Source organism: Oryzias latipes, chromosome 13 (genome assembly GCF_002234675.1).
Source record: "Oryzias latipes chromosome 13, ASM223467v1".
Lineage (NCBI taxonomy): Eukaryota > Metazoa > Chordata > Actinopteri > Beloniformes > Adrianichthyidae > Oryzias > Oryzias latipes.
Genome location: NC_019871.2, coordinates 31,263,798 through 31,378,468, shown reverse-complemented (window position 1 = coordinate 31,378,468; position 114,671 = coordinate 31,263,798). Strand labels below are relative to the sequence as shown.

The 114,671-nt window shown below is 46.8% G+C and overlaps 1 protein-coding gene across 8 annotated transcripts; it reads left to right on the top strand.

Annotated features, from left to right (window-relative positions):
* Positions 1–3,067: 3,067 nt before the first annotated feature.
* On the top strand, positions 3,068–91,523 carry phldb1 (pleckstrin homology like domain family B member 1). 8 transcript variants are annotated; one of them, XM_023961249.1, is made up of 24 exons: positions 17,231–17,458; positions 18,823–18,927; positions 21,078–21,201; positions 27,757–27,927; positions 44,266–44,391; positions 52,650–52,820; positions 52,989–54,106; positions 66,200–66,487; positions 66,816–66,962; positions 69,376–69,513; positions 70,610–70,738; positions 71,666–71,821; positions 73,803–73,913; positions 73,978–74,070; positions 77,165–77,323; positions 77,496–77,621; positions 77,778–77,888; positions 77,967–78,069; positions 78,867–79,164; positions 79,893–79,983; positions 81,724–81,870; positions 84,023–84,242; positions 86,556–86,641; positions 90,357–91,523. In XM_023961249.1, the coding sequence occupies exons 1-24, from the start codon at positions 17,423–17,425 to the stop codon at positions 90,495–90,497; spliced, it is 4,395 nt and encodes a 1,464-aa protein (XP_023817017.1). In that variant the 5' UTR covers positions 17,231–17,422; the 3' UTR covers positions 90,498–91,523. The 8 variants fall into 8 exon arrangements, with proteins under 8 accessions (XP_023817015.1, XP_023817017.1, XP_023817013.1 ...); XM_023961247.1 differs by lacking the exon at positions 17,231–17,458 and adding an exon at positions 3,068–3,147 and having other exon boundaries at positions 52,650–54,106; XM_023961245.1 differs by having other exon boundaries at positions 52,650–54,106.
* The last annotated feature ends 23,148 nt before the right edge of the window (positions 91,524–114,671 follow it).

Below are 114,671 nucleotides of genomic sequence, written 5' to 3'. Positions count from 1 at the left end.
TATGCATCTGAATGCAGAGAGCTCTGAAGTTTGTATGCAGCAGTCCAGCTGTGTGATTCAGGCTGATAGATGTGTGGACTTTACACATACTATGATAAATCCTCTCCAGCCCTGCAGGAATGTCAGGCATCCAAAGTCTTCCCACGTCAGGACCTGCGGTGAGGGAAAGAGCTCAGACCTGCATCCAGACAGGAAGCCTTCAGATTTGGGGACACAGTCAGCTTCCTAAAATATTTTTAAAAAGACAAACACACCCTTCATTTTTTAAGGAAATGCCCCTTTCATGCCTCTGCGACCACATTCACTTTGGGACCCTAGCTGTGTTTGTGAGAGTGTTTGGGCTCATTTATGTTCTTTAAATCCAGAAATAAAACACAGTCTGGAGAGGCAGGCTGATAGTCCAGTATTTTCCCATTCAAAGCACAAAATCCTCATAAAGACCCATTGAGATGAAAATGGTGTTTTGGGTGTCTTAAATGTGCTCTTGTGGCATTTTTCTGATGATGGAGGACATATTTAAAGAACACTAAGCGTAAAATGACATTTCTGAGTATCTCATTAAATGGTAAATGACATATCCTCTTTCAGCATTTTTCTAGCTTATTTCATTATCACAGCTCTTCACAGTCACCTCCATCCATTCACACATATGTTCACACTGACGCCAGCCTGTGACCATCAGGAGCAATGTGGGGTTCAGGGTCTTTCCCAAGGACACTTTTACACGTGGGCGGGCAGGAACTGCACCTGGGATCTTCAGACCAGGGGTTGACCGCTCTACCACTTCACCACGACTACCCTGGCCCAGAAATGGCTCAAATCGTTGTGAATCAGGAACAGACGAAAAAGTGACGTTTGAAAAAGGTTGTAAATGTGACAAAGAAAATCCAGTGGGCGGAGCCACAGGCTCCCTTCTCTGCTCCATTCTGATCATCTGTCAGACCAACAGATCCATGAACGTCTCTGTTTTCCTGGTCTGAGCTGGAATCTGGATCAGAACTGGACAGATGGACAGATCTGGTATTGATCACTGTTTTTGTTGCACCGGTAAAGTTAGGTCCAGGATTTGAAGGGCTGTTACCATGTGGGAAGCACATAAACAGAGAGCTCTCAGCAACGGGGGGAGGGGCTTGCTCCACGCCAATATTCCCCTTCACAACTCAGTTAAACTGCTGCTGCTCTGCAGAGACTACGTCATACAGAACGACACAGGTTTTGCATTAAATCTTATAAATGACAATTGTGGGTTTGCATTTAGTTGACATCACATGGTTTCACTGAACAGATCTCAGAATCACAGATAACACATTTAGGCTGTGTTGCATCACAAAACCCCCAGCAGCCACTCTCCTCACCCACAGGGTGTGACAGTAACAAGCCGGTTTTAGGGTGTCCTGGAAACCATCAGATGATGGCGGCTCAACGGTCCAACACTGGAGCAAACCTATAACCACCAGGAGCACTGCGGGTTCAGCGCCTTGCCCAAGGACACTTTGACACATGGGGAGAACCAAACCTGCAATAGTACAATCAGAGGTGGACCGCTCTACTTCTGCACATTGGCTCCCCACTCTGTCAGTTTTCCTTAGCAACCAGTTTCTCATGTGTCTCCTCCCACTCCTACCGGGGATGATCTGCACAACTGCCATTCATCAGCAAATCAGCCTGCAGCCTTTGTCTAGGACTCCTCCCCCTTCAGCCGACGTCAGTCCGTCTGCTTCCTGTGGTAGAGTACTGACTCATGCCAAGCTCTAAGCCAAGAGCCACATTCTACCTCCACACTTGTCCACTCTATGTTTTGCCCCTTCAGGGACTGCTACCAGCTTCACCTCCACCATTGGTCACAGATTGCCATCTATCTGGACACCAAGCAAGGCTCCACTTTTCAATTCAATTCACTTTGATTGCTATGGCCCAAAATAACAACATTCATGCCGGTAACTGTGTAATAAACATGAATCATAAAGAACATGAAGTCATAGAATTCAATAGCTGATTTAAACTAAACTAAACTGGACATCCCTGCCCCTAGACCCTCCTTCTCTGTAAGGACAAACTCCTAAAAAAAAAAGAAGAAACCTCAGAGGTGTCCACATGAATTCGTCACTACCTCCACCAGACCTGCAGCCCGTCCATTCCGCCATCCATCCAAGCCACGCATCTTCCAAACCGGAACCCTCCACCACTCCTGGGACTCAATAAAGACTATCATTTCATCCACCTTCTGTTTCTGTTCTGCTTCTGGGTCCGGCCTCATTCAACGTAACAGAAACAACAACAAACACCACGAGAAACCTCTCTTTTCCAAATGCATGACCACCATCTTGGTGAAAGTCATGGAGAGAGACCGTGGAGGTTTTGGTGTCTCCAGGGTGCAGGTGGTCTCCAGGTTAGGGGGCTCAGTATGAATGGAATATTTGCCTTATTGCACTATTCTTTCCTGTTTTATGCTGTGAGGATACCTGGAAACCATATAGACACAGCCGCCCTCGAGGCCTGGAATTGCCCACCCCTGTTCTGCCCCCTCCCCGGTTGGTCAGGATTCCCGCTGCTCCGTTTGTTCAGGTGAACTCTTCTCTGTGGTTCACAGAAACAGCAGGACTGCATCACTGGGAGGACATGAACTGTCTTTGATTCTGAAAAAAAGATACGTGGGTTCAAAGCTTGGAGGAGCTTCAGGAGGTTCTTGGAGTGTCGGTGAGGAGCTGACCCTCTGGAGCTGTGTGCCCAGCTTCACAGTCTCTCACAGTCAAAGCCCTCTTTCTACTCTGCTCTGGGGGAAACCTGAGACAGAAGTTCCTCTGTGACAGCAGAAAACACTTTTCTCCAGGAAAAGGTCCGGTGCGACTCCAGCTGTGGCTCAGCGCCTTGTTGACCCGAAGCCCGCTCTCAGGTGGACCTCTCTGAACAAGTCTGCATTTCTCCAGCAGAAGAATGAGAGCCTTGTGTCTCCACCGTGAAGCTGAGTGGATGGGAGTGTTGTTGGGGAGGGACAGAGCATGTGATTCTGAGGGTGGGTGGAGGCTGCAGCTCCACCGATGTGCTGCGGCTGTCAGGATCCAGAACAATCAGAAGGAAAGCAGCCTCCTCTGGATGTGGAGTTACTGACGTCCTCACCACACACCTCCACTGCTCAGACACAGACAGGTACGGCCTGGGGGGGGGCACCGGAATCCTCTGTGGTCCTGATCTCTGTCTTTCAGGGGCCGTTTTTATGCAGGAATGTTGTCACCACTCTGGAGAATCTGCATGTTCCTGAGTGTCAGAGAGAGGTTTGACGTATTTCTGAGCCAGGATGTGCTTGCAGCATTGACCAACCCTTCAACGGGAATCCTTTGCACAATCAGTTCTCCTGGAAGAGTCACGCTGGCTTCCACTTCTCCTTCATCTGACGGACTTTCTCCAACCAAAACAAACCGCCGCTCATGACGAGCTTCCTGTCTGCTTCTGCTGAGTCAGCTTGAACTGGAGGGATCCAGAGCTCGTCCGTCTGTGTCTGCTGGTGCCTGTCAGAGTCTGTCTCTGCGTTATGAGCAGAGGAAGGTCCACTCAGAGAAGGGTGCATGTGGGAGGATGCAAGGAGGAGCGTGCACATGGAAGAGCGTGCACGGAGGCAGCTTTATTTGAAGTTAGTGTTTCTTGAGGTGTCTTTATCTTCCAGGAACCCTCTGTAGACCCTCATCAAATCATCAGCATTCCCAGGGATCTGTTAATGATCATGATGTGGTTTTCTAGGACACAGTTTCAGCAGAGCAGCAGGAGTTCAGTAGACATTCACCTCTGAGTTGTGGGCGGGACTGCAGAGTAAGCCTGCCCCCACTTTCCATCACCCATCTGTTTACACTCTCTCCTGCTAGCTTACAGCCCTAACAACCCTAACCTCACATTAGCGGTGCAACAGAAATGGCAGCAACATCAGGTCTATCCATCCGTCCGGTTCTGATCCAGATTCCACTCAGACCAGGAAACAAAGACGGTAATGGATCCATTGGTCTGACAGTGGATGATCGGAATGGAGCAGAGCGGGGAGACTGTGGCCCCGCCCATTGTAGTTTATACGTCACAAATACAATCTCCTTTATCTTGTCTGCTCCTCACAACAATTTGAACCAAGAAATACCCAGAACTACTGCAGGTTTCTGGAGAAGTTTCTGGAAATGTTTCTGGTGAGCAGATAGAAGGGGAATCAGCTGTTCAGGTTCTCTGGTGTCAACTGGTGAAAATGTGTGGTTTGTTAGCATCATTCAAGTTCCTCCAGCTGTTTTTAGTGTCAGGTTTGCAGTTTCACCGCATGAGGAATTCAGAAGCGTTTAAACATGAAGGATTTGACATGAATAAGCCGTGAGACGTTGATCTTTACCGTGACGGTCAGGCGTAAGGACCAGGATGTCGGGAAGAGCAGCAGTGGTCCCATAGAACCAGACGTGGAGGTTTAGCTAAGCCTCTGCAGCTCATGTTGCTGTTTGTGTTCACATCCATGATCTGTCTTTATTTAGGGCGGAGTGTGATGACCACATCTGAGCTGGTGGGGTTCATGTCTTGTTAAGTCCAAATTCATCCCTTTTTCCTGCAGCATTTTCTCTCATAAACCTCCTAACTTTAACCCTAAAGATGTTGCCAGCAACAACTAAATGACACACGCTCTTTCACCTTCCATAACTCTGCAACCATTTAGGTGATCAGCGTGAATAAATGGTAAATAATGGTAAATAAGCTGATTCTGACAGAGATAAGCAGCTTTGATTTCCCTCCCTTTCATGCAAAGTGTTGCACATCGGTGCAAGGCTGCATTTCTCTGTGTCTGCATCCATGGAATTACATTTATGGCGTAAACGGTTGAAAAGTTGTGGTTGTTGAGACGATACAAACATTGGAGCTAAAGCTCTGGTGTTGAAAGGTTAAGCAGGTTTGACAGTTTTAACCCTTTGCATCTACTGTAACTCCATTTTGTCCATGGCTTTTGGCATGACCTTGATAAATGTTCAATCCTTCAATCTCGTAATATCCTCAGATGTTACTGACACATTTACCCTTGGGGTCAATCTGACCCCAGGGATATTTGCCTACAGAAAATGACTTGCATAAATATACATAAAATTGTTAACCATGAAATGTTTTTTGTTTATTTGTTGAATACATCAATAACCCCTTGATAATAGAACCTATCAGTGAGTTGACCTGTTCTCTAGCGCCACCATCAGGCCAAACCTTTAAATTAGAATTAATGTATCTAGAAAAGTTTTCATACAAATCTCCTAAAATTTACTGAAAACATTAAAGACCACAAGAGTATGAACCCTTTTGGTGATGAGATGACCTTTGCTGTAGCGCCACCACCAGATTAAACTTTTAGAGTTAGTGGATCTTGAAAATGTTTCATCCAAATCTTTTCTAATTTAGGTGCACAGTCATGACTCTTACATAATGAAGCATATAGACTGGTGTTGGTGACCCCCCCCCTTTCCTCCTATAAACATGTTTATTTACTTATTTTTATCCCTTTTTTGTAACATATCTGCGGTTGGTCACTGTAAAGTCTCACTCACTGCTCCTCTTTTGTTATCCAGGCTTTGGACCTGCAGGTGTGAGTACAGCACGTCACACAGACACACAGCTTCATCCCCATGGTGTTGGAAGGTTCTCCCCCTCCCCCATGTCACCTTAGCACCAAATAGTCAACTGTTATTTTAGTTGACATATTGAATGGGGTCAAATTGACCCCAAGGGTTATAGGAGGGTCAAAGCTCGGCTTCTGCTGGGCAGGATCAGAACCAGTGAGAAGTGGACCAGAGGCACCTCTTCAGATCTGTCTTGACCCTCTTGTTTGGGTCAGACCAGATATTTGCACGAGTGCATTCACACCTGGACTGTTGTTCTGACCTAATGTAGGAAAGGAAGTCTGCTCTGTTTAGACTGAATTGAGTAACCCTTGTGCTATCCTAGGCACTTTAACATTGGGAGTTGGGTCATCTAGACCCACTAGACAGAGCTCTGAACCTTTTTTCTTCAATGATTTGTGATCTTCACTGGTGTCCATGGATTACATGAAATCTTTCCACCTTTATCCACCTTTGTCATGGTGGGGAGAACACGTCAATGGAAGGGGGGGGGGGTCATCTGGACCCCATAGGATAGCACAAGGGATAAGGAGCCACTAAAGGATGTAATGGGTTAGATTGCAAAACTGCACAAAACCTTCATGAAGGGAAAACCCAGACTTTGTGAGAAAGCTGCTGTGTCAGCACTATTGAGAAGTCTTTCGCTGTGGGACATAACTGCTCAGATTCCACCGTTCGTGGGGTCCAGATGACCCGATCCTTGCTACTTGTTGTTCGCAGTGACGGCTGCAGGCTGAAGCTCATGAAGGAGCTAAAGTCACTGTGGACGCTCCTGCTCTCACCTGCACAGATGTGGTACAGTTCCTCAGAACGTCTGTAGCTTCCTGTTCCAGTTTGCTCCCAGAAAGCCTCGCCGCTGGTCTGTGAATGTGGAGGTCAGTCCTGCAGAGGAAACATGAACACAGGCTGCATTCAGAGAGGGCTGCTCTCATAAGAGTTTCCATAGACGTCCTCACAGAGGAACAGGAGGCCTCACGGTTTCCATGATCCACCCTCACATTGGTTGGGGGGTGGAGGGGGGCACAGCAGCAGAGCTCACTGTGGATGCTTTTCTTCTTCTGCAGCCTTTCATCCATCCCTGCTCAAAGTGTTGGGCTTCGTCTTGGATTTCAGCAGCTTCTTGACTCGGTTGTCGTGTTTTCAGAGAAATGTCTGTTCCTGTCACAGCAGCAGATTATCATCCTTGACAGAACTCTGTTATTCCCGTCTCATATAAACACCATCACTCTGATTTACGACCACTTTTGTCCCGTTCCCGCTCCCCCAATGTTGCTTCTGAACGTGCCACTTTCTGCATTTGGAACTTTAACCTCCTGTGTACCAGAGAAAATACATTTTGTCAAGTTTAAAGCTTTTTAAATCTACCAGTTTTTGACATGTGAAGCCTTTTGTGAATAATCCTGAAGATACTTGGGAAAAGCTTCTTTAGAAAGTGATTCCTCAGTGAGAACCTTTCAAAGATCAGTCTGACTTTGACCCATTCAATAAACACTACAACTCATTTCTCTTTATTCTTTGACTTCAACTATGCTTCTTGGAATATCTGACAATCTAGCTTAGGGACTAGAATCCTGAAAAGCGGATTCATTATTTTATCCTTCCACATTTCCTTTGGTGCTCAACCACCTTCACTCAGGTTAGAGAGGAATCTAAGGTACAGTCCAGAGCAACAGACAATGTAGAAAAGAGCTGAAGACTTGTGTGTGGAGGAAGGTTTCAGGTGTGATGTGTGACTAAAGAGTGACATATAAAAATCTGTGGTGAGAGCGGCCATGTTGTTGGTTTACAGACAGGAGGCAGCAGAGATGAAGATGCTGAGGCTCTCTTTGGGAGTGATGAGGATGGATCAGGAAGGAATCCATCATGTTCAATGTTTTGGAGATGAATGCAGACTGAGATGGTTTGAGGCGTTGAGAGGAAAGGCAGTGATCCTGTGGGTAAACAGAGGTTGAGGTTGGGGCTTCCAGGACAGAGACTTCATGGATGCAGAGGTGCCTCATGTGAGTGATGAAGATGACGAAGATAGGGTTGGATGGAGGTGGAGGATTCACTGTGACAGAGCAGCCATAAGACACAAGCAACGGTGCAAGAATGAAAGGATGGAGTCAAGTTTGGTTCCCATCATCCTCAGGAACGTTCGCCAGCGCTCCAGCTCAGACTCCTCCTCCTCTGCACTCTTTGATGGGGTTGGCTGGTGGTTCAATGGAGAAGCTGGTTTTTACAGGAGCAGACATTACTGGAACCACAGCTATGCTGCCTAGTAAAGGCTGAGCTGCGTTTTTAAAGGAAGGAACGGTTTGTGAAGGAAACACTGAAATAAACAGACAACAGCAGAGTTCACATGGCCAAGCAGAGGTTCTGGACAGGAAGGTCTCATGTGAGGACTCAGTCTTCCTCTGACAGTTTCCTTTCAGGACTGAAGTCTACGATGTCACTTTGGTCTTTTAGATGAAGCTGTCATGTACTGAACCTCCAGGTTCTGGTCAGGACTGACTGTGGAGCTGCAGCCTGAGAAGAGAACTACATCAGAGTAAACGCCCCATCACAAGACTGACGTGTCTGTAAAAGCCTTTTCCATATGTTGGTGTGAAAAGGACCCTAAGCTTCAACCCCACTTTTGTCTTTCATATCGAGCAGAAGCATGAACTCAAAGCTGAAGACATGAAGGCTGCATCTGAGATCTCTTCAAATCTAAAGAGCTTCAGAGTCAAAGATGTGAAGCAGAGAAAAGTCAGGACTGAGGCTTTGTAACTCAAAAACAGCAGCATGGGGGCTTTTGGGGGCTTTTCCAATCTTACACCATTTGTTTCAGTTCCTCAACTTCTCTGCTAAAAGATGGATTTCAACCAAAACGAATCTAACTTTTGACGTTCATAGTTGTGATTTTTGGAAACTCAGACTTCCACATTAATAGGGGCATGTTTTTTGATTGGCAGGTGGGTCGACTCGACAACTTTTTCTCTTTGAGTTCTGTCATTTTTGAGTCACTTTTGTCTATTGTTGAGGTGGACGAAGCAAACTCTGGAAAGCATGGCCGACCCTCTGCATTCTTCCCAATCCTCTGCTTGACGACACAAATGATCATGTCGTGTGGCTTCACAGCTCAGGAGCGCCCCTGGAGGCCTAAAGTCACCCTTTGCTTGTCATCACTTCAATGTGTTCTGAAAGACAAGACGGCTGTTGGGACAAGAACCAACAGGGAGACAGACCCGGTCTTTGGTGGTGTGTATTTTCTGTAAAAGTTCCTCAGTTGCTTATGCTACGGTCACAAGTACAGCTGCCACCCCGCGATGGGGAGGCATCAGCAAAATCTTCAAGATTAGCGGCCGTCAGCTGATGTTTTGAAAATCGTTGGCACCGTTATAAATATAGACGGTGGTAGTCTGGCTGCTGTCAGTCAGGCAGGGATGACGCCATCACAAAACCAGGCAACAGCTGGGTGGAGGCAGCTGGACCGCCTGCCGGCAGCAGCTCTGGTGGGACGGTGTAGAAATGTCTCTGGACGGCAACCGTTCACATCAATTGCCACCAGCGGCCTTTCTGCACTATCGGTCATTTGCAACTCAGAGTTTGAGCACACACAATAATCTTGTCAATTCACACATTTTCAGACAACAAACCTCCCAAAAACCCAGCAAGGGCCAAACCCCGGCGCCCAAGAAAACAAAGATCCAAGCAGTCCAACCACAGCGGGAGTCTTCATCGGATGAAGAGCATCAATGTACCATCAGTGCCGTCTCCCCATTTATGTAAGGACCCACAGTGACGGGACGGGAATCAGATCAACGTCGGATCATCGCCGGGCCCCCGGCCCATGTCAACAAACTTCATCGAGGAATTTCTAACAATTGGACGGAGGCAGGGGGGTGGCTGGAGGGTGGCAGTCTGAAAGCGGCCGATCATCAGATTTGGGGGACCCTCCCATCTGTCAACTATTGTGCTGCTGCCTTCCTGCCCCCTGCCTATCACTGGACTGCCACCTCCAAATGTGCCCGGGGGGCCACTTGTCGTCCAGTTGGTGTAAAATTTTAACTTTTCTTAAAACCTCCACATGACGTGTAAAAATGCCACTGCCACCTCCTGATTACAAATGTTGCCACCTGCCGATTTAGCTGAAAAACGTGCATTTAGGTCTCTGTCCCGTGGAATTCTGGGAAATGTGACCGCAGTCTTAAGAAGAAAGTTCTCTTGGTTCTGTCTTTAAATCCTGTCAAAATAAGATTAGCTAACCTAAGCTAGACTTTGTGCCATTGAGCAACAAGCACCTGTCGGCTCACTAGCGCCCTCCAGAGGGGAAGCAAAGTACCGTCTGCCTCTACTTTCTAGGGAGTTTTTTTGTCTTTTTGCTAATCAATAAAGGTACTGATGAGGTAAATAACATTGAATTAAAATAACGAAGATGCAATAAACTGATTGATGGGGATGCAGTAATCAGAATGAGCGCCATCACCTGCAACGTAACGATAATTGTTAGGAAAAATGCAAAAGCAACTTCATCTTCCTCCTCAGTCAGGGCTCCAGGTAAAAGCTGCTCTCAGTCTTTTACTGACTAAAGAGACTTCTTATGTTTCGTCCAGCTCCTCCCAAAGCTTTTCTGATGTGTGTCAATTTACCTGCAGGAACCGCTTTCATACCAAATGTACCAACAGTTGAAGCTTCTGCATTAACTTCAGTTGACGTGCAGCAAATCCACGTCTGAGGCCTTCAGGAGGAACACACAACTCGTTCCTGTTCCAATCTCTTCCCTACTCTTTGCCTTTCATGGACAACAGCTCACAGTTTAGCTTTTTTCTGCCTACTTTTCGGTTCACAACCTCCAGCTGACTAATGCCGTTGACAGCCAAAGCTTTGGGCAGCACAAGGATAAGCAGACAGGTGTGTTTGGTTTCCATGGCACTGTAAAGCGTTGGCTGTGAGCTGGGAGGAGTCAGCTGAATGGTTCCATCCCGCTGCATGTGTAGCTCTGGCTTTTGTGTCGTGTTTGAGTGTGACGTTAGCCTAAAACCTGCTGGTGTTCTTCGACAGACAGGCGTTTGTTTGCATCCGTCTGTTCTTCTCAGCCCATCCAGGTGTGCTTGCAGGGAAGTCAGCAGCACTCCTTCTCCATTCATTGAAGTTGTGGTTTCCAGCATTCCAGCAGTTTTCCAAGGAATTGCCTCATCTGCGTCTTACCTGCAGCAACAGACTGCGTCTCTGCTCACGCCATGACGCATGATGGAACCTGCCTGCTCCTCCAGAACATGCCCTGAAAGGTAGAGGTCATCGCTGAAGCTTTTGATGCTTCATAGATGGATTCATGATGTGGAAGATAGGATTTGTTAGTGGGTAACCTGCCACTAATGTTGTGTGGGTCAGCGGCGTCCTGAACCAGCTGGACACTCCAAAGGTGCAACTCTGAGATGAACCAGCAAAACAAAAAAAGTCAATCTGTTTACCTACAACAAGGATGCCTTTTATGGATCGCTGAGTGACATCCCACCGTCCACTGCAGTGACTGTATGAGGGAACTGGACTGAGTGACCCCTCCCCCCTGGCGTTCCAAACAGGAAGTGGCTCCAAGAAGCCAAAGTCCCACGGACGTCTATAGAGAAACAAACAGCTGTTACATTCTGTTGGTCAGGAGAACCGTTCTGGATCTGATACTTTTCTAACATGTTCTTGATGATCCTTCATTTTATTTTTATTTTGTTGTAAGTTGATCAAGTTATAAACCGGCCAATCAGATGCCTCAATAAATGTATATGTTCTCATTTCAAACATTCAAAATGTTTGATTGACATTTCATGTAGCCACCTTAAGGTGGTAGCGGTTTGGACTTCCAACAAGCTCACTCCTGGTTGGTGAGAGTGGTTGCCATAGAAACGATGACTCCCATCAACTCAGACCAATTTTTTCTAACTATCAATAATTACTGACATTTTCTGGCTCCAGCATGAAAAAATGGCGACCAAATTGACTGGACTTGGTTGGAGCCGACAGTAAACCAACAGTCAACACTCACTCAGTCCAGGTCTCTGATACAGTCAATGGTTCACTGTACCCTTACACTTTGCACAACAAAACAGAAGAATGCGGTGTGGGTGCTGCTTGAACATGGAGTTGAGTTTGTTATCCTGAAAGTCTCTGATTCTGTCAGACTTGGGGGTTTAATGGGAGCAGCGATACAGGGAGCAGCCTCCCCCGTGTCAGGCCTGCTCTGCAGGAACAATGCCAGCCTGTCTGTGCTGGCATGGCGAAGAGCGCCAGAGTGAGAGGCCAGCACACAGATGGAAAGTGGCTTCATGGGAAGAATGGCTGCTGTTGTCCTGGTCAGTCTCTCCGAAGCGACGTAGTCAGAACAAAGACAGAAGGAATCTGCAGAAAAGCTGGAAGTCCCAGCATCACGCCGCGCCCATTCAGACATTTGCTGAAGCTGCTGTCCTCCAGAGGAGAGAGGATTCCTTCAAATGAGTCACTTTCTTCTCTCAGTGAGATCTTCACGATCCTGTGTGTGTTCTTTTCACTGCATACCAACACAGTCCTGTGACCGTTTTTAATTAGTTCCAACTATGAAAAGCCTCGATTCCACCGTCACTGCAAAGGTCAACAGGGTCCTGATCTCAGTCCAGCAGTCCAGAGGCTTCCTTGAGCCGCCGAGGACGGCGCCGTTGGTTGTTTTCACTTCTGTTTTCTTGGTTCTTGTTTTGTTGTGTCACAGTCACACAAGGGTTTGCTTTTTATTCATCCATAGCTGTTCAGATTTCATTTAATGATCCTCAGTGTAGCTGATTTTTGGGTCATCTGCTTTTGTTTTTCCCTTTATTTCATAGTTTTGTCAAGCTTCAAAAACCATCTCTGTGTTGTGTCCCACTTGTGTTCTTGTAACACAGAAGACATGCATTAAGAAAATTAAGCTCAAAATTGCATTTCAGAGTATTTTAAAATTCAAACTGTTGGAAATCAGAAGCAGACGAGAAAATCAGTTTGGAGAAAAGCTTATTTGTGACGTAGAAATTGCACTGGGCGGGGCCACCAGCTCCCTGCTCCGCCCCATTCTGAAGCGTCCACTTGTAGACGGCTAGATCCATGAACGTCTTTGTTTTCCTCGTTCGAGCTGGCATCAGTAATGTTGGGGGGTGAGGGGCTGTAAGCTAGCAGGAGAGTGTGCAAACAGAGAGCTCTCAGCAACAGAGAGGGGGCATTGGGGATAAATATGTGTTTTTTTTTCATCAACATCAAATAGTCTGTGTCGTTTTCCAGGACATAGTTTCTGCAGAGCAGCAGGAGTTCATTAGAAATTCACCTCTGAGTTGTGGGCGGGACTGTTGGTGCAGAGAAAGCCTTCCCATGATCCCTGTTTTATCCTGCTAGCTTACACCCCCCCACACCCCCACCCTAACATTAGCGGTGCAACAAAAACAGCAGCAGTATCAGGTCTATCCATCCGTCCAGTTCTGATCCAGATTCCAGCTCAGACCAAGGGGGTTTTCCAAAAGGCACGTTTAATTTAGGAGCAATGCTGACGTTTTTTACCTGAGAGCCTCAACAGAAAATGTTGCCGTTCTCAGCTGTTGCTTTGGGGTAAAGCCCGCCTCTCTTTTTATTTGGTTTGGGTATCTAGTCCACGTAATTGCTTTTTTATTGAAGCAAGTCTTCCTAGAGCTGGTAGAATGCAGCAACTCATTATGAATGGCCAGTTTCTTAAAAATAATTTTCTCTATGTTATTGTGGCCCTTCAGCAAAACAGGCACCAGTTGAGCAAGTTCTCCCATTTAAAAAAGATGATAGAGGCCTTTAACTTCCATCATAGAAATTAATTGAATGAAATAGTTTACACTAGTTGGTTTAAAAGCATGAGTATGCGTGTGTGAACACTATCTGTTTTGTGTACATGTTGACATGTGGACATTTTTGCAGCTAACAGGTGTGTTGATAACATTTGAATGTGTGTGGACAGGCCCCGCCCTTTGAGATTTGTATTACAGCTGAACCTCACTGTAATGATAAACATTCAGCTAGTTGTTGCTTTATGATGGTTCATGGTTTTACCCCCCTCCCCCCTCCTATGATCACCCTCCTATCCCCCCCCCCCCCCCCCCCAACATCCCTCTCTCTTCTACTTTTCTTTCCTTTACCGTCCGGTCCAACACAAAAGATTTTCAAAAACAATAATAATGAATAAAGTTTGACCTCGATTACAAAAGGGGTTTATTCAGACATACCTTTGGTTTGTCTGAAGATTAATAACCCCTCTTGTTAAAGTAAAATATGTCCAACACAAGAGGCCTTCAGCTCTCAGCTGTCTGTTGGACAGGACAAGTTAAAACGAAAACAAAAACAAAAAAAACAACAAAAGTTCAACTCAATACTTTGTTATTTACTGTTTTTCTGTAAATCTTGTAAGTGTAACAAACTGTTGCTGGTATTTTGGTCCATTCCTCCATACAGATCTCCTCTAGAAAAGGGATGTTTTAGCCCATTCCTCCATACAGATCTCCTCTAGAGCAGTGATGTTTTGGCCGCTCAGTTCTAACAAAAATACAAGCTAAAGCTCTTCTTTAGCGGTGTAGCTTTCCACAGAGTCCGGTGTCAGACCGTGAAACAAGTGGACAATACAATGAAGCTCAGAGACGCGAGTCTTTCTGCAAGTTTTCGGCAGTTTTCACACTACATCTCCCATGATGCATTGGCTTAAAGAGCCAGTGTCCCAGCGCACAATGAGTTGTCCTTGCGAAACGCCTTGAAACCACAACAAACAAACAGTTTCTAAATTTTCTAATTTAACTTTCATTTCATCTCTTAGAAAAAACAGCCGCAACTTCCTGCTTTTCCGGCCACAATTATCACAAAAATGCACGTGAGATTGCGGGCGGGGGGGGGGGGGGGGCTGTCGATCAATACAGACCATGAATTTCTGTTTTTTTTTTTTTTTTTGGATGCTGGTGTGCCGCGGGATTTTTGTCAAGGTTAAAGTGTGCCGTGGCTCAAAAAAGGTTGAAAAACACTGCTCTAGAGCAGTGATGTTTTGGCCCATTCCTCCATCCAGATCTCCTCTAGAGCAGTGATGTTTTGGTCCATTCCTCCATCCAGATCTCCTCTACGGCAGTGATGTTTTGGTCCATTCCTCCATGCAGATCTCCTCTAGAGCAGTGATATTTTGGCCCATTCCTCCATGCAGATCTCCTCTAGAAAAGGGATGTTTTAGCCCATTCCTCCATCCAGATCTCCTCTAGAGCAAAGATGTTTTGGTCCATTCCTCCATCCAGATCTCCTCTACGGCAGTGATGTTTTGGTCCATTCCTCCAGGCAGATCTCCTCTAGAGCAGTGATATTTTGGCCCATTCCTCCATACAGATCTCCTCTAGAAAAGGGATGTTTTAGCCCATTCCTCCATGCAGATCTCCTCTAGAGCAGTGATGTTTTGGTCCATTCCTCCATCCAGATATCCTGTACAGCAGTGATGTTTTGGCCCATTCCTCCATCCAGATCTCCTCTACGGCAGTGATGTTTTGGTCCATTCCTCCATGCAGATCTCCTCTAGAGCAGTGATATTTTGGCCCATTCCTCCATACAGATCTCCTCTAGAAAAGGGATGTTTTAGCCCATTCCTCCATGCAGATCTCCTCTAGAGCAGTGATATTTTGGCCCATTCCTCCATACAGATCTCCTCTAGAAAAGGGATGTTTTAGCCCATTCCTCCATACAGATCTCCTCTAGAAAAGGGATGTTTTAGCCCATTCCTCCATCCAGATCTCCTCTAGAGCAGTGATGTTTTGGTCCATTCCTCCATGCAGATCTCCTCTAGAAAAGGGATGTTTTAGCCCATTCCTCCATCCAGATCTCCTCTAGAGCAGTGATGTTTTGGTCCATTCCTCCATCCAGATCTCCTCTACGGCAGTGATGTTTTGGTCCATTCCTCCATGCAGATCTCCTCTAGAGCAGTGATATTTTGGCCCATTCCTCCATACAGATCTCCTCTAGAAAAGGGATGTTTTAGCCCATTCCTCCATGCAGATCTCCTCTAGAGCAGTGATGTTTTGGTCCATTCCTCCATGCAGATCTCCTCTAGAAAAGGGATGTTTTAGCCCATTCCTCCATCCAGATCTCCTCTAGAGCAAAGATGTTTTGGTCCATTCCTCCATCCAGATCTCCTCTACGGCAGTGATGTTTTGGTCCATTCCTCCAGGCAGATCTCCTCTAGAGCAGTGATATTTTGGCCCATTCCTCCATACAGATCTCCTCTAGAAAAGGGATGTTTTAGCCCATTCCTCCATGCAGATCTCCTCTAGAGCAGTGATGTTTTGGTCCATTCCTCCATCCAGATATCCTGTACAGCAGTGATGTTTTGGCCCATTCCTCCATCCAGATCTCCTCTACGGCAGTGATGTTTTGGTCCATTCTTCCATGCAGATCTCCTCTAGAGCAGTGATATTTTGGCCCATTCCTCCATACAGATCTCCTCTAGAAAAGGGATGTTTTAGCCCATTCCTCCATGCAGATCTCCTCTAGAGCAGTGATGTTTTGGTCCATTCCTCCATGCAGATCTCCTCTAGAAAAGGGATGTTTTAGCCCATTCCTCCATCCAGATCTCCTCTAGAGCAGTGATGTTTTGGTCCATTCCTCCATCCAGATCTCCTCTACGGCAGTGATGTTTTGGTCCATTCCTCCATGCAGATCTCCTCTAGAGCAGTGATATTTTGGCCCATTCCTCCATCCAGATCTCCTCTAGAGCAGTGATGTTTTGGTCCATTCCTCCATCCAGATATCCTGTACAGCAGTGATGTTTTGGCCCATTCCTCCATACAGATATCCTCTAGAAAAGGGATGTTTTAAACCATTCCTCCATACAGATATCCTCTAGAGCAGTGATGTTTTGGTCCATTCCTCCATCCAGATCTCCTCTACAGCAGTATTGTTTTGGTCCATTCCTCCATGCAGATCTCCTCTAGAGCAGTGATATTTTGGGGCTGTCGCTGGGCAACACAGACTTTCAACTCCATCCAGAGTTTTTCTATGTGGTTGATATCTGCAGACTGGCTGGGCCACTCCAGGACCTTGACATGCCACAGGAACTTTTGTTACAATAATTACTCCTTGTGGTGTGCAAACTTGTCACAGTTTGTTTTCTCTGTCTGGACTGTGAAGTTATCGCAAAGTCTTCTCAAGGTTGTATTCGCAAACTTCGAGTTTTTTTTCAGCTGATGAGATTTTTCCTACAAACACTGTACAGTTTGTAAAAATTGGTTTTCAAAAAAAACAAGAGATTGGATGAGACTTGTTCAGCACCGGGGATGTGCTTTAAAAACACAAATCTGGATGGACAAATTCAAAACTATTTTGTCGCCCAGATGTAATCCCTCGTTTATTACTTATTCTCCTTTTTGATCACAGAAAACTCTTCATTTGCCGTTCCTGTCTGCCTTTGTCCCTGAAGCAGCCTTTCACCTCAGAAGGTTCGCTGTCTGCTCACGTCAGTTCAGCGGCTTGTCGAGTCAGAAACGCTGCATGTTTTCTCTGTGCATAATTACAGAGCTGCATCTGTCCTGATTCAACACGTTCCCCTCTTCCGTCTGTTTCTGAGCTCCGTCCTTCTTCCTGTCTCTTGATGGCTCTCTCTGAATGCCTCTGTGAGTCTGGGGCTGCCAGTGAAGAATGCAGCTCTCAGCCTAGAGGACATGCAGGGACAGGTTAGCGAGCGGCTTTCTGTAGCCTGCAGACGGGAACTGGACAAAGGCTCAGGTGGGAGGATGAGACGGCTCTCAGCTTCAGAGGTGTCGCGCTCAATCAGGCTCATGTGGAGTGGATTTACTCCTTGACTCTTTGACATGGAAGCCGTGCACTGTCTGGACAACAGGAGAAAGGTAACGATGCTTTAGTAGAAAAGCTCTAGATTCGGTTCATCTGGACTTTAAACGTTTATCTAGAAAATGGTTCTGGGGCCGCGGAGACGTCGCTTTTATCCCTCCATAGTGGCTCTTTGGCTTTGAAGACAGAAATAATGGGTTTGTAACTTTAATTACTTTTGTTTTAGTCAAGTTTTGTTGTCAATCTTTGATAAGTAGGCAAAATGATGATAAAAGACTGAATCTGCTGTCAGAGAAAAAGATGAAAACACGAGTTCTCCTTTCTACAGCGTCTAGATGATGTTCAGAGGCCAAGATCTTATATTACGAAATTACATGACTAGATTTTTAAAAATAGGTTCTACAGGAAAAAGAGAAAAAGGAGGAAATTGACAGAAACAGAAGAACAGATTCTTGTTATAAAAATATATCCATTTACATGTTTGAATGTTAGATATTTTTTAATCGTATTGTCTGGAGAAAAGGTTCTTGTCTTAAGGTAAAGTTTAAACTTGGAACTTCTAAAACCTGTATTTAAAAAAAAGCATTTAAGCTGAGCTGTATTGAGCACTGGACATGACACTGAAAAATAAATAACTAGATTGTTCTCTCATCATTTTGAGCACACAAAATGCTAATTTGTGCACAAATAAGTGATTGAAGGGAACAATGTCAGTGACTAAAGCATCTGCAGCTCAAGAGAGCAGACGGGGATTTACAGCAAAGTGTAAGCCCTGAACAACGTAAACATGTGTGTCTGTGAGTGTGTGTGTCTGTCAGTGTGTGTGTCCGTCAGTGTGTGTGTCTGTCAGTGTGTGTGTCTGTCAGTGTGTGTGTCTGTCAGTGTGTGTGTCTGTGAGTGTCTACGTGTGTGTGTGTGTCTGTGAGTGTTTACACATGTGAGTGTGTGTGTGTGTGTACATGTGTGCGTTTTTGAGTCTGTGAGTGTGTGCGTGGTTGAGTGTGTGTTTGTGCCTTTATGTGATCAAATGCAGTGCTTTTAACCTCACAAACTGTGAGTTGACTGAAACTGTATATTTAACACAGATCAGTAGAAAATAATATTTACTTAATTTACCTTTTTCGAGTTTATCACGATTATGACAGGTGAGACTGAACCTTGCCACTTGCCTCACCTGACCGCACGTCAGGTGCATGTGTGCGTGCTTCATGTGTGTGTGTCTGTGTGTGTGTGCGTTCCCCCCCCTATCTGCTTCCTGTCCGTCAGCATGAATCACAGAGATGCTCATGGTAGTTTGGAGGGGAATCCCAGCAACCTCTGTCCTCGTAGGAGTTTGATCGTCACTGCTGCTAATGTAACCCCCCCACACACACACACACACACACAGTGCGTTCGTCACTCACCATGCCCCCCCCTGCAGGATCTGCATGTGTCGCCAGGAGCCTCAGACAGCTCAGTGGACATGGACCGCTTGAACAGGAACGAGGCTGCTGTGGGCGGACGGCAGACTCACCAGATGCTGCAGGTAAGTCTGACTGGGGAGGGGGGGGGGGGGGGGGGGTTGAGAACACGTGACTCACCTGGAGGACCTCCAGCCTCTCTGACTGCTAGAAACGATCCGTTTTGAGAGATGCAGGTTGAGAGATGCAGGTTGATCTGTGACACCTCCACGACTATTCTGCTCTACTTTGTGCTCTTCTCTGTTCGGACCCCCCCCCCCCCCCCCCCCCCACCTGCATATTTTCCTGGACCTGCGTTCAGGTGGTCAGCTGATCCCTCACAAACTTGGACTACTTTGTGGCGGGATTTCTTCGTACCTACATTCCTGTATTTGTGGCGAGGCAGCATTTCTGGACAGTTGATGGGCCCCCTGATGGGCCCTCTGATGGCCCCCTGGTGGACCTTGCTTATGGGCCCTCCGATGGGCCCCGCTGGAGCCCTGCCTGGATCTGCTTCAGGTTTCAATTTCGGTTTTTGAAAAGCAGATTTTCATCTGAGGCAGACATGGTTTAAGCTGCCCCCCCCCCCCCCCTCTCGATGTCTGCCTTCAGTAACATCAGATGTTTGGATCCTCAAAGCTCTCCACACTTCATAATGACAGACCTCTGAGGCAGCACCGCTGGGGGGCCACATGCCGGTAGGTTACGTAGCATCTGAAGCAGTGATTACAGAGAGACTGGCCGTCTGCTCCCCACCTGCTGCCTCGGACGGTCCCGTCGGACGTCCCGGGGAGGGGCCGGTCTCTGAGCTTTCCAACAGTCAGCTGGAACCAGGAAAGGAGGTCGTGACCCCAAATCCTGACGCGTTGCAGTGTCGCAGGCAGGCGTGCACGTGAGAGAGGGCTTCAGGCGGGAAAGCAGGAGCGGCACACGAACCCGCAGCACTGCTCCCTAAGGGCCCCCCAGCCTCAATCCTCTTAGGCTGGGCCCACTCCACCTGTCGACCCCCACAGTCAGATAATCCTATTAGGGCCAATGACGGGAGGACGAACGCCGCGCTGTTGAGGCCACGCTCATCAGAGGACATTGATCTGTCTCCACCCACGGCACAGCAACCCCAACCAAAAACACACAACAGGCTTTGTCTGAAACCCACACAGTTATTATGAATATACAACTAAAAAACAACACAAAACACACACAAAAATCTGAAACAGTCACCTGGTGGTCTTGTAATGGTGAGTCTGTCGTTTTTAGGACACTGTTTCTGCAGAGCAGAATTACAAATTCACCTCTGAGTTGAGGCGGGACCGAGCAGAAGGATGGCCCAGTTGGCTGTGTGCAGGACTGCTGTGATTCCCAGGGGGTGCAGTGAGCCCAAGTCTGGCCCCCCCCCCCGTGCCCACTAAAATACAGGATTGGGTCAGGAAGGGCAGCAGGCGCAAAAGCCAAAGCCGAGAAGAACGACAAAGTTGTAGCATGGACCATTGGTGCAGAGCAACCCCACCCTTCCTGGGCCCAAAAGATATTTTCTACGTCACCAATATGCTGTTTTCCTAACGCCGTGTTTTCATCTGCTCCTGATTCACAACAATTTAGAGAAATGTGATTTTAAGCTTTATTTTCCTTATTAATGTCCTCCACCGTGAGAAAAAGACCACGGAAAAGATGGTAGAAACACAATTTTCATGGGTCTTTATCCACGTTAGTCCTACACCTGCTAATGGGCAATACAGCGAAGTGAACCTCAAACCTGCAGCAGGGGCTGCTGGGATGCCATCCTCCTCTGTTTGGGAGAACATGAGGCAACATCTGCAGAAGCCGTGACTCCTGTTAGCAGAAGCAGCAAGCCCTGCCAGCCCCTCTAGTTCACAGCCCCCTTCCCTCTTCAGAGCGGGAAGTCGTTGCCATGGTAACCCCCTCCCTCCCCCCTGCATACGAACTGGGGGGCTTTAGGAAGGCTCTGGACGGGGAACATACACAAAACGTGGAGATGAGCTTCCCACAATGCCCCCCACCCCCCCACCCCCACCCCCACCCACACACACACCCCAGTGGGAAGTTTGCGCAGAAAAACTCACCTCTGTTTTTGTCATGCTCTGACAATCTGAAACTATTCAGTCACTGATAACTGTTTCCCTATTGGGGGGGGGGGGGGGGGGGGCTCTAACATTGTAACCAGTGCAGAATGAAAGCTGATCCAACACAGAGGCTCTTCACTGCTGTCTTCCTACAGAGCACCCCCTTGGACCTCTTTGAGACGGGAAAGGGGCTAAAGTTCCAAGCAGAGCGCCCCCACCTGGTCAGCCTGGGAAGCGGGCGACTGAGCACAGCCATCACCCTACTGCCCCTGCCTGAGGGTGAGTCCACAGACACACCAGGGTGCACCGTGTCCGGCATCTTCACTTCCGACAGGACACGCCTCACATGCATGCTGGTGAGCACACGTGCACGGTGAGGACACGTGCACATGTGGTTACACGTGCACGATGAGGACACGTGCACATGTGAGGACACGTGCACATGTGAGGACACGTGCACATGTGAGCATACGTGCACAATGAGCACACGTGCATGGTGAGCACACATGCACATGTGAGCATACGTGCACGGTGAGCACACATGCACATAGGGAAAGGCAGGCCAGCAGCAAGGCATGCTAGACCCCCACTGTCCCGCTGAAAGCAAATGTTCCTCTCAGTACAGAAGGATAGAAGTCTCATGAAGACAAAAATATTTTCTACTTTGCACTACGACACAGTAGTTCTACTACACAACACAACAGTTTGGATACGCTGCAGCTTCATGCTGAGAGCTCTTAGTGATTGACATGGGCTGTTACATCACAGGAGATCCACATTAGGGTTGTGCCCATGGACGATACCATCGTCCATCGTGATGGTGTCTCCCGATGGAGAGACACCGTTATGCCACGCCCCCGCCACGCTGCGAGTCGACACCAAAAGCCGCGGTTACATGTGCAAAATATCTTGATGGGATCAATGGTCGGATTAGAATCCAACCGTGTACATGGTTCCAGAAAAATGTTTTCAGAATATAACAAACGTTCACATGGGTCACACTTTCGGTCAGACTAAATCATTCGCAGATGCGCAGTAGGGTTTGAAAAACCGGAAGAGGAAATGAGTTCCGCCGAGCGGCTATATACATTGACATGTCAGCTCGGTAATATACGAGACGATCATCTAAACGTACTTTTATTAATGTTACGGTTATTATGAAGCGCCTGTTCGCTCAGCATTTTAATTTTAATCCGTGTGGTCAGTGCTTTTTCTGTTGAAGAACGGAGCTGGAAAGAAGCCAGGATTAGCAGTATGCTAACACGGAATAACAACATTAGCTTTGGGTGGACATAAAATCCATCTGGAAATTCTGCAATCTGCATCCTGGCTGCACGTAAACATGTGGGAATAACATCAGGCTTTATTTTGTCGGGACGCGACTCGAAACACAAATCCACGTGATTGTTTGAACGTTTTCTAAGGACTGAGCGACATTTCTGCTTTGAAGCTCACACCGCCGCTGTGTGTGTGCTCACGCTCTTCTGCTCAGACACACACTTTTAGACCTGGTTCTGAGTTCGGTAGCTCGTTCCCCTAGAGCTGCGGGACGGATCAAGGTCCTAAATCTCCCACACATACCACTCATGTCACAAAGCACCCCCCCCCCCCAAACACAGAGCTGTAAGTCCGCGCTCCACCGGTCCACTTGACTAGTTAAGTGTGGGAGCGAACTACTTTTCTATTTTGTTTGTTACTTTTTTTGTTAAAGTTTCTTCCCTCAGTTTATACTGGATCATCGCGGATGAGTCATTAGTTGGGAAATAAAATAAATAAAGTAAAATAACGAATGGCAATTATATAAGTCCGAAAAATTCAAAATAGCCCCCCGCCTCGACGATATCATCGTCCATCCCGATGGTTGACGGCAAACATCGTCAACGGCCAATTTAGGGGACATCGCCCAACCCTAATCCACATGGCCAACAGAACCGAGCTCTGCACCAGCTCTGTAAGCCGACTGCAGCACGTATTCACGTTCAAGCATGAAGGATCTGTGTTCATACCGGAGCACAAGGTCTGAAAGTTTCCTGACCGAAGACAGACAAACGATGGACGTATGATCGGTGACACGCCCCCTACAGTGCGTCAAGACTGTTGACTGGAGTTCACTCCACTCAGCTCCACTGTGTTCCTAAAACCACTATTGCATAGAACTGCATAACATTTGGAGCTCCGCGCACCGGCTGACCATCTGAACCGCCAATCAATAGACGTGTGCAAATTTAAGCCAGAAAGATGAAAACAGCTGAAATCCTCTTCACATCCTACAGTCCTACTGGATTATAAAGAAATGACTGAACAAAAATGAGCTTAAGAAAGCAAAGTGTGCCTAATGCTTCAAGCATTAAGCTGGACTTTAACATGAAACCTGACTCTGGGGGTTTTCTGAGGAGTTGGAACTTTTGGCACTTCCTGGTTTGTGTCACATCATTGAAGGTCCTGACTCTCAACATTTGAGCCAGTTTAGAATTTCCTTCAGGATCACATCGCTGTTTATCTATCTATCCATCAAGTGACGGTAAACACAGCTCAGCTGGGACTGTCCATCTGTGGATTCATGCTGCACCAGTACCCAGATAAGACCCAGCGACTGACCTCTGGGTCACGGTCAGCTCCTGTAAAGGGTCTAGCATTAGTTCCAAACACAATCTAGTGTGGGGTCATCTGAGGCCCCCACCTACGGCTCCTCCAGCTTGAGCCATCCCAGAATCAGTTTCAAGTTTTTCAAGATTTTTGTGATGCTAAATGACATAAAGTCAGGTGTGACTTCATACTAAGTGGGCTCGTTAAAACAGGCTGACTCCAGTTCCATAGGGGATTTGTGGGAGGGGTTTGATCTCCTTGGCCGTATTTCATCGTGGGTCCAATGTGGTTCCGGCTGTTTGTGGATCCAGAGTCAGTGTGGAGGTCATGATTGTGTCTTCAGTGCTCTTTGCTGTCACAGCTGGCTCTGTTTTTGTGCTAAACTCTGTTTGAGTGAGGAGCCACTGAATGAAAAGCTTCAGTCACTTTATGAACACATTGTAGACGTGGAGCTTTTGGACCAAACCAGATCAATCTGTTCCTCTGGGAAGCAGGATGTCATGATCTGTCAGGTTTTCCTGCTACTTTTTTATTTTATCTTTATACAAATAACTGTTCCTTCAATGGATTTTGCATCAGCTTGATTAAGGATCAAAATTTAAAGTAAGAAGAATCATTTATTGTGTAGGTTAGCGCTTTTCTTGTGAGATCTCATGGCTAAAACTAGGGGTATGAATTGGCAAGAGTCTGGTGAAACGATACGTATCCTGATATTGTACCAGAGCACTCTACCTGAACATTAATGTGTTAATAAGTAATTCTGTTTATTCAATGATCACAGTGTTAAGCACTGCAACTGTAACTCGTATAGAAGTTGGTTTTACCCAGGCAAACTCACAGGGCTTTTATTTTGGTAACTTTAAATATAGTAAGGGAACAGTCAGCGTTGTCTGATTTCCACAACCAAAATTCTTCTTCTTCTTCTCAGAATAAGAAAGAAAAAATAGAATGACTGTTTCTTAACCAATAAGGTTGTAAAAGTATGATTGAGTAAATAAAGTGCTGTTTATTTTAGTATTGATTAATGTAGCTTCTCCAATATTTTTAAACAGTTCAGGAGTCTGAATGGTACTTCAAAAATAAAGGGGGGAAAAACACAAATTCTTTCCACATTCAATAAAGTGATGATGAGGCAGCATGATATGGAAGCAATTCTGTAGTCTTATTAAAAATGAAAGTCAAAACCAGAAATGCTTTTTCATTTTCATGTGTCATGCTGCCAACAGACAGACATGCTAGGAGCAGTGTAGCTTTGTGTTAGCGGCAGAGGAGAGGCCTTTGTGATGGTTGTGCAGTCCTAATGATTGTACACAGCCTCTCAGGACAACGTAGCAGCATTTCCACCTCCTGCGGTTCCTCCTTCGGATGCACCACGGTTTCGTCGAACCCCCCCGGACTAGCGTTGTCTTTGGACCGGCAGCCGCCTTTGCATAGCGGAGCGCGAAGCCCCGCGACCCGAAGCTCCAGATCGCTGAAGGGGGAAGTGCTGCTACGATCTGAGAAACTAAACCATCATATGAATTTGTGTTTCCAGTGGTGTCCAGAACAGAATAAAGGATGATGTAATTCCCACATATTTACATCCAAGATGCTCATTGCCTGCAAGGAGTTTTAAGTACCTCCACGGCTAATGTTTTTAGCACATATTAGCCTAATGCTAACCCGTCTTTAGGGTCCTTGAAGAAAAAAGCACTGACCGCACGGATTAATAAAATATATGAGCGAGCTGGCCCTAAATAACAATCACAACTGTAATAAAGCACATTTAGAAGATAGTCTCCTGCAGCTTCACGCTGAGTGTGTGTTCGTCCAACAAGCAAACGTTTAGCATGAAATCTGCTGGAGCTGTTGATGGATCCAGCTGTCATCGAACAGCAAAATCAGCGCAAAGCTTTATTACTTTGAATTGAATTATGCGACAACGTTGGCAGGGTGGATGTTAAAATGAAAATTCAATCCCCTCTTTGCATTTTCGTTTCGCATTTTTCAATTTATTTTTAGTCATTTGCAGTTACATTGTGAAAATGAAAAAGCATTTCTGTTGATCCATTTCAATTGTCAAATTAGATATTTCTAAATGAATTTTGCTACACATTTACCAGAGAACTTTTTGAAAATGAAGTGTCAAATACCATTTTCTTTATCATTTTAATTAAGTGACAGAATAAGCAGTGTTGAAGAAGAAAATGAAAAAGCATTTTGGTGGATTGCTTTTTCATTTTAATTTTGAGTCAAAAAATGCAGCTTCGTGTTGAAAATGAAAAAGTATTCCTGGTTTTGACTTTTATTTTTAATTATGCTACAGAAACGCTTACATAGCACGACAGGATGAAGAGCTTTAATGTGGCTAAGATGCTTTATTTCCATGACAGTCTGCTCTGCAGCTGCACTTTCTCACACGTGGAAGTAAACACGGACTTTAACGCTCATCTCCACCACAGTGGCCTTTTTCCAGAGCGTTGGACACATCACTCTGATCCATCAGAACTAGATTCTATTGCTGGGAGGTTCTGCAGAACTTTGGCCCGCTTTGCAGACAGCATTTTGTCTCCGTGCATCAGCCGCTGTGCAGCTGCAGAGCTTCACTGGTTCTGATCTGAGCTACAAAGAACCACAATCCGTGTTTTCATACGATACTGACAGCAACATGGAACAGAGTTTGGGTTCTGTATCCATTCTAAGTAAAAACAAAGTCGTTCATGTCTGATAGCAACAGAACCAGCTGCTTCTCTGAGGTCTTGTAGTTTTGTGGTGTAGAGCTGCTCAAAGAGGCTCCATGTTCTCTGCTGCCAACTAGTGGTTGGAGGTTGAAGTGAAGACAAGAGTCAGACGCTGAAGGACGCTCAGAAATAATTAAATAAATATACTCCTGACATGGAAAATGGACTATCACAATATATCGCCAAAGCGATTTTTTCCTACACCCCTTGCTAAAACCCTTTGGACGTCAGTTTTTTAAAACTAATTACCTCTAATTTCATTGCCCTTTATCAATTACTCACTGCAACTAGAAGCCAACTGGCAGAGTTAAATACACAGTAGCATTTTCTGCACAGTGGTGTAGTGGTTAGCTCAAATCCCGGCGGGGTCATTTCTGTGTGGAGTTTGTTCTCCTCATGCATGTGTGGGTTTTCACAGATCACTCCAGCTTCCTCCCACAGTCCAAAATCCCACTTCAGAGCCTAACTGGTGTCTCTAAATCACCCCTTGGTGTGCATTTGGTCTCTGCATCAGACTGGTGAGCTGTTCAGGGTGCACCCTGCCTTCACCCAGCAGTCACGGAGTTGGCTTCAACAATCCAGTGACCCTGAAGTGATTCTGAAGATGGATGGGTGGATTTCTGCAGAAATGAGAAGGGACCTCAGAAATGCACACTGCTCAGGAATGTAGCAGTGAGGGTCCTCAGGAAGAACAACATCGGCACCAACCTGCTGCTGACCTTCTACCAGTTATTGATCCAGAACCTGCTTACTTACTGCAGGACAGTTTGGTTCGGCAGCTGCAGAGAGTCGCAGAGACGGCTCAAAATATCATTGGGTGCCCTCTCCCCACCCTGACAGACATCTACCCCGCCACTGTCTCAATAGGGCTCATAACATCATCAAGGACAGTTCACACCCTGGCTGAGACCTGTTCAACCTGATGCCCTCTGGGAGGCGCTACAGAGGCATCAGAAGCAAAACCAACAGACTCAAAAACAGCTTCTTTCCAAAAGCAATGACCATCCTCAATTCCCAAATGCACAGATAAAATCCACATTCCTGTTTACTTACTCTGTCCACAGTGTCAACACTCTAACTCATTACCACCTCTTGCACTTCTGACATGTTTACACTCAGTTTTCGTATGCACTTTTGCACAATAATTTCGGCACTCTTCATTATAGTTTATATTTGCACACTTGTACATACTGTTTGTTTGTTTGATTTTATTGTATTACGATGTTTTTTTTTAATTTTCCCTTTCTTGCTGTTTTTGCTCTGATGGCGATGCTTCAATCTCATTGTACTATGCACAATGACAATAAAGAAAATCTAAATCTAAATCTAAATCTAGCAACAGAAATGAATTAAAGCTACTGGAAGCACACACAAAACGGGGACATCAAAGCCCAGAGCGAGGGAAAATGATCTCTGGCAGAAAACCTGCAGAAACAGACAGAAACGCCGTTAGGAAACGTGACGCTGATCACCTGGAGTGATGGACGACCATGACAGTGGGTGCTCAGAAAATGTGCTTCTTCCTCAGGGTGCACCACGCTGGGTCACGGTCCCGTGGACATCAACATCCAGGGCCCTGGGGTCGCCCCCCAGCACTGCTTCATAGAGAACAGGGGTGGGGTGATCACACTCCACCCGTGTGGAAACCTGTGCTCCATCGATGGACTCCAGATCAGGCAGCCCTCTCGCCTGACACAAGGTAGGAACCAGTTCACGGTTTCCGTTTCCACTCCAGGGCTGTCAGCGTCTTCATCAGGGCCTCGTAAAAGACAACGTTTGCTGATCCTCCGTTGGGCATGTGCCCCTCCCAAAGGCCAGGGAAGAAAAGAATAAAAACTGAAACAAGCAAATGTTGTTTGTTCCTTCGTAGTGCTGTGTGGACATGAGAGGAGCTCCGGGGGAGCAGAGAGGTTACAGAGGAAAGGGGGAGAGGGGGAGGACTGAAAGTACGAAGGGTCAACAGTCCAAGTTTAGGAAAGAGGTGAAGAGGCGTCTGCAAGCAGGCTGGAGCGGCTGGAGGAAGGTTTCAGGTGTGATGTCTGACAGATGTCCTCAAGAATGAAGCGAGAGGCGTGGAAGACTGTGGTGAAGGTTCATGTTCATGTTAGATGGATGAGACACATTGAGAAAAGGAGCAGGGATGTAGGAAGAAGGCTGCTGAGATTATAATTAGCAGCAAAGATGTCTTCAAGAAGACCAAAGAGAAGGTCCATGGGTAGTGACAGAGAACGTGAGGGCAGTTGGTGTTTTGGAGGATTAGATGGAAGCAGATGATTTGTTGTTGCGGCCCCCAAAAGAGAAGGAAGAAGTCACTTAGCTCCTGTGCTGCATTCTTTTTTTCTATTTGAAAGTCAACATGGGGCTGTATGATTTCTGTGTGGAGTTAGCATGTTCTGCCGTGCACGCGTGGGTTTTCTCCGGACTCTCCAGCTTCCTCCCACCGTCCAAAAAATGCTTCTGAGGTTAACTGGTGTCCCTGGAAATGTGAGCGTGTGTCCCAGCAGCAGACTGACCTGCTCGGGGTCCACCGCCGTCACCCAATAGCTGGGTAGGCTCCAGCAACCCCATAAACTTAAACTGTATTTATTGGTTTAGCGCCTTTCATATTGAAAACACAAAGCGCTTAACCCCAAGAGGAACAGTGATGGTGCTCCTGATGTGACCACGAACGTTTAAGAACTATTCTGTGTCTGTGTACACAAGGAGGACCCCCCCCCCCCCACGCCTCTGCACAGTGATGAAGAACCCTAACACTTTCCTGTCCCCCTCCTGTACACGGGCTTGTGTGCAGCGTTCTGCCGCTTGCTTGAACTTGCATGCCGTCCGTCTGGGTTTGGGTATTTCCACCTGGACCGTCACAGAGAAACCTGAGCGGCAGTATTTATAGCCGCTCAGGGTCTCTGGTGGGGTGTGGGGGGGGGGGGGTGAACTGCTGGAACTACAGCAAACTTTCTCTGAGCCCCCCCTCCCCAGGCTGGAGATCCCATCTGGACCTCTGCAGGAACCAAACCACGCAGACCTCTGGGCTCGTTTATGGAGCAGCCGGTAGATACTTAGACTGGAGAAGTTTGGTTTCCACACGGGGTGGGGAGGGTGCACTAGACCCCCCCCCCTCCCTTCACTGGGGGATGAGACCGTCCCCTCCCTCTGCACGCCACGCCCCCCGTCGGGGACGCAGTCAGCTGTTGGGCTCAGGCTCCTCAGTGCGCGTCATGCGCGGGCTCGGCAGACAATGGAGCAGCGCTACAAAGACAGCCGCGGTCCCCGCCGCGCCGCGTGAGCGCGCTTCGCCGCAGCGCAGAGAGAGCACGAGGTTCTGATCCGCTGCAGTTCGGTCATCCGGAACCAGCGCCGCAGGTTGGTTCCGAGAAAGTGCGGCACGTGGCTTCACTCTGGGAGGGGGCCCATGGAGTGCGCGTCCACGCTTCACTTCTGACGTAAGTGTGCCGTTACTGCAAGTTTTGTTTCCCATGCTGAGATCGGACCCCGCGCACGTGCAGCTCTGCGCTGTGATTGCGCGCCGCACCAGGAGGTGGCCGCGCACGCGCACGTTCGGCTCAGTTCGTCGAAAGTTCCCCCGCGGAATCACGTTCACAGAACCTCTCCAGCTGATCGCTGCAGCCTCTGCGCATGCGCATCTGTCTTAACTCCTGGTGTGTCTCGGCCCAGTTCGGACAGGCTTGGTTTCACAGACACCTGAGCACCTGCTGTGGGGCTGTTTCCCCTCGCGCGTGCATGTGCGTGGTATTAATAGATGGAAAACGGATCAGCCAGGATCCTGTCTGTCTCAGAACATAGCAGGACCTGGAGGTCCCGGCTCAATGTTCTGTTCTGACCTGGTTCTGATCCAGGGACCTGCTCCTTCATGATCATGTCGAGACCCTGAAGTCCTCTCCCACCTCCATTAAGGTTCTGGTCCGTAGAAGGTGGTGTGTGAAAGCGGGATGAGGAAGCTGCTGCTCACAGTTTGTCTATTGATCGCCATCTGTCTCCTTGGGGAGGGGGGTGGGTGGGGGGCGTTGGTGGATCTGAAAGTTTGGAAAACAAAGACGCTAAAGTTTTACGACCAATGCTCCAATCTGATGGGGGGAGGGGGGGCACAGAGGAGCCCAGATGTTTTATGGAGAGAGGAAGATAGTAAATGTTTGCACATCGTAAACCCTGGAACGGTCTGGATTCCTGACCCACACAGGTCCCCAAGTGTGTGGATCTCCTCTGGGGGGGGTGGGGGTCCTTCTTCTCCTCTTCCTTTCCTTCTGAACGCTAACCACCCCTGACGGGACGCCAGCGCACAGCTCCTGCTGCAGTCCTGAGGTCCCCGTTCGACCAAAGGCTGGTCATTCATCTACTGCTGCTGTGATGGTCTGGCCTGTTGTCAGCTGTAACCCATCAGGTTGCCGTAGCAACTGTCCGCCGCCTTTTGCTTCTGGGTCTTCACTGACGTCCACTCTAGAGGCTCCAAAGAGAACAGCCGTAAAATCCCAAAGGTCTGCACTTAACTGAGTAAAAGTGAGGCGTAGGCATCTTTCGGGTCACTTTGACCCCCTGAAGAGCATGAGGTCAGTTCAGGTCACCACGGCCTGACAGTGTTCTGAGCGACTATCAGCATAAATGCAGCCTGACCTGTGGACTTGATTCTCCTGAACACGTGTGAAGCTCTCTGCAGCTCTGCTGTCTGTTCTGATGAAAGAGCCTTTTAACTCATTCTTGGAGGATTTTTCAAAGAACATTTAGATTCAAAGTGGATTAGTTGTGAATCAGAAGCAGATGAAAAGATGCTGTTTGAAATAGAGCTCCGTCCTGATGCATTGCCTCACAAACAGATCTGGAGTCTGGATCTAAACGGTTTATGGGGTCTGAGGGGCTGCAAGCTAACGGGAGAGTGTGTAAACAGAGAGCTCTCAGCAACAGGGAGGGGAAGTGGGGGTTGGCATTCAGTCCCGCCCACAGTCCTGCCCAAAACGACTGCAGCTCTGCAGAAACTTTGTCCTAAAACGACACAGGGTTTTTAATTTTGACTAAAAACAGCAAAGTCAGGATTGAGAAACGATGGGAACACTTTAACAGCAGAGGACTGGAGTGGGACTTTGAGGACCTGGAGCAGGTCAGTCGCAGCAGGTCCGGTCTGGATGACTTCCCTCTGGTGGACTGTGAGGCATTCGTGTTCAACCATCTCTGTGTGTCTCTGGAAGGTGCATGTCAAACAGTCTTTGTTGTGAAGACCTAGACTTTAAAGTCTCACTCCCATCATCTTTGATCTGTTGTAAAGCATTCCCAGTGGTTCTTAATTATAATGATGCTGTTTTTAGCCAAAATCAATTAAAAACTATCACTTTCTAGGACATAGTTTCTACAGAGCAGAAGAAATTCGCCTCTGAGTTGTGGGCAGGACCGTTGGTGCGGAGCAACCCCGGACCCTCTTCCCATCATCCATAACAGAGCTATCTGTTTAACAGCCCCTCACACCCCCAACTAACATCAGCGGTGCAACAAAAACAGAAGCAATACCAGCTTCATCCAGCTGTCCAGTTCTGATCCAGATTCCAGCTCAGACCAGCAAAACAAAGACCTTCATGGATCCATTGGTCTGCAGGTGGATGATCAGAAAGGGGCGGAGCATGGAGACTGTGGCCCCGCCCAGCGTAGTTTCTATGTATTAAATACGAACCTTTTCAAACAACATCTGTTTCGTCTGCTTCTGATTAACAAGGATTTGATAGTATCCTTGATAAATATAGTTTTGAGCCTAACTTCTACGTCCTCCAGCAGAAGACATGACATGTTCAAACCTGTGTTTCCTTCAGTGTGGGTCTCTGAGTGGAGAAAATGGTTCAGTCCTGGTCATGGCGTTCGGCTTCTTTGAATAAGCTGTGAAGGTGAAGCCGTTTCTCCCACTGCGACTCTCTGAGACGCTCATCCTGGCCCGCGTCACATCTGGCCTGGCTCACTGTGACTGGGTTTCGGCGTCAGACAGGCGTCCCTCCGGCGTCCCTCCGGCGTCTCCAGCTGGCCCAGAACCGCTCGTGTGCTGGTTGGATCATCTAAGGAACCACATCACTGCAGTCCTCCCCCCACGCCTGTCTGCGCTTGTCAGAGGCTCATGAAAGCCGTCTCTGTTTGAAAACAGTGGAGTTTAGAGCTTTATAGGCAGACTTGGACAAAAATGAAAAAGGATGGAAGTCTACAGTTTTTTAATTGACAGAGTTAAATGGGGGGGGGGGGGGGTGATGTGACCTTTTGATGTGCTTCCTCTGAGTCTGGGTGCTCTTGCAGGAATGTTACTGTGATGATGCCAGGAAGGGGTCAGCTTGCCCTTCAGGAGTCTCTCTATTAGATTAACCCCCCCCCCATCCGTACGGGAATCAATCAGGTTGATTACCTGGCAGGTTTCCCTGCTCTTGCCCCTCCTCCTCAGATGGAAGTTTGTGTCTGAGGTTCTGCCTGGGGGGGGTTTAACCCGCTGTACCGTGCCCCAGGTCATTTTCGTCTGTTTTCATTTTCCACGTCACAAATGAAGCTCCGCCCTCACAGCTACACCTGTTGCAGTAAAAGGCTGAGGACTGATGGATCCCTGATGGGACAGAGTCTGTTTCTCAAAGCTCCGCCCCTCACGGCAGACGAGGGCGTCTGGGCCCCTCGGCTCCACGAGGCAGATTTAGTATCCTGCTGTCTGTTCATGAGCACATCCCATCCAGTTTCACATTGAGCAACATACTGAGAAGACGGAAAACAGACTCTGGAAGCTCCCCCAGTCTAAATTAAGGACTTAGTGGTTTGAGGAGTGGTTGGTTTCTCAGCATGTTCCTGCTTTGCCTTTTTTTTCTTTTGGTGTGAGAGCCGCCCCATCCAGAGACAGGCAGGGCTGCTCAGTGTCACAGATAAAGCAGAAATCCCCCCCGAGAGCTCAGAGAGGTCCTTCATCATCTGGGGGGTGGTGCCCAGAGGACTCCTGGGTAAGTTTCTGTCTGCTTCAGCTCTTCCGTCACATTTAACCAGCTTATCTGATAGATTGTTGGGCCCAGAAGGTCCCAGCAGAGCATCTGTCATCCCTCACTTTACTTCAAACCAACTCTCACTTCTTAAGTATGCAGTGATAGGCGGGGCTTCATCCGTCTACAGGTCTGTAGGCTTATGAGTCCCCCGGACCCGCCTGAAGTCTGTCTGCATCATCAGCAGTGAGCGTTAATGCCTTCAGAGGGTGTCACTACAAATGATTTGTGAAAAAAAGAACTTATCACTTTGTCCGGGGAAGATCTGCTGCGTCTGATGTAGCAGAAATGTCTGTGGCTGTTTCTGATGCACTAATTCACTCACCCTGACCCCTAAAAGACTGTAGAGGAATGTTTATCGTCCTCTCTTCCATGAGCTGGGAGTTTATTCCGTAAAACAGGGGCTTGGTGGCTAAACGCTCTACCTCCAACCGTACTTTTACTAATTCTAGGAACCACAAGTAGTCCTGCGTTTTGTGAGTGAAATGTTCTGATTGGTTGGTAAGGGACAATGAGGTCCTTAATATAGGACGGGGCCATTCCATGTAAGGCCTTATAGGTTAACAGGAGGATCTTGAACTTGATTCTAGAATCAACTGGGAGCCAATGGAGCGAAACTAACACAGGAGTGATGTGATCTCTTCTGCTGGTTCCAGCTAACAATCTAGCTGCTGCGTTCTGAACAAGCTGGAGACTTCTTAAGGAACTCTTAGGACACGCTGCTAACAAGGAGTTACAGTAATCCAGCCTCGACGTAACAAATGCATGGATGAGTTTTTCAGCATCACTCTTAGAAAGTAGATTTCTGATCTTATTAATATTCCGCAGGTGAAAAAAGGCAGTTCTGCACGCCTGAGATATGTGAGCCTTAAATGATAAATCCTGGTCAAATAAAACCCCAAGGTTTCTAACTGTGGAATTGGGGGCTATACTTATGCCATCCAGGGAGACTATCTGATCAGACAGAACATCTCTGAGGTTTTTAGGACCAAGTATAATGACCTCAGTTTTTTCTGGGTTCAGGAGGAGGTAATTAATTGTCATCCAGGTCTTGATGTCTCTGATGCAGGCGTTCAGTTTCTCTATATCGTCATTCTGGTCAGGTTTCATGGATAAATACAACTGTGTCAGCATTAGTTTTCACTGTCAGCATAACAGTGAAAACTAATGCTGTGTTTCCTGATTATGCTTCCTAAGTGAAGCATGTAGATCATAAACAGAATGGGTCCTAAAACTGAGCCCTGTGGGACTCCATAGTTAACCGGAGTGCACTGAGAGGAACGTCCATTTCCTCTGATCCCTATGTCATGCTCTAATCTATGGAGTAGAATACTGTGGTCAATGGTGTCAAACGCTGCACTGAGGTCTTACAGGACCAGAGTAGTCCCTTTTTAAATGGTAAATCCTGGTCAAATAAAAGCCCTAGAGGAATAAGAGGCTGTACGGAGCTCCGTATAGAGCCGCTCCGTAGTAGGTAGGACGGAGCCGTCCAGAGTAGGATGGAGGCCATCTCTCCCATGAGCCCGGGCTTACCCCAAAACGCGCTCCAATTATCCACAAAACCAACGCCGTTTTCTGGGCACCATCTAGAAAGCCAGCGTTAAATGATGAAAAGCGGCTGTACATTTCATCATTGACTAAGTTCAGCAGGGGACCAGAGAAAATTACAAGAGTCGGACATCGACTTAGCCAGTTTACACACCGAAGCTACGTTTAACTTAAGAACCTCTGATTGTCTCCGTCTGGCATCATTACCGCCTGCGCGAATCACGACTCGACGGACTGGACTTACTCTGAGCTAACATCCTAAGGTTCCCCTCAATGTCACCAACTCTGGCCCCCGGATAACACCTGACTGTAGCCGCTGGGAGCTCCACGTTTCTAACTTCAGAAGAGCCTATAACCAGAGTTGAGGGTTTTTCACTGAGGGGGGAGAACCTATTACTAAGGTGGAGCTTCAGGTGCTCTAAGTTCTTGCGTTTAGCACTATGCTTCCTCCCCACCGGTACAAACCCTCCCTGTGTGCTTCCCGGCTGCTGGGAAGGCGCTGGGGTGCTAACTGGGTTAGCCCTGGTAGCGCGGCCCGCGCAACGAGTAACAACCTAGCTAGCTGGCTTAGCTTCCACTGTGCGGAGCCGCGCTTCTAACTGCTCCAGCCTGGCCTCCAAGTCTAACACAAGACTACACTTAACACACCTACCGCTGTCTTCACTAAAGGAGGCAGGATCCTCACTAAACATATGGCACATGGGGCAGGAGAGAGGGGGAAAGGCGGAAGGAGTGGAGGCCATGCTAAGTGCTAAGATAAGGCTAGCGGTGTTTAGCTAAGAAGAGAAGCAGTTTACTGTGCAAACATAGAATAAAGTGGACAGCAAGGGGTTAACACAATAGTGTATTCACTAGTATACTAAAGGCGCTAAATGTGAATGTGAATATTAACCAGGTAACACTTAAGTAGTAAGTAATAGTAATCAGGCTAATACCAAACAGGAGCAAACAGTCAAGCAACAATCAGGCAAAGGATTACGCTCACCCGGAAATGACATCACAGGAAGGAGCCTGTTTCCAGAGCTTTCTGGTGTCCCTAGACATAATAAAACTCCACAATTTCTACACTGTTCTTAGACAGACGTGAACATTTTGACACCTTTTCCTCATGTTTAAACTCCCCAAGTTCCAACCTTTGTAGAAATCCAGTATTATAAAACGCAAAAAAAAGATCTGATGGTGAAGAAAGATTTATGCACATTTGGCAAACTGAACGCGTTCTGTTACAGGAGACACGGCACGGACGAGGTTTAATGACAATGTCGACAGCTAATCAGGACACAGAACACACTGTAAAAACATAAAAAATGAAAAAGCATGAAAAGTGCACTTGAAAAAATTCTACAAATAGAAAGACGGCGAAAGGTGAACTGCGATACAGCAAGGAACTGCGCCATAACACGAGGCCATCCAAAGCCCTAGATTGAAATACAATATGGACGCGTTTTTTACGTTTTCTTTTTATGTCACTTGTTTGCAGAAGTAAAAACCTAAAGGCCATGTCACACAGACAGTACATTTTGCGCATTTTCCACTTGAAATATCGGTCTTTTGTGATACATGCGTGGTATACATCGATGAGGGTTTCAGCCGGCAGGTCTTTGCGTGAATTCAGTTTTGAGCTGTTCAAAAGTTTTGGTCAGTTGGGAATTACGCATTTTTTGCTTATTTTACGTAGTTTATACGCAAATATTATGTAAATCTTATGCAATTGTGTGCGATTTTTGCGAGATGCACACCGAAATTTGTGTCTTTCCACGACTTTCTATGTATGTCTAACAGACTTTTCAGGTGTGTACACTCAAAAAAATGATTCAAGCCCCTCTTTCATGTAATACAATTAAATTCTGTTTGTTTTATTTAAATATATTTATTTTAAAATAATGTATCTACATTTAATTGACCTAACACAAAATGTATTAATAGTTTCACCTATAAACTCCAGTAATCCAAAAGAAATGAGTTCAATTAAGGGGTGGGCTGTGCGCATGTTCAATGCTGTTTTCCTGTTTCTCTTTATTTATTCTTTTTATAGTATCTTATGCCGTTTTTTCGACTACAATTTTTCACCTATTTTAACCATTCAACTATTAAAATGTTCAGCTCTTTCGTCTAATGCCTGCTATGACTCTTGCTCCTTCAAATCCTTCGACTTTTCGAAGTGAAAAAACTTTCGTTAATGTTTTTCCATGTAAAAAACGTACTGTGGCTTGGAATCGTTTCAACTCTGCTTCTCCCAATAAGACGATACACGAGGAACCTCATTTATGGAGAAAAGGATTCTATCTGTTTAGACTGGCGGCCGTATGTTGCAACAGAAGTGTTAGCTCAGTGGATCAGTCAGTGGGATTTACATGCAGAGGTTCTAAGTTCAAATCAAGCTAACGACCGGTCTCAAATGATTTTTTTTTTTGCCTTGCCATTCTTGATAAAATTGAGTTCGACTAACTCAGCTATATTTCATTACATGGACGAATTTTCTTTGAGGTGGGGCTACTCATATTTATTGGATGGAAATCCTGCCCACAATTAAAGTTCATCCAAATTGAGTTCATCCAATGAGCTATTTTTTTGAGTGTACCACCGATGTATGACTTTAATGTCACGTATACGGCTCACCGATCACGTTCAAATAATGTAATGGAAGCAGGAATCACTAATGAATTGCAGATAAACAGCACAATAACCACACGGTTCATGTTCTACGTTGGTTTACGTGTTCTTAGCCTGCTTTGTTCGTACTTCTTCTGTGCTTTTAACGTGGTTCATTCCTGATTCGTCTGTGAAAATTTCACGAAAAGACCACAACTTTCTCAATTTTTTCCTCGTAGATTCGTGTACGACCAGTTTTCATGCGTGTCATACGCTCAAAATGTAGGTAGTGGGGGTGTGTCACGGCCCTAGTGAACATTTAACAAAGACTATGAATCCACTGTGTTGTGAAGATGGAAGATAATTTATAGAAAATATATTTACATGTTTTTCAAATGACAAACTGGTCTTTATTCGGCAGTCTTATGAGCATCAACATACACTAGTTTTTTGCAGAAACCTTTGGGAAATTTCCAGTGCTGGTTGGATCTGCTGACTGCACATCATTCCAGCAGCCCCCCATAAACTCACCCCAAAGCCAGGTTTCTGTTTGATTGGTCCTCTGCTCCTCCTGGAGGGACTGTGCTCCTCACTGATTAACTGGACAATGGGAGCCAGTCAGGTCTTCTGGGTAATTAAACTTTCATATGACATGCTACGGTTTATAAACATAGCCGCGTTCGCTGAATTAGACGGCGTGGGTCAAACACATTTTTTTTGCCGACTCATGGCTTTGAGCAGAATCTCCTCCGTTCTGCTGTGTGGTTCCTCTCCGAAGCTTTAGTCCGATGCTCCTTGCACTTGTCTGTTAGTTTTTGCTGAGCCATCCTGTGCTAATCCCTCATGTCCTCCGTCAGCAGCTGCGCACACATGTGCACGCTCGTGCGGCTGGGCTGTGCGTGTGCGGAGTCGGCCAGTCGCTGCCAGCGGCAGTTTGGCCCCTGCCTGCGAAGGAGCGAGCGGAGGAGACCTTTCTCCTCCTGCATGCTGCAGCCTGTGTACCGCTGCGACCCGCTCATCCAGGCATGAACACAGCAAGAGCACACCCTCCCTCACTGACTGAGTGAGGTGTGCCTGCACTTCTGCGACGAAGCAGTCCGTGTGTCTCGTCAAGTATGAGCGTTTCAAAAACACTTGCTTAACTAAAAAAACAGCAGATTTGTTGAACTGAATTCAAATGGGAGCCATCTCCCCGCCCACATCCTGTCAGCTCCGCCCTGAAACAATGATTTAGTGCAGGAATCTTGAACCTCATAGCTTGTAAGCCAAATATGTCTTTTTTGTGCTAGCATACACCTTACCTTGAACTTTTTAAAATCTTTTATAAGCTGAAATTCATGAACTGTGCGTGTAAATGTAGAATTTCTGTGAGCATCAGGAGTACCATACATGACACGAACCTCCACAGACTGAGTACCATCACTATCACCTTTTGGAGAAAGAAAAAAATCCCATCACCTTACGTAAAAAATAATTGCTGACGAATTGACTAATGAAATAATCGTTGGTGACAGCCTGACTAGTAGCTGGTCTCAGAGGTATATGTTTAATCATCCAAAGGCTGTTTTGTTTCTGAAGATAGCCTTTTCCTAAAACAAGAGTCTGGGTGCGCTGAAGCCGGTTGCTGGACCTTGCATGCAGCCATCCTCTGCATCCCCATTATCCAGAGTTACTAAACGAGTCCATGAACAGTCACATCCTGTAGCAGGGGTATTAATGAGAACAATAGAGTCAGAGTAAGAAGTGGCAAAGCTGGGATTGTGAGCAGGTTCTCTCAGGGTTAGAGCTAGTTTTCTTTCTTCTTCAAGGACTTCCTGTTTGCCTTGTTCATGCAACGTTGCGTCACAGCAGGAATAAAATGGAATTGTTTTTATTTAGTCTGGTTATCTCGCTTGTATCCATCAGAAACCCGGTTGCGGCTCAACAATTATGTGACTCCAGCTGTCGTCGTTTGGAGTAAGAAAGGCGGACGATGCCTCTGTAATGTCAAAGATCTAAAGCCTTAAAATCTGTTTGTCCATCAATTTGATCAAATCCGTCTGGATCTTTATGAAATCTGTTCCACAAAAGTACATTTTCTTCATGTTTCCTGCCTTTAATTTTATTGGAACAAGAGGTGTTGAACATTATAATCTTCATTTAAACTTCATTAGCCTTCAAAAGGTGCACCCCCCGCCCCCTCTCCTGAGAAAGACTTATGACATGGAGCAGCGTGCGAGGCTGCTGGCGCCTAAGGTGGCGTTTACCGCTGCTGCTCTTCTTGTGAAAAGGTTTTTCCTGAGTGGGATTGGGCCTGGGCAGAGTTTGTGGTCAGGAAGGCGGGGGGGTTAGCACTGGCTGAATCTATAGGAATCAGGAGGAATTTCTGAGAGTCAGATGACTGCTGAGGAGGAGGGCATGAAGACCTGCGGTGGAACTGACGGGGTTTTTAGAGACCACAGTGGTAACTTGATGATTGTGGCTCCTTCCCTTTGGCACAAATCTACAGTCAAAAACACTAAAAGTGTGGAAAGTTCCACCCCAACCAGGCTGGGGAAGATTGTTTTTAAAGTACTCAAAATCAACTTCCACACCAGTGACAGTATGTGAGGATGAAAGGAAAAAGAAAAGACAGAAAACCTTTATTTGCGGAGAACTATGAGCCAAATAAGTGCAACTCCTCTCCAGCTACAAACTCCATGATGGCAGCAGCCTGAAAGAATGACCCTTCAGTCAGAGATCATGTTTGCAGATGATGTAGACATGTTTCAGAGGGATCTTTATGCATCTGTTTGAGAAATATGACTGATGGCTATTTAGATCCAGATTCCAGGTCAGACCAGGAAAACGGAGACGTTCATGGATCTGTTTGTCTGCAAGTGGAATATCAGAAAGGGGCGGAGCATGGAGAATTTCTCCACTGTGATCAGATAATTTTCTAATTTGAGGTTTAGTTTCAGTGGCCACGCATTTGGTACATAGAGCTGAAAACGGTTGTAAAACCGTGTGTAGTGATGTGTGAATGCGAGAGTTTTGAACACAGAAGCCCAAAAAGCGCGTTTCCACAGACTTTACATTGGAAGTGGCCGCTTGAACGCGTCGTGAGCTCCTATGAATGTCTTTCTCACAAAACGTTCTGCCTTCCCAGGGTTCAACTTCCTGGAATAGCATACTCATTAAAATAACACAACGTACCGGGTTTGTCATCTTTAAAAGACTGGCTTCAGAGATCTCAAATGTGTAATCACATACGACCAGGAATCAGAACATTTTCTGACAAAACAAACACAGATTTTAAAATCTTATTTGTTTTTATTTTGGACTGTATAGTTGCAATTTTTATTTTGTGTACTGCCTTTGACCATTTTTATATTCTCATGTGTAGTTTTGTCCACTTCTAATTCGTTTTTTCTTCTTCAACCACATTGACCTGGAAATGGCAACAATCTACCAAATAGACATTTGTTTTTAATGTTTATTAGTATGCAAAGTCACTTTCTTAAATGTTCAAAGGGCTGAGAGTGACAGAAAACACAGGAAGTGCACATATTTAAAAACCATAAGTCATCAGTTTGAGGTGTTTAATGACCTGTGGGAAAACAGTTGGGTCCCTCAGCTGGAGGAAGGTCCTTGAAGAGAGACCGTTTACAGAAATCTTACAGCCCCTCCTGGGCTTCGCTTTGCCTTCATGTTCTCTGCTTTGTGTTCACGTATCTCTGTTGGTAATCAGAGCTTTGCTTCTTAATGAAGAGGTTTATTTCTGTAGCTTTCATCACTAACCTTCTTCTGACACTGAGCCATTTCTCTGGTCTTCACTGACTCAGGTTCTACAAATGCAATGAGAAAACTGAACAGTAGAGATTGCAGATGATCTGGAGAACGTTTGGTGCCAGTTGTTGGGTTTGTGGAGTAGTTTCTGGATCCTGAGAGCACACCTCCAGTGTTTTTCTTGCATGCAGCTTTTGCAGTTTTGTTCATACGAAAGGCTGTTGGTGCTCGCTGCTTACAGGGTGACGGAGGTGGTCCTCGTCTCTCCTCACAGAGCTTTCCCATAATCTCAGTGCAGCGTGACGCAGACAAAGATTGGAACAACCATTAGCTCATGTGATAGCAGCTGCAGACCTAAGGGCCAAACTACATGAATGACATTTAAACCAGACGGGGAGTGCCTGGTACCAGAGACGGTCCTTGTTTCCCATCAGTGGGAGCCTCTTTCTTCTGCCTCTTCATACATTTGAGCGCTGTGAGGACATCTTTCCTCAGAAATGTGACTGACGCCTCCATGAAGCCAGTAATGTTCTCATCCTAATCATGAGGGTTTCCCACGCCAATGACACCATTTTGGCTTATCTCCTTCATCCCATGCATTTCCTGTAGATTTGCCATATCAGGGCGAGGCACATCACATTAGCCGGACACCAGTGGGATTTCAGTAGGAGAAGGGTTTAAGTGAATCTGGGCTAAAAGCAGGCTCACACTCTTATGTAGATTCACTTCAGTTTATTGTAATATTTAAGGGTCCAGTTCCATCTGCCTCCAGGAAAACTGTGACTCTGGCTTCATTTGGTTGTGTGAAAGTTCACCTGAACTTTGATTTGGACCATTGCTGTTTATTTAAAGCCTTAATCACATACGGGTCAACCCCCCGTACGGAGGCGGTGGGTTTTTTGGTGGTCCAGGCCCCTAGAGGGTCGTTTACAGGTACTGCATCTTTAAGGGGGAACAGGGGTGTCTTGAAGTTCCCTTAAGGTTCGTTCAGCCACCTAAAGTGGCAACATGAAAATGGAACATACCATTGTTCCACGTGTGGTAAGCGTATTGTGAAGTATTTGTAAGAATACTGATAGTTTTAGACACTTATGATGTAGGAGGTTTGGTTGTACGGTGTTGTACAGTGTCCCTACACCACACTCTAGTCCCTAGTAAGGTTTGCATACTGGCCCCTCACTGACCGCGCACAAATCCTGCATGCATGAGGTGTGCAGGTGACGCGTTGGTTCCTGTAGGACGCAGGTAGGATGTCTAGACAAACTACGCTCTTGATTGTCTAATTTCCAGAATTCTAACAGTCCAACTGCTCGCAAGGAGCACACACGCATCACTAGAACAAATCTGTATGATGTGCACCAGCTGTTGGACTGGCTCCACCTCACTCTTTCACTTCTCCACCTCCCCCTCTCTTTCACTTCTCCACCTCCCCCTCTCTTTCACTTCTCTACCTCCCTCACTCTTTCACTTCCTCACTTCTCCACCTCACTTTCACTTCTCTACCTCCCCCTCTCTTTCACTTCTCCACCTCACTATTTCACTTCTCCACCTCAATATTTCACTTCTCCACCTCCCTCACTATTTCACTTCTCCACCTCCCCCTCTCTTTCACTTCTCCACCTCACTATTTCACTTCTCCATCTCACTCTTTCACTTCTCCACCTCCCCCTCTCTTTCACTTCTCCACCTCACTATTTCACTTCTCCATCTCACTCTTTCACTTCTCTTCCTCCCTCACTCTTTCACTTCTCCACCTCCCCCTCTCTTTCACTTCTCCACCTCACTCTTTCACTTCTCTTCCTCCCTCACTCTTTCACTTCTCCAGCTCCCCCTCTCTTTCACTTCTCTTCCTCCCTCACTCTTTCACTTCTCCACCTCCCCCTCTCTTTCACTTCTCCACCTCACTCTTTCACTTCTCCACCTCCCCCTCTCTTTCACTTCTCTTCCTCCCTCACTCTTTCACTTCTCCACCTCCCCCTCTCTTTCACTTCTCCACCTCACTCTTTCACTTCTCCACCTCCCCCTCTCTTTCACTTCTCTTCCTCCCTCACTCTTTCACTTCTCCACCTCCCCCTCTCTTTCACTTCTCTTCCTCCCTTACTCTTTCACTTCTCTACCTCCCTCACTCTTTCACTTCTCCACCTCCACCTCTCTTTCACTTCTCTTCCTCCCTCACTCTTACACTTCTCTACCTCCCCCTCTCTTTCACTTCTTTACCTCCCCCACTCTTTCACTTCTCCACCTCACTATTTCACTTTCCACCTCACTCTTTCACTTCTCCACCTCCCCCTCCCTTTCACTTCTTTACCTCCCTTACTCTTTCACTTCTCCAAATCACTATTTCACTTCTCCACCTCACTCTTTCACTTATCTTCCTCCCTCACTCTTTCACTTCTCCACCTCCCCCTCTCTTTCACTTCTCTCCCTCCCTCACTCTTTCACTTCTCTACCTCCCCCTCTCTTTCAATTCTCCACCTTCCTCACTCTTTCACTTCTCCACCTCACTCTTTCACTTCTCCACCTCCCCCTCCCTTTCACTTCTTTACCTCCCTTACTCTTTCACTTCTCCACCTCACTCTTTCACTTCTCCACCTCCCCCTCCCTTTCACTTCTTTACCTCCCTTACTCTTTCACTTCTCCACCTCACTATTTCACTTCTCCACCTCCCCCTCTCTTTCACTTCTCTTCCTCCCCCTCACTTTCACTTCTCCACCTCTCTTTCACTTCTCTACCTCCCCGTCTCTTTCACTTCTCTTCCTCCCTTACTATTTCACTTCTCTACCTCCCCCTCTCTTTTCCTTCTTTACCCCCCTCACTCTTTCACTTCTCCACCTCACTATTTCACTTCTCCATCTCACTCTTTCACTTCTCTTCCTCACTATTTCACTTCTCTACCTCCCTCACTCTTTCACTTCTCCACCATATCCAAAGTGTGAACATAGTTTTGGGTAGGACCAGACTCCAAAGACCATCCTAACAACATAACGCCTTGGTGGTTGCGTAAAGTGTTGCTAAGGTGCGATGGGGGATGGAAAAGCTCCTAAAGCTTGAGTTCATTCTTTCATGTCTGGTTTTCCATACTGAGCATGCTCAGACCCACCTCATGGTGGTGGACTGCCTCTGTTGCCCCCCCCCCCTCCAACATATCTGCTTGTTTCCAGGCTGCATGCTGTGTTTCGGCCAGTCCGCCTTCTTCCGCTTCAACCATCCTGAGGAAGCCTTCAGGATGAAGAGCATGATGCCGCAGGGAGGAGCTGTCTCCACGGGGGCCTTTGGTCTGCGTGCAGGTAAGGGGGGGGGGTGTCTGTTGGTCACTTTGCTTAGACTGTGAGTTAAAATCGTCACTCTGTCCGGGCTGGGGAGGTCTCTTCTTTTAGCTCCAGCCTCTGCTCGGCCCGCCGTGTGAATGAATGGTGCGACTGTTGGAGGGTGGGGGCAGGTATTTTACAGGTGGATGTTTGCGCAGCAGTAAACCAAAGGCGGTTTCCTGCACCATCCCTGCAGGAGGGAGAGAAGCAGCTGGAAACCCTCCAGCTGACAATGAACATGACTGGAACGTCTTTAAAACTGCCTGTAAAGCGACCCTCAAACCCTCCTTTCATCTTCTTTAATCAGCATTTCCTCTACTGTTGATGTTCAAGCCCTAACATGTGTCCATCCTGGGACGCTCTGAAACCCTTTAAGTGTAAACACGCGGCCTCCCGGTGAATGCTGGGAGCGCCGAGCCTGAAAGGAGTCCAGCTGAGACCGGGACGCTTTTATGAGCGTCTCATTCCTGCCTGTCTCCGGGCAAACTCCCCAGCTGCTCAGTCTGCTGGCAGGAGCTTGTTCTTGGCCGACCCCACCACCAGGGGACGGTCCTGGGGTGCAGTTTTTAAACGTTAACGCTTCCAGTGCCAGCAGGGATAAGTATAGCGCACTGCCACTTCCTGAGCCAGCTGTGATGAAAGCCTTCCGTTGTTTGGAAACGTGGCAATTATGCATTCCTGCCCCGGGTGAGGATGAAGAGAGCATCCACCCCTCCCAAGATAAGCTTGGGTGGATTTGAGTCTGAGACCTGAAAGTGGAGTTTGTTATCTGCATGTGAACTCCTGACCCGGACCAGAACAGGCCTAAACAGGCCTGTTCTGGTCCATTTCACACTGACCAGCAAGAGCCACAAAGTCCGACCTACCCTTTAGGAAAAAAGGGGTGCATCTCTGCCAGACATTCAAAAATCCAACTCACAAAAATAAAATCAGCGCTCATTCAGTGACCGTTACCGTATTTTTTTAAAAACGCGCCCAATAAAAAATGGTGTTTCTAACATGTCCTTTTAGCAATTTTCTGATGATGGACGACACATGTAAAGAATATTAAGATTAAAACTTTATTTCTGAGTATTGTTTTATTCAAATCGTTGTGAATCAGGAGCAGATGAAAAATGCTTTTTGAAAAAGATTTTACTTATGATGTAGAAAATCACTGGGCGGGGCCACAGTCTCCCAGCTCCGCCTCTTTCTGATCGACCTGCAGATCCATGAATGTCTTTGTTTTCCTGGTCTGAGCAGGAATCTGGATCAGAACTGGACGGATGGATGGATCTGATACTGATCACCATTTTTCTGCTCCGCTAATGTTAGGTTGGGGGTGTGAGGGGCTGTAAGCTAGTGGGAGAGTGTAAACAAACAGATGGGTGACGGGCAGGCTGGCTCCATGCCAACGGTCCCACCCACAACTCAGAGGAGAATTTCTAATGAGTCGTCTGCAGGTGGAAGCATCAGAATAGAGCGGCACGGGGAGCCCGTGACCCGCCCAGCGTTTTCCAAACATCATTTTTTCATCTGCTCCTGATTCACAACCATAAAGAAATACTCAGCTTAATTTTCTTCATATATATGTCCTCCATCATGAGAAAAATGCTACTAGAAGATGTTAGAATCACCAAAAACAGCATTTTCATCAGTGGCTCTTTCCTTTATTTACTCTAGACCTCAAAACACTCTCCCCCCAAAATGTGACTCTTAAGTTTCCTTTCAAATGGCAGCAGCTGCTGGAGCTTTAGAGCGTCTTTGTGGTGTCTGTAAACGATGCTTGAGTTTTACCGCCAGTCAATGAGTGATTCACGAACAAAAAAACAGTTTTTTTCACAGCTTCTCATCCAGAACACAGTGAACGTAGGACTAAAAGCAAAGACAAGTGGGTTCGTCTCACCCTTCTTTTGGACTTTTTGCTTTAAAAGACTTTCAGCCCTCTTCATTTAAGACCACATTTCTCATAACTGGCCATATGAAAACACATTCATCTCTTCAGATTTGTGGCTGTGTCACAAAAAAACAGTAAAATGTGCTAAATGGGCTCCATGCTTTACAAATTACAAACATTAGCGCTTTAAATAAAGCTTACAGTCTGGAAAGTATGAATATTTGTGGATACATTTGTTTATGTTCCAAATGTAAGCATGATGAAAAACCACGTCTAGCAGCCATAAAAGTTTCTAAACTCCGCTGTCTTACAGCTGAATGGATGAAGGCTGGTTTCACTGCACTCACAGAAATCCTAAGGCAGAGGTTTCAAATAAACCTCAGGAGGCTTTTCTACAATTAGGATTTCTACAATTGTTGCTGAGTGCTGATTTTCACTCATTCTGTGCTTTTAAAAAGCAAAAGTAAGGAGTGACATGACTCCCAAGGATTAAAGCGTCTTTGGCCCAAACAAAACCCTGCTGCCATCTGGTGTTGGGGAGTCCATGTGTTAAATGTCATGTGTCTGAGCCCTGACATGTTCTAAAGCAGGGTTCACCAACCTTTTTGAGACCGAGGGCTATTTCATGGGCACCAAGTGGTATGAAGGGCGCCACTAAAAACCTCCTAGCCCCCCCCCCCCCCCCCCCCCAAAAAAAAAACAACACAATTTGAGGACTTCCTTTTGTGCCCTATTTTTATTTGCTCATTTTACACACGAAAACATGCATGAATTTTCTAGACTCGTATTACAGGGGGGGGTCAAACTCAGTTGCAGAGGGAGCCTAATTTCAAAACAGACTTTAGGTTGCAGCCGAACAAGATAAATATTTATTGAACACACTAAAGCTAAACTTTTAAACCTTTAGAACTTTAACTTAATTTTAACTTTTTAAACATAAATGTAAATAAAAACAGACAGGAATATTAATCCTCACATTAATGGATTACTCAACCACCTCAACCTATTCTCAAAATCTTTACATTACATGAATCATAAGAATGTCCAGAAATTGTGTAATTTATTTGATCTATTTAAACTTTTGTAATAGACCCTTACTTGTAGTGATTATTTTTTAAGTTATATTTGTTTACATATTTGGGTTTTCTTTGTCTACCTTTATCTCAGAAATGATATTGTTGTCATTGACAGACATGCCGTGGTTGTTTGTTGAATATTTGCTTCAATAAAAAAAAAAAAAAATTTTTTTGGGTGCATTCCCTGCGGGCGCCACAAGGGGTGCTCCCGGGCGCACTGGCGCCCGCGAGCACAGGGTTGGTGACCCCTGTTCTAAAGGAATGCTTGATCCAGTTATAACTTCTTCTGACTAGATTGTTATTCTGGTAGGGCACAGATCTGAACCTGAATTCAGTCTTTGGGGTCAACAGCAGTTGAAGTGAATTTTGTGTTTTTTTCTTTTTACACAGAAGGATTTTAGATAAAATGTAGTCAGAAGAAACGGGTAGCTACATTGGCATCCCGGTCTTCAGCAGTGGATCTGCACAACCTGCAGCCACCTTTTAAAACTGATGAAGACTCTGGATGAAGCTCTTCAACTTTAAGACTCCTTTTCCTCACCAGAACCAATGGACGCTGGTTAGGCTGTTGGTACAGAGATGACCGCTCTGGCTGCTTGTTTACATGGATTACAGTTTGTAATAGTAACTAATGGAGTAATAAATTCCTGAATCAGGTCTGCCTTTCACCTTTTTATTATTGGAGGGAAATCTGGATAACCCAGGAGGCCAGACTTTCAGCACCATTCTATTTCCAGCAAATGTGAGCTGGTATGAGGTCAGCCCTGCTGCTTTTTGGTTTAGTCCTTCCTGAGCAACACCTGTTTGTGTCCTCTGTTTGGTTCTTAGGTGTAGAGATGGTCAATATTTGTCCTATGGCTCCGTCTAATTGATTTATCATTTTAGAGAAGTGTCAGAAAACAGTTTCTTCTCCTCAAACTGGTTTATTTGGTTGGAGAGTTGAGACTCAGCGTCTCTTTATTTTATTTGCCCAGTAACTCCGGTCTGAGCGGTCATCATAACATGCCCCACTAGAGAGCGGGCAGCGGGTAAAAACCCTTTCAGAAAGCCGTACCCATGACGTGGGGTCTAAGACGTAAACCGAGAGGTGAAAAAAAGACAAAAGTGAGATATAAACAGATTCAAAAGCCAAGACATAAAGTAAAATGTAAACTAAGACATAATCAGACGTGTAAAGTAGGCAATAAACTAAGATGTACAACTCAAGCAAAGTCTAAAATGTAAACTTAGACCTAAACTAAGAAATGAACTTAAACTAGGATGTGACCAAAACCCCAAGCTAAGGCATACATGAGCAGTGATGTCTCATTTAAATGTACAGACTGACCTTAACCTGACGTGAAAAAGACATTTGACTTCATTGAATTTTGTCCTCCCTGTGTAACGTTAATATTTCTTAATCTACTAATCTGAATTCAAGGTAAAAAGAAGTGTTTCATAAATACCATCACCCTATAAACACCAAGGCAGGTAGAAACTGGATGGTAAAGAGTTGAACCTGAACTTGGTCTAGATCTGCATCACTAGTTTTGATCCTGTTTGGATTTACAACACTGTTCAAATTATAGTTCATTATCAAATGACCGTGTATAACTCTGTGCTGGTATTTCCACATATTACCCTTTAGAAATCTGTCTTTAAATGTATAGTCTATAGAATATCTCTGATCTTAGAGGATAACCCAATCCCTGCTGTGTATCACTCTACACCTCCAATTAAAATCAATGTTTTTTTTTAATCAAGAGCCTTTTTTCTGTCCAGTCAGTCTCTTTATAAACACTGCAGGTCCGAATTCTCACCGGTCAAATGTCCTCAGAGGCTGAAACCGGGAGAAAAGATAATCCACGCGCCGTTTCCTCCGTCCACGCGCCGACCAGCTCTGACCGGAAAGCATCAAGTTCCAAAAACACTCCAGTGACACATTTTTACCTTCAGAATAAAGTTAAAGTCCATGGAAGATCGGCGTTTTTACATGATTTACAGTAGTACGCTCTCTCGTCACGCGTTATATCTAAAAATAGGTTATGTTTGTCATCAGAGATGAATGTAACGTGATTGTAAGCAAGCATGCGTCCGTGGGGTCGGAGCCTTTACTTTGAAGATTTATTCCGGAAGCTATGGCTCTTTTACCGGCTCTTTCGACACCGGCGAGGCTCGCGAGCTCAGCCCTGGTCGGAGCACCAGGTTGTCGCCGAATCTTCCTGTCTCCCTCGCGGTGTGGGCCAAGCCCAGCACGACTCGGTTCGGCCGGGCTGTCGCCCTGGTCCCGGGAACGAGGCCCACGTGAGTGTCACGTAGAAGCAACCGCGGCTTTAGCGAAGCGATGGGCGCGAGAACCTGCTGCTAATTTACAGTAACCAGCAGAACTCCGGCGTGGGGGATGCGCGGTTCGGACAGAACCCACCGAGTCCGGTCAGCAGTTTCGGCTCACAGTGGCAGACGACCCGGCCTCTTTGGCGCTGATTGTGATGCAAACGGACGCAGAAAGCGCCTTGAACAAATTGATCACATTTCATCCTTTTTCCGAGGGACGACAGACAGGCTGAGGCGCGCGTGCACGTCAGACTAACGTTTATTATTCAAAGGCATTGTAGCATTAAAGTGGCAGATGTTTTAATTATGACTGGCGTGCTGGGTCCAAGAAACACTCCCTGGGTATGGCAAGCCACAAGGGTCAATAAGTATCAGCTACAACAGATGTAAACACAAAAACCAGAGTCCAGCTTTTAGCTATAAATGTCTAAATGCAGCAGTGAAGAAAACATTTTATGCTGACCAGTATTGAGTCATAAGATCAAACGAATGCATTAATCACATCTAATAGTGAATAAAAACATGAGGTTTGCAAGACCTTTTCCCCCAATACTATTGTTAAATTAAAGAAAAAAGTTGGCTGTGTTGGGTTTGTGCATCATTCAGATGGAATAGAATGTTTTTTTAAAGACCCACCATGATGAAAATTGTGTTTTTAATGTTATTAACATCTTCTTGTGGCATTTTTCTCATGACGGAGGGAATTTAAAAAGAAAATTGTATATCTGAGTATTATGTATTCAAATCGTGAATTAGAAGCAGAAATAAATGCAGCTTGAAAAAGACTGTATTTGTGACATAAAGCTACTGTGGTCGGGGACAGAGTCTCCCTGCTCTGCTCCATTCTGATCATCCACCTGTCTTTGTTTTCCTGGTCTGAGCTGGAATCTGGATCAGAACTGGACGGATGGATCGCTGCGATGTTGCTGCCATTTCTGTTGCATCGGTGATGTTAGGTTGAGGAGGGCTGTAAGCTAGTAGGAGAGACAGCTAGCTGTGTTATGTGTGACAGGAGGGGGGTGGGAGGGGTTCTCCATGTCAAATGGTCCCGCTAACAAACTCAGAGGCAAGTTTCTAATGAACTGCTGCAGCTCTGCAGAGACTACGTTCTGGAAAACGACACAGGTTTTTGATTTAGCCTAAAGTGGCTTTTCCATCAGTAAAAGACCGCCGGGAACTCTTACACCAATAGGTGGGAGTGGGACTTGAATGCTGCAGACCACAGCACTAGACCGTTGTCCCTGTATAGTGGTCCCTCGTTTATTTCAGGAGTAACGTTTGAAAAATAACTTGCAAAAAGTCATCTTTTATATTGATAACACTATAAAATCGAATGTTTTATAATCATTATAGATGTTTTGACACTCCTCACTACACACTTTATGCTTTTTTCTCAGACAGACATGAACATTAAACTCTTAATGTTTAAGCCTTTATAGAGAAATAGGTATTATAGAATAGGTATTATAGAATGAAACCAAAATATCTGCAGAGGAATAAAGATTCATATAAATTTGGCAAGCCAAACACATTCTCTAGGGAGACACGGCACGGAGGAGCCTATCAGGATGACCATTCCAGAGTGCTGCTGAAGTGGTCCACTATCTTAACGTCCCCACCCAAGATGGTATTAGGCTAAGGTTTTTTCTTTCTTTCTGAAATCTGAAGTCTCCTTGATTTTGTTGTGTTTAAATTGAAAAATAAAATAAAAACCCAAGAATGTCTCCTTCAGTTCTAAATCAGATGTAATTAGGGATTCTGATTTCAATTGAATCAGGTAAACCAAATTCTAGTTTGTAATGTTTTATAAAAATACTGTTTTGACTTGAATTCTTCAATGTTCACTAAGCCCCAAACCTTAATGGCCCCATGTCTGTCAGGCGATTATTTATTTACTTTTGAACGGAATATTTTGGGGCCTTCTTGCTTGCCATACATATGGAATGACATCATTGCACAGCTTTCAGTGTGCACTGAACCCTCCTATCGTTCCGCCTGCTGCATGTGAGGATCAGGGCAGGTTTGGTCTGCCTGAACTTAAGCTGCCAGCGTTTCTGAACCCTAAAACACCAGACGTGAGGAGCAGGCAGCTCTGCATCATTCATGGGCCCACAAGGGAGTGCATTTTACACAGCCTCATGACTGACATCACGTTGTCATGGAGACAGAAAGCCCCTTTTTTCCCCGTTGCTTGCTGAAACGTTTTCCGTTAGGTCTGTCCCTCTGCCTTTTGAAGACGATTTCAAGTGGTGAGGGAAAGCTGCCTGCGTTCCTCAGGGCAGTGCTGCTGGTGCGTCTCCTACCTGTGTTTCCGTGGTAATCAGTCATTAGATGGTCTAAATTTGATTAGCCCTTTCAGACACACATCCAGGACCATCCAGTCTGCCCTCATAGTTACCTGTTATGCATCACTTCCTGACAACACAGCAGGAAGGCTGACGGAGAAAAGAATCCTTTTTTTATCCCTTGGCATCCTGAATAAGTTAAAGGGATTTACAAAGGTAAAGTGGAATCTAAACTTAGATACATAGAACATACTATCTGGCAGGGTACGCTGCAGTGGGCAGTAGCAGTGAGTCATCCAACATGGACATCCAACAAGGTGGATTGTGTTTGGGACTGTAGGGCTTGGCTGTGAAGAGTTCTTGCATTTTTTTTTACCAACAATGAAAGCTTTGAGGTTCCTCACAGTAAACTCGAGGCTAAGGGTAGGGCTTTCAATGATTGTGACCCATGTTGTTGTTAAACCGTTTACACGGCAGTTTTAGCTCAGATGTTGACATTTTTTCGACTATCGTATGTCTTCAACCGTTGGTAGGTTAGAGGGTTGGTGCCGTGCGGGTCTTTTCTTTGTTTTGCTGGAAGTCTTGTGTAAATGGGTTCAGATTCCCCAGGTTTGTGTGTGTGTGTGTGTGTGGGGGGGGGCATACTATGTAAGCCTGTTTGCTAGTGACACTGTCTTCTCTCACCAGATGCGGAGAGTTTGGTCAATGGGAATCACCAGGCTGGTCCTGCCCAGTCCCCCCCAGCTCCTGGAATCAAAATCTCAGAGCACAGTGCAATTGTTAGCTCCATTGAACGGGACCTCCAGGAAATCATGGACTCGTTAGTCCTGGACGAGCCCCCTCCTTCTGCCGCTGAGGGTAAGGGGCCCTCAGAAGCCCACCCCATCTCCCACTCGCTGCTGTCACCTGTGGTCAATGGTGGGGGCAGTTACATGCTGTCCCCTCCCACCAGCCCAGGGGCAATGTCTGTGGGGTCAAGCTATGAGAACGCATCCCCCCCTTTCTCCCCTCTGTCCTCCCCATCAGCAGCCAGCAGTGGGAGCCTGACAAGCCCATCTCCTGGTGGGGGACCCCTAGACCAGAGCTCTCTGCCACCAGTGCCTATACGCTCCTCCAGCTACAACTTCACCGCCCAGCCCCCTCCAGTGCCACACCCAAGGACCATACTGCCGAACTTCAGCGGGGCTGGGGTATCCCAGAAAGTTCAGGAAAGCCCCAGGCTTCAACGGAAAACCCCAATTGAGACCCCCCCAAACCCCAAGCCAAGCCGCCGAGGGCTGGGCCAGGACGAGAGCCCTCGACAGACCTCCTTCTTATCTTCTAATGAGTCTCTCAGCAGCAGAAACATTGTGCCAAGCAGTCCCAGACTGACTCCCAAGTTTCCGACCTGTCCATCCCCCTCCAGGACCAAGATCAACACTGTGCTGCAGGACAGACCTGCCAGTCCCTTCAGAGACCAGACACTCCTTACTGACCGCTCCCTCACTTCCAGCCCCTCCAGGCAACTTTCCTCATCCACCAGAGCGTTCCAACCTCCCCTGGACCCCGTCGTCCACGTCCTGCAGGGATCCCCGCTGCAGCAGCAACCACGCTCCATGCAGCCCCCGGAGAGTCCTCGTATGGCCCGAAGGAACACGGAGCTCAATGGAGGCAGCAGCATGAGGGAGCTTCCACCAGTAAGCCCCTCATTGGCCCGGAGAGGGGTCCCGGTTCTCCCAGGGGCTCTTCCAGGAACCATCCCCTTAAGAACTCCAGACAGCCCTTCCAACCTGGGGAAACTTATCCCAGAGAGTCCAAGGCTTCGGCGCAAGACCGGATCCACTTCAGAAGAGCTCTCGTGCAGCAGAGGGATCTGGACCCGTAGTCCATCTCCCACCTCCATGCAAACAGAGGGCAGTGGGGGAACCGGCTCACAAAAGCAAACCTTTGGGAACTCTTTGTCTTACAGCCTGGGCTCGCTGCCTGGCTCCTCCCCTGCTGCTAGCCCCAGGACACACCGGAAAATGTCCTTAGGAAGACCCCACCCCGGAATGAGGGAGAGGAAAAACAGTATCACGGAGATCAGTGACAACGAGGATGACCTGCTGGACTACCACCGCCGGCAGCGCGAGGAACGACTCCGGGAACAGGAAATGGAGAGGCTGGTGAGTCCCGACACTCTAATACTGCATTCACACCGGACACGATTCGCGCGTCAGGAGTGCCAAGTTTCAATGTTTAGTCAATGTACAGACCTGATCTGAGGTCCTGTGGCGCAATTTGGGGTCACCCAATCAGGAACTCAGCTTTGGGCATGTGATGTCTTCCGTTACTCAACCATAGGGTAGAAAAACAGTCGGGACTCTTGCGGTTCCAGTAACTGTTGCAGTGGGCATGTTGAAGAACCTGCTGTACTGATAGGAACAGGACTTATGATATCGGACTCCGACAGGTGCACAGTCTTTAGCTTTGATGTGCAAAAGAATTGCAGTGTCTTCCTTCATAAAGCATGAAAAGGACAGCATGATCTGTCTGTATGAGTCTTTCATACACATTTGTATGGGGACAAGTCAGTTAACAGTTTCAGTGGTGAATGTAATGTGCTATAGAAAGCTATAGCTACAACATTTAAACTCCTGCCCCTACATTCAATTCAATTTTATTTGTATAGCCCAAATTCACAACAACAGTCGTCTCAATGGGCTTCATACGGGTAATTGTAAAGTGAACATACAATCAAAAGGATCATATATGCATAGAATTCAATAGGACAATACTGTAAATAATAATAAACTAAACTAAACAGACTAAACTAAACTAACACCTCTGCCCTTATATCCTCCTTTGTAAGGAAAAACTCCTTAAAAAAATGGAATCCGGAAAAAACGAAGAAACCTCAGGGGTGTACACATGAAGGAGGGATCCTCCCCCAGGACTGACAGGCCATGTACCAGAACTTTGAGAGAAGAATTAACTTATTTAACTGTACAAGGCTGCACGGTGGCGCAGTGGTTAGTGCTCTTGCCTCACAGCAAGAAAGCCCCTGGTTCACAGACCAACAATGGGGGACCTTTTGGTGTGGAGTTAGCATGTTCTCCCCGTGCATGCATGGGTTTTCTCCGGGGACTCGGGCTTCCTCCCACTGTCCAAAAACATGCTTCATAGATTAATTGGTCACTCCAAATTGTCCATAGGTGTGAATGTGAGTGTGCACGGCTGTGTGATGTGTGACCCTGCGACGAAGTTGCGACCCACTTCGCCCATAAGTGGCCGGGATAGGCTCTGGCAGCCCCGTGACCCCGAAAACCATTCCATGTAAGGCCTTATAGGTTAGCGAGGATCTTGAACTTTATTCTAGAATCAACTGGGAGCCAGTGAAGTGAAACTAACACAGGAGTGATGTGATCTCTTCTGCTAGTTCCAGCTAACAATCTAGCTGCTGCGTTCTAAACAAGCGGGAGACTTCTTAAGGAACTCTTAGGACTAACAAGGAGTTACAGTAATCCAGCCTCGACGTAACAAATGCATGGATGAGTTTTTCTGCATCACTCTTAGAAAGTAGATTTCTGATCTTAGCAATATTCCGAAGGTGAAAAAAGGCAGTTCTACACGCCTGAGACATGTGAGTAAATGATAAATCCTGGTCAAATAAAACCCCAAGGCTTCTAACTGTGGAATTGGGGGCTATACTTACGACATCCAGGGAGACTATTTGATCAGACAGAGCATCTCTGAGGTTTTTAGGACCTAGTATAATGACCTCAGTTTTTTCTGGGTTCAAGAGGAGGTAATTAATTGTCATCCAGGTCTTGATGTCTCTGATGCAGGCGTTCAGTTTCTCTACATCGTCATTCTGGTCAGGTTTAATAGATAAATACAACTGCGTATCGTCGGCATAACAATGAAAATTAATGCTGTGTTTCCTGATTATGTTTCCTAAGGGAAGCATGTAGATCATAAACAGGATGGGTCCTAAAACTGAGCCCTGTGGGACTCCATAGTTAACTCGAATGAATTGAGAGGAATGTCCATTTACATTAACGAACTGATATCTATCGGACAGATAGGATTTAAACCACTGGAGGGCAGATCCTCTGATCCCTATGTCCTGCTCTAATCTATGGAGTAGAATACTGTGGTCGATAATGTCAAAGGCTGCACTGAGGTCTAACAGGACCAGAATAGAAAGTAGTCCCTTTTCTGAGGCCAATAACAAGTCATTAGAGACTCTTAACTAGTGCAGTTTCCGTGCTGTGGTGAGGTCTAAACCCCGACTGAAAGTCTTCAAAGTGGCTGTTGTCCTGTATGTGGCAGGAAAGCTGCTTAACTACAACTCTTTCTAGGATTTTAGAAATAAAGGGCAGGTTTGATATCAGTCTGTAGTTGGCCAGAGTAGAGGTAAGATCGGGCCTAAAAATTCCAGCCCAACCCGACACAGGCCCGCGGGCATTAAAGCCCAACCCAGCCCGACCAATTAATTTGATTTGCAGGCCTGAGCCCGAAGCAAACCCGAAATTTCAATTTATCCCATAGTATTTTTGGCAGAAAACCAGAAGAGGTTTAATAACTGCATATTTAAAAGACTGTGGCATGTGACCCATTTCCAGAGAGGTATTTATTATCATTAATATGGATTCATTAATTAGGGGAATTTTTTCTTTAACCCTTGTGCTATCCTATGGGATCAAGATGACCATTGACGTGTTAACCCTACCATGACAAAGGTGGATAAAGGTGGAAAGATTTCATGTAATCCATGGACACCAGTGAAGATCACAAATCATTGAAGAAAAAAGGTTCAGAGCACTGTCTAGTGGGTCTAGATGACCCCACTCCCAATGTTAAAGTGCCTAGGATAGAACAAGGGTTATAAGTGGTTTGATGCATATTTGCCTCAATAGGTATTAAGGAGTTAAAAAAAAGATTAGTGGTCAGAACCAGATCCAGAGTTGAGGATTTGGAGGACGTAATGATTGATGCTATTTCCACTTGGTCCACAGCAGTGAAGCAGTCTAATGTTACAGAGGTTTCTATGGATGCCTCCACTTCCACCGCTTCAGCCTGTTCTGGGCTGATAGTAGGAATAACTTGATTTAACTTCTGTCTAATATTTGAGATTTTACTATCGAAAAATGTAAGAAAATCATCAGAGCTGAGAGAAACAGGAACATGTGGTTCTACTGAGCTCTGACTGCGAGTTAATCTAGCAATAGACCTAAAAAGAAATCTTGGATTATTTCCATTCTCTGATATTAAGGTTGAATAGTACTGGCTTCTAGCTCTACGCAGAGCTTTTTTATAATTTAATAGCCTATGTTTCCAGGTAAGGCTGCACGGTGGCGCAGTGGTTAGCGCTCTTGCCTCACAGCAAGAAGGCCTCCGGTTCAAGTCCCGGCTGGGGGACGTGAAAAACTACATCAACGGGGGACCTTTCTGTGCGGAGTTTGCGTGTTCTCCCCGTGCATGCGTGGGTTTTCTCCGGGGTCTCTGGCTTCCTCCCACCATCCAAAAACATGCTTCATAGGTTAATTGCCCAATCTAAATTGTCCCTAGGTGTGAGTTTGAGAGTGAATGGGTGTGTGTTTGTGGACATTCTACCCTGCGACAGACTGGCGACATGTCCAGGTTGTCCCCTGCCTTCGCCCAAAAAGTGGCCGGGATAGGCTCCGGCAGCCCCGTGACCCCGAAAGGGAAAAACGATTAAGAAAATGAATGAATGAATGAATGTTTCCAGGTATTCAGAGACTGCTCTGAACCGGAGCGGCGCCATTCTCTTTCCAATTTACGGGTTTCTTGTTTAAGAGAACGAGTTTCAGCGTTAAACCACGGTGCTACTCGGTTTTGTCTGACGAACTTAGGTTTCAGGGGAGCAACAACATCAAGTGTACTCCTGAGGGCTTGAAAGTAATGTAATCATCATTAACAAACTGGTCATTTATACTACGACTGATGCTATGGGAGCTGGACTCAGAGTATTTGCTCAGAATATCACTAAGTACTGGCTGAACTGTGTGTTTAAACTCAGACACAGAATGATCAGATAAGGTTCTTCTAAGCCAGGGGTTTCAAACTTATTTTGGTTCGGGGGCCGCATTCAAAGCGTCTGATCCCAAGTGGGCCGGACCAGTAATATAAAAGCAAGAAATGTTTTTATTTATTTTTTTTTTTTTAACTCAGTTGGAAAAAAGGCCTCAGCCAACATGATAGCCTAATCACTTATTATTACACATCCATTCACAGAGGCCAATGGATGTAAAATAAAATGCATTTCACTTAAAAAAATTGGTTTATTTAATTTTATTCCGACTGAATATTTTACATCTGACACTGAATCAATCCTTATAATAAACTCAAGAGGGGCTACGGGAAAAAAAATAAAACACCTGCCTAAAATGTAAATGTGCAAATCAATGAATAATTAAACTAAATTAAACTTGCAAACATTTGTGAACATAACAAGAATTTGGAGTTAACCTCCTTTCTCTCCTGAAACTTCAGCCAGCCATCAATATCAGGATTCAGATCCTGTGCAGAAAGATATTTACGGTCATTCAAGTGTGCAAAACACAATGAAATGTCCAAGAATCTTTTCCTGGTTTCTGCCTGAATTTTGTGGTAACACCTGACTTCTTCCTGACCTTTGATGGGACGCCATCAGTGACCAGACTGACATCACATGACCAGTTCATTCCAAAATAGTCTGGCACAGTAAATAGAGAGCTGACTATGTCATCAGCTGTTGTTGTGTCCAACAACTCAAGAAACTCCGCTATGACGCTATGACGGTCTCTTCAGCACCTCTAAGAAATATGCACAGTTGTGCAATATCTGTATCGGTGCTTACATTAATAGTGACCAAAAATGCATTTAATAACTGGATTCCTTAATATGTCGCCCAAGTCTCCTCAGAGATGTTGTATCTGTTATCATAACCCTTGACAGACTCATGTTGGCAAAGGTCGACTGCTTTTTGGGAACAAGACTTCTGGAGCCTTCAGCATTTTTCAATAAGTTCAGCATCTGAAAATGGATTGGATGTTTGCTCCAACTTGTCTGCAATCAGGTGTCCATCACTGCTCCATCAGTGACGTCACGGCTGCAGTAAATGCAGACGGTTGTTTTTTCAGTCCAGCTTTTAGTTGGTAAATCCTCTCTTATCTTAACTGCAACTGGTGAAACTTTCTCATTGTCTCATAGTGGTGGTGAATGTTATATTCTTTGAGCACTGCTACCTGTTGATGACATATGCAGGTTTTGCATTCAACTCCGTAAACAAATAAAACTTTGTCCATTTTTCCTGGAAAGCTCAGCACTCCACTTCAACCCTTTTTTTCTTTTTGACAACATTTTGGTCCTTAGGGTGTCAGTTCTGATCATTCTTATAACAATGTAACAGCAGTGGGGCTTACGGGGAACCAAACTACATCTTACTCAGACACAGAGCTGTTAGGTTTCACTTTTGGCAGGTGCAGAGATATGCTGTTTCACCTGTTTTGCTTTTCCTTTGCTCCCGCTAGTAGCGGAATTGCGCATTTCGGTTATTTATTTAAAAAATCATAACTCGCCACAGGAATGGACTAGAAACGTGCTTGTTTTTTAAACATCCTTATAATTTTTACTCTTCATGACTGTGCCGGATTGAACCATCTGGCAGTGGGCCGTATGTTTGACACCCCTGTTCTAGGCCATGGGTGCCCAAAGAAGGGCCAGCGGGCCAAATTTGGCCCACCAAGTCATACCTGTAGAGGCCGCGGAGTGTTTAGTTAAAACCGCTTAACCTTTCCCATTCATTCATGGAGTGACAACGGCAGTAGCAAACGGATAAGAGGCATTTTAAAGAAATATGGGGGGAGGATTGTTTTTCTCCAGAACTCCCTTGTCAGGCTCTTCGTGTTTTTTGTAAGCAGTCCATGGCTGTACTTAAATAGTACAATACATGCCGCCACTACGAGACTAAACACGCCGTTTTCTCCAAACACAAAGGTGAGGCGCAACAGACAAATTCTAGAGAGTTCCAATCTAAACTTCTGTCACAGAAAGCCACCCTCACCTGCCACCTGCAGCACAGGACAGCGGCACATTTGCCTGCTACGAAAGTTCGGCGTTAATTGACGAGAATGGGCGATCGAGAGAGATTCACAGAAAAATGTTGCTAACTTTTTAGGCTCACTATTGCATGTTACATTAAAAAGTACCAAATACAAATAAATAAACTAAACTATATTCTCTGCTTTTATTTCATGATATGCAAAAAATTATTGTTGATCCCGGACCGGGATCACATTTAGGCCCTTTGAGCAAAAAAGTTTGGTCACCCCTGAACGGCGCCAGTAGCATGTTCTAATGTAAACTGGAAGGTAATCAGAAAGTGATCAGAAATGATGGGGTTAAGAGGAAGGACACTCAGCTGGCTAATCTCTATACTATGAGTTAAAACAAGGTCCAGGGTGTGCTTATGACAGCAGCCGCGGTTACATGCGCAAAATATCTTGATCGGATCAATCATGTAAATGTATGTAAAATGTATGTATGTAAATGCATGTAAACAATGTTTACAGCAGCTCCGTAACATACGAGATGATCTTCTAAACGTGCTTTTGTTAATGTTATAGTTATTATGAAGAACCTGTTCGCTCATCATTTTATTTTTAATCTGTGTGGTCAGTGCTTTCTTCGTGGCAGAACGAAGCCGGACGAAGGGTTAGCTGAAGGCTAACACGCGCTAACAACAACATTTAGCCTGGATGAACACAAAATCCATGCGGGAACGCTGCAATCTGCATCCTGGCTGCACAAAAATATGTGGGAATAACATCAGCCTTTATTTTGTCGGGACACAACTGGAAACACAAATCCAGGTGATTGTTTGAACGGTTTCTAAGGACTGAGCGACAATTCTGCTTTGAAAAGCTCACACACCGCCCCAAAGCCGCTGTGTGAGCTGGAAGTCCGAGCTCTGCCCGGAGACTGGAGACATGGTTGTCCTGAATTCGGCTGCTTGTTCACATAGAGTGCGGGACAGATGGCAGTCCGAAGCCTCCCACACGTAACAAAGCATCCTCCCCTCCCCTCAAACACAAAGCTATAAGTCCGGCTGCTCTGCTCAGACAGACGCGGTTCGCTCCATCCACCGGCAGCCGCGGTGGGCTCGATGGGCTTGAAACCGGTAATTCTAAGGTAAACATAACAACAACAAGGATCATAGATGCATAGAATTTAATAGGATAATACTAACACTTTAACTAAACTGACTAAACTAAACGGACATCCCTGCCCTTAGACTCTCCTTCTCGGGAAGGAAAAACTCCTAAAAAAAAAACGGAATCCGGGACGGAGGATCGTGGGGGAGGATCATAAAAAGTTCCTCCCATGAGGGAGGTTGCTTTACATTTGTCCACAGCTCGTCTGTTGCTACATTCTGACCGTATAGATCACACGACCACCGGCTACGGTGGCCGTTGTGGTCCAGTTGTTCCGCTTTGAGAAGGGATTGTATTCAGCCCGAGGAATCTCACAGCAAACCAAAGCTCAGTCCGATTGGAAATGAACCGAGACCACCTCCAGAGATGGGCCCGAAAGCGGTTCCTGATCCCTGAGCAGGGTCCCCTTGCGTGTATCCAGACCAAAGATTTGTTGTGGATTATTGGGGGAAAAGAACTCTGGTTCACTTTCAGTGAACCCAATGTGTCCAGTCTGAATCCTCCCTTAGTTATTAGCAAAGACTTGTTGGTTTCATCGGCTGCTGCTTCACAGCAAACATCCAAGTCTTTCTTCAGTCTCCTTCAGACGGTGACGTCTACCAACAAGTTCTGTCCTCTAGAGTCTAGAGTCTATAATGCTGTTCCATGAATGGGATCACATCTGCACCATCTTACAATCCTGTGCAGAAACGGCTGGTCAACATGTGCCGTTTGCAGCTGACGAGCTCAGATGGATCTTTGAACACCGAGGAGACTCCTCTCTGTTCGGAGGAAGAGGCCATCCCCGAACAACCCCTGAAAGGTCAAAGACACCGTGGAGGTTGGAGTCGGTGGATGACGTCTGTTTGTTTGTGATGCTTAGAGGGTCAAACATGTGACCCAGTTTACAGTACTTGCATGTCTGTGGTTAGAGACTCGTGAAGGAGCAGAACGTTTCAGAGATGTGTGTGCGAGGCCTCCACCTACAGAACCAGGGAACAGGATGCAGCGGATGGTGAGCGCACAGAAGGTGGGAGTTTCAGAGAGGATCTAGTGTTGGTGTTTGAGCTGCTGGACTGGTGAAGGGCGGGACTGCTGCTGCTGCTGCTGCTGCACGAGGACGCTCTGTGCTGCTGCAGGGTCCGCTGCCATGGCAACGGCTGCACGTGTCGTTTCTGGACCAAGCACAAGCGTGAATTCATCACCAGCAGACCTCTCTGGAAAATCCACTCAGTCTTTCCGTCTTCTGGAATGACTGGAAACATTTCCAGGAAAACCAAGATTTTTTTCACTCCTTTTGGATGTTCTTGGAGTTTTTTGGGTTCCTGTCTGGTCCAGTCAGTCTTTTCTGCGGGGCTGATGTTGATCTTTGAATCTGCTCAAAATAGAAGAACTGCACCACCTGGTGGTCACAGCAGAAAGCTGCATGTAAAATAGTTTTTATGGAAAATAATCTTCTAATTTCTCTGCTGGAAAACATCATGAGGTTCTGCCAGAAAGACCTGGGGCGCCTTCCTGTAGCCAACTGTGGTCAGATATCAGCTGAGAAATCAGATCACTTTTATCATGTGGAGCAGAGCTGCTGTGCGACTCAATGTTGCCTCAGAAACCACGTGTTCCTCTGAGAAGGTCCAGACGGGAGCAGAACTGATCTGGGTTCCTGCTGGAAGGTTTGTAGGAAGGCAGCTGAGGGCGCCGTGGTTGCCTCACCAACCTAATCCCATTTTCTATCCTGGGATCTGCCCAAAAGATGTTGTTGCTCGGCAACAACATGGAGCTGGTTCCTCACAATGTTCCTGGAGAACCTGAGGTTTCTGCCTGCAGGACCCTAATTCTGTGCATGCAGAACTTCAGGTCCATGTCTGCAGAACCTCGAAACCTGGGATGCAGAGCTTCCACAGCTGTAGAACCGATAGACTGTACATGCAGAACCCCTGATCTACTGCTGCAGAACCTATAAACTTGGCATTCAGAACCTCTGGTCTAGTGTTGCAGAAGCTCAGAACTGTGAGTGCAGAACCTCATGTGCATGGCTACAGAACCTCAAGATTGTGCTTATGGAACGTTAAATATGCTCCTAAAAAACCTCAAGCCTGTGTTATACAGAACCTTAGAACATTTAGGCTAATCCCAACATGTTCCAGCAGAACCTTTGGTTGTCTTGACAGAATCTTCTACATCCAGAGATGCATCAGTCTTGAGGAAAACGTTTAGACTCTGCAGGAGTGACGGGCAGACCAGTGTGCTACATGACTCTGTCCAGAACCTTTAGCGGTTTTTGCGGGATGCAAACGCCATTGACAGAAGCAAAGACCATTCTTGTCGTCATCAGAACAAAATACTTTCAGGTTTCTGAGGGAGAATCCGGCAGAAGAGGAGCAGATCAGCACTAGCATCACCACCAGAGGGCGCCATCCTCCTGCTGCTGTGCAGGTTCCACTCCTCCCTGCTCAGTTTCTTTCTAGTCATTCAGAATTCATGGTTGAAGTGTGTCAGAGCCGGTTTGGGCTGTTTTCTCCTGACCTGGTCCGGTTCTGGTGCCAGCAGACGATCAGAAACGGTTTGGATCCTCAGGACTCTCAAACTGTGAACCACAGTAACATGACATAACTAAACATGTTTATGAACACTGAGAATGGAGGAGCCCAAGGATTCAGTCAGGGAGCTGCCAGGTGGGGGGGCTTTTCCTCAGGTGGGGGGGGCTTTTCCTCAGGTGGGGGGGCTTTTCCTCAGGTCACAATCACTCAGTCCAGTTCTCATACAGTCAATGTGGGAGACCCTCTCTCCATCCTCAGCCCACTGAGGATGGAGAGAGGGTCTCCCACATTGACTGTATGAGAACATCCATGGATCCATGCTGGAAGGGGGTGGGGGGGGGGGTCGGAGTTGATCTGAGTCGTTTCTATGGCAACCGCTCTCACCAATCAGGTGTGAACTTGTTGTCAGGCCACACCCACTTAAGCAGGTTCGGAGAATCTGTCAAATGGTTCGAATGCTCGATGTAACACCCGCCCACTTTTATCCAGGCCTCTGATTGGTCCGTTAGAACTTGAATTATCTTAGTGTTAAAAAGACGTCAGATCCAGAAGGGTTAGAATGACTGACAGCTGTTCATTTCTCTATAGACGGCCGTGGGATTTTGGCTTCTTGGAACCAGCGGGTACTTCCTGTTTGGAACACTAAGGGGGGAGGGGTCCCTCAGTCCAGTACACCCCCCCCCCCCCCCCCCCTGCTCTCACCCAGCTTCTCTGCAGGAGCTAAAGGAAGGAGATGGAAGTGAAACAGCGGGCCGTACCCCTTCTGGGAGTTGAACCCCTCCCCAAGAGGATCACAGTTTGAACATGAAAGCGATGTATTTTGCAGATGGGGGGGGTGAACATGCCTGCAGATTTGTAAAGAGGAAAGCTTTGTTGAATGTTCTTGTTGACTGTGATTATTCTCAGTGCTGGAGCTGCTCTGTTTACGCCTGTGACTTAGGTGAGGAAGAGGAGGGTGGCTGATCAAAGTTTGGGGGGGGGCACAAATAACTTTAGCGGGGATGAAAGAAAACAAATATAAAGAGGTTCTGGAGCATAAGGGAAGTAAAGACAAGGAGCTGTAATGAGGGTCGTGCAGCACTCTATGGTTTTGAGCTGGGGGGGGGGGGGGGGGGGGGGGGGGGGGGGAGGCAATGCGGACAAAAAAAACGAAAAGGATAAAGTACACTCCAACACGGATTTAGCAGACAGACGAGGGGAGCGTCTCTGCTGTAGTTAGTTCTATGAGGAGCTGAGAAACGGCTTCAGGCTTCAGCGGACAGAAGATCTGCAAACCAGCAGGACTTTGGCTCTGACAGGGTGAAGATGTGAGAGCAGCAGCCAGTTTTTCTGTTTCTGTTGGAACTCCAACATAGTCAGATGGAAGACGTCTCCTGATTGGCTCAGGACTGACGATGTTTCCCCCCCTGAGTGCTTCCAGAGGAGGATCAACCCACAGACCAGCTGTTATTCTGCTCTTTCATTCAAACTGGGACTATTACAGGGGGAGGTAACCATTCCACGGCAGCAGCGCCATTTGGCCGTTGCGTTCAACAATTTTGAACTATGGCGAAGACGGCGTGTCGCGTCAGCCAAACAGGAAATCAGCTTTGGGCAGGTGACCTATTCAATGACACGATCAGTGGGTGGAGTCCAAAACCGTGCAACCACACAAAATCTGAGTGTTCTCCTCCTGCACTTTGATATTTGTCTTATTTGCATTGAGACAGCATTGCATTGTTGCATTGTTGTAAATAAGATCAAAGAGATCCGGCTCCATGTATAAGTTAAAAACAGTTGGCAGTAGCTCCTCCCACTTATGCCTGGGCGTCAGGTTTATGGACACATGTTTGAAGGCAGCAGATGGGAATTTGTGGCGCTCATCGCGTTGGGCGTAAATGTAGCATCGGTCACATGTACAGGCTGTCCACGCCTGTGGAGGCGGTCACCAGCAGTGGCTGCAGGGGTGTCTGGCAGTGGCTTTGAGGCTCGTCCGTCTGCCTGAAGGACATCTTGAAAATGGAACGTACCATTTTCGGGCATGAAGTATTTGTAACAGCGATGTAAGTTAGGCGCTTATGACGTGCAGGGGATGCTGATGTATGGCGTCCTTAAACTCCATTCATTGGTAAGGTGCACATACAGGCTCCCATGTGACACATGATCAAATACAAAATCTGTTTGACACACGCCCGCGACCCCCCTTCACCCTTACGTGTTGTCTGAGTTCTGTCGTCCCTGTAGAAAGATCTGCATGAAGGTCTTTGTCCTGCGGGCTCCCAGGCGGTCTCTGACCTTGGTTCTGTGCAGACCACCTGCGTGTCCCATACAGGTGTGCTTATCTTTAGCCCGTACTCACCGCTAAGGGCAGCTGTTGTGACTCAGGCAGGACCCAGCTGCTGCTGTGAGGAGCAACAACTAACCAAACATTTGGTATGAGGCTCAGGCCACTTTAGTTTGAAGTCCTATGGTGGTCAGTGAAGGCAGGAACCATTACATATGTGTCTCTTAAGGGCTGTTGGAGCTCTGTCACGGCTCATGAAGGTTTGGGGTCTCTCTGCAGGAGCGCCAGCGCCTGGAGACCATCCTGAACCTCTGTGCAGAGTACAACAAAGGCGAGGCCGGCCCGCCGGACCCCCTGGGCTCAGCCGCGATGGGTTTCCCGGGCAGCCTGGTCGATGGTCTCGGGCGGAGGCCGTCTGTGGAGAACATCCTGGGAGGGGCGGTGCTCAGGCAGAGGGAGAGCGACGAGGAGAACCTGAAGGAGGAGTGCAGCAGCACGGAGAGCACCCATCAGGAGGTGAGGACATCTGCCAGCCCCGCAGCAGCTCTGCACAACGGAGCTCCACAGGTCAGAGGTCACGCCGCTGCCTGGAAGCCTGCATGCTGCTGACGGGCCTCCTCAGGAGGAGCCACATCCTGTTTGTGTCTGACTCCCCTCTTAAGGGCGGTATCTCCTGCAGATGTGCATGAAGCTGCTGCTGCTGTGAATGTCATTCATGCGCCGTACATCCACTGCTGCTGGACGTCCTTCTCTCTTCTCGGTTCTCATGTTCAGCAGGTGTTGAAAGATAAAAAACTCACCGTTTTGAAGTCCTGCTCGTCTGGTCTGCATGCACAGCATGCTGGGTAGTTTCATTCTGATCCTTCAAGTCACCAGACCGCTGTCCTTCCTGCAGCACGAGGACTCGTCCAATCTCGGCGGCAGCAGCCGCTCAGAACTGGCGTACCTAGAGGAGGAGAGGGTCTGCATTCTGGCCCGAATAGATGAGCTGAAGACTCGGCTCACTGAGCTGGAGCAGCAGCTCCAGGAGTCCAAACAAGAGGTGAGAGAAGATGAAGAGTCTGCTGTGAACCTCCCAGACTGAGACTGGAGACGGTTTATGCTGCCGTCTCCCCAGATGCAGTCCGTGCAGCAGATTTGTGTCTGCCATTTCTCTTTTTTATGTGCATTTAATTCTCTGCTGGACACGTATGGTGTCAATTCAGCGCCTAATGTATTGCGCATCAAAACGGTAAAATCACGAATCAAAACCCCAAATATGCAATCAAAATGCATAAATTGAGAACCAAAACCCACAACTAGCAACCAAAAGACATAACCCAAAGCACAATCATATTTCTCAGCTGCTGATTTGTTTCCTCGCCATCCTGAAATTGTCGTTTTGAGTTGCGCTTTTATTCTGAAATTGTCTTTTGAAAAAAATATGTGATTAATCCTAGTGACAATTCACGGGCAATTTTCTCAGGTTTGACATGACCGATCCTGACACTGTTGTAAAAAAACGTCTTTGTTTAATCCGTAAAAGTCCTGAAATGAGCCGGAAACCCCGCTAGCATTGAGCTAGCTAGCATGGAGTTAGCTAGCATGGCTAACACAGGAAAACACTGTTTACAATGAATGGTGATAGTTTTTCATGCAACATCTTACTTTCTAACATCTTTTTTCACTAGCAGCTACTGGTGGAGCTCCTCATCTGACTGTGCTGGCGTCCTCTGGTTACATAAAGTACACGTTTGATAGTGTAACCCTTCTGCTATCCTAGGCACTTAAACATTGGGATGTGGGTCATCTAGACCCACTAGACAGTGCTCTGAACCTTTTTTCTTCAATGATTTGTGATCTTCACTGGTGTCCATGGATTACATGAAATCTTTCCACCTTTATCCACCTTTGTCATGGTAGGGAGAACACGTCAATGTAAGGGGGGGGGGTCATCTAAGATACCACAAGGGTTACTATTGTAAAATATTTGAAAAACATGAAAAACTTACCAGTACCTCCTGAAACTGGTGTGTTGACGCAAGACTCAGTCATTCGGTAGCCAATGAGCTTCTGGATGTGGGGATGTCCCGCCTCCCCTCCCCTTGACTGACGTGTCGCTGATTTTACGTGTCGACAGGTTTTAGAATCAAAACCGGAAAAAAATAAAAGCCCAACTCAAAAAATAAAAGCGCGACTCAAAACGCCAATTTCAAAATAAAAGTGCAACTCAAAACGACGATTTCAGAATGGAGAGAAAACAAATTGGCAGATGAGAAATAGGATTGTGCTTTGGGTTATAGCTTTTGGTTGCTAATTTTGGGTTTTGGTTCTCAATTTATGCATTTTGATTCGCAGATTTACGGTTTTGATGCGCAATCCATTAGGCGCTGAATTGACACCATAGACATTTGTCCAAAAAGTGTTTATAATCCTAACGCTCCTCCCTCATGTGGGAGGAGCTACTGCCAAAGGTTTTTAGCCTCCTGGAAGCAGTGACTGTATATCTGAATATTTTATATACAATCAGTGCATGAAAGACATGGACGATGTTCAGAGATCAGGTTGATTTAATTGACAGAGCCCTACACAGCATCGGTGATCCCGTCTCCATGTCTGGGTTCATGTATCCTTCAGAGTCTCTCCCGGTGGTGAGCCTCACCGTCTGCTGCAGGAGCTGCATCTGAAAGACGGACGCTTTCAGCCGTACTTCTGTGTCTCTGTGACCCAGTTTGACGACCTGCTGTTGTCCCGCACTAGTCCGAGGATGAAAAACATTTACAACATATACAAAATAAGATGAACATTTTATTATTTTTTCTATGCCAGAATTTTTGCTACACCACCGCTAGACTGCAGCGCCATGCCTGACGCTGGAAATGCGCCGCCGGGCCTCTGATTGCGTCTGTACATGAACCTAACTTTGAAACTGGATTCCCCCCATGTGCTTATTGCATTTTGCGTTTTCACGTCCTTGTTTGGGCAAAATGTGAGGCCGTAGTAGACGTGTTGCCAGCTAAAGCAGGGACTCAATAACGCAGGGAAACTCTCTAAGCTCAGAGGGCTGCTGGTTCATCTGCTGAACCCAGACACAGCGACTAGCCTGACAACTTCTGGGTTTGTTTTTGAAATAAAGATAAACCAAGGCCTTTACCTGACACGAAAGTTATTCACACCTGCCATTGCAAGGACGTTAGCAATAACCGAGCCCTTTTTGGTTTTGTGCCCCAACGGTGAGATTTGCACAGCTTTGACATTTCCTACCAAGCCTCTTCCAACTGTAGGTGGTGGACATGCACTTGTAAACAGTAGACAAAGAAGTAGAAGCCCCTCCCTGCTTGTCCAGTGTGAAAACAGTGGACTAAATGCTTTTAAACTCGTGTCAAATACCCAGGGTGTACGTAGCTTCAGTCTGTCAAAAGCAAAACTTCATTGATATCTCTGTGTTCCTAATCCCCGTTGGGGTTGTTCTCCAGGCTGAGATGGAGCGTGCCTTGCTCCAGGGTGAGCGGCAGGCCGAGCTTGACCAGATGGAAGCAGAGACTGACATCATAAGTCAGCTGCAGCAGAAGCTGAATGAACTGGAGAGTGCCATCCAAAGGGAGAAAGACAAGGTAAAAGTCACTGCGCCACATCTTTAGAGGTTTGCTTAGAAGATGAGAGAACTTGTCCCGGTCTGTGGGTGCATCTGTATCTCCATCTGTATCTCCATCTGTATCTCCACCTGTATCCACACCTGTATCTGCACCTGTATCCGAACCTGTATCTGCACCTGTATCTCCACCTGAATCCACAGCTGTATCCACACCTGTATCCACACCTGGATCTCCATCTGCATCTCCACCTGTATATGCACCTGTATCTGCACCTGTATCTCCACCTGTATCCAAACCTTTATTTGCACCTTTATCCACACCTGTATCCACACCTGTATCCACACCTGTATCTGCACCTGTATATGCACCTGTATATGCACCTGTATCTGCACCTGTATCTCCACCTGTATCTCCACCTGTATCTCCACCTGTATCCAAACCTTTATCTGCACCTTTATCCACACCTGTATCCGCACCTGTATCTGCTCCTGTATATGCACCTGTGTCTGCACCTGGATCTGCACCTGTATCTGCACCTGGATCCGCACCTGTATCCACACCTGTATCTGCATTTGGACTGCACGGTTTAGACGGAGGGCTTCGTCTCTGTCTTCTACACGATTGTCCAGCATCCTTCAAGTCTCCCTCCAGAACCTGACCATGTGCTCCTCCTTCTGACTGTGAGGTCCAGCCCGACTGCCGCCTGTCTGCCTTCCCTAGATGGTGCGGTTTCTGGTTCCTAGTGTACCACAACACAGCTTCCTGTCGCACACCACAAGAAAAGTGCCATCTTCCTGCTGTCATTTCACTGAGACCCCCTTGATGCAGGCTGGACCTGCTTCAACCACAAAGGGAAATTCATAGCAGTGGAGCATCTGAAGGAGCTGTATTACACAAAAAGTATCTGCCGGGTCTTCTGGAGGTCAAAATGCTGGAATACAGACTATCATCTTGTAGCTGTAAACAGGAAAGATCTTTTTGTGTTTGAAAGATTTAGAGAATAAAACTGGCATCATCGACTGGTATGGGGGTCGGAGTGGCCTCTTGACATGCGATCATCATTTCATCTGCATGGACTTAAGGGCGTGTCTGTCTCCATCCTGTCTCCATTTAGGAAAGGGCCAAAGTTGAGGCCGAGCGTCGGGCCCTGCAGAGGCTCCAGGAAGGCTACGCTGAGCTCAGGAACCAGCTCCACAACTGTCCCGAGTCCCTGAGGGAGCAGCTGCAGGAACAGCTCAAAAGGGTAGGTCTTCAGCCACAAACCCCATCCATACCAGAGTTTGTTTGGGTTCTGTGGGTCAGCCTTGTTCTGTCTTCAGCTCCTCCTTCCTCTATGCTGGACCTGGCTTTACTTGTAGTAAAACTGTATTGTTGCTCTTCCAGCTTTTAGGAGGAGACGGGTTAAAAAAAAAAAAAACTCCTCAAACACGAGGAGGAAAACGGTTTTATTATATCTCAGGGTTAGTTTTTTAGGTCTCTTTTAAAAGTGTTGATGAAATCCAACACGTTCATGAAGAAACGTTTGGACTATTTTGTCCTCAGACAGGACTCCATCATCTGCAAACACCATGATTCTCAGTCACTCTTTGTATGGGTTGAACTCATTGACTGTGCACGAGACCTGGACTGAATGGCCCCTCCCCCCTGGCATTCCAAAGAGGAAGTGGCCATTAACTTCTGTAGAGAAAGGACTACCTGTTAATCAGAATGTTCCTGCTCTGATGCATTTTTCTTAGCGTCTTTACTAATCCTTTTTCTGTATACGTTTTTCAAGTCCTAAACTGACCAATCAGATGCCTCAATAGAAGTAGGCGGTCCCCACTGGCCCCATGTTGAATATCGAAATATTTGATTGACAAATTCCATGTAGCCCACTTTTGAGTGGTAGGGGTGTGGACTTTCAACAAGCTCACTCCTGATTGGCAAGAGTTGTTGCCATAGCGATGTTGACTCAGATCCATTTGGACCAATTTACTGATGATTTGTGGTACAACATGGTAGCGTCGTGAAAAAACTTTTTCTCTGAAGCTGAAAGTAAGGCATTTTCAATTGGTGACGTCAACCTCACTCAGTCCAGTTCTCATATACAGTCATGCTGGTATCTGTGTTTGTGGTGGATTCTGTAGCCGTCAAAGTGGGTGTAACCCGCCCTGCTGTGCTGCTCTGTCAGGACGGAGAGCTGCTGGAAGCGGGAACAAAGAAGTTTGAGGACCTGGAGTTCCAGCAGCTGGAGAGGGAGAGCAGCTTGGAGGAGGAGCGGGAGACCATGAGTCAACAGCTGCTTCAGGAGCGAGCCGAGTACCAGAGAGGCGTGGCCAAACGGAAGGTGAGCAGACTCCGCCCTATGGAAAAGCTAGAGACCACAACTCAAATATACCTGGTGGCTTTACCTGTCTTCTGCAGGTGGGGATGTACAGAGCCTTGTGAAAGTATTCAGCCCTTTGAACTTTTCAACCTTTTGCCACATTCCAGTCTGCAAACATAAAGATATAAAACTGTAGTTTTCTGTGAAGAACCAACAACAAGTTGGACACAATCGTTAAGTGGAACCACATTTATTGGATATTTCAAACTCCTTTAACAAATAAAAAACTGAAACATTGGCTGTGCAAAATGATAGTTCCTTTCCTTTCCATCCTTTCCATCTGCAAACTCTCTCCAGATGTTCAGTGAGGATCTCTGAATGATCCAAAGTTGACCTGAATGGTTAATGATAATAGAACCACCAGGATGTCATCAAGTCTCCGTAGAAATGCTGCTGCTCTGTGATCGTCTCAGAGGTCCGTTTGAAGCGCAGAGAGCATGAAGAACAAGGAACCCCAGGCATGTCTGAGATTCTGTTGTGGAGACGTTTAGAGCCAGATTTGGATACAAAAAGATTTCCAAGCTTTAAACATCCCAAGGAGAACCGTGCAAGTTATAATACTGAAATGTAAGGAGCATCAGACCCCTGCAGATCTACAAAGACCCGTCCGTCCGTCTAAACTTTCAGCTCAAACAAGGAGAAGACGATCAGAGATGCAGCCCAGAGGCCCATGATCTACAGCTGAGGTGGAGTGTCTGTCCATAGGACAGCAATCAGTCGTATACTGCACAGATCTGGCCTTTATGGAGGAGTAGCAAGAAGGAAGCCATTTCTTAAAGATATCCATAGAAAGTGTAGTTTAAAGTTACCCACAAGCCACCTGGGAGACACACCAAACATGTGGAAGGAGGAGCTCTGGTCAGATGAAACCAAAATCCAACTTTTTGGGAACGATGCAAAACGTTCTGTTTGGCGTAAAGCAACGCAGCTCATCACCCTGAACACACCATCCCCACTGTCAAACAAGGTGGTGGCAGCATCATGGTTTGGGCCTGCTTTTCTTCAGCAGGGACAGGGAGGATGGGAAGATTGATGGGAAGATGGAAGGAACTACATACAGTAGCATTTTGGAAGAAAACCTGATGGAGTCTGCAAAAGACCTGAGACTGGGACGGAGACTTTTCTTCTAACAAGACGACGATCCAAAACATAAAGAAAATCTACGGGGAAGGATTCACAGAGAAACACATCCAGTGTTAGAGTCCAGACCTGAATCCATAGAGAATCTGTGGACAGAACTGAAACTGCTGTTCACAAACGCTCTCCATCCAAACTCACTGAGCTCCAGCTGTTTTAAGGAGGAATGTTCAAAACTGAAGGGGGCAAACCCCAGGAGACTCACAGCAGGAGGTGGAGCTACGAAGTATTCACCTAAGGGGGCTGAATCATTTTGCACGCCCAATATTTCAGTTATTTATTTGATAAACGAGTTTGAAATATCCAATAAATGTGGTTCCACTTCACGATTGTGTCCCACTTGTTGTTGGTTCTTCACCAAAACTTACAGTTTTATATCTTTGTTTGCAGACTGAAATGTGGCAAAAGGTTTAAGGGGGGCAAATACTTTAACAAGGCACTGTATATATAATAAATATACTAATTTTTAAAAGACAATAACATCCTTAAATAAGCCTAATATGTGGGGGGGTGGGGGCTCCATCTGCTCTGGATGAATTTAATCAGCATCTTTAGAAAATATTTTACAAAAGGAGGCAGAAGTGGCGTCTTTTAAGGGTATAGCAAAGGGGGAGGATCAGGGGGTTCTTTATTAGAGAGCAGTGTGCTAGCTTCCTCACCGGCTTTTATTTTGAAAAACAAGACCTGGACTGAGTGTCCAGATGAGAGTCTGCACTCCTAATCTGAGAGACAAAGACTTTCTGACCGTAGCACAGCTTTCAGCCCGGATGAGTAGAGGTGGTCCCAGCGTCTGCTGTGTCTGCAGGAGAGGGCGTCCGCCCTGCAGAAGCAGGCCGAGCAGCTGGGCCTGCAGGCGTCTCAGGAGCGCCAGCGGCTGGCCACCGACAGGACGCTCACGCTGCAGATGCTGCAGAAGGTCTGCACTCGCCCAAAAGCTTCCCTGGTGGAGAAGTGCTGGTTCTGAAATGCCTGTTCTGCAGGAGAAGGAGAGGCTGGCGGCGCTGGAGAGGAGCTACAGCAGTCTGTCAGGGGGGAGGAGCTTCTCCAGGTCCTCCTCCTCCGCCTTAAGGGAGGTGAGTGCATCCTCTCTGAAACCTGCGCCGGTTCCTGAAGCTCATTGCACTTTAGAATCGGAACCAAACTGACCAGCTAGTTTACTGCAGGTTAAAGGCCCGTACACACCGGGACGAATATTCGCCAGGCGTTATTCGCCAGCGTTTTTCGCCACGTTTTTTGTGTTCACACCCAGGCGATTTTCGCTGACGATGAGACGAGTGAACATGCAATTTCATTCCCTGACATTAGATGGCGCTTAATGTAAACAGAAATACTCCTGTACACAAGGTGGCGCTGCGCAACTTTACGCTTCTTAAAGTCACTTTTCACTCAGAAGAAGAGAGCAAGTATTTACACGCTTGTCAGAATCAAACAAAGAAAACATGAATATTTCAAGCACCAGTAGCTCCAACTGGTGCTTGGTTCGGGGATATTTTAGAATGTCCGTCATTATTTCTTTGCGGCAGTGTAGACGCTACTTGGCATCTATCTTCTTCGCTGGTATGTGTGCTCAGCAGGGCAGTTTTGTGTTTGAGCGCCCCCAAGTTGTGTTTTACTGTAACTTCAGAAGCTCCAGACACGTGTGCAAAAGCGCCATTCTCATTGGTCGAATAGATTTCGACGCGACGTGTCAAACCAAAAAAGCGAACCCGAGGCGTTTTTTAAAAAGTGACGCTTTGACGCGTGGCGTTTTTTCGCGTCGGTGTGCACACTCACATTGGTGCCCTTTGTTTAGTCAAGAGGCGTTAAACGTCGGCGAAAATCGCCGGCGAAATTCGTCCCGGTGTGAACGGGCCTTAACCCGTGAACACAGAAGCTCATGCTCCAGTGTTGGCATTCCTCAACGATTGTGACTCGGTCAAAGAGAATCAGCTGATCACATCAATGGCATGTTATTGGGTGACGACATCTACCGTGTTGAAATAACCTCTCTGTTCAGAAGCCCCGCCTACCCCAGCTCCGCCCCCTAAGGGAACTGCACAGACCTTCAGAGTGTCGCCTGAATTCTTCCATTCCTCCTCATCTCTCTGTCTCTACAGCTCCTAAGTGTGAGATGAGCTAACAGGAGACTCCGTAAGAACTACAAATGTGAGACGAGGACTACAAGCAGAGCATTTCCTGTGTGCAGACGTGTAACCCTGCACATCATAAATCTCCATCTAAAATGCTAGAAAGCTGGATTCACATCCGCTCAGTGTCTCGGAAAAGACGCTCCTGTGTTTCCTCCACCAGAGAAAGGATGAAGGAGGCACCGGTCCTCCCTCCTCTTCAAATGAAACACGTCCGGGTCAAAAGGTTCTCACTTCTCAGAAGAAGGGCGTGGCTAGACCCCCCTCTGTCTGCTGACCCACATCATGTGTGCTAAGCGTCTGACCTGGGTTTGCAGGTCCCTGAAAGCCGTCCTCAGTCTGAATCCTAAAGACCCGCTCTGATCACATTGGTGGGTTTTTGTGTTTTTAACGTCTTCCTGTAATCATAGTTGAAAGACCACTGGGGACACTTTCACTGTAGATCATCAGGTGATCTGAGTGGGTCCTTAAGTCTGGTTGCCATGACAACATTCTTATTGGTTGCCAGAAACGTGTTAGCAGATGATACTGATTATTGTTGGATTTAAATAACTTTTATCTTGACAAACTTTGGGATAAAGTTCTGACAGCAGGTCAGCTGGTCCTCTGTGACTGTGTTTGCTTTGCTTCCTCTTACCTCTTCCTCCTTCTCCTCTTTTTACGTTTTCCCTACTTCCTCCTCCTCCCTCCACCTCCTCTTCCTCCTTTGCCTTCCTCCTTCCTCCTCCTCCCTCTTCCCCCTCCTCCTTTTACCTCTTCCCTTCTCTTCCCCCTCCTCCTCTTTTTACGTCTTCCCTCCTTCCTCCTTCTCCCTCCACCTCCTCTTCCTCCTTTGCCTTCCTCCTCCTCCTTCCTCCTCCTCCCTCCTCCCCCTCCTCTTTTTACATGTTCCCTCCACCTCCTCTTCCTCCTCCTCCCTCCTCCTTCTACCTCTTCCTCCTCTTTTTACGTCTTCCTTCCTTCCTCCTCCTCCCTCCACCTCCTCTTCCTCCTTTGCCGTACTCCTCCTTCTTCCTCCTTCTCCTCCCTCCTGCTCTTCCTCCTCCTTCTACCTCTTCCTCCTCCTCTTTTTACGTCTTCCCTCCTTCCTCCTCCTCCCTCCACCTCCTCTTCCTCCTCCCTCTTCCTCCTTCTCCTTCCTCCTCCTCTTTTTGTCTTTCCTCCTCCTCCCTTCATCCTCTTCCTCCATTTCCTTCCTCCTCCCTCCTTCGTCCTCTTTTTACGTCTTCCCTCCTTCCTCCTTCTCCCTCCATCTCCTCTTTTTACATGTTCCCTCCACCTCCTCTTCCTCCTCCTCCCTCCTCCTTCTACCTCTTCCTCCTCTTTTTACGTCTTCCTTCCTTCCTCCTCCTCCCTCCACCTCCTCTTCCTCCTTTGCCGTACTCCTCCCTCTTCCTCCTTCTCCTCCCTCCTGCTCTTCCTCCTCCTCCTACCCCTTCCTCCTCCTCCTCTTTTTATGTCTTTCCTCCTCCTCCCTCCTCCTCTTCCTCCACCTCCTCCCTCCTCCTTCTACCTCTTCCTCCTCTTTTTACATCTTCCCTTTTTATACCTCCTCCCTCCACCTTGTGTTCCTCCTCCCTCTTACTCTTTCTCCTCCCTCCTCCTCTTCCTCCTCTTTCCTCCTCCCTCCTCCTTCTACCTCTTCCTCCTCCTCCTATTTTTACGTCTTCCCTCCTTCCTCCTCCTCCCTCCACCTCCGTCTTCCTCCTTCTCCTTCCTCCTCCTCTTTTTATGTCTTTCCTCCTCCTCCCTCCATCCTCCTCCTCTTCCTCCATCTCCTTCCTCCTCCTTCCTCCTCTTTTTACGTCTTCCCTCCTTCCTCCTCGTCCCTCCAACTCCTCTTCCCTCTTCCTCCTTCTCCTTCCTACTCCTTCCTCCTCCTCTTCTTCCTCCTCCTCCTCTTTTTATGTCCTTCCTCCTCCTCTTCCTCCAACTCCTTCCTCCTCCCTCCTTCCTCCTCCTCTTTTTACGTCTTCCCTCCTTCCTACTTCATCCTCCTCCTCTTCCTCCTCCCTCTTCCCTCCTCCTCTTCTCTATGAAGGAGTATGTGACAGTGGGCCAGCTCAGTCAGATGTTCAGGATGCCAAAAGTGGAGTCGTCCCCCACCTCCCCCACTTGCCAGCCTCTGCGGCCTGCAGCAGGTGGCCCCGCCCCCTCCTTCCTCCTCTCTGCAGGCTCCTCCCCTTCTCTGTCTGTGGAGGTGTGTCCTTCTCCTCCTCATTAGAGCTGCAGACCTCTGTTCAGTTAAGGCTGCGTTAGGAGAAAGATGAAGCGCCTCTCAGTCAAACGTTTCTTCTTCTGCTGTGACTCCTTAACCTACTTTCCTCCCTTTGCTCCTTTTCCTCCTCTCTGCTCCTCTTTGGGCTCCTCAGAGCCGCTCTGAGTCCAGTCATCCTCACCTGGCTAAGCTGGACTTTGAGTTGTGGTACCAGGAGCTGGTGACGGCCTCCAGCCGGCCTTGGCCCCGCCCCCGGATGGGCTGCAGGCCCCAGCTGCAGGTAGACCCTCCCCCTCCTGTTCTGCCGCTCCTTCCTCCTTCTCAGGTCTCTTTTGCGATGCTTGGGATCAGGAGTTCCTCCAAACAGGCCATGAGACTGATTTCCTTCGTCCTGCATAATCCTCACATCACATCCTTCTGCCCCTCCCTCCATCAGGTGTTTCGCTCAAAGCTGGACAGCGACCCCGGCCCCTCGCCCCCGCTGTCCGGATCCTGTTCTCCTCTGCAGCACGGAGCTGCAACGCTGGGAAGAAACTCCAGCTCCAAGGTACGTAAGCTGCCAGTTGGTGTTTGAGTGGCGTGAGGGGAGGGGCTTATGATGTTTCTCTGGTGCGTGCCTCGGCAGAGCCCCCTGCTGGCTGTCAGCAGCACTGGAAGTCTGCCCAGAAACCTGGCTGCCACCCTGCAGGACATCGAGAACAAGAGGCAGCTGGCTCTGCAGCAGAAAGGTATGCTCGTGCACGCTCACATGCACGCTCACATGCACGCCCTCTGGTTCTTCAGAGAGGAGTAGCCTCCAGCATCAGGTCCTGACCCTCTTCCCACATCTGTGTTGGTACCACCCCAAAGTCCTTTTCTGGTCTTTGCAGAAGCTCTCTCCTTTTTGTTCCGGGTCTGGGCCAACAGCTGGCTTGGTTCTGGACTCCTTAGTGCAGTTTTTTTCAACCAGTGTGCCGTGGGAAATTGCCCTCATTCACTGATCTAAAAACATTTATCATCTCCATGATATCAGCTCTGTGTTCATCCAAACAGGCACTGATAAAACACTGAGTAGTTAAGAATATGAAAGATCATAAAATACTTTTTTCTTTGTGTTTATTTGATTCTATTAAAGACATTTTGATAAGGATGACGATACCACGATTTAGCTGCAGCTTTAGCTCTGTTTTAGGAAAAGTCCCGCCCCTTTAACTGTCTCCACAATCATTCTTGGAGGCTTAATGACATGTCATCAGTCTGACCAATCAGAAGTGGTTAAAGTCTTCACTTCCTTGTTCTGATTCTGCTCATAAAGTCTCTCAGTTCCAACAAGTTCTGCAGCTACACGCCGCTCTCCTTCAGTCTGCATCTCTGTTGGTTATCTGAGGTTCTGCTGAAGACCGCCTGAGGTTCTGCTCTCATGATGGTGGAGGTCTTTGGGGTTCCGGTTCTGCTGGTGGCTCCATGTTAGCGTTGCTCCACCTTTGTCCCTAAACCAGATCCTGTCCTGCCCCCCCCCCCCCCCCCCCCCCCCCCCCCCCCACAGGTCAGCAGGTGATTGAAGAGCAGCGCCGCCGACTGGCTGAGCTCAAACAGCGGGCGGCTGCAGAGGCTCAGTGCCAGTGGGAGGCGCTCCACAGCTCGCAGCCCCACCTGGCCGCCGCCCCCTCCCCTTTGCTGACCTGCAGCCCCGCCCCCCTGCTCCACCACTCCATCCTGCACCACCAGCCGCCACCAGCAGGGGGGGAGCAGCCGTACGACACGCTGAGCCTGGAGAGCTCAGACAGCATGGACACCAGCATTTCCACCGGCAACAACTCTGCCTGCTCCCCTGACATGTGCACGTGAGTTTAACGTGTGCACGTGAGTGTGGCGTGTGCACGTGAGTGTGCCGTGTGCACGTGAGTGTGCCGTGTGCACATGCAGCAGTTCAGGGATTGGTCTGAAAAATGCAAATAAATCCTTTTTTAATGTAAAAGCATTGAAAGTTGACAACTTTCACATTGCCCCCCCCCCCCCCCCCTGCATTTAAACATATAATCAAATAAGCTCTTTTTCAAACGTCATTCTTTGTCCGCTCTTGATCCACAAGGGTTAGAATAAATTCTTAAAATCTGTCATCTCTTACCAGAAAACGTTCATGGGGGGGTCTTTAGACTCTGCATTGACACTTTCACCGTCACTTGTAGTCTTTTAGGTTTGTGGCTACGTTGAACTGGATTCCATCTAGTTTCCATGGTAATTACAGTAAATCTGACAGCGTCTAACTGAGGCTACAGTATTGAAAAACTCTCCATAAATGACGTTTCTCACGCCGTCGGCTTCAGCATCAGATGACAGGAAGTCTGCATGATGAATGAGCCTCAGCGTTAGCCGCCGTGAACGCCGCCTTCAGAGGCAGATCGTCATTTTCCGGCCTGGGCGCTGATGAAACTTAGCAGTCACTGGGAGGGGGTCGGCCCCGGTGGGAGTGAACCGCAGTCGGTAGCGTGACGCAACCGCAGCTCTGTGGTTTTTCTGTTGGATAATGATCTGCTCGGACGACTTTCCATTGACGTCCGTTTGTCTGCAGAGTCGCTGGCATGGAGATGCTGAAAATTGAAGACATGGAGCAGATGCTGAAGGAGGCGCAGCTGGAGAAGGCCAGACTGATCGAGTGCCGGGTAAGACGGACGAGCAGCAGAAGGCTCATCCATAACTCTGATGGGGTTATTGTGTGATCGGGCTGTGATGAAGGAGCTCAGCAAAGAAGATCCAACTCCTGCAACTGTCTGCAGACAGCTGCTTTTCTCTGTAGAAGGATACAGGTGTTTCTGCTGAAGCAGACAGAGCTGCAGACAGAGCTGCAGACAGAGCTGCAGACAGAGCTGCAGACTGCTGCAGACAGAGCTGCAGACAGTTGCAAACAGAGCTGCAGACTGCTGCAGACAGAGCTGCAGACAGCTGCAGACAGAGCTGCAGACTGCTGCAGACAGCTGCAGACTGCTGCAGACAGCTGCAGACTGCTGCAGACAGTTGCAAACAGAGCTGCAGACTGCTGCAGACAGAGCTGCAGACAGCTGCAGACAGCTGCAAACAGCTGCAAACAGAGCTGCAGACTGCTGCAGACAGAGCTGCAGACAGCTGCAAACAGAGCTGCAGACTGCTGCAAACAGAGCTGCAGACTGCTGCAGACAGAGCTGCAGACTGCTGCAAACAGAGCTGCAGACTGCTGCAGACAGAGCTGCAGACAGCTGCAAACATAGCTGCAGACTGCTGCAAACAGAGCTGCAGACTGCTGCAGACAGAGCTGCAGACTGCTGCAGACAGAGCTGCAGACTGCTGCAGACAGAGCTGCAGACTGCTGCAGACAGAGCTGCAGACAGCTGCAGACAGAGCTGCAGACAGCTGCAGACAGAGCTGCAGACTGCTGCAGACAGAGCTGCAGACTGCTGCAGACAGAGCTGCAGACAGTTGAAAACAGAGCTGCAGACTGCTGCAGACAGAGCTGCAGACAGCTGCAGACAGCTGCAAACAAAGCTACAGACTGCTGCAGACAGAGCTGCAGACAGCTGCAAACAGAGCTGCAGACTGCTGCAAACAGAGCTGCAGACTGCTGCAGACAGAGCTGCAGACTGCTGCAAACAGAGCTGCAGACTGCTGCAGACAGAGCTGCAGACAGCTGCAAACATAGCTGCAGACTGCTGCAAACAGAGCTGCAGACTGCTGCAGACAGAGCTGCAGACTGCTGCAGACAGAGCTGCAGACTGCTGCAGACAGAGCTGCAGACTGCTGCAAACAGAGCTGCAGACTGCTGCAGACAGAGCTGCAGACTGCTGCAAACAGAGCTGCAGACTGCTGCAGACAGAGCTGCAGACAGTTGCAAACAGAGCTGCAGACTGCTGCAGACAGAGCTGCAGACAGCTGCAGACAGCTGCAAACAGAGCTGCAGACTGCTGCAGACAGCTGCAAACAGAGCTGCAGACTGCTGCAAACAGAGCTGCAGACTGCTGCAGACAGAGCTGCAGACTGCTGCAAACAGAGCTGCAGACTGCTGCAGACAGAGCTGCAGACAGCTGCAAACAGAGCTGCAGACTGCTGCAAACAGAGCTGCAGACTGCTGCAGACAGAGCTGCAGACTGCTGCAGACAGAGCTGCAGACTGCTGCAAACAGAGCTGCAGACTGCTGCAAACAGAGCTGCAGACTGCTGCAGACAGAGCTGCAGACAGCTGCAAACAGAGCTGCAGACTGCTGCTTTTCTCTGTAGAAGGATGAAGGTGTTTCTGCTGAAGCAGACAGACCAGGGCCTGGACGCATCTGCAGGCTGATCGTTATGCTCCACATGAGCAGCAGAGCAGGAATGAGTGCATCTGAACAGAGGGCGCAGAACAAAACATAATCAATGATGGCCGTCCTCCCCCAGGAACAGGAGAGCCTGGCTCGCCGTCAGATGCTGGAGGAGGAGAGGAGGAGGCGGGAGGAGGCTGAGAAGAGACTCCAGGACGAGGCTTTCCACCGGCAGAGGCTGGTGGAGAAGGAGGTGAAGCTGAGGGCCAAGAACTTCTCTCAGGTCTGTAGCACTGCAGTGGTCAGAAGGTCCAACTCCCTACCGAGTGATTTGTATGCCTCCACGATGCACACGAAACCTTCCAAGTTGCAAATGAAAACATTGAATATTTGCTTTCAATTTATTTTATGCTTTCCAAAAATAGTTTTACGTTTGAAACACAAATGTTTACACATGCGTTGTGTGTCATCTGTCTTTTCTCCGAGTTTGATTTTGCTGACACAAGTTTCAGTTTAGCGTGACAACGCTGCCATCAAACAGCCTTCCTGTTCTAAGGTCACCAGTTCACCTTTTAATCCCTTTCTCTGTATTCTGTATTAGATCAGCTGATGAGGCTAGCGTGTAGCAGTGCTGGACTGTTTTTTAAAAGCTAGCGTAGTCACAGTAACGTTTGTTTTAGCCGGTTATGTTCTATTGGGGGTTTTGTGAATTTGCTAACTAGGCTGATGTGTAGCATGTCACAAACACGGTAGAGTTACTGTGAACACACTAGGGGTGTGCCAAAATATCGATATGGTGATATATCGTGATATTTAGTCCCGTGATTGATTCTCGATGCGTCTTCGTCAAGTATTGACCTTTTATTTACGTTTGAAGACCCTGTAAAACGTTATATTAACCATCCTTTGGAAAAACGATTCTTCAGAGGGTCGATAGGGGGCGCTTGTTGTGAGATTGGCTGTCGCGGGCGAACGAAAAAGAATACACATTCAAACAAAGATGGCTGACGGGAAAAACGAGGAGAATACTGAGAGCAGCAAGTTAAAAGACGCGCCGGCAGCACTGAAGCTGCATTAACGGAGTTGTGTGAGAAAGCCGTGGTTGTTGCTGGCCTGAATCCGACACAGCCCGGCATGGATACCTTTATCCAGGAGAAGCTACCACCGTCTTCTGCCAGAGCAGAGGCAATAACAAACGGGATTGCTGTTTACATGAACAAGGGGCTCCGTCCCTGCAGCAGGTGGAGAACCAGGGGTTTGGGTTTTTATTGAATGCATCAGAGCCACGCTTTGACATTCCCTCTCAGAAATACTGAAACAATGATCCCTGCACTGTACGCCCAAACCAGAGCTATGGTTGACATGGAAACAGCAGAAAGAGGGGCATCCCTGCCCTTAGACCCCCCTTCTCCTCAAGAGGTAGACGAGCGGCATCTTGACGCTAAAAAGCCTGATGTTCTCCAGAAAAACATGAACATATAAACATACATCACATGCAGCTTTTCCCCAAACGTGTTGTTCACAAAGATGTTTACTTTTAGATGCACTTTAAGTTCATGGATTTTATCCCTGGTCATTTATTTTTAAAGTAGTTTATTTCATAAATAACTTAAAGGAAAGTTCCTAGCTACTTGATTTTTGTTTCCACCACATTTGCACTAAATGGTTCATTTATTTTTAACAAAGACACTAGAATTAGTTCACAGAATTAATATCTGATTTACAACTATTTTTTAAATAATGCGATGGCTATGGCTTTGTTTTTTAAAAGTTAATACCAATGTGCCTGCAGCTACTTGACTTATTCATTTTTGATCCTGTTTACAGCAATGTTGTACTAAATAATGACACTGCTGTTCATGTTCACTATTGTTTACACTGAATTTTACTGATATTTCCAAATGAAAATTGTCATTGTTGGTCAAAGACAGAGTATTACTGATTTCAGCAATGTTGCACAAAAGTCTGTTATTCATTACACCAAATAGGACACAAGTTGTTCATTATCATTGTGTTGAAAAACAAAAAAATAAATGGAGAAATATTTTCCCAAAAAACTGTTTTTCAAGTTCTTCTTTCTTAAAGTTTGATATATCGTGAGGATATATATAGATTATCGCCCTATCGTGATAGTATCGTTATCGTGAGCAATGTATTGCAAATCGTATGGTGATGTACCCAGTGATTCCCAGCCCTACTACACAGTTAATAAAGTCTTATTGACGTTAGGATTTGTCTCACAAAATACGTCTTGTAGTTCGGAGCGCCTTCAAGTTTAAAATAGACTTTTCCCTGGCGCTGCACCTTCTGATCTGGTGCGGCCTACAATATGGAAAATAAGGTAGATAAAATGTTATGAGGCTCACTATTTAGTAAAAACAAGCTTCACCTTTAGTCCCGCCCACATTCCTCACGTTGCTGCTCTCTCCCCGCAGGCCCGTCCCATGACCCGCTACCTCCCAATCCGCAAAGAGGAGTTTGACCTGCGCTCGCACGTGGAGTCCTCCGGCCACAGTGTGGACATGTGCCACCACATCATCATCACCGAGAAGATGTGCAAGGGCTACCTGGTGAAGATGGGGGGCAAGATTAAGTCCTGGAAGAAGCGCTGGTTTGTGTTTGACCGCCTCAAGAGGACCTTCTCTTACTTCAGTGGTGAGAGTCCGTTCTCTGAACCAGAGGGGTTCCTGTTTCTAAAGGAATCACAAAACCTGGTTATCTAATGGTTCTCTGCTAAATGTGTGGGCGTGGTTTCGTCTTATGGGTGTGTTTTCATCGTATGGGCGTGGTTACATCGTATGGGCGTGGTTTCGTCTTATGCGTGTGGTTTCATCATATGGGCGTGGTGTCATCGTATGGGTGTGGGTTCATCGTATGGGCGTGGTTACATCGTATGGGCGTGGTTTCGTCTTATGGGTGTGGTTTCATCATATGGGCGTGGTGTCATCGTATGGGCGTGGTTTCATCATATGGGCGTGGTGTCATCGTATGAGTGTGGGTTCATCGTATAGGTGTGGTTTCAACGTATGGGCGTGGTTTCATCGTATGGGCGTGGTTTCAACGTATGGGCGTGGTTTCATCATATGGGCGTGGTGTCATCGTATGAGTGTGGGTTCATCATATAGGTGTGGTTTCAACGTATGGGCGTGGTTTCATCGTATGGGCGTGGTTTCATCGTATGGGCGTGGGTTCATCGTATGGGCGTGGGTTCATCGTATGGGCGTGGTTTCGTCTTATGGGCGTGGTGTCGTCTTATGGGCGTGGTGTCGTCTTATGGGCGTGGTGTCGTCGTATGGGTGTGGATTCATCGTATGGGCGTGGCTTCATCGTATGGGCGTGGTTTCGTCGTATGGGCGTGGTTTCGTCGTATGGGCGTGGTTTCGTCTTATGGGTGTGGTTTCGTCGTATGAGTGTGGTTTCATCGTATGGGTGTGGATTCATCGTATGGGCGTGGTTTCATCGTATGGGTGTGGTTTCATCGTATGAGTGTGGGTTCATCGTATGGGCGTGGTTTCATCGTATGGGCGTGGTTTCATCGTATGGGCGTGGTTTCATCGTATGGGCGTGGTTTCATCGTATGGGCGTGGTTTCATCGTATGGGCGTGGGTTCATCGTATGGGCGTGGTTTCGTCTTATGGGTGTGGTTTCATCGTATGGGTGTGGTTTCATCGTATGGGCGTGGTTTCATCGTATGGGCGTGGTTTCGTCTTATGGGTGTGGTTTCATCGTATGGGTGTGGTTTCATCGTATGAGTGTGGGTTCATCGTATGGGCGTGGTTTCATCGTATGGGCGTGGGTTCATCGTATGGGCGTGGTTTCATCGTATGGGCGTGGTTTCGTCTTATGGGCGTGGTTTCATCGTATGGGCGTGGTGTCATCGTATGGGTGTGGATTCATCGTATGGGCGTGGCTTCATCGTATGGGCGTGGCTTCATCGTATGGGCGTGGTTTCGTCGTATGGGTGTGGTTTCATCGTATGAGTGTGGTTTCATCGTATGGGTGTGGTTTCATCGTATGGGCGTGGTTTCGTCTTATGGGTGTGGTTTCATCGTATGGGCGTGGTTTCGTCTTATGTGTGTGGTTTCATCGTATGGGTGTTGTTTCAGCTGCAGTAAGACTGTTGGTAGGGTTTCATACTGAGTGCTTTTCGCTGAGGGGGGGGGGCAGACACCGGTATTCTATGGGTCAACATTGCCTGAAGCGTCTCATTGGGGGGTAATCTGGGGCCCGTCAGAAGGGGGGCTGACATGGAGGATGGTGGTACGTCAGTGACACAGAAAGCTCTGGGTGGGATGGGGGGGTTCAGCTGGGGTTGGCGCTGGGTTTCATCAGGCGAGCGGCAGCTCTGCTGTAAATTGGCGTGAAGCAGCCTGTGAAGTGGGGGCCGCCGTGCTGCATGACATTGGTGCAGACTGGGAGCGGTGGCGTGCGCGGCGCTGTAATTTGATTCTGGGCCCGGAGCCCTCCGCTCGCTGGGCCTTTGAAGTCCTCTGAAGGTGGGGCTCAGGCGCTTAAAGAGCACCTTGTTTAAAGGCGAGGAGGCGTGCTGCCCCCTCTCTCTGGCACACTGGCTGATTGAAATGCGCTCGCCGCGTCTCCTGACCTTGAACGCTGAGAGCAGCTAAGTGCTGCTAATCCGGGGATGCAGGTGCAGATGTGGGAGCTGGTTAGCAGATAACGGCCCCACATTTCAAAGAAGACTTGTTCCTCGAAATGAGCCGCTGCGCTTCCACCTCCTGCTCTTAAGTTGGCAGCTGGAGTGTTTGTGCCTGCAGGCAGAAAGGCTGCGAGTTCCCCACCGGTTCCCGCTGCACTTCTGCAGAGAATGATGAAACAACGCGCAACCATGAGCCGGAGCCGCGCAACCGCCAGCAGAAGTGCTGCGCTCGTCTTTCTCCATACACCATGAAGGTCTGTCAGGATTTCAGGGGCCGTTTCTGACCCCAACACGTGGCTTTGTCCCCGCAGACAAACACGAGGCCAAGCTGAAGGGGGTCATCTACTTCCAGGCCATCGAGGAGGTCTACTACGACCACCTGCGCAGCGCCACCAAGGTAACCCCCCCTCACCGTCACTCCAGCTCCCTGTCAACATGTCTGCGGTTAATGGGGGGGGGGTCATGGGAACAGCTGACCCTGTCATGATGCCTTCACTGTCCACAAGGCCTGACAGCAGCGACTACAGGGGCAGTTTGAGGCTGTGGGCAGGAAGATGAGCCCAACTCAGCCTGGTGGGGGTTTTCCTGGAGGGAGGGAGAGGACCGTCACTGCAGGACAGATTCCTGTGACGGCACTTTGCTCAGTCTAAATGAACTGTTTTCAGATTATTTCTGCTTAAAGACCCACTCTGAGGGGTTTTTAACATGTGACATTTTTCTAATGATTAAGACTTAAACTGCATTTCTGAGTGTTTCTTTATTGAAATTGTGAATCAGGCGTAGACCTAGAAAACTGTTCTAGAAAACTATGCATAGCTATTGCTCTGCATAAAAACGACATAACCATAATGAAAAACCACCAGGAACACTTTAACAACAGATCCAAAGATGGTCGGAGACTTTAATGTGCAGAGATGGTCTGAAATTTGGAGGAATGAAGATGGCAAACAGTCATGGAGCGCTTTTCTAAGGTCATAAGGCCCAAAGCGCTGACTGAACTCAACCTGTAACCATCAGGACACGTGGCTTCAGTGTCCTGCTCAAGGACGGGCAGGACGATTTTTTGATGGCCGCTCTGCTTCTCACCACAGACAAATATCACACATGAAGCAGCTGCAGAGCAGACTGTCAGGAAACAAAGCATCTTAGTCCCATTAAAGCGTCTCCTTCATCCTGGCAGGCTGCCTCATCATCATCACTTTGTTGTTTCTGGAAAGAATTCGTGTTTTTTTCTTTATTTTGAAGCACTGTTCAGACTCCTGATCAGTTTAAAAGTTCTGGCAACTTCTACATGAGATCCAGTTGCAGTGCTGAACATTGTGATCATTAAATGAGCAGAAGTTTATCATTTTTATTTCAATGAAAGACGTATTGATATTCAGGCAGAGTTCTTTCTAAGTCATACTCTTTAGAAGTAGCCGGGAAGGGCTCCGGGAACGCCACCGCCCCAAAGGGATACGAGATAAAGGCTTGAGAGAACGGGTGGAAGCCGAGGAGGACTGTGGATCAATTGTGGATCCGGCCCGCTGTCACTGAAGACGTCACGCGCCACAGTGGAGATTGGTTGATGCGACATCAGCGTGTCCACAGCCCACAGCGTGGCTGTGCTACCCAAATCACGCCTCACCTCTTGAATCACGCCTCACCTCTCAAATCACGCCTCACCTCTCAAATCACGCCTCACCTCTCAAATCACGCCTCACCTCTCAAATCACGCCAAACCTCTCAAATAACGCCTCACCGCTCAAATCACGCCTCCGTCTCAAATCACACCAAACCTCTCAAATCACGCCACACCACTCAAATCACGCCTCACCTCTCAAATCACGCCACACCACTCAAATCACGCCTCACCTCTCAAATAACGCCTCACCTCTCAAATCACGCCTCACCTCTCAAATCACGCCTCACCGCTCAAATCACGCCTCACCTCTCAAATCACACCAAACCTCTCAAATCACGCCTCACCTCTCAAATCACGGCAAACCTCTCAAATCACGCCTCACCTCTCAAATCACACCAAACCTCTCAAATCACGCCTCACCTCTCAAATCACACCAAACCTCTCAAATCACGCCTCACCTCTCAAATCACGCCAAACCTCTCAAATCACGCCAAACCATTCAAATCACGCCTCACCGCTCAAATCACGCCTCACCTCTCAAATCACGGCAAACCTCTCAAATCACGCCAAACCTCTCAAATCACGCCTCACCTCTCAAATCACGCCAAACCTCTCAAATCACGCCAAACCTCTCAAATCACGCCTCACCTCTCAAATCACACCAAACCTCTCAAATCACGCCTCACCTCTCAAATCACACCAAACCTCTCAAATCACGCCTCACCTCTCAAATCACGCCAAACCTCTCAAATCACGCCAAACCACTCAAATCACGCCTCACCGCTCAAATCACGCCTCACCGCTCAAATCACACCTCACCGCTCAAATCACACCTCACCGCTCAAATCACGCCAAACCTCTCAAATCACGCCATACCTCTCAAATCACGCCAAACCTCTCAAATCACGCCACACCACTCAAATCACGCCACACCTCTCAAATCACGCCAAACCTATCAAATCACGCCTCACCTCTCAAATCACGCCTCACCTCTCAAATCACGCCAAACCTCTCAAATAACGCCTCACCTCTCAAATCACGCCTCACCTCTCAAATCACGCCTCACCGCTCAAATCACGCCTCACCTCTCAAATCACACCAAACCTCTCAAATCACGCCACACCACTCAAATCACGCCTCACCTCTCAAATCACGCCACACCACTCAAATCACGCCTCACCTCTCAAATCACGCCTCACCTCTCAAATCACGCCTCACCTCTCAAATCACGCCTCACCGCTCAAATCACGCCTCACCTCTCAAATCACACCAAACCTCTCAAATCACGCTTCACCTCTCAAATCAGGGCAAACCTCTCAAATCACGCCAAACCTCTCAAATCACACCAAACCTCTCAAATCACGCCTCACCTCTCAAATCACACCAAACCTCTCAAATCACGCCAAACCTCTCAAATCACGCCTCACCTCTCAAATCACGGCAAACCTCTCAAATCACGCCAAACCTCTCAAATCACGCCTCACCTCTCAAATCACGCCTCACCGCTCAAATCACGCCAAACCGCTCAAATCACGCCTCACCGCTCAAATCACGGCTCACCGCTCAAATCACACCAAACCTCTCAAATCACGCCTCACTTCTCAAATCACGCCTCACCGCTCAAATCACGCCAAACCTCTCAAATCACGCCATACCTCTCAAATCACGCCTCACCGCTCAAATCACGCCAAACCTCTCAAATCACGCCAAACCTCTCAAATCACGCCACACCACTCAAATCACGCCTCACCTCTCAAATCACGCCTCACCTCTCAAATCACGCCTCACCTCTCAAATCACACCAAACCTCTCAAATCACGCCTCACCTCTCAAATCACGCCAAACCTCTCAAATCACGCCTCACCGCTCAAATCACGCCTCACCGCTCAAATCACGCCAAACCTCTCAAATCACGCCAAACCTCTCAAATCACGCCACACCACTCAAATCACGCCTCACCGCTCAAATCACGCCACACCACTCAAATTACCTTAGCTCGCGCCGTCGCTCAGATTGCGTCTGTACCATTGGCCTAACATTGAAACGGGCCGCCTCTGCGGGCGAATGGTGTTGGGCGTTAACGCAGCTTTAGGTCTTTGCTAGGACTCTTTTTCTGTCTCCTTATCTTTAAAACAAACCCGTTGGTCAGGTTTTTTGCCCGTGTTTCGGCCCGTTTCCCGCTCTCCTCGCCCTCCAGAGTCCGACTGTTTTCAGCCCACAAATCATCAGAAATCCGACTTTTCCAGAATCCGAACAGTTTTGACATTGCATTCGGATTCTGTCCCAACGGTTGCGGCGCTGCTTCTTCGTCAGCAGCTGACGGCGTAGCAGTGAGGCGTCCTTCCCTTGAGGTTTTTCTCACTCCGTACTGCAGGGGGCGCTTTGATTCCACACCACAGTTTCCTGACTGACTCTTCAGCATTTGGACCTGCCCCCCTCTCCTCGCTGGTCTGGTTCTTTGGTTCTGACTCTTCCTTCTGTCCCGCAGAGTCCGAACCCGTCTCTGACGTTCTGCGTGAAGACCCACGACCGCCTGTACTACATGGTGGCGCCGTCGGCAGAGGCCATGAGGATCTGGATGGATGTGATTGTCACGGGGGCGGAGGGGTACACGCAGTTCATGAGCTGAAACGGCGGCGAGTACCCCCCCACCCCCTGTACAGAACCAAATGTTTACCATCGGACCTCACCGAGCCTTTCTGTGTTGCCAAAAGGAGATCTTGTCCTGTTTTCTATTTTTGTTTCTGGGTTTTGTACTTTGACAGAGAAAATGCCAAAACGAGTTGATGTCGGCGGTTGGTCCTGACGGCCGTCCGTGGACCTGAACCCATTGCTGCATCGTAAACCATAGCTCCGCCTTCCTGAGCTTCAGGGTGGTCGGAGGACAGAACTTTCCACAGGTGGCCCAAAAAAACGTCCCCGCAGTCTTATGGGAGGTTTGGTCACTGCAAGAACTCCAGAAAGGGAAATTGGTTGGTTTTCAGAAACCATGACATCATCAGTGGGCGGGACATCCAGAACCAGCTTAAGGAACCTTGATGAGAAGCGCGGCTGGACCCCCGCCTCACACACACTCGATAACACTCAACCTTAACCTGCCCCACACTAAGTCCTGAGCCTGAAAGCACGCCTCATCCGGCGTCTGCAGGCGCCACCTTTGGATGCAGCAGGACCCTGAAGGTCCACGGTGGATGTGGAGTTACCCGAGCTTTGATCTGAGCGTGCTCAGACTTCAGCCAGAGGCCTCCATGATCTTTATTTAAGTCCCGCTCCCTCACATGTGACCATGAAACTGTGGTTTGTTACAAACACGTGTTGGAGCACGAACACTGGTTGTTGACCCCCCATCACTGATGTGCTGCTTCTGTGTTCTGGCACACAGGACTGCCGATGCTATGAGTCAGACCAACAGTAGGGAGCAGCACAGCGTTTTGTTGTAGCTGCAGCTGACAGAGCCCAGGTCATGGATACCGAGGTTACAACACATGGGGCAATAGCAGCTCTTCACTTCTGTGTGCCGGCCCAAACAGAATCACAGCAGTCCAGTCACATCTGATGTACATCACAGAGCTAAATGTTTAAGAGTTTCTTCTATGAATAAATCCTGTCATTCTGTGTAAAATTGTGCAAATAAATGTCCAGATTTGACTTTTCATTCGGCTCTGAGTCCTGCTGCCTGTATTTCCAATGAAAATGTTGGTGTTTCAGCCTTCTGGCTCTTTCTGCTTCCTTCTGTCCTGTTTGGTTTCTATTTCAGCGACGGAACAGCTGATGGAAGGAACAGCTGAAGGGGGGGAACAGCTGAGGGGAGGAACAGCTGAAGGGAGGAACAGCTGAAGGGGAGGAACAGCTGAAGGGAGGAACAGCTGAGGGAAGGAACAGCTGATGGAAGGAATAGCTGAAGGGGAGGAACAGCTGAAGGGAGGAACAGCTGATGGAAGGAACAGCTGATGGAAGGAATAGCTGAAGGGGAGGAACAGCTGAAGGGAGGAACAGCTGATGGAAGGAACAGCTGATGGAAGGAATAGCTGAAGGGGAGGAACAGCTGAGGGAAGGAACAGCTGATGGAAGGAACAGCTGAAGGGGAGGAACAGCTGATGGAAGGAACAGCTGAGGGGAGGAACAGCTGAGGGGAGGAACAGCTGATGGAAGGGCTGTCAACGGACAGCTGACTGCCAGAAGAAGCTACGCTGCATGAAGGAGGGGCTTAATGTAGTAAAAAATATGCTTGTGAACCTTAACCAGTGGTCCTCCAGTGGGTTGGGGGGTCCTCATGTTTGGTTCCCGTGTTGCGGTCCGTGTCGTGGACTTGTGATTGGTTCCTAGCAGCTGTTTTAAAGGACCAGACTTGATCTAGATCAGACCGAGAGGAAGATTTCTGCCAAACATGATTGGGAATCCTAAAGGGAATGTTCGCTACAGATATTGAACTGTCCACAAGTTATAGCCAAGCGGCAACACTTCCTCTTTGAGGAACCGGAACCTGGGGGTCGGGTTGGTCTCCATTAGCCTTAGTGTAACACAGTGACTGCAGAAACAGACAAACAGCTCCAAACATGTCAGGTCTGGTAATATTCAAGACATGAACTTCATTCTAACGATGCTTCTCATAGAGATTCATAAATGTTCCCTCTAAAGCAGACTTACCTTCATACTTCTTTGCCCCGCCCACTTTATTCCAATGACATCATCATCAAAGAAAATCACGGGGCTTGTTTTTTTTTTACACCATCTGTGGTTGAAGCCTCAATGCTTCACTGCTCAGAAACGGATTCATTTTAGCAAAAAAGAACAATATTGGAGGAAAATGTCAAGTTTTCCTGATTTTTTTTAAAATTTGAATTTAGCTAATCGGCTTATTCAGGGTTTCAGTTGATGCACCATCACAAGATGATTCTATTTTCTTCAGCTCAAACCTAAACACCCACTCAAATGAAAATGTGTTTTTTAGTGTTTAACGTGTTCTTGTGGCATTTTTCTGATGATGAAAGACATTCTTAACCCTTGTGTTATCTTAGATGACCCCCCCCCTTCCATTGACGTGTTCTTCCTACCATGACAAAGGTGGATAAAGGTGGAAAGATTTCATGTAATCCATGGACACCAGTGAAGATCACAAATCATTGAAGAAAAAAGGTTCAGAGCTCTGTCTAGTGGGTCTAGATGACCCCACTCCCAATGTTAAAGTGCCTAGGATAGCACAAGGGGTAAAGAAAATAAAGATTAAATCTGCATTTCTGAGAATTTAATTAAATCATGGTGAATGAAAAAATATTTCAAAAAGATGGTAGTTTCTACGTACAAACAGGAACTGGGGGGCCACAGTCTCTCTGCTCCACCCCTTTCTGATCATCCACCTGCAGACCAACAGATCCATGACTTCTCTGTTTTCCTGGTCTGAGCTGGAATCTGGATCAGAACTGGACGGATGGACAGATCTGATACTGCTGTCATTTTTTTGCAGCAGCAGCAATGTTAGATTGGGGTGTGGGGGGCTGTAAGCTAGCAGGAGAGCGGGTAAACGAAGGGTTAATGGTATATCAGCACAGGCTTACTCCACGCCAACAGTTCTGTAGAACCTTTACAAATAAATCACAGGTTTTGTTTTTTTGGCCTAAAAACGTCATCTCACTAAAAAACAAGTAGGGAAACTTTGAAAGTAGACCAAAGGAGGATCAGAGTGGGACTTTAAAACCTTTTAATCAAAGAAAATATAGTTGAATAGTTCAAAATGGAAAACGTATGCTCCCTCCTGAGCATGGGCGATGATGTCATCAGGTCCATCAGCTTTTGTGTTTTCACTTTTTCCAACTGAGCTCAATTCATTAAGTTAAGTTTTCTTTATCAAAGATTCATCATAAAGTCACGACGAATGACAGAGAAGTACTTCAAGGCCTGAAAAAATCCTTTGCTGCTTTCATTTGCTTCAGTTCATTTCAGCAGCAGCCTCCTTTTTATCTGTGTCTACCTGTTGAACCGTTTTAGCATCAAACCTTGTGTTAGTGCGTAAACAAGTGTTGGTGTCTTCAAATACTAGTTTGAACTGTTTACGTTCACATTTGAATTTAACAAGCAATGAAGTCTCATGTACCCCATGTGCTATCCTAGGCACTTCACCGTTGGGAGTTGGGTCATCTAGATCAGTGTTTTTCAACCTTTTTTGAGCCACGGCACACTTTAACCTTGACAAAAACCCCGCGGCACACCAGCATCCAAAAAAATAGATAAATTAAAAAAAAGAAAAAGCTCAGTCTGTATTGATCTACAGCCGCTCTGCAGTCTCACATGCATTTTTGTGATAAATGTTGCAGAAAACTCTGGAAGCTGCAGCTGTTTTTTCTAAAAGGTGTATTAAAAATTAAGTCAAAAGATTCAAAAACTGTTTGATGTGTGTTCGTTGTTTTAAGATGTTAAGAGGAGAGACTCATTGTGCGCTAAGACAGTCACTTTACTGCATCATGGGAGATGTAGTGCCCGTAATCCGCCGACCGCAGAAAGACCAGCGTCTCTGAGCTTCATGGTTTTGTTCACTTGTTCCAGTCTGATACCGGATTCTGTGGAAAGCTACACCGCTAAAGACGAGCTTTAGCTGGTTCTTCTGTTGGAACTGAGAGACTTTATGAGCTAAATCGAAACAAGGAAGTGAAGACGTTAACCACTTCTGATTGGTCAGACTGATGACATGTGATTTAGCCTTCAAGAATGATTGGTGGAGACAGTTAAAGGGGCGGGACTTTTCTGCAAACAGTTATAGCTGCAGCTAAATCGCGGTATCCCTTTATTCTAATCAAAATGTCTTTAATAGAATCATATAAACAAAAACGAAAAAATAATGTTATGATATTTCATATTCTTAACTTCTCAGTATTTTATCAGGGCCTGTTTGGATGAACAAAGAGCTGATTTCCTGGAGATGGTCATTGCTTTTAGATCAGTTAATGAGGGAAATTTCTCACGGCACACTTGACCATCTCCCACGGCACACGTTGAAAAACACTGATCTAGACCCACTAGACAGTGCTCTGAACCTTTTTTCTTCAATGATTTGTGATCTTCACTGGTGTCCATGGATTACATGAAATCTTTCCACCTTTATCCACCTTTGTCATGGTAGGGAGAACACGTCAATGTGAGGGTGGGGGTCATCTAAGATAGCACAAGGGATAGGCTATATATTAAAAAAACAAAAATACCCCTCTCCCCCCCTCAGCAGGTGGTTTCTCCTCCAAGCTGGGGTCCTCTACCAGAGGCCTGGGAGCTTGAGGGTCCTGCAGTATCTTAGCTGTTCCTAGCACTGCACTTGAGGTCTTTCCAGGTATCTGTTGTAGCCACTCCTCCAGCTTGGGGGTTATTGCCCCGAGTGCAGAACATGGAGCTGGTAGCTCCATGTTCCATCCTCCATCCTACTCAGAGAGGTTATAGAAGCCTCAGCGATCTGTGGCTCAGCCTCATGCTCCAGAGGCCGCTTTGCCTTCTCCTGATTGTAGGGGCATCTGGAGGGATGGGGGTTTCCAAAATAGTTTTCTAAAGGGAAACCCTCGCGGGACACTAGGGTAATCCGTGTGCTGCAGAGGGGAAGCGCAGTTCTTCACGTGGGGGTCCTCTAGGGGACAGAACATGTAAATGTAAGTACATTTTGTTTCAGCAGGACTTTTTAAAAATATATAACTGATGTTGTTCTGTATTTTCTGAGCGCTAGCAGCTACATGCTAATGTGGATGACCGGCGACTACTGATGACCTCATCAAGTATGATTGACTTCTGGATTAGAAGAAACTATTTGGACACTATTTGGATTCGGCCTCTGATTCCTGTTGTAGAGGGGCGGACAGTACTGCTGACTCAAAGATCTGTACAGCAGTTCTTTGTCTTGAATATAAGATAAGACCATAAGGTCTCAAACATCTACCCCACAGCAACTATTTGGTCCATTCAGTTTGTCCTCATAAATAGAAAAAAGGGGTGAAACCAGAGGCTGAGTCTAACTCCAAAAACTGAGAGGTGCACTTCCTGCTGGGTCAGTCTGAAGCCACGTCCACATCGCCATCGGTAACGCGCCTTCAAGCAACCACTTCCAATGAAAAGTCATTGTTCAGGCGCATATATGTGCGCCTTGGGCTTCTGTATTCAAAACTCTCCCGTTCAAACGTCGTCACGCAAGTTTCTACCACCGTGTTTGGGCTCTGCGTGCAAAACGTGTGGCCATTGAACGCACGGTGAAAGCAGGTCAAACTTTGACCAATCAGGGACTCGGATTCAGTAGTGACGTAAGGGCGCCCCTTTTTTGTTTAAAATTTGATCATGGAAGAGAAACGAATAATTGCAGTTCGTTCCCAGCTGGAATTCTGTGACTCCAAGGTTTTCATGTATCAGAACAGAGCTGTGAGGGAAAAGGTCTGGAGCAAGATCCACCAGATTTACACCACCACGACATTTCACACCAAGACTCATCCAGCTGCAGGTGGAGATTGGCAGATTGGTAGAAAAAAAGAAGAAGAATCCCCTCCCTGCCTGTCCAGTGTGAACACCATGGGCCAAGTGCGTGTTTAGCATGTTCTCTAACTCGTGTCACGTGTCCAGTGTGTCTGTAGCTTCACATGTTAACATTTTATCCTGACAAACAACAAAAGTCTGTTGTATGTCAAATTCAGAAATTCCAACAGTTCTTCAAAGAGGAAGTGTACTGCTGTCCTTAGATGGTAATGGTGTTTCCTTGTACAGTCCTTTATTTCAACCTTCAGCACTCACAAACCCCGCGCAGACACGTTCACATACTGATGGCAGCAGAGATACCACGCATTGTGCTATGGGCAGAGCTGGAAACCAGAGCAGAACGGGTAAAAAGCGGCATAAAAAAGCCTGTGAAGCCAAACAGAGCAGCACGGCGTGTGATTGTTCACACTCGGGGAGAGTTTCCAGCAGCAGTCTTTGTTTTACCAAAGCTTCATGGTCTGATATTTGGAGCTGGACTCCCTTAAGTCTGCAAACAGCCCTGAGTCTGAGCCACACAACAATGACTCCAGAGGCTTAAAGCGTGGCAGCAACCCACACAATCACTGATTATCCCGTTTCCCCACAGCTCTTTGTCCTCACAGCCATTCTCTGTGTGACAACAGGCAAACAGACTCGGAGCCTCGGATGGAAGTTCTTTGTTTTAAGAGGATCCTGACACTTTTGCAGCTTCATGTTTTCATAATCCACTCACTAACCGATCCATCTTCTTTTCACTGCGTTTTCCTCTGTGCTCCTCACCTGAACGTAAACCAGCAGAGCTGAACCATTAACCTGGGGGGTATTCCAGAAAGCAGGTTATGCTAGCTCCCACGATAAGTTTGAGGCTAAGGAAGTGGATAACCTCAGCTTTCGGTTCCAGAAATGGAGGTATGTTTCAGGGTAGGTCAAGTTACCATGGCAACTCATGCTCTGAACATAACCTGGTCTGGAGCAGGTTTAGTTGAAGGTTAGTTTGTTTACAGAGAGGTGAAGCAGCATGGCGTGTCCATTTAAAGATGACTTAGTGGATGAAAAAGCTCAGATAATACTTTTTCCACCATGAGAGGGTGATAAGACCACATATGGATGTTGGAAAGATAAACTTTTTTACTTTGATCTAACTTAATTATTTGCTTCAGTTAAGATAAATCATTTTTTTTTTGTTAGGTCACCTTAAAAATAACACATAGTTTTCAGACAGTTATTTTCCTTTCGTTCAAATTAATTCAATTAAGTAGGTGTAACTTTGATGCTGCTGTTAGATCGGCACCGCAAGCGATTCTGGGATATCATTCCCTTTGCCTGTCTGGACGGATTTGGGTCTAAGTGTGGGTTTTTTTACAAAATGTGTTTAGTTGTATAGCTGTTTTACTGTGTTTCACCGTGTTTGGCCGAGCTATTTTGTCTTACTATGATTACGTCTCTGCACCATGAGTGAGAGTAAAGTAGAGGATGATGAGTTTATATAGCACCCCTACCACTTAAAACTGTTATGACAGTGATGGAAAATTCTTTAATGAATTTTTGCACTCCGTGCATTTTTTTCCGTTCTTTTTATTGTTGTAAAAATGAGCATATCTGCCGGCTCAAACTTAGACATATGAGAGTTCAAGAAATATAAGTAATTAAGATGGAAAAAAGATTAATGGAGTAATGTGACATTTAGTTAGATAAATACGTAAACTTGAGTTGTATAAACAATTATTGAGTTTGAATTAATTTAACTAAATTATTTAAATTATTTTTCAGCCATGTTACTTTTTTGATGGACTTGTAATTTCTTTCCGCTGTCATTAAAATCTCAGACTCCGTCTCACTTCTGTCTCAAGTGTTCCGCTTTCTTTTTTTTTCTCCACGTGTTTCCACAGTGACTCCAGAAATCGGCGATCTATTGAGAATGTCTTTATGTACCGTGCATTAACCCAGGGTTACCAAGTCGAGCGTAATTACGCCAACTCATATCCGGTCTTTTGGAACCGACATACCCAGAGTAAGCAAGTTCAGGGGGATTTCAGCCAGAGTTCAGACTCAAAGTCAGGCTAGTTTAAACATGCTTCCTGGAATACCCCCCAGAAGTCTGAGCCAAGTCAGTTCTGGTACTTATCTGATCCGCTGAACTGATCCACTGTGATACAGCATGACACCCCATGTCTGCTGTCAATCACTCAAGCAGCTTGGTGTAAACCAAACTAAAAATCTTCTACAAGACCAAAATATTGGTTTCAAACCTTTGTTTCTACACACCCACACAAACCCATGTTTCTTTTTTCAGAGTGCTGCCACCTACTGCATGGGAGGGGAACATCAACACTCAGGTTTACCTCCAGATAGATCCTTCCAATCCCATCTGGAAAGATAGAAGTTACCAACTAAAAGGTCTGCTTAGCTTTGGCTTTACCACAACTAAAATGTAGACCCCACCAAGTTCTGGTGAGGATCCTTGTTTCAGTGATTTATGGCTGGAAACACTGTTCTGCACCATTTTGTCATGTTTAAGATGAACAAAAACAGACCCAGATGCTGGAAACCGGAAAGATCCTGGACGCAAGAATAGATAACGTCAGAGATTTATTGTCCAGGAGGACACAGCTGTTCAGGGAAGGGTTTTGTGGCTGACGGAGGAATCTGTGATGGCGTCTTGGGATGATGGAAGAGCATGAGTCCCAATGGAGGAGGAACTGAATGCAGTCCTAGAGCGAGTGTAGCAATCCTCGTTCTGTTGTTTGGAGCGAATTGGACGACGATGTTAGCGGCTGCATGGCGTGAAGTGGTGGCGTGGCTGGAGGTCGAGTCCTTAGGCGTAATCAGACAGTCAGTTGATGTGAGGAGCCAGGTCAGCTCAACTGGTGATAGATCCTGTAGACTAGGAGGTAGTCATGAGTACGCGAGGGAGAGACCGAGTACTGCACCATAGAGGGCAACGAACTGGCGATGACAACTCAAGCAGGCACATCTTACACAGCGATGCTGTTGAGGTGAGTGCCGACAGCTGAGTCCAATTAGGAAAGGTGGAACCCAAGAAGTGGATTCTACCTGGGGAGGAAGAGCAGGGGGGGGTAGATTCCCCGGAGCACCAGGACACATTTTTATAGCACAGCCGTCAAATGCAGCTCTGTAGGAAAATCGTCATTGCTGCACTCATGTGAAAACCTGTCCATCTAACTTATATACAGCTGATACTGATAAAACATATGTGATTGTAACTATACAAAAATGTGAAGACGTTAAAGTTTTATTCGTTTTTCTTGTTTTGACATCAAAAACGTAACTTTAACAAAAGTGAATGACCCTGGGAGTATTTCAGGCAGGCAACTCTAGCAGTGCGTTTAGCTGGTTCCTCCTCCCTGCAGGCGGTTCAGTCTCATCAACTCACCTGTTCATCGTCCTATTTAAGTCCAGGTACGGTCCAATCCTCTTCTTCCATTTCCGTGAGCGCTGCGTTCGTCACCCCACTCTCCTCCCCGGCTTCCACCTCTGAGCTCCGTTTGGGGTAGTTTAATACCCAAAGTTTTCTATGAAGATCTTTGTTTTATGGATCTGAACAGAGCCTTATGCCAAACTAAAAGAAATATGGAATCAATCTTCTTTACTGCATGAGTTGTCTGACTGAAAAGTTTATTTCTGGGAGATTAAATTGTTCCACTTTAGTTTAATTGTGTCACATCAAACCTGTTTCTTTGATTTTGTTATTACTTTATATTTAAACTTAACATCAAGTTTTTCAGAAGTGACTGAAGTCTGAAATGTAATCTTCTCCTTCAGTCAGACATTATTAGCTTTTTCTTTTCTGAAGATGACTTTATGACCCAACACTGGATTGTCTGACTTGAATTCCTCTGATTTCATCCAGTTTTGTTCAGTTTCTGTTAGAACAGACGTTTGGGTTTGTTGAGCTTCACGACAGTTTTTTTGTTCAGACTATCATAAAAAACAACATAATACAACAACATGAGCGTCTCAGGGGGAACTGACGTGTACAAATTGCAGAAAAACAAAAAAATAAAGCACAATTATAAATAAATATACACATACAATATATGAGAAAAAGAAATATCAATTCAATGACACATGGGGTTTAATACATTTAGCATTTTTCAAAAACCTAATTAGTTGGAATTGCCTTTTGATTTGATAATATTAGAGTATTGATTGATTTCATTCAGAAAATGTTGGAATTTGGGTTTGAAGTTGGATCATTTGGCTTTATGAATTTTTCAATTTTGCTACAAATAAAAACAATTATGCAATAAAGATACAATCCTTGTCTACTTTGTCATTCAGGTAACCCAGAATCATTTCTTTATACAAAAATGTTACAGTTTGTTTAGTTATAATTCTAATATAATTTCCCACTTCCATCCATTTATGTGTATGTCTGCAGACAACAAACAAGTGATGAACTGTTTCCTCTTGAGTCCCTCATAAATTGTGCGATACGTCTATGTCAACAGCAAATCCACTCAAAGCTTTTTCGGGAGAATATACAATGCAATAATTTGAAGGATACCTCTTTTGTTTTGTTATTTAAACAGTATTTATCACCAATAGTCATTTCCATACCATCTAAGAAAGTGATTAAGAGGCTGTCATGTTAACCCAGTGCATCATGGGAGTTGTAGTAAAGCAGTACTGAAGCAGTGCTGATGCCGGACTTCATTATTCTATTCCTTTTTAAAAACTCTGACACCAGATGCCAGCCTTTGAGGGAGGAGCCTGTGAAGGAGGAGCCTGTGAGGGAGGAGCCTGTGAGGGAGGAGCCTGTGAAGGAGGAGCATGTGAAGGAGGAGCCTGTGAGGGAGGAGCCTGTGAGGGAGGAGCCTGTGAGGGAGGAGCATGTGAAGGAGGAGCATGTGAAGGAGGAGCCTGTGAGGGAGGAGTCTGTGAAGGAGGAGCCTGTGAGGGAGGAGCCTGTTAGGGAGGAGCCTGTGAGGGAGGAGCATGTGAAGGAGCAGCCTGTGAGGGAGGAGCCTGTTAGGGAGGAGCCTGTAAAGGAGGAGCCTGTGAGGGAGGAGCCTGTGAGGGAGGAGCCTGTGAAGGAGGAGCATGTGAAGGAGCAGCCTGTGAAGGAGGAGCCTGTGAGGGAGGAGCCTGTGAAGGAGGAGCCTGTGAGGGAGGAGCCTGTGAGGGAGGAGTCTGTGAAGGAGGAGCCTGTGAGGGAGGAGCCTGTAAAGGAGGAGCCTGTGAGGGAGGAGCCTGTGAGGGAGGAGCCTGTGAGGGAGGAGCCTGTGAGGGAGGAGCCGTTGAGGGAGGAGCCTGTGAGGGATGAGACTGTGAGGGAGGAGCCTGTGAGGGAGGAGCCTGTGAGGGAGGAGCCTGTTAGGTATGAGACTGTGAGGGAGGAGCCTGTGAGGGAGGAGCCTGTTAGGTATGAGACTGTGAGGGAGGAGCCTGTGAGGGAGGAGCCTGTGAGGGAGGAGCCTGTTAGGTATGAGCCTGTGAAGGAGGAGCCTGTGAGGGAGGAGCCTGTGAGGGAGGAGCCTGTTAGGTATGAGACTGTGAGGGAGGAGCCTGTTAGGTATGAGACTGTGAGGGATGAGACTTTGAGGGCTGAGTACCCTCCCCAGCAACTTTCCTTCACTGTCCCGACCAGACCCCGTTTTAGACAACAGCGCCCTCAGATGAGCAGCTGTTGGAACTGCAGGCTTTTCAACGGGGTCCACTTCAGTCCTAGCTTTTGTATGTAAAATGAAGCAAACCAAAGCAGATTTATCAGCGTTTCAGTCCATGGGATTGTCCCAAAGGAGGAGGGGGGGGGGCCTGCTTGATGCTGCACAGCAGCTGTGATACGAGAGAATGAAGTCAGAGTCAGAGCTGCATGTCTGTCTTCCCCCCACGATTGAGTTTCTTCCTCTGGAGTCCAGTTCAGTTCTGCAGCTCTTCACCAGGTGATTTGGAGGAGTTTCATTGTCCGTCTACCGGTACGGGGAGAAGGGGGGTCAGTGGTGGGGCTGACCTCCACCTCCAGGGTGTTGGTCTGGGTGTCTGTTGGGTCCACCTCAGGACCGCAACCTCTCCGCTGCTGTGCTCGGCCTCGGCGCCGACCTTCGCTCTGGTGCTTCCTGTCTGCAAACGCTCACGTATCGATCCGCTCTGTCACTCTGAGACTTTGCCATCTGCTCCCCCCCAACTCATTATTCTCAGTTCCTTCCGCCGCTCTCTCCTTCCTTCTCCTGTTTACCCCCCAACACCCACCTCTCTTCTCTCCCACACGGCTGCCCCCCCCCCTGACTTCCTCACAGCCCGCCATCCTCCACGCTGAGGATGAGCTCCGATGGGCCCAGAGGGAGAGGTTTCTGAGGGTTTCGTCAGAGATACTACCCGACTTGTTAGTCTGCTGGAATCAAGTGATTGTCAGCATTCCTCTCAGGGGGGGTTAGAGGATTGCAGCCTGACGTTCAGAGCCTCCTCTGCCTCCCTCCCCGCTGATGGAGGCAGAGGAGGCTCTGCTTTCAGGCTGCTGTCAGCTGTAATCACCATCATTTAGCACCAATGATTTACTCAGTCATCAACCAACACAACAAAAACCAGTGCAACCGACCGCAACCATAACAACTGCAACGGTGACAAAGTTGACCTAATTGCTTTATTAGTATCGGCAGCTCTGAATGTAAAAAAGCCCCCAATGATTGACATGAAAGTCACATTTTTAATGACTGTCATTACAGCTCAGAAGTATTCATTCTGGACTGTTCACAGCACATTAGGGAGACTGACATTTGCCTCTGTTAATGAATGAAGACATTTCAACTTTTTCTTTTCATTTCTCAGTTTTTCTACAAAACCCTGTGAACAGCAATGTGCCAGAGTCCCCATGTTGTTTTCTGGATTTCTAAATTAATTCTTCATTTAACTCTGTGAACTTTTATGTAACAACTACAAAAAAGGTAATAACAAAAGACAACAGCAGAACATGTAATGTAATGCACACTGTGGTTCTGTGGAATGTCAAACACGTCGTGCTCCAGTCTGCAAAACGTTTATTTGGGATGAAATGGAATAAAATACAAATATTATGTTTTTTTCCCCCAGGAAATACTGTCATCAAACAATGCAGGCTTTAACCCCTGTGCTATCTTAGATGACCCCACCCTTACATTGACGTGTTGGAAAGATTTCATGTAATCCATGGACACCAGTGAAGATCACAAATCATTGAAGAAAAAAGGTTCAGAGCACTGTCTAGTGGGTCTAGATCAGTGTTTTTCGACCAGTGTGCCGTGGGAAATTGCCCTCATTAACTGATCTAAAAACATTCCCCATCTCCAGGATATCAGCTCTGTGTTCATCCAAACAGGCCCTGATAAAACACTGAGTAGTTAGGAATATGAAAGATCATAAAACACTTTTTTTTTGTGTTTATTTGATTCTATTAAAGACATTTTGATAAAAATGACGGTACCACGATTTAGCCGTAGCTTCAGCTGTATTAGGAAAAGTCCCGCCCCTTTAACTGTCTCCACCAATCATTCTTGAAGGCTTAATCACATGTCATCAGTCTGACCAATCAGAAGTGGATAAAGTCTTCACTTCCTTGTTTCCACTTGGCTCATAAGTCTCTCAGTTCCAACATAAATACCAGCTAAAGCTCGTCTTTAGCGGTGTAGCTTTCCACAGAGTCCGGTGTCAGACCGTGGAACAAGTGAACAAAACCATGAAGCTCAGAGAAGAGAGTCTGTCTGCGTTCAGCGGCTGTTCGCACTACATCTCCCATGATGCATTGGGTTAAAGTGACAGCGTCTCAGCGCCCAATGAGTTGTCCTTGTTAAATGTACGGTGGCCCAGAAGGGTCACAACACAACACATTAACTCATTGTGTTGTGTTGTGAGTTATTGTGTTGTGTTGTGAGTTAATGTGTTGTGTGTAAAGTTAATGTGTTGTGTGTAAAGTTAATGTGTTGTGTGTAAAGTTAATGTGTTGTGTGTAAAGTTAATGTGTTGTGTTGTGACCCTTCTGGGCCACCGTATAAATGTCTTGAAACCACAACAAACACACATAAACCAGTTTTTAAATCTTTTTTTTTTTTTTAACTTGTCCTGTCCAACAGCTAGGCAAACAGATGAGAGCTGAGGGCCTCTTGTGTTGGACATATTTTACTTTAACAAGAGGGGTTATTCATCTTCAGACAAACCAAAGGTATGTCTGAATAAACCCCTTTTGTAATTGAGGCCAAACTTTATTAATTTCAATCATGTTTGAAAATCTTTGGTGTTGGACCGGACGGAAAAGGAAAGAGGGGAAGAAGAGAGAGGGACGTTAGAGAGAGGGGGGGGTAGGAGGGTGATAATAGGAGGGGAAGGGGGATAAGACCATGAAGCAGCATAGAGCAGACAGGTTTACTGGTTGTTTATCGTTACGGTACGGTTCAAATGTAGTACAAAAAGGGCGGGGCCTGTTCACACACACTCAAATATTATCAACACACCTGCTAGCCGCAAAAATGTCCACATGTCAACATGCACACAAAACAGATAGTGTTCACGAACGCATACCTATGCCTTTAAACCAGTGCTTCTCAAATAGTGGGGCGCGCCCCCAGGGGGGGGCACGAAGCGATGCCAGGGGGGGCGCGCGGTGGTGGCGGTTTTAGGAACAGGTTTGTCCGGTGCGCAAATTTAACGTGGGGGCAGCGGTGACAGCGGCTCAGTGCTTGGAAAATAATCTGGTCCACTATTCGGTTCCTATTGTCTGTTCTGTCTGTCCGCGGCTGCGCGAGTGAGAACGAAAGGGGAGGGGTGGTGTGGGCCCTGTCTGCCAGGGGAATCGGGGCACGCGGACCACTGCTACCGCTGCCTGTTGCCCAAGATCACCGCTGCCCTTAGATTCCTAAGCTCATGCTAACAATGTCATTCTTTATGAACTATTGTAGACATTTTGATGACGTGTCTTTATTTTCCATCCATGTTTTCTTTGTCTGCCTGTGGTTTAGTTAGTGTCAGACAGACATAAAGACAGCAGGTAATGCAGGAAAACAGCTGCACTTTTATGAGATCAGAAATAAACAATCCGTCATTTAGAAAAAAAAAATCAGCACGTTTTTACCTATTTCTTCAGACTAAAAACGTTAAATATATTGGTGCTGCTGTGTTAATGTTTCAGATCAATTTAGATTTAATATTATTTATTGATTGAATTATTTTTTTCAGCATCAAATGGTTCAGTTGGTCAAAATGTTTCTAGTTTAAATAAGGAATGACAGATTTTTTTTATTTCAGGTACTTTCAGCTTCTTTTCTGTTTTAGACTAGAACAGGGTTTCTGTGGCTAAATAAAGTTAATATTTGTTGAAAGTGGATTTATTTTGCTTTTTTCTTTTGTTAGTGTTAAAAGATACAATTTTAGGTATACAAATTTTATAGATACTGACCTGATGTATTGTCACCGCGCGAGTGTGTCTGTGTGTGTGTGTGTGTGGGGGGGGGTTATGGGGGGGGGGGGTCAGGGGGGGCGCGAAACATTTTCTTTTCCTAGGGGGGGCCTGGCAAAAAATAATTGAGAAGCACTGCTTTAAACCAACTAGTGTGAAATCTTTCATTCATTCAATCATGCAAACTATTAGTGCAAAGGTGAGCTAACACCTGTGCTCAGGTGAGTGTTTATGTTCTTCTAAAATGGATGGTGGAATGTGAAAAGAAGGAGGAGGAGCGCCCAGCCACCCCCACACCCATACCCCCGCCGCAGCAGCAGCGGCAGCCGGAATTCCCCCAACGCCACACGGGAACAGGCAGGGAACAACCGCCCCCCGGGCGACCAAGACCGCCACCCAGGCCAGGGCCAGCCGGACCGCCGCGAGGCCCCCAGAGCCAGAGAGCAGGGAGGCGCAGAGGGAAAGAGAGCGCCGCCCCAGCCCAGCCAGGAAAGCAGCCCCCCGCCGCGCCGGAAGAGCCCAACGCAGGGCCCCACCGGAGAGGGACGCCCACAGCCCCAGACGAGCACCCCACCACCACCCAGGAGTTCCGGGCATCCCCCCGCCCCGACCCCAGGTACGAGCCAGGACCCCCCAAGGGAGACCCGCTCCGCACTCCAGGCAGCCACCCACCCGGCCCACGGTTGGTCCAGGTAGGAGCAAGGCAGGGGCCCGCCGCCCCCGCCCAGGAGGGGGGAACCCCGGGGAAAAAAGGGCGGCCCAGTTTTTAAATCTTCTAACTTAACTTTTATTACATCTTTTAGAAAAAACGGCTGCAGCTTCCAGCTTTTTCTGCCACAATTATTACCAAAATGCATGTGAGATTGTGGAGGGACTGTAGAACAATACAGACTAGGAGTTTCTCCTTTTTTTTTTTGGATGCTGGTGTGCTGCGGGATTTTTGTCAAGGATAAAGTGTCCAGTGGCTGAAAAAAAGTTGAAAAACACTGGTCTAGAGGGTCTACATCAGTGTTTTTCAACCTTTTTTGAGCCACGGCACACTTTAACCTTGACAAAAATCCCGCGGCACACCAGCATCCCAAAAAAATAGATATATAAAAAAAAAGAAAAAGCTCAGTCTGTATTGATCTACAGTCCCTCCACAATCTCACATGCATTTTTGTGATAAATGTTGCAGAAAACTCTGGAAGCTGCAGCTGTTTTTTCTAAAAGATGTATTAAAAATTAACTCAAAAGATTCAAAAACTGTTTGATGTGTGTTCGTTTTTTTAAGACGTTAAGAGGAGAGACTCATTGTGCGCTAAGACAGTCACTTTACTGCATCATGGGAGATGTAGTGCCCGTAATCCACCGACCGCAGAAAGACCAGCGTCTTTGAGCTTCATGGTTTTGTTCACTTGTTCCACGGTCTGATACCAGATTCTGTGGAAAGCTACACCGCTAAAGACGAGCTTTAGCTGGTATTTATGTTGGAAATGAGAGACTTTATGAGCTAAATCGGGACAAGGAAGTGAAGACGTTAACCACTTCTGATTGGTCAGACTGATGACATGTGATTAAGCCTTCAAGAATGATTGGTGGAGACAGTTGAAGGGGCGGGACTTTTCTGCAAACAGTTATAGCTGCAGCTAAATCGCGGTATCCCTTTATTCTTATCAAAATGTCTTTAATAGAATCATATAAACACAAAGAAAAAATAATTTTATGATATTTCATATTCTTAACTTCTCAGTGTTTTATCAGGGCCTGTTTGGATGAACAAAGAGCTGATTTCCTGGAGATGGTCATTGCTTTTAGATCAGTTAATGAGGGCAATTTCTCACGGCACACTTTACCATCTCCCACGGCACACTAGTGTGCCGCGGCACACTGGTTGAAAAACAGGGATAGCACAAGGGTTACACAGGTTACCTGTCCACACCTTTAACTTGTGCTATTCTAGGCACTTTACCATTGGGAGTTGGGTCATCTAGACCCACTAGACAGTGCTCTGAACCTTTTTTCTTCTATGATTTGTGATCTTCACTGGTGTCCATGGATTACATGAAATCTTTCCACCTTTATCCACCTTTGTCATGGTAGGGAGAACACCTCAATGTAAGGGGGGGGGGTCATCTAAGATAGCACAAGGGTTAAGGTCACAAGGTTGACCCTTACTGTCAACCCGTTTTTAAGAAAGAAAAAAGACTGAAGTCCGATTAAAGATAGATTGTGTCTTCTTTCCAAAAATAGGGAACTATAGTTCTTTCAGATGAGATGTATAAGATTAATATGTTAGTAAATCTGAAATGTATTCTGTTTCTGAAGGGCTTCCATGTAGAGAAGCTAAAACTGGTGACATCCATTCATCCAAAGTCTGGCCTTTTGGACCAGCTGAAGGTTTTCCAGAGGTTTTAGAGGTTGTCTGGTGATGAAGAGTGCAGCACTCGGAGCCTTAGAGCAACAAACGCATGAGCTGATGTCTCTGCATCATTCTGAGACAGATTTATGTGGAAGAAAAAGGGGAAAACCCGTTGTAAATGACCCATTTTAATTGTTTTCTTATTATTGTTTAACATTTCCTTTGATTAAAGATGCCTTTAATTTCAAAAGAAGTATGTTGAAGATGTAAAAGAAAATGATAAAAAACAGTGTAAATGTTTGTAAAGTGTATTTTGTTTTGAAGACTTTTATTGTGAAGGTTCCGCTTACTTCCGCTTTTTCTGTGAAGTGTGTCAGTTCAACAGAAACAAAAAAACGGTTAACAGCTGATGCTACGGAATCAAAAGAAACAGACAAAAACTTTCTGTTTGAAGTTATCCAACAATCTAACGCTACTAGCTGAGGTAAAGAATGGTTGTATATCAAAGGGGAAATATTGTAAGTTTGTTGTTTTGCTTTTCTTCAGCTCTTACGGTGTGACTATGACTGTGGAGTAAATAAATGGGTTGGAATACCCCATCATAGCCCATCAGTTACTATCATTGAGTCCATCGTCTGAATCTAGTCCGGCTGGAATGCTGCACCAGGTGGCTGCAGGAAATATCAAAGTTGTGGACCGTTTGGTGCGCCTTTTTGGTAAAATTCTTCACACACCAAAAAAAGTGAGGGAAGACCGGAGTGTGAGATTGACAGGCGGATCGGAGCAGCAGTAGTTATGCAGTCGATCCGTTGTGGTGAAGAGAGAGCTGAGCCAAAAACCAAAGCTCTCAATTTATCGGTCGATCTTCGTTCCAGTACTCACTAATGGTCATGAGCTCTGGGTCATGACCCAAAGAACGAGGTCCCGAATACCAGCGGCTGAAATTAGCTTCCCCCGTAGGGTGAATGGGTGCTCCCTTAGAGAAAGGGGGAGGAGCTGGGTCACCTGTGGAGAGCTCAGAGTAGAACCGCTTCTCCTCCACATCCAGAGGAGCCAGTTGAGGTGGCTTGGGTATCTGGTCCAGATGCCTCCTGGACGCCTCCCTGGGGAGGTGTACCGGGCATGTCCCACTGGGCGGAGGCCTCGGGGAAAACCCAGGACACGTTGGAGAGACTATGTCTCATGGCTGGCCTGGGAACGCCTCGGGGTCCCCCCAGAGGAGCTGGAGGAAGTGGCTGGGGAGAGGGAAGTCTGGGCATCTTTGCTTAGACTGCTGCCCCCACGACCCGGATAAGGGGAAGAAGATGGATGGATGGATGGATGGAAAATTGAACACAAACATGAATAAAATGTTGGCATTTTTTGTGTAAAATGCATGTTGTGAACATATAATTGTTCAGAAATGACAGTTCCAGTTGCAATAATTATTATTGCTTTATTTGTTTTTTAGTGATGTTACATAAACATACACATTTTGGTCGTTGATGCGCCGTGGGATTTCTGTCAAGGAAAAAGTGTACCGTGGGGTTAAAGGGTTAAGGCTGCTCTTGGTTAGCCTTAGGACGCTGCTGTGGTCAAGCACCAGCTCTCTCAGACTTCCAAAGTTTTTATTTTATATTTTTTTCTTAACTTGTCCTGTCCAACAGCTGAGCAAACAGATGAGAGCTGAAAGCCTCTTATGTTGGACGTATTTTACTTTAACAACAGGGATCTTTGTACACAGTAGGTGTATATTTGAATAAACCCCGTTTGTAATTTAGGCTAAACTTTATTCATCTTAATCATATTTGCAACATTTTTTCTTTACCAGACGGGAAAAAAAAGAGTGAAGAAGAGAGAGGGATGTTAGAAAGAGGAGGATGGGAGGGTAATTATAAAGGGGGGGGGGGTCATGAAGCAGCATAAAGCAACAAGTTGCTGGATGTTCATAATCATCATGGTTAGGTTCAGATGTAATACAAAGGGGTGGGGCCTCAAATGTTGCAAACATAACTGTTGGCTCCATAAATGTTCACATACAAACACGTCAACATGTACACAATACAACAAATGTTCACACACGCACGTCTATGCATTCAGACCAACACGTGAAACATTTCCTTCAGTCACACAAACTATTAGTGCAAAGGTGAGACAGCACCTGAGCTGGAGTGAGTCTTTCTGTTCTTCTGGGGTGGATGATGGGATGTAAAAAGAAGGAGGGGGAGCACCCAGTCATTCCCACACCAAGACCCCCGCCACAGCGGCAGCCAGGACCCCCCAACACACACACAGGCTTCTAAAGTTCAAATGACTCAGCTGTGTGGACTGTCCCCCTTCTGCCTCACCTCCAGCGTCACTTTATTGTCCTGAAAAACACAGAAATCACTGAATTTCCTGAAATAGACTGAAAACTCAAAGGCTGACTAATTTAGGATTAGGCAGACTAAAAATGGAAGTTCATCATGGAACTGTGGGCTCACTGCGACGAAACGCCGAAGCTTTGGAAGTGTGAACACACCTGAAGGCAGTCATTATGCCTACGTGTATGAAGAACAATATCACGCTCTAATCACAGCGGAGGAGACGCTTTGCATAAATGTTCATCATGTGATGGGTGTTTTTATGCAGGGGGGGGCGGGGGCTCACGCTGTTGATTAAGCTGTTTGGGTCAAACACGGCGTGTGCCAAATGAACTCTGATGGCGTGTTTATCACAGCGCTCCACACAGCGTTTCCATCCCACGCCATCTCCATGCACCAACAAACATCCCGCTTTCTCCTCCCACTCCCCCAAACCAAAATAGAGCCCCCCCCACACCTCTTTTTCACCGTCCACAAACCACAGCCGCTGGTGGAGCTCACCGGCTGGGATTAACACGCTGAATGAAGGAGTCTGACAAACGAGCAGCAAACGCAGCGCTCCATCCACGGGGAGGAGAATGGTCTCCATGGAGACCGTCTGGAATTGGACCATGGAGAGAAAAAGGGAAATCCTTACCATGAGCGCATGAAAGGCGCGCAGGCTGAGGTAGGATGCTCACAGCAAAACCAAATTAATGAATGATGAGAAGCAACACACCAAAAAAATGAAACGCCTTCTCAAAAGTGATCACTTCAAAAAAAAGTTCGTTTGACACAGAAACACGGAACTCAGATCTGCTCCTGCAGCTCGTTTTAAAAACAAGAAGGCAGCATCCCGTAAATACAAAAGGCCCTGATTCCCAGATCACATCCATCCATCCGATTTCTGAACCTGCTGTCCCCCTTTCAGGGTCACAGGGCTGCTGGCGCCCCTCCCGGCTACACCTGGACACATCTGTCGCTGGGCCACACAATCACAGACAAAACTAAGGGCTATTTACAGAAACCAGTTAACCCATGAAGCATGTTTTTGGACGGTGCATGCACGGACAGAACATGCAAACCCAACATCACAGACATTTACCTTCAAATTTTCCAAGAAGGTTTGAAAAAAGGAAAAGTCATTTTTATTTCAGAAGACCTGAGATTTTAAGCCCAAGGGTTGGAAAGATGGACGTACAGGAGAAAGAGAACCTTTGACATTTTTAATCAAGCTTGACTCACTGAAAAGCCAGAAGAAGGTTTCTACTGTGTCCCATTCATTTCCTCTCCATAAATCATCTTTATATTGACAGTTTGTGCATTTGACATATAGGTCCATTTAAATAACACATCATCAACCTAGAAAGTTGGATTTAGTAATGATCAAAACTATCTGCTGGTTGATGAAAACAGAGTTTGCATGGTAGTGAACGTTAACCGTTGCACTGTGGTGTCTCATTAAGAGTGACGACTTGATGGGAGCAGAACCGACACAAACGAACGGAGACTGGAGTTTATGGAAGCAAACAAAGCAGGATGAGGAGAAGGGGATGAGGAGCTGCTCAGAATGGAGGAGAGGCCGTCACTTAGCAGCAATATGAAAATGTGTCAACCAAGCAGAACAAACAGCAACAATGTGGTGCTGCTGAAGCTGTCAGGATGCCTCATCACTACATGCCCCATGATGCAATGCAGAGCAACAGTTCTGCTTCAAAGGTCCCGTTGGCAGAACGTTGACTGTGTTTTGCACAAATTGAAGGTCTGCTTGAAGAAAGAATTTTTCATGAGACCCGATTTGAGCAGCTTTTCCTGTGGAGCGGCTGACCTGGATCAGAGCTGCAGCTCGCAGGAACAATCCCGACGCATCGCAGACAGCAGCTGAACGCTCAGGCAGCCGCTCTTCCTCCATTCCAGGGTTAATGTGAGCCGGTCTTTAAATCAGAGCTTCGGCTTCATCTGCATCTACTCAGAGGATAGCAACCATTTGTTATTTATGAGATGCAATTCTAAATGAAGTTTAAAACATTCAAATGGAATTTCGGCGTATTTCTTTATTTAAACCATGAATCAGGAGCAGATAAAGAAATGCTGTCACAAAAGATCGTATTTGCCCCAACGGCTGCCGGCCGGTTCAGCAGAGCGCGCCTGTCCTGTGGCCTTGGAGCCCCGAGGCTGGTGTCGCCCACGCTCCCCAGTGCCGGAGGGGCTGCCACAGGGGGGGCCGTCCCACCCGCTCCAGCTGCGTGGGTCCCGTCAGTGGGGGGTCTCATTTCCACAGAGGGCCTGAAGTTCAAATCACATCAACAAACCGCTCAGTGCAAAAGTATTTAAAGATCATGACGACGATTAAAAATGCAAAACAAATAAGGAACTTTCTAAAATGACATTTTAGAAATCAAAAGAAGCTTCTAGAAACCAAAACATTCAAAAAAAGATTTAGGAAAAGAAAAATAATTCCCAGAATTCAAAACAAAATGTAATGTTTTCTTTAAATATGTGTTTTGCTTTTTAACCCTTTTTAACCCTTATGCTATCAAAGCACTGTCTAGTGGGTCTAGATGACCCAAATCCCCATGGTAAAGTGCCTAGGATAGCACAAGGGTTACATGGTCACTGTGATCTTTAATATTTGTTTGCGCCGAATGGTTTGTTGATGCGATTTGCCCTTCAGGGCCACCGTACATTTCTACACCTGAGCACGCTCTGACCAAGCCAACTGTTTTTGACAGTTAGACCTCCTTACCTGTCTGTAGTGCCTCGGATTACCCTCTACTGAACCTTCTGACTAATTTAAATCCATAATGTTCTCCTTGGACACCAAGTTACTGACTTAACAAAACGTTTGACTTGCTTTCTTGAGTTTGTCACCTCCTAACATGTCCTTCAGCCAAAGTCCTACAGACTCACTACAAAGAGGATGTTTGCCTGCAGACAGACAGGTCCTAGCACCGGAATTATTTGAGTAATGGTACTTATGTAGGGAGAGAAAAGACAGAAGAACAAAGAATCCACAGAAGGAGCAGCAGAGAGTGCTGCTGGGAAAAAAATCTGATGGATCAATGCAGTCGCCAGGCAAAATACCTCTACATTCTATTGGGCCAAGAAATATACCCACAAAAGGGAGCAGGTCAAGTTGACAGAGGATTGCAGCAAAGATGAAGAACGTGTAACATCACCATTTCACAAAAGAATCATCAGCAGGAGAAGAAATCTTTACGTCTGAGTGTTATGGATCTGCAATAATCAGTGCAGTAAGAGTGTCAAAACGGTTTCATCACCACACTCTATACAGTGACCGGATAATACATGGGTCCAGATCTTTTAGAGATGGTGATGGAAGAGTTTAAAGCTGCTGCCACCACTGCACTGACTTTAGCACTGAAGCTGTTAGCCTCAAGGGAAAAACAGTGAAAAGCAAAGCTGCCCAACATGTCACTGAGAGCTGCAGGTCTACATGAACTGGAACCAGGTTTTGGGTATCTTCACATCTTTTACTGTGTTCTGATATGTAAGGAGTCCTCGGACATAGTTCAGCAGGTGTCACGTATGTGCTGTATAGGGAACGGTTCCCCAAACTGTCCAGTGACAGCGGTGGAGAGTTTAACAGTGGAAAACAGATGAAAGAATTGTGCTGAGTGGTTTTAACATACGTGTAAATGGTGAGAATCACAGCCTGACCTGATGTCTTAACCTCCATTTTACTTAGATTCGATGGGTTTTTTATCTTGTAGAGTCTGAACCTGCTCCTGCACTGTGCACTGAACAGTTGAGGTTTTTCTCACAACCCTGATCCTCGTTTTAAGAACCTTTGACCTTATGTGAGCAGACTGCACCTCTGTGCTGTAGTGCTTTGAGTTTCATTAATAAATTGAATTGAATTAAAGTGAAGTGGAGTGTCCAAATCAAACTGACAATAATAGTGAAGTCAATGACTTTGACTGCAACTGGTTTAAGGAAGCTGAGCAGTGTCGGCGGTTCAATCCCCGCTCCCCCAGGCCAGCTGTCATTGTGTCCTTGGGCAAGACACTTCACCCTCCCTGCCTCCAGTGTGTGTCCACTGGTGTGTGAATGTCCTGATGATGGTCAGAGGGACCGTATCGGTAGCCACGCCTCTGTCAGCCACGTCTCTGTCAGCCCCACTGTTAGAGTTCACGAGGCTGGACCCAGAAGCAGGACAGAACAGAGATAGTTGGTGAGAAAGAGTTTATAATCAGTCCCAGTGGTAGTGGGGAAGTTCCGTCTAAGACGGCTGGATCCTGGACGGCAGATGAGACCAGAAGT

Excerpts from the sequence above, each read along its gene's own strand:
- phldb1 (XM_023961245.1), top strand. The coding sequence starts at position 17,423 with ATGGAAGCCGTGCACTGTCTGGACAACAGGAGAAAG. Across the intron at positions 78,070-78,866 it reads GCTGGCTCTGCAGCAGAAAG|GTCAGCAGGTGATTGAAGAG; the intron begins GTATGCTCGTGC and ends CCCCCCCCACAG. Across the intron at positions 79,165-79,892 it reads TGCTCCCCTGACATGTGCAC|AGTCGCTGGCATGGAGATGC; the intron begins GTGAGTTTAACG and ends GTTTGTCTGCAG.